The sequence below is a fragment of the Rana temporaria genome, chromosome 11 (assembly GCF_905171775.1).
Source record: "Rana temporaria chromosome 11, aRanTem1.1, whole genome shotgun sequence".
NCBI classification, from domain to species: domain Eukaryota; kingdom Metazoa; phylum Chordata; class Amphibia; order Anura; family Ranidae; genus Rana; species Rana temporaria.
In genome coordinates, this window is record NC_053499.1 from 30,300,357 (window position 1) to 30,444,535 (window position 144,179).

General features: G+C 44.7%; 1 protein-coding gene and 1 pseudogene across 1 annotated transcript; one reads left to right on the forward strand and one right to left on the reverse strand.

Moving 5' to 3' along the window:
* The first annotated feature begins 11,964 nt into the window (after positions 1 to 11,964).
* LOC120917195 (solute carrier family 13 member 1-like) lies at positions 11,965 to 69,598 on the forward strand. Its single transcript, XM_040328306.1, has 16 exons — positions 11,965 to 12,291; positions 26,773 to 26,901; positions 29,182 to 29,318; positions 34,562 to 34,737; positions 41,479 to 41,515; positions 43,386 to 43,431; positions 45,467 to 45,505; positions 47,842 to 47,990; positions 50,747 to 50,866; positions 54,686 to 54,784; positions 56,610 to 56,711; positions 59,713 to 59,813; positions 62,438 to 62,565; positions 63,142 to 63,303; positions 65,614 to 65,751; positions 69,044 to 69,598. Exons 1-16 carry the CDS (start codon positions 12,115 to 12,117, stop codon positions 69,182 to 69,184), a joined length of 1,881 nt encoding a protein of 626 aa, XP_040184240.1. The 5' UTR covers positions 11,965 to 12,114; the 3' UTR covers positions 69,185 to 69,598.
* Positions 69,599 to 97,239: 27,641 nt separating this feature from the next.
* Positions 97,240 to 97,416, reverse strand: LOC120918147 (annotated as a pseudogene).
* Between the last annotated feature and the right edge of the window lie 46,763 nt (positions 97,417 to 144,179).

Genomic DNA, 144,179 nt, shown 5'->3' on the forward strand with positions numbered 1-144,179 from the left:
ATCATGTGCATAGTAACTAGGGTTGTCCCGATACCACTTTTTTAGGACCGAGTACAAGTACCGATAGTCCTTCGCCAAGTACTTGATAAAAACTAACGGGGCTGGTTGAGCGGGCTGGATCCTATCACTCTCTTATAGGGAGTCGCTCTGCCCCGTTGGGCTTCAAAGCAGAGCAGGTAGGGCGGGCTGTGTAGGAGGACCCCCTCACACACCCGCCATTGCCACCCGGGGCATGGAGAAAGATGGCAGATTGCCTCTGGGGGAGGCCTGCCTACTCCAAACTCCTGCAGTCCGGCTCCTCTCTCGAGTACATGCACAAAATACACTTAAAAATGAATAAATAAATAAATAAATAAAAAATTGGATGCGGGGAAAGGCGCATCCAATCCACAATAGTGTGAACCTAGCCTAAGACCCCATACACACCATTAGATTTTCTGCAGATTCTTGTCTTCAGATTTACCAAAAACATGTAGTGCCTGCCTGATTGCATACAAATTGAAACTCTTAGGCCCCATACACACGATAGAATCCATCCGCTGAAAAATCCCAGCGAATGGGTTTCAGCGGATAGATCCTATGGTGTGTACACTCCAGCGGATCTGTTTCCGCGGATATTTATCCCCTGGGATGGATTCCAGCAGATAAATATTTGCTGACATGCTAAACAAATCTATCCGCTGGAATCCATCCCAACGGATGGATCCGCTGGTCTGTATAGACTCACCGGATCCATCCGTCCGAAGGGATCCCCCGCATGCGTCGTAATGATTCGACGCATGCGTGGAATTCCTTATATGACAGCGTCGCGCACGTCGCTGCGTCATAATCGCGGCGACGACGCGACACGTCATCGCCAGAGGATTTCGGCGCGGATTTCAATGCGATGGTGAGTACACTCCATCGCATGGAAATCCGCACAAATCCTTGAGAGGATTTATCCGCGGAAACGGTCCGCTGGACCGTATCTGCGGATAAATCCTCTCGTGTGTATGGGGCCTTAAGGTTTGACCTCATATTATATGGTTTTGGTAAATCTGAAGACAAAAATCTAATAGTGTGTATGGGGTCTAAGGCCTTGTACACACAACACGACCCCAGAACAGGAGGATCTGCACAGTGGAGGTAAGTATACGTTCGCGTTTGTCAAACGACAATTTGCGGAAAAGTTTGTATGCCAGACAAAATCCTGCACACGCGCTTTTGACAAAAATCAGACTCTCGGTCGTCCAACAATCAGACCGTGTGTACGAGGCTTAAAGCGGAGGTCCGCACAAAAAGTGAACCTCCGCTTTTCAGAACTCTCCCCTCCTCCGATGTCACATTTGGTACCTATCAGGGGGGTGCGATACCTGTATAATACAGGTATTTGCACCCCCTTAACACAAACCCCCCCACCCCCCCCGCTGTTGTCTGGGAAACACACTGGTCCCAGGAGACAACAGGGACCAGTTAGGACGCGCCGCGTGACTCGCGCATGTGCAGTAGGGAACCGGGCAATGAAGCCGCAATGCTTCACTTCCTGATTCCCTCACCGAGGATTTTTTTAGGTGGACCTCCGCTTTAAGTCTATTCGAGCACAAAACCGCAGTTCGGCCCTGCCCCCTCTCTCTCCTCATTGGCTCCCTGACTTTGATTGACAGCAGCAGGAGTCAATGGTACCATGCTGCTGTTTCAGCCAATGAGGGATAGTCCCGGGTAGCCGACACTCTCCTACAACATCATTGGACAGAGATGGGCTCAGGTAAGAATAAGGGGGGCTGGGGGGGATGCTGCACACAGAGGGGTTTTTATCTTAACACATTGAATGGATTAAGATAAAAAAATCTTCTAACTTTAGAACCACCCAAAAATGGAACTTCCGCTTTTTGGAATCCTCCCCCCTCCAGTGTAACATTTGGCATCTTTCAGGGGGGAGGGGGCAGCAGATACCTGTCTATAGGCCAGTACACACGATCGGATATTTCAACAACAATTGTCCGATGGACGTGTTTTGTTGGATAATTTGACCGTCTGTATGCTCCATCGGACAATTGTTTTCAAAATTTCCGACAACAAATGTTGGCTGTGCTTGCTCTCAAATTGTCCGACAACAAATGTGTTCCGTCGCATTATCCGATCGTGTGTACACAAATCCGTCTGACTAAAATACAAAGTACAAACACGCATGCTCTGAACCAATGCTAACCATAAGACAACATTAGCAGAAGTTGCCCAAAGAGCAGAAAAAACACGTAGTTTTGTGAATGTTGGCTGAAAAAGTTCTGCCGTCTGTATGCAGAACAAGTTCATGGCCAACACCCTTCGGACAAAAATCTACAGATTTGTCAGATGGAAATCCGATCGTGTGTATGAGGCTTAAGCCAGGTATTTGCTCCCACTTCTGGCCACAGATAGCCACAGTAGCCTACCAAAAGGGAATAGCCTCTAGGGACCATGATGTAAGGGAGTTTTAGGGACCCTGATGTAAGGTGGCTCTGGGGACCCTTATGTAAGGGCGGTGACTTTGGGGATACTAATAAAAGGGTGACTCTGATGTAAGGGGGGTCTCTGGGGTCCTTGATTTAGGGAGAGGGGACTTTTGGGACCCCGATGTAAAAGGGAGGAGGGGGTTAGGGGACCCTAATGAACACGATAAATGCTGATGTAAGGGCCCCAAAATTTCTGATGGGTGGCCTGTTCCCCACACACTGCGCCGACATTCCGCATACCGCTGCATGATTGGATGATGTTAGCTGGAGATAAAGCCGTTTCCAACAAACTTCAGCCAATCTGTGAAGAAGAGGTAACCAGCCAATAAGGGTGCTGCATGTATTTGCAGCCTTCTTTTTTTTTGCAAGTAGCTGGTCTTGTCTAGGGTGCAAAATAGTCTAGCACTGGCCCTGGCTATATGTTATGGCCCAGATTCTCAAAGGGCTTACGACGGCGCAACGCCATTTGCGCCGTCGTAAGTCCTAATCTGGGCCGTCGTATCTATGCGACTGATTCTTAGAATCAGTTATGCATAGATATCCCTTAGATCTGACAGGCGTAAGGCTCTTACGCTGTCAGATCTTAAATGCAATTTTTTTTCCCGCCGCTAGGTGTCGCCTCGTCGTTTTCCCCGTCGTCTATGCAAATTAGCTATTTACGCGAGATTCCCAAACGTACGCGCGGACGACGCAGTGAATTTACGACGTTTCCGTAAGGGTAAACTTGCCCCTGCTATATGAGGGGCAAGGTTACGAAGGTCCGTCGTATGCCATGTTAAGTATGGCGTCGGGTCAGCATCGGCTTTTTCTGTCGTTTACGTTGTTTTCCTAAGTCGTCCGCGAATACGACTTTACGTCAATGACGCTCACGTCGGCGTCATTGAAGTTTTCCGTCGTGAGCTGGAGCATGCGCACTGGGCTATTTTTCCGCCAGGTGCATGCGCAGTTCGATCGGCGCGGGGGCGCGCTTAATTTAAATACAAGCCGCCCCCTTTGAATTACGCGGCCTTACGCCGGGCCATTTACACTACGCCGCCCCAAATTACGGAGCAAGTGCTTGGAGAATACGGCACTTGCTCCAGTAATTTGCGGCGGCGTAGTGTAAATGGCTTACGCTACGCCGCCGCAGAATCTACAAGAATCTGGCCCTATGTGTCCAGACTTCTGATCAGTCGCAGCCCCATCTCTGAGCTCTGGCCTTTGTTGCACTACAAGCTAGACAAACACATTTAAGCACTGTTTACTATTGAAATGATTGCTCAGGGATTGCCTTGTGAAAGGCCTGAGCAGAGTACACATGACACAGCGCTCTTAGAAGATACAATTTTATTGCTTGGCTTGCAAGTCTTCAGATTTCTCTTTTTTTATCAGCATTTCACTTCCAGCACCTTACCCTCTCTTCTTATCTTCTATGAGTACATTAGAGTATACGGTATGTGCAGTGCTGACTGATCACCACCAGGGGAGGCTAGTGAGCTGTACATCACATACATGCTGGTCAGGCTCAGTCAGTGACAGGGGTTACTTTGTTTTGAGTATGTGTCTGATGATAATTATTTATACATTCTAAAATGTACAGCTTATTTTGCCTATTAAGAATATTTTGTATTTTAAGCACTTCCATACCGAGCCTATTCTGGCACTCCTCTCCTACATGTAAAAATCATCATTTTTTTTGCTAGAAAATTACTCAGAACACCCAGCATTATATTTGATTTTTTAGCAGACACCCTAGGGAATAAAATGGCTGTCATTGCAACTTTTTATCTTGCACGATATTTGCGCAATAATTTTTCATGAATTAAAAAAAAAAACAGTAAAGATAGAACATTTTTTTTGTTTAATGTGAAAGAATGTTATGCCGAGTAAATAGATACCCAACATGTCACGCTTTAAAATTGCACACACTCATTGAATGGTGCCAAACATTGGTACTTAAAAGTCTCCATAGGCGACATTTTTTTTACAGGTTTCAAGTTTAGAGTTGCAGAGGAGGGCCCAGATCCACAAAGATCTTACGCCGGCGTACTATTGATACGCCACGTAAGTTCTACGATGCCCTGTCGTATCTTTGTTTTGTATCCACAAAACAAGATACGCCTTAATGTGGGCTAGATCTGACTGACGTACGTCTTAGTACGCCGTCGGATCTTAGGTGCATTTTTACGCTGGCCGCTAGGTGGCGCTTCCGTTGATTTCCTCGTAGAGTATGCAAATTAGGTAAATACGCCGATCCTCAAACGTACGTCCGCCCGGCGCATTTTTTTACGTCTTTTACATAAGTCTTTTTTCGGCGTAACGTTACCCCTGGGTCTATGAGGCGTATGCAATGTTAAGTATGGACGTCGGGACAGCGTCAAATTTTCCGACGTTTACGTAAAACGTTCGCGAATGGGGCTTTGCGTAAATTACGTTCACGTCGAAAGCATTGACTATTTGCGATGTGATTTCGAGCATGCGCACTGGGATACCCCCACGGACGGCGCATGCGCTGTTAAAAAAAAACGTAATTTACGTGGGGTCAAGTAGAATTAACATAAAACACGCCCACATGTTAGTCATTTGAATTGCGCGACCTTAAGCCGACACATTTACACTAAGCCGCCGTAACTTACGGCGCAAATTATTTCTGGATACGGAAAGTACGCTGTAAGTTACGGCGGCGTAGTGTATCTGAGATACGCTACGCCTGCCTAAAGATAGGCAGATCTTTGTGGATCTGGGCCGAGGTCTAGTGCTAGAATTGTTGCTTGCGCTCTAATGCACGTGGCGATACCTCACATATGTGGTTTGAATGGCGTTTACATATGCGGGACTTACGTGTGTGTTCGCTTCTGAGTGAGAGCTACCAGGGACAGGGGCGTTTTAATTTAAAAAATGTTTTTACTTTTCACACTTTTTAAAAAAATAAATACATTTGATCACTTTTTTTCCTATTACAAGGAATGTAAACATCCCTTATAATAGCAATCTATAGTGATCAGGTCCTCTTTTTGGAGAGATGCGGGGTCAATAAGATCCCACATCTCTCCTCCAGACTGTAAAGCATGAGATCGAGAAAAAAAATTCACACATCTCATGCTTACTAGCCACGATCGCGGCTTTGTTTACATCCGGGGCCTGGCCGTGACGTCATAATATCGATGGTACCTGCATCTTTTTTTGGTGCGTTAGGCATCCCAATGAAGTGAACGGGCTGCCTTAACGCATTGTGCAAAAACAGGTGCGCACTAATGCACTGCAATGGTGTGAATGGCCCCTTAAATATTTCCTCCTTTTCTGATTGACAAAATAAATGCAGTTGCAGCTTAGCTTTGGTGTTCTCATTTCCGAAAGCTTGAAGGTATGCATCTGTTCTGGGAAAGCGTTTCGTGAACAGGCAAATCAGCACATCCCGTACATTTATCTTAGGTTGCAGATCTTTAAGAGATTTAGCCAAGCATGCATGTGATCGGATCTGACATATCCTGATGTTTGATGACTTGACATAAACTTCCAGACCACGGGTGTGGGGGGGGGGGTCAGTAAATGCGGCTGTACACAATGACATTTGCAGGAAGCCTATGGCCCAGATTTCTATCTTACTCTTAACACTTGCAATGGATGTTTCATATACATGAAGAGGTTAGGAACATGGACAATACACTTCCATTCCCCAAGCATGTACACATAATGGTGAATTTCTCACTTCCTGTTCCTCCTCAGTAAGCTTGCCCCCATCATCCGAGCTGTTCTGGCTGGGGGTTAGTCAGCGTGCTCGCCCCCTCCCTTGGGACTACATCCCTGCGGGGAGACTAGGTGAACACACTTATAGCTAGATTCAGGTAGCTTTATGCCGGCGTATCAGTACACACGAGGGGATCTCCGCTGGAAACGGTCCGCCGTACTCACCATCGGATCAAAATCAAAATCCGCTTGAAATCGATCCGGCCGAGAAATCTCCGCGGATAAATATCCGCTAGGCCGTACAGACGACTGGATTTATCCGCTGGAACTGATCCGCGGATCAATTCCAGCGGATAGATCCGGTGGTGTGTACGAGGCCTAAGATACGAGCGGCATAAGTCTCCTACGCCGTCGTATCTTAGGGTGCAATATTTACGCTGGCCACTAGGTAGCGCTTCCGTTGAGTTCGGCGTAGAATATGCAAATGACTAGATACGCCGATTCACGAACCTACGTGCGCCCGTCGCAGTAAAGATACGCCGTTTCCGTAAGAGGTACGCCGGCGTAAAGATAAAGCTGCCCCCTAGGTGGCGTAGCCAATGTTAAGTATGGCCGTCGTTCCCGCGTCAAAATTTGAAAATTTTACGTTGTTTGCGTAAGTCGTCCGTGAATGGGGCTGGACGTAATTTACGTTCACGTCGAAACCAATACGTCCTTGCGGCGTACTTTTGGAGCAATGCACACTGGGATATGTACACGGACGGCGTTTGGGCCGTTTGTAAAAAACGGCAATCACGTCGGGTCACGAGTAATTTACATAAAACACGCCCCCTCATCCTCATTAGAATTAGGCGCGCTTACGCCGGCCCCATTTACGCTACGCCGCCGTAACTTAGGAGGCAAGTGCTTTGTGAATACAGTACTTGCCTCTCTGACTTACGGCGGCGTAGCGTAAATACGATACGCTACGCCACCTCAAAGATGCGCCCGGCTACCTGAATCTAGCTATTACCATTAATCTGCAACCTTGCCCCGATCCAGTGTCAATCTGCAGCCTCGAGGGAACTAGCGCCACCGAGATACACGGAGCCGGATGTCCTGTGTACTCGGCTCATCTCGCAGTTCCAACCCTTGGGCTGGCTCCTATGATGGACATAACACCGGTCCAATGGCGGGAGGCATGACTGCGAGTAGAGCCGAGTACACAGTACTCTGTCTATTTCGGTGGTATTTATGAGGCAGACGCCATTGGCGTGGGTCTTCTTCCTGTGTGGCGCCCACCTTCAGGGTAGCCATGACCTTCCGGGTCGGGGTATGCGTGCTACGCGGTGCTCCTGGTTCCGGGACCATGTGGGCCCGGAGCAACTGAGCTGTGGCAGGGGCCCAGTGATGCGACTGGGTCCCCAAACTGAGGAGGTCCCAAGCTGTCCGTTCTTGTGTGAGGAAGCTGTTTGGTGGAAAGTTTACCTGAGGAGAACCAAGAGAGGCTTGTGTTCCAAGAGGGCCCTGACTATCCACCAGGGACCAAGGTAACTGGGTGCTGAGAGGCTGGACGTCGGTCGCCTATCAGTCAGTACCTGAAACAAAAACTACCTGAAGGAGATCCAAGTGTCGAATCTATTAGGGATTATTCGGGACCACCATTGTCTCCATTTGTTCAACCATTTGGGAGGGTCTGTGACAGAAACTTAACCCCAGTTCGAGCGACATTCTGATTGCCAGGTTTGTGAGAGAGGCCTGCCCGGGTGCGCTACATCCACTCCAGTTAGAGTGGCGAGACAGAAGTTTGTTGTTGGAAGCAGGACTGTTTCCTATTTACATACACCTGGATCTGCTGTTCTTCATTCCCACTATCTCTTTACCTTTCACCAAGTTCTACTCTTTTTACCCAGCTTGGTAATAAAAGCACAGAAAAGACATTCCATTACTGCAACTCTCATCAAGTATCCCCCCGACGGCGGAGGACCATGAGGTAACATGCCACCCAAAACAAACCAGCAGCTCCTTCGGGGGTAGTGCTACACGTATTTTGAAAGCAGGTGGGGCTGGTTGTCATATTCAGGGCCGCCATCAGGAATTATGGGGCCCCTTACACAGCTTCAGGCATGGGCCCCCTGGAGCAGAGAACCGAGGGGGGTGCTGCCGCCTGAAATTGAGAAGCGGGGGGGGGGGGGGGGCTGCCACGAATTGAGAATGGGGGGGGCCCATTACAAAGAAAAGAAGAAATAAAGAAAAATATATATATAAAAAGGGGGTAGCCATCCGGGGGGGCCCTGGGGACCTCCGAGCCCTTTAATAAAAAGAAAAAAAATAATAATTATATATATATAAAAATATATATATATATATATATTTTTTTTAAAAGAGGGGTTACCATCTGGGGCCCTGGGGACCTCTGGGCCCTTTAATAATATATATATATATATATATATATATATATTAAACATTTTTTTATTTTTTAGAAAAATAAATTACAAAAAAAGGTGGGGTTGCCATCCGGGACCTCTGGGCCCTTTAATAAAAATAAAAAAAAGATACCTCTGGGCCCTTTAATAAAAAAATAAAATAAAAAAAATATATAAAAAAATAAATAAAAATAAACATTTAATAAAAAAAAAAAGGGGGGGGGGGGTTGCCATCCAGGGCCCTGGGCCCTTTAATAAAAATAAAAAATAAAAAAAATAGATAAACAAAAATAAGAAAAATTACATTTATAAAAAAAAAAAAAGGGGGTTTGCCACATGGGGCCCTGTGGACCTCTGAGCCCTTTAATAATATATATATATATATAAAGAAATAAAAAAATAATATTGCGCCCCCCCAAAAATTTTGAGCACCAGCCGCCACTGGTAGGATGCCCAATGAGTAAAAAACAAGTGGAATTTGGGTGAGCCAAGATGGTTTTCATATAGAATAAGTTATTTATGCAGAATTTCCCCTTTAAATACGAGGCATTTAGGGAGACAGAATTGTTATTAAAGTTCACAATTTTATTATAAACATTGCAGATGATTGTTTAGTAAATAATCACTTTTGTGAATAAAGGTCCAACCTGAATAAGAAGCTGGCCGAATAAGGAGCCAACCTCGGCTTCATTCAAATAATTATTTCACTCATTAAAATGCAAATCAGTTTATAACTTTTTTGAAATGCGTTTTTCGGATTTTCTCTCTCTCATTGTTAAAATAAACCCACCATTAAAATTATAGACTGATCATTTCTTTGTCAGCGGGGAAATGTACGAAATCAGCAGGGGGTCAAATACTTTTTCCCCTCACTGTATGTTCCATAGAATTACCTTAAAGGGGTTGTAAAAGTTTGTTTTTCATTTTCTAAATTGGTTCCTAGTGCATTGTTGGTTCACTTGCCTTTTCCTTCCATTTCCCTTCTAAATGTTTTTTTTTCTTTGTTTTCTTTGTCTGAATTTCTCACTTCCTGTTCCTCCTCAGTAAGGTGTTCAGGCTGACTAACCCCCAGCCAGAACCGCTCGGATGATGGGGGCAAGCTTACTGAGGAGAAACAGGAAGTGAGAAATTCAGACAAAGAAAAAAACATTTAGAAGGGAAATGGAAGGAAAAGGTAAGTGAACCAACAATCCACTAGCTTAAAGGAACTTATTTAGAAAATAAAAAACAAACCTTTACAATCCCTTTAAGTGCATTTTTACAACAATGGTGTGACAAATAGGAACCCCTACTATTTTATTCTCTGGGGTGTCTGCTTTCAGAAAGCTTGTAATGTGTGTGTGTGTGTGCTGGTGGTGGAAGGGGAGGGGGTTACAAGATCTTCAGGCCTAAAATGATCAGCATCAGAGAGGGATGGTGTCAGGGAGAGGGATGGTGTCAGGGAGTGGGATGGTGTCAGGGGGATCAAGCATCAGAGATGGATGGTGTCAGGGAGAGGGATGGTGTCAGGGAGTGGGATGGTGTCAGGGAGTGGGATGGTGTCAAGGGGATCAAGCATCAGAGATGGATGGTGTCAGATGGTGTCAGGGAGAGGGATGGTGTCGGGGAGAGTGATGGTGTCGGGGAGAGGGATGGTGTCGGGGAGAGGGATGGTGTCGGGGAGAGGGATGGTGTCGGGGAGAGGGATGGTGTCAGGGAGAAGGATGGTGTCAGGGAGAGGGATGAGGTTTGGGAGAGGGATGGTGTCAGGGAGAGGGATGGTGTCAGGGAGTGGGATGGTGTCAGGGAGAGGGATGGTGTCAGGGAGTGGGATGGTGTCAGGGAGAGGGATGGTGTCAGGGAGTGGGATGGTGTCAGGGAGTGGGATGGTGTCAGGGAGTGGGATGGTGTCAGGGAGTGGGATGGTGTCAGGGAGTGGGATGGTGTCAGGAGGATCAAGTATCAGAGATGGATGGTGTCAGGGAGAGGGATGGTGTCAGGAGGATCAGGCATCAGAGATGGATGGTGTCAGGGAGAGGGATGGTGTCAGGAGGATCAGGCATCAGACAGGGATGGTGTCGGGGAGGGGGATGGTGTCAGGAGGATCAAGCATCAGAGATGGATGGTGTCAGGGAGTGGGATGGTGTCAGGGAGAGGGATGGTGTCAGGAGGATCAAGCATCAGAGAGGGATGGTGTCGGGGAGTGGGATGGTGTCAGGGAGAGGGATGGTGTCGGGGAGTGGGATGATGGCAGGAGGATCAAGCATCAGAGAGGGATGGTGTCGGGGAGTGGGATGGTGTCAGGGAGAGGGATGGTGTCGGGGAGTGGGATGGTGTCAGGAGGATCAGGCATCAGAGATGGATGGTGTCGGGGAGAGGGATGGTGTCGGGGAGAGGGATGGTGTCGGGGAGAGGGATGGTGTCGGGGAGAGGGATGGTGTCAGGGAGAAGGATGGTGTCAGGGAGAGGGATGAGGTTTGGGAGAGGGATGGTGTCAGGGAGAGGGATGGTGTCAGGGAGTGGGATGGTGTCAGGGAGAGGGATGGTGTCAGGGAGTGGGATGGTGTCAGGGAGAGGGATGGTGTCAGGGAGTGGGATGGTGTCAGGGAGTGGGATGGTGTCAGGGAGTGGGATGGTGTCAGGGAGTGGGATGGTGTCAGGGAGTGGGATGGTGTCAGGAGGATCAAGTATCAGAGATGGATGGTGTCAGGGAGAGGGATGGTGTCAGGAGGATCAGGCATCAGAGATGGATGGTGTCAGGGAGAGGGATGGTGTCAGGAGGATCAGGCATCAGAGATGGATGGTGTCAGGGAGAGGGATGGTGTCAGGAGGATCAGGCATCAGACAGGGATGGTGTCGGGGAGGGGGATGGTGTCAGGAGGATCAAGCATCAGAGATGGATGGTGTCAGGGAGTGGGATGGTGTCAGGGAGAGGGATGGTGTCAGGAGGATCAAGCATCAGAGAGGGATGGTGTCGGGGAGGGGGATGGTGTCAGGGAGAGGGATGGTGTCGGGGAGTGGGATGGTGTCAGGAGGATCAGGCATCAGACAGGGATGGTGTCGGGGAGTGGGATGGTGTCAGGAGGATCAAGCATCAGACAAGGATGGTGTTATGAGGATCAGGCATCAGAGATGGATGGTGTTATGAGGATCAGGCATCAGAGATGGATGGTGTCGGGGATGGTGTCTTGGAGGGGGATGGTGTGGATGAAGAAGTGAAGCGGAGGGCTCGGCATCTCCCATAGATAATGACAGAGGATCCTCCAGACATGCCTGGTCCAGCATGAGAGATGAGGAGGAGGAGGAGGAGGAGGGAAGAGGAGGAGGAGGAGAAGAAGGAGAAGGAGGAGGAGGGGCGGGGTGATGAGTTCACAATGCCGCATTCACAGTCCCCCCTCCTCCTCCCCCTGTATGGAGGGTGATCTCCCCTCCTGGTTGGTGGCTCCTCCGGTGACGTGTCTCGGAGGCCCCTCCCCCCATAGTCGGACTCCTTTGTGGAAGAGCCGGCTGTGTGTATCCGACCCGCCGGCGGCCCATCGGAAGGTGGGGGAGGGATGGTGAGGTGATCGGAGAGGAGATCCCGGCCCTCCCCGATGCCAGGTCCGGACATCCCACCTCTAGGGCGCCCACTGCCCGTCTGGATCCCCGGATTGCTGTGTGTACACATGGCCGGCTCCGCTCTCAACTCTGTCTGGCAGCAGAAGGACGTCATCATCACCTTCATCCTCCCCATAATACTCCTACCCCTACCACTAGGGGCGCAGAGCAAGGTGAGGGGGGCAATGGGGAGAGCATTCATTACCCGGGGGCATCACATACAGGAGGGACTGGGGGGTCTAATTCCCAGTCCATGGCCTCATCCTTTCTCCTCTTTCCCAGTACATGTCACTGTACTGTTCCCTGTCCCAGTTCTTGTCCCATTCCCAGTACCTGTCCCATTCCCAGTACCGTTCCCTCTCCTTTCCCAGTCCATGTCACTGTACTGCCCCCTGTCCTATTCCCAGTTCTTGTCCCATTCCCAGTACCTGTCCCATTCCCAGTACCTGTCCCATTCCCAGTTCTTGTCCCATTCCCAGTTCTTGTCCCATTCCCAGTACCGTTCCCTCTCCTTTTCCTAGTCCCAATATCTGTCATTTTCCCAGTTCTAGTACCAGCCCTCGTCTTTTTTCCAGGACCCGACTCTATCCCTTTCCCATTTCCAGTACAAGACCCATTCCCAGTTCTCATCCTTTTCCCAGTACCATTCCCAGTTCTCACCCTATTCCCAGTTCTCATCCTTTTCCCAGTTCTAGTACCAGCCCTTGTCCCTTTCCCAGTGCCGACTCTTCTTTTCCCATTTCCAGTACAAGACCCTTTTCCAGTACCATTCCCAGTCCTCATACTTTTCCCAGTTCCAGTGGCAGGCCCTTTTCCCCAGTACCATTCCCTGTCCCTCTCCCAGTACTCTTTTGTGTCCCAGTACCAGTCAATGCTCCTTTCCCAGTCTATGCCGCTGTACTGTTCCCTGTCCTCTTCCCAGTGCCATTCCTTTTCCTAGTCCCAGTATCTGTCATTTTCCCAGTTCTAGTACCAGCCCTCGTCTCTTTCCCAGTACCCGACTCTCTCCTCTTCCCAATTCCAGTACAAGACCCTTTTCCCAGTACCATTCCCAGTTCTCATCCCTTTCCCAGTTCTTGACCCTTTTCCAGTACTATTCCCTGTCCCTGTACTAGACTCTCTCTTTCTGCCAATTTCAGTGCTAGGCTCTTTTCCCAGTACCCAGACCTCCTGGTCCCTGTCCTTTTCCCAGTACCTGTGCCATTCCCAGTCCTCATCCTTTTCCCTGTACCATTCCCAGTCCCCATCTCTTTCCCAGTTCTAGTATCAGTTCTTGTCCCTTTTCCTAGTACCATTCCCAGTCCTTGTCACTGTTCCATTCCCTTTCCCAGTACCATTCCCTCTCCTTTTCCCATTCCCAGTACCATGCCCCATTCCCAGTCCTTGTCCCTTTCCCAGTCTTTTTCCCACTCCCAGTTTCATTTTCAGTCCTTGTCCCTTTCCCAGTAACATTCTCTGTCCCACTATCAGTCCCCCTCCCTTTCTTGTACCAGTCCATGCCACTGTTCTGTTCCTTGTCCCTTTCCCAGTTGCATTCCCAGTCCATGTCCCTTTTCCAGTCCATATCACTGTTCTGTTCCCTATGCCTTTCCCAGTCCCTAACTCAGTCACTGTCCCACTCTCAGTGCTATTCCCTATCTCTTCCCAGTCCCTGTCTCTTCCAATGTTGCGTTCCCAGTCCCCGTCTCTTCCAATGTTGCATTCCCAGTCCCCGTCTCTTCCAATGTTGCATTCCCAGTCCCCGTCTCTTCCAATATGCGTTCCCAGTCCCCGTCTCTTCCAATGTTGCGTTCCCAGTCCCCGTCTCTTCCAATGTTGCGTTCCCAGTCCCCGTCTCTTCCAATGTTGCGTTCCCAGTCCCCGCCTCTTCCAATGTTGCGTTCCCAGTCCCCGCCTCTTCCAATGTTGCGTTCCCAGTCCCCGCCTCTTCCAATGTTGCGTTCCCAGTCCCCGCCTCTTCCAATGTTGCGTTCCCAGTCCCCGCCTCTTCCAATGTTGCGTTCCCAGTCCCCGCCTCTTCCAATGTTGCGTTCCCAGTCCCCGTCTCTTCCAATGTTGCGTTCCCAGTCCCTTCCAATGTTGCGTTCCCAGTCCCTTCCAATGTTGCGTTCCCAGTCCCTGTCTCTTCCAATGTTGCGTTCCCAGTCCCTGTCCCTTCCAATGTTGCGTTTCCAGTCCCTGTCCCTTCCAATGTTGCGTTCCCAGTCCCTGTCCCTTCCAATGTTGCGTTCCCAGTCCCTTCCAATGTTGCGTTCCCAGTCCCTTCCAATGTTGCGTTCCCAGTCCCTGTCTCTTCCAATGTTGCGTTCCCAGTCCCTGTCTCTTCCAATGTTGCGTTCCCAGTCCCTGTCTCTTCCAATGTTGTGTTCCCAGTCCCTGTCTCTTCCAATGTTGCGTTCCCAGTCCCTGTCTCTTCCAATGTTGCGTTCCCAGTCCCTGTCCCTTCAAATGTTGCGTTCCCAGTCCCTGTCCCTTCCAATGTTGCGTTCCCAGTCCCTGTCCCTTCCAATGTTGCGTTCCCAGTTCCTGTCTCTTCCAATGTTGCGTTCCCAGTCCCTGTCTCTTCCAATGTTGCGTTCCCAGTCCCTGTCTCTTCCAATGTTGCGTTCCCAGTCCCTGTCCCTTCCAATGTTGCGTTCCCAGTCCCTGTCCCTTCCAATGTTGCGTTCCCAGTCCCTGTCCCTTCCAATGTTGCGTTCCCAGTCCCTGTCTCTTCCAATGTTGCGTTCCCAGTCCCCGCCTCTTCCAATGTTGCGTTCCCAGTCCCTGCCTCTTCCAACGTTGCGTTCCCAGTCCCTGCCTCTTCCAATGTTGCGTTCCCAGTCCCCGTCTCTTCCAACGTTGCGTTCCCAGTCCCTGCCTCTTCCAACGTTGCGTTCCCAGTCCCTGCCTCTTCCAACGTTGCGTTCCCAGTCCCTGCCTCCTCCAACGTTGCGTTCCCAGTCCCCGTCTCTTCCAACGTTGCGTTCCCAGTCCCCGTCTCTTCCAACGTTGCGTTCCCAGTCCCCGTCTCTTCCAACGTTGCGTTCCCAGTCCCCGTCTCTTCCAATGTTGCGTTCCCAGTCCCCGTCTATTCCAATGTTGCGTTCCCAGTCCCTGCCTCTTCCAACGTTGCGTTCCCAGTCCCTGCCTCTTCCAACGTTGCGTTCCCAGTCCCTGTCTATTCCAATGTTGCGTTCCCAGTCCCTGCCTCTTCCAATGTTGCGTTCCCAGTCCCCGCCTCTTCCAATGTTGCGTCCCCGTCTCTTCCAATGTTGCGTTCCCAGTCCCTGTCCCGATTTGCAGTCCTTATCAGGTCTCTGCACAGTGAATCCCCCCAGTCCCTGTGTATTGAGTAGCGATGTAACGCTCTGATTGGAATGTGATGAAAGGAATGCCGTGTTCTGTGTAGAGGGGCCCTTCCCCCGATCTGATGGGAGGTAAAGGAATGTATGGAGGGGGTTCCTCCGCTCTGCTATACACACAGTAGGAGGAGAGGGAATGTAATGATGAATCTCATTCATAGAAGTAGAAAGTGACTCATTTCCAGCCGGTATCCACGTGGAATCCTGAGCTGTCCTCTCCTTTGTACAATGCTAGTTTCCTGGCTGTCACGCTGATCCGGTGGCTTTAGTAAGTTGAGTCACTGCTGGAAAAATGCACGCCGGTCAGAAAAGACCAAACTACTAAACTGTATTGGTGTTCTGGGTCGTGACAGCCAGGCAAATAGCATTTTTTTTAGAGGAGAGGTGTGCAGTGGCGCCCCCTGTACTTCAGGAGAGAAGCTTCTTTAATGTCTATTCCTTTTCTTTTTTTTAATGCTCCCTCGGAGTTCTTTAGACCGCGTTCCGACCCACCACGTTCGAAGGTTCACAAGAACTCTGATCACCGGGGTTCTCATTATATTCCGTGGTGCCGATCAGGGGTTGACAAATTTGCTTGGAATCTAGGAGCCAGAAAACGCGCCCCGTCCCGACGAGCTTGCGCGCAGAAGCGAACACATACGTGAGCAGCGACCGCATATGTAAACGGTGTTCAAACCACACATGTGAGGTATCGCCGCGATCGTTAGAGCGAGAGCAATAATTCTAGCCCTAGACCTCCTCTGTAACTCAAAACATGCAACCTATAGATTTTTTTAAACGTCGCCTATGGAGATTTTAAAGGGTAAAAGTTTGTCGCCATTCCACGAGCGGACGTAATTTTGAAGCGTGACATGTTGGGTATCAATTTACTCGGCGTAACATTATCTTTCATAATATAAAAAAAATGGGGATAAATTTACTGTTGTCTTATTTTTTAATTAAAAAAAGTGTAAACATTTTTTCCCAAAAAAAGTGCGCTTGTAAGACCGCTGCGCAAATACAGCGTGCCAGAAAGTATTGCAACGATCACCATTTTATTCTCTAGGGTGTTAGGATAAAAATATATATATATATATATATATATATATATATATATATATATATATATATATATATATATATATATATATATATATATATATATATATATATATATATATATATATATATATATATATATATATATAAAATGTTTGGGGGTTCTAATTAGAGGGAAGAATAAGGCAGTGAAAATAGTGAAAAATTACATTAGAATTGCTGTTTAACTTGTAATGCTTAACTTGTAATACCAACGGCCACCACCAGATGGCGCCAGCTTACACATCTGGTGGTAATTGGCCCCCCCCCCCTCCAAGCCAAGTCGCCAGGACCCTATTTCTAGTCGCCATGGCGACCGGGATTTGTCGAGCCCTGGTGCCGATCACACCTGAGGGCAGTGCTGCCGCCGGAAGCTCAGCAATCCAAAAAGTACACAAGCTTCTTTTCGGACGTTGTGCATTTTCACCCCATTTGACTTTATTAGCAACGCCTAAAAAAACAAGTTTTTCTGCCTAGTAACAAAATTTTCATTGGCTAAAAAAATAAAAATGTTCCAGCTTGAATATGCAAAAAAAAAAAAGTCTGTACAAAAATAGACCAAAGACTCGGGGGTGATGGAGGCCGGTACTTACCTTTCCTGATCTCCGCTCCATGGTTTTCTTGGTGTCACACGACCCGCTCTCATTTAATCCTATGGAGAATTGGACTGGGAGCTCTTCATAGGACTGGGAAGATTTTGACAAGTGAAGTCAGAAATTTTACAGGATCCGGGAAAGATGAGCATAAAGCTGGTCATACACTAGTGCAGTGGTTCTTAACCTTGTTGGAGGTACTGAACCCCACCAGTTTCATATGCGCATTCAGGTATATATTTATACATAGGTGCACAAAACAGTGGCTGCGTGTGATGAGCACAGTGGCGACAATTGATGACACAGAGGCTGCATGTGATGGCATAGTAAGGTTGATATATATATATATATATATATATATATATATATATATATATATATATATATATATATATATATATATATATAGCGCCCAGATTCTCAAAGGGCTTACGACGGCTCAACGCAATGTACACCGTCGTAAGTCCTAATCTGGGCCGGCGTATCAATGCGACTGATTCTTAGAATCAGTTACACATAGATAACCATTAGATCCGACAGGCGTAAGGCTCTTGCGCTGTCGGATCTTAAATGCAATTTTTCTTTTCGCCGCTAGGTGTCGCCTCCATCGTTTTCCCCGTCAAGTATGCAAAATACGTGAATTCCCGAACGTACGCGCGGTCGACGCAGTGAAGTTACGACGTTTACGTTAGATTTGCGCAGTGCAAAGTTGCCCCTGCTACATGAGGGGCAACCAATGTTAAGTATGGCCGTCGTTCCCGCGTCGAAATTTAAAAATGTACGTTGTTTGCGTAAGTCCGTGAATGGGGCTGGACGCCATTTACGTTTACGTCGAAACCAATGACGTCCTTGCGACGTCATTTAGCGCAATGCACGTCGGTAAATTTTAGGGACGGCGCATGCGCAGTACGTTTGGTGCGGGAACGCGCCTAATTTAAATGCTCTACGCCCCCTACCCGGCTCATTTGAATTAGGCGGGCTTGCGCCGGGGGATTTACGCTACGCCGCCGCAACTTTACAGGCAAGTTCTTTGAGAATAAAGCACTTGCCTGTAAAACTTGCGACGGTGTAACGTAAATGACATACGTTACGCCGCCGCAGTTTTACGCCCATCTACGAGAATCTGGGATATATATATGCCCTGTGTGACCTCCACTGAACCCCCGAGACTCGCTCACCGAACCCCTAGGGTTCGATCGAACCCAGGTTAAGAACCACTGCACTAGTGGATTTCCCAACGAACATCTAAAAAATTAATTTGAATGGGCTGCAAATCGCACTGGAACGCACAAAAAGTGCGCTGCACTAAATTACATGGCAATGTGGTACATTTTTTAATTGTTTTAGGTACCTCTGCGGTTTTTATTTTTTGCGCTATAAACAAAACAAATTTTGGGGGGGAACATTTTTTTTTTGCTATACAAGACATATCCAATACAAAAAACGAAAAAACAAAAACAAATTTCTTCTAAAAATTTGAGCCAATATTTATTCTGCCAAGTGTTTTTGGTAAAAAAAATCCCAATATGGCTCTGTTTCTACTATTGCAACCCAAAGTCGCGCTTTGCAATGCGATTGTTTTTTAATGCAATGTCAGGCAACCAGTGAAAACCATGTGAGAACACGTCGCACCAAAGTCAGAACAAAGTAGTGCAAGAACCTTTTTTGTAGTCGCTGCAACTTTAGTCGCAACAATTAGAACGGGGACCATTGAAATACATGAGTTTTGACTTGTAATGCGACTTCACATGTATAAAGTCGCACAACAACTAGCAGTAGTGGAAACGGAGGGTATATTGATTGGTTTGTGCGAAGTTCTAGCGTCTACAAACTATGGGATATTTTCTTTTTCTTTTTACTGGTAATGGGGGCTATTAGCGATTTATAGTGGGAATACGATATTGGTGGACATTCTGACAATAACTGACGCTTTTTTGAGGACCAGTGACACTAATATAGTGATTAGTGCTAAAAATATGCACTGTCACTGTACTGATGACACTGGCTGGGAAGGGGTTACCATCAGGGGTGATCAAAGGGTTAACTGTGTGCCTAGCCTGTGGTTGTGTACACTGTGTGCCTAGCCTGTGGTTGTGTACACTGTGTGCCTAGCCTGTGGTTGTTGTACACGGTGTGCCTAGCCTGTGGTTGTTGTACACGGTGTGAGTTGCTCTTACTAGGGGAAGAGATGGAATTTATTCCCTGCTTTGCAGAGACACAAACTCCATCCCTTCCCTCCTGACAGAATGGCGATCTGCCTTGTTTATATAGCAGATCTCAGTTCTGTCTCTCTGCCTGATGATCGGCGGGTGCTGGAGGACATTGATTACCCTGCACCCTCTGTCACCGCCGCCACGTGTGTTTGCCCCCTACTTGGAAGTATCGGATCACGTATATACAGTGCCTTGAAAAAGTATTCATACCCCTTTAAAAAATGTCACACTTTGTCATGTTACAACCAAAAACGTAAATGTATTTTATTGGGATTTTATGTGATAGACCAACACAAAGTGGCACATAATTGTGAAGTGGAGGGAAAATGATAAAAGGTTTTTAATTTTTTTTTTTTTACAAATAAATATGTTAAAAGTGTGGGGTACATTTGTATTCAGCCCCCTTTTAATCTGATACCCCTAACCAAAATCTATTGGAACCAATTGCCTTCAGAAGTCACCTAATTAGTTAAGAGTCCACCTGTGTGTAATTTAATCTCAGTATAAATACAGCTGTTCTGTGAAGCCCTCCAAGGTTTGTTAGAGAACCTTGGTGAACAAACGGGGCATCACGAAGGCCAAGGAACACACCAGACAGGTCAGGGATACAATTGTGGAGAAGTATAAAGCAGGGTTAGGTTATAAAAAATATCCCAAGCTTTGAACATCTCACGGAGCACTGTTCAATCCATTATCCGAAAATGGAAAGAGTATGGCACAACTACAAACTTACCAAGACATGGCCGTCCACCTAAACTGACAGGCCGGGCAAGGAGAGAATTAAACAGAGAAGCAACCAAGAGGCCCATGGTAACTCTGAAGGAGCTGCAGAGATCCACAGCTCAGGAGGGAGAATCTGTCCACAGGACAACTATTAGTCGTGCTCTCCACAAATCTGGCCTTTATGGAAGAGTGGCAAGAAGAAAGCCATTGTTGAAAGAAAGCCATAAAAGTCCCATTTGCAGTTTGTGAGAAGTCATGTGGGAGACACAACAAACACGTGGAAGAAGGTGCTCTGGTCAGATGAGACCAAAGTTTAACTTTTTGGCCTAAAAGCAAAACAATATGTGTGGCGGAAAACTAACACTGCACATCACCCAGAACACACCATCCCCACCGTGAAACATGGTGGTGGAAGCATCATGTTGTGGGGATGTTTTTTTTCAGCAGGGACAGGGAAGCTGGTCAGAGTTGATGGGAAGATGGATGGAGCCAAATACAGGGCAATCTTAGAAGAAAACCTGTAATGCCCCATACACACGGTCGGAATTTCCGACAAGAAAAGTCTGATGTGAGCTTTTGGTCGGAAATTCTGACCGTGTGTATGCACCATCAGACTTTTCCCGTCAGAAATTCCGCCCACAAAAATTTAGCTGGTTCTCAAATTTTCAGATGGAAAAAATTGCAATCGGATCGTCTGTTGCAATTCCGACGCGCAGAATTCCGACGCATGCTCGGAAACGGTTCAACGCATTCTCGGAAGCATTGAACTTCATTTTCTCGGCTCGTCGTAGTGTTGTACGTCACCGTGTTCTTGGCGGTCGAGAGTTCAGAGAACTTTTGTGTGACCGTGTGTATGCAAGCCAAACTTGAGCGGAAATCCAAATAAAAAACATCCAAGGTTTTTCCGACGGAAAATCCAATCGTGTGTACGGGGCATTAGAGTCTGAAAAAGACTTGAGACTGGGCGGAGGTTCACCTTCCAGCAGGACAATGACCCTAAACATACAGCCAGAGCTACAATGGAATGGTTTAGATCAAAGCATATTCATGTGTTAGAATGGCCCAGTCAAAGTCCAGACCTAAATCCAATTGAGAATCTGTGGCAAGACTTGAAAATTGCTGTTTACAGATGCTCCCTATCCAATCTGACCGAGCTTGAGCTGTTTTGCAAAGAAGAATGGGAAAAAAAAATCACTCTCTAGATGTGCAAAGCTGGTAGAGACATCCCCAAAAAGACTTGCAGCTGTAATTGCAGTGAAAGGGGGTTCTACAAAGTATTGAGGGGGGGGGGGGCTGAATACAAATGCACACCACACTTTTCATATATTTGTAAAACAATTGAAAACCATTTATTTTACTTTCACTTCACAATTATGCGACACTTTGTGTTGGTCTATCACATAAAATCCATTTAGGTTTTTGACAAAATGTGGGAGATTTTAAGGGGTATGAATACTTTGTTAAGGCACTGTATACCCGCCGGGATATTCAATTAGCGGACCTCCAGCTGTTGCAGAACTACAGGTCCCATGAGGCATAGCAAGACTCTGACAGCCACAAGCATGACACCTAGAGGCAGAGGCATGATGGGATTTGTAGTTTTGCAACATCTGGAGGTCCGCTAATTGCATATCCCAGGATCCGGTGCAATCTGCTGCAGAACTGATCTGTGTGTTCTGACAGCAGAGAAGTCCTCTCTTTCACAACACAATGGGTTTCTTCAGGGGGTGCCCTTAGGTTTCTTCAGGGGTTAGGTTTCTTCAGGGGTTCCCTTGGGTGTCTTCAGGGGTTAGGTTTCTTCAGGGGGTGCCCTTGGGTTTCTTCAGGGGGTGCCCTTGGGTTTCTTCAGGGGGTGCCCTTGGGTTTCTTCAGGGGGTGCCCTTGGGTTTCTTCAGGGGGTGCCCTTGGGTTTCTTCAGGGGGTGCCCTTGGGTTTCTTCAGGGGTGCCCTTGGGTTTCTTCAGGGGTGCCCTTGGGTTTCTTCAGGGGGTGCCCTTGGGTTTCTTCAGGGGGTGCCCTTGGGTTTCTTCAGGGGGTGCCCTTGGGTTTCTTCAGGGGGTGCCCTTGGGTTTCTTCAGGGGGTGCCCTTGGGTTTCTTCAGGGGGTGCCCTTGGGTTTCTTCAGGGGGTGCCCTTGGGTTTCTTCAGGGGGTGCCCTTGGGTTTCTTCAGGGGGTGCCCTTAGGTTTCTTCAGGGGTTCCCTTGGGTTTCTTCAGGGGTTAGGTTTCTTCAGGGGGTGCCCTTGGGTTTCTTCAGGGGGTGCCCTTGGATTTCTTCAGGGGTTAGGTTTCTTCAGGGGTGCCCTTGGGTTTCTTCAGGGGGTGCCCTTGGGTTTCTTCAGGGGGTGCCCTTGGGTTTCTTCAGGGGGTGCCCTTGGGTTTCTTCAGGGGGTGCCCTTGGGTTTCTTTTTCGAGCTGCTGTGTACAAGAGGCTTAAAAAGTTTTCCACACTTCCCAGATGACTTCTTTATTTTTGAAAATAGAATTGCAGAAGTTCAAATATGAATGAGGCCTAACTCTACAGCAGTAGGTGTAAAAGTGCAGAGAGTGCGGCCACGTGTCCGGAGAATGGAGATCTGATGCAATGTCCATGACAAATTTCATGGACGGCACGTACAGAGTGTAAGGAAACTCTATCTGTGGTAGAAGTCAGAGAGGCCTTCATAGGACACAATGCAGGGCCTGTTCTGAGTTTCTGGGCCTCCAGTGTATACACCTTCCTGAAATGCTGCCATTGATACTCGTTCTAGTAAAGACTTCTCAGAAAAGAAGTTCTAAAATTGGCAAGCGGAAAATCTTTAAACCGTGTAGAGTCATCCAGGAAGTCTGCAGGCTGGTGGTTACATAGTGATCAACACAGCTAAAGGCCACAGGCGTGAGGAGAAGAGCACTGTCGTGAGGCGACGTTTGGTTATAGTTCCTAATGAGAACATATAGTGCGTTTATTGTTCCTCTACATTTTAAAGTATTGTCGTATTTGACTTTTTTGTGACTTTGTTTCATTTTTATTTTGTATTTGCATGTACAAAGCTCAAAATATACAAAATAAAGGCTTAAAAAAACAACTGAAGGGCATTTAGTGTGCTAAAGCAGCCATTTATAAGAATTGCTGTGATTAATTATGTACACCGTCTATGTACTATTTATTTATTTATAATATATATATAATATTACACATATATAGACAGAAAACTGTTCATCCCTTTTAAATCTTTTAAAGCAGAACTTAGGCAAAACTTAATTTTTTCTCTTTTGAATAGAGCAAGGTGATTTCCCTCCACTTTCTACCCAAACAAGAATTGAGAGGAAATTCCTGCAAATTAAGAGAATTCCTTTGGGGACCCTCAGGTCACCAGAACTAATGTCCCCATTGGAAGATTTCCCCTCTGTTACTTTTCTGGAGACAACCCAAAATTTGGGATTTTCTTTTTACTTTCACTTTCAATGATCATGGTAAACAGGACAAATAGAGAGGGGGGGAATCTCCTTAACCCCTTCCATACAGGGCATTTTCACCCCCTTCCTGCCCAGACCAATTTTTAGTTTTCAGCGCTGTTGCACTTTGAATGACAATTGCGTGGTCATACAACACTGTACCCAAACTAAATCTTTGTTTTTTTTCCCCCCACAAATAGAGCTTTCGTTTGGTGGTATTTGATCATCTCTGCGTTTTTTTTTTTTTTTGCGCTATAAACAAAAGAAGAGCGACAATTTAAAAAAAAAAAACACTTTTTTTACTTTTTTATTTAATAAATATCACAATTTTTTTTAAAAAAAATTAAACGTTTTCCTCAGTTTAGGCCGATACGTATTCTTCTACATATTTTTGGTAAAAAAAATCGCAATAACGTATATTGATTGGTTTGCGCAAAAGTTATAGCGTCTACAAAATAGGTGATAGATTTATGGCATTTTTATTTTATTAATTTTTTTTACTAGTATTGGCGGCGATTTGGGATTTTTTACTGTGACCGTGACATTGCGACGAACACATCGGACACTTTTGACACGTTTTTGGGACCATTCACATTTATACAGCGATTAGTGCTATAAATATGCATTGATTACTGTGTAAATGTGACTGGCAGGGAAGGGGTTAACCACTAGGGGGCGTTGAAGGGGTTAATATGTTCCCTAAGGTGTGTTATAACTGTAGGGGGAAGGGGACTCTCAAGGGGAGGAGACCCATGTGTGTTCCTCTGTACTGGGAACACAGCATTGGTCTCCTCACCGCTGACAGGAGGTGGATCTGTGTGTTTACACAGATCCACACTCCTGCCGTGATTACCGACAATCGCAGGTGCCCGGCTGCCGCGGGCCCTAGATCGCCGGGAATACAGGACGTCATGTGACGTCCACCCGGATCGGCGAGGGGTTCCTGCCGCCGTCATTTCACAATGACGCGGTATGGAAGTGGTTAAAGTGGTTGTAAACCCCCAAAAAATAAATAAAAAAAACCTGCAAGACAAAGGCATAATGAGCTAGTATGACTAGCATACTAGCTCATTATGAATGACTTACCTTAGATCGAAGCCCCCAAAGCTGTCCTCGTCTCCCCCTCCGGCAAAAACATAACTCTGCTCATGCGCGCGGGAGACATCAAAACCGGCATAGATGGTTTTATGAATGGCTATTCTCAGTGCGCTTGCGCCGATGTCTAGTTCCTCCATCTCTTCTGCAAGTTCCTCCATCTCTTAAATATAATTTTCCCTGGCATACCTTGGTCTCGGAGTCAGGAGGAGGATGTAGTCCAAAACTAGGAATGCATGCCTTTGCCGCATTTAATAGCTGGATCCGCATGGATTTTTCTTTTGTACCCTGTGCAAAAGAGTCAGATGGAGGAGTACCGTCTCCGAGTTGCCAGAGCAAATCCTGTGGTTTGGTGTATGACCTCTAAAAACTTACGCCAAAAGGTTTGTAGAGCCGGACAGCGAAATCGGAACCGATTTAATCATACAGTTCGTAGTGTACATAAATTTGCAAAACACAATGGGATAAAGGAATATTCCAGAACTTTGTTTTAACACATGGTTACTGTGACATTGTGTGAATGCATCAATGCAGGGCTTGTTATCTCAGCTTGGATTCATTGAATGAAATTGCCAAAAATGTAAATATTACAGAATATACAGCCTCATGCTACATAACTAAGCTCCATTTCATGCTGAATAAACTAAATTATTAATGTATCTTTAGTAATTTTTTCTTGTGAAAAATAAATAAATTATCTTACATAGAAAACTATCTTTTAGATACATTTTTACTCCAAAAGCATTTTATTAAAATACATTTGATAAAAATCTAAACGATGCCAATCAGTGCCCACTGACTAGCAACATGGGCACTGGCTGAAATGATGCCCAGCAATGCCTTCAGTGCCACCCCTCAGTGTCAATCAGTGCCACCCAGTGTACATCAGTGCCACCTCTTATGCCGCGTACATACAGTCGTTTTTTGTGATGAAAAAAAATGACAGTTTTAAAAACGTAATTTAAAATGACCGTGTGTGGGGAAAACGTCGTTTTATGTCTTCTGGAAAAACATCGTCGTTTTTTGTGTCATAAAAAATGATCGTGTGTGGGCTAAAACGACGTTTAAAACAACGTTTTTAAACCTGTGCATGCTCAGAAGCAAGTAATGACGCGAGCTTGAATGGAACAGAGTGCCGCCGTACGTGCTGAACGTAACCGCGCTTTGCTAGAGCTTTTTGAAAAAACGATGGTGTGTAGGCAACGTCGTTTTTTAAAATGAAGTTTGAAAAACTTCGTTTTTTTTTTCATGAGAAAAAATTACGTTCTTTTTTTCATCACAAAAAACGACCGTGTGTACGCGGTATTAGTGCCCATCTATGCCCAGTGCCCATCTGTGCCACCCATAAGTACCCATCAGTGCCGCCTATGAATGCCCATCAGTGCAGCATACAAGTGCCGCCTATCGGTGCCCATGAGTGCCACCTCATCGGTGCCCATCAGTGCCGCCATATCAGTGCCCATAATTGAAGAAGAAAACTTACTTATTTACAAAAAAAATTAACAGAAAAAAATAAACTCATTTTTTCCCCCAAAATTTCGTTCTTTTTTTAGTTGTTGCACAACAAATAAAAATCGCAGAGGTGATCAAATACCACCAAAATAAAGCTCTATTTGTGGGAACAAAATTATAAAAATTTCATTTGGGTACAGTGTAGCATGACCGCGCAATGGTCATTCAAATTGCGTCAGCGCTGAAAGCTGAAACTTGGCCTGGGCAGGAAGGTGCGTAAGTGCCTGGTATGGAAGTGGTTAATGTATCTTTAGTCATTTTTTTTTCTTGTGAAAAAAATAAAAAAATGTATCTTACATAGAAAACTATCTTTAGATACATTTTTACTCCAAAAGCATTTTTAAAATACATTTGATAAAAATCTAAAACACCTGATTTAAATAAAAATCTGATAAAAAAAAAAAAAAGAAATCCTTGATTTTTTTTTTTTTTTTTTTTTTTATCCACCCTGGTACCGCACCTTGTATTTTATAATTCATTTTATTTTCTAAGCTATGTAGCCCAAGAAACATGGATGAATGATTGGAACTGCTAGACTTATTTGTTAGTAGTACACTAGTCGTATGTCATTAGGTTTCCAATAGAGATGGATGGGGGCAAAAAAAAAGTCCCCTGACTAAAAGTTCACAACTAATAACAATCTTTATAATTCTTCTGTTTTTCAGGAAGCAGCATGTGCTTATGTACTTCTGGTCACGGCCACATACTGGATCTCAGAGGCCATTCCTCTGGGTGCTGCGGCTCTGGTCCCGGCATTTATGTTCCCACTCTTCGGTATCATGAAGTCAAGTGAGGTTGGTATATTCATAGTATTTACTTTGCTTGTAATGACTTTCTGTGGAGCCCTTTATTTGTAAAGGAGACCTATCATTTCTCTTTTGAAATAACTTATTATATCCTGTACTAAAATATACAATTTTTTGTGACAGATTTTTTTTTGTAATTTAAATATATGGAATATTTAATATTTATTAGATGTACAGGGGCGGACTGACAACTCATGGGGCCCCCGGGCAATAGAAGATTATGGGGCCCCTGGGCTTACAGGTGGCCACCACGCCAGGAGGCATTGCAGAGGCAGGGCAGCTAAAATCTCAGGATTTTCACATCAAAAGCATCTTGGTTTAAGACATAGCAGGGACAGATGTAAAAAAAAACACAGATTTTTACATACTGTCCCTGGTTTTATTGAGCCTGGTAACCCTGATGGGGCCCCCTAGTGGCATGGGGCCCTCGGGCAGTGCCCGAAAGTCCCAATGGTCAGTCCGCCCCTGTAGATGTAGCAAGCGGGCAGATCTTTGTGCCAGACTTCATTGCCTTGCAAAATCTCTTTTAGGCTAGGTTCACACGGCTGCGAATTCAAAATCGCGGTAAAATCGCGATTTTACAGCTGCGTTTTTGCCACGATTTCGGCCGCGATTTAAGAGACATCTGTGCAGGGTTCAATGTGAACCGCGGCCCGAAATCGCAAAAAGTAGTACAGGAACTACTTTTTGAAATCGGTGCAGCGCCGCAGATGCGGCGTCGCACCGATTAGGACAGTGCCATTGCCGGCAAATGCCGCCGATTTGAGATGCGATTTGACATGTGAAATCGCATCTCAAATCGTACCAAATCGTATCCAGTGTGAACCTGGGCTGAGCCCTGGGTAACACTGGTGCGATTTGACATGTCAAATTGGCGGCATTTGCTGGCAATGGCACCGTCCTAATCGATGCGACGCCGCATCTGTAGCGCTACACCGATTTCAAAAAGTAGTTTCTGTACTACTTTTTGCGATTTCGGCCCACAATTTACATAGACATTTGTGCAGAAATCTGTAATCACGGCCGAAATCGGAACGGACAAGCGGGAGTGAAATCGTGCGAGCTCGGCTTCACTCCCAGTGTAAACCTCGGTTGAAAGGGAGATTTACTAAAGCTGTTGTACAGCGTCTGGTGCAGCTGCATAGCAACCAACCAGCTTCTAGGTTTTATTGTCAAAGCTATAGGCCTCTTTCACACAGAGCAAAATCCATCCAAGTGGATCCACTTTCTCAGCGTTGGATCTCTCTGCTGAGCAGGCGGGTGACGGGTCCATGTTCGCTCCGCAGTCCGTTTTTCCTTTACAACCCCTTTAATAATTATGTGGGCGGAACTCCAATTTAATGGCTACCAGAGTTCGACCAAGTGCGGTCAGCAATCCGTAAATTAACTGGCATTTACAAGACATTCTATGAATGGATAAGGGTAGAACACACACACACACACACACACACACACACACACACACACACACACATACACTGTGGCCCGGATTCACATAGGGCTGTTTTACGCTGCGCGGGCGTATCGTATTTACGCTACGCCGCCGCAACTTGGAGAGGCAAGTGCTGTATTCACAAAGCACTTGCATCCTAAGTTACGGCGGCGTAGCGTAAATGGGCCCGCGTAATTCAAAGTAGGCTGGTACGGGTGGTGTTGTATTTAAATGAGGCTTGACCCCCATCTAGATGCATGGCTGAACCAACGGCGCATGCGTGCGCATGCTCAGTATCACGTCGTATTTACGCCCAAAGATACGCCGGCTCAATGCCTGTGACGTGAACGTAACTTACGCACAGCTCTATACGCAAACAACGTAAAAAGATACGCTTGTTCCTAAGTCCATACTTTGCATGGGCTGCGCCACCTAGAGACCTACTTTATCTTTACGCCGACGTATGTTTTGCGTAAACGGCGTAACTAATTGCGACGGGCGTACGTACGTTTGTGAATCGGCATATCTTGCTCATTTACATATTCAACGCGGAAATCAAGGAAGCGCCACCTAGCGGCCAGCGTAATTATTGCACCCCAAGATACGACGGCGTACGAGACTTGCGCCGCTCGTATCTTGGCCGAATTTAAGCGTATCTGGTTTCCAGAATACGCTTAAATATACGACGGCGCAAATTCGGACTTACGACGGCGTATCTACAGATACGCCGTCGTAAGTCTCTGAGAATCCGGGCCTAGGTGTATGTATTCTATCTATCTTTAGGTTGTGTTTTATGATATGTTGGATGTACAACCATGTGTGTTATTTTATTACAGGTGGCATCAGAATACTTCAAGGACATCCATCTGCTTCTGTTTGGTGTCGTCTGTCTGGCCTCCTCCATCCAGAAGTGGAACCTGCACAAGCGGATAGCACTTTGGATGGTCCTGTCTGTGGGCAGCCAGCCTGGATGGTAAGATTTCTTGCTCTTGCTGTGCTCTGTACTTGTTCTGACATGTTGGTACCAAACCTACAATTAGTCTCTGCCCGCTGGGACTAGGTTTCTCTCAGTTCCTCACTACTATATGCTGTATAGTAATAGTATCTTTGATCTCTTGGGTCAGGAATATAGCTGGCAGTAGGGCAGTGTAGTAGTTTACCTCTAAAAATAGACATGAACTTGTAATGTATGTTGCATATTCTCAGGAGAACGCTTCTAAATGGTCTGCGCTCTGTAGGCCACACCAACCAGGCGAAACAAATGTTGGCGCTTCCCGACGTCCGCTTCTTTCCCTATAAAGATCGTCTATTAAGTCCCGGCGTAACTGGGCTGTAACACCCAGGGAGTAGGAAGATTTGCCCGATCACATGATTACTGTGATTGGCTGTCACAGTGGTCATGTGATCAGGGGCCGGTTCTTGCTGGCTCCCGATCATTACTAGAGGCTGGGAGCTGTTGTTGACAGCTCAGTCATTGTGCGGGGAACGCACACTCTCCGCACAGAAGCCTCTGCTGCCCATGGACACAAATGTGCGGCGTGTGGGTGTTCAAGCCCACTCTATTCATATATCATTACAGGGACACTAAGGGGCAGATTCTCGTAGATCGGCGTAAAAATGGGCGGGCGTAACGTATCTGATTTACGTTACGCCGCCGCAAGTTTTTCAGGCAAGTGCTTTATTCACAAAGCACTTGCGTGTAAAGTTGCGGCGGCGTAACGTAAATTACCCGGCGGAATTCAAATTCGGCTGGTAGGGGGCGTGTAGCATTTAAATGAAGCGCGTTCCCGCGCCGAACGAACTGCGCATGCGCCGTCCGTAAAATATCCCAGGGTGCATTGCTCCTAATGACGTCGCAAGGACGTCATTGGTTTCGACGTGAACGTAAATGGTGTCCAGCCCCATTCACGGACGACTTACGTAAATGACGTAACTTTTCAAATTTCGACGCGGGAACGACGGCCATACTTAACGTTGCCCCTCATATAGCAGGGGCAACTTTACGCCGGGAAAAGCCTAACGTAAACGTCGTAACTTTACTGCGTCGGCCGCGGGTACGTTCGGGAATTCGCGTATCTAGCTAATTTGCATACTCGACGGGGTAATCGACGGAAGCGCCACCTAGCGGGCCAAAAAAAAATTGCAGTTAAGATCCGACGGCGTAAGAGACGTATGCCTGTCGGATCTAATGGATATCTATGCGTAACTGATTCTAAGAATCAGTCGCATAGATACAACGGCCCAGATTAGGACTTACGACGGTGTACATGGTGCTGCGCCGTCGTAAGCCCTTTGAGAATCTGGGCCTAAAAGTGCTACTAAACTTCACTAAGACTAAAATAAATTTTAGGAACTTTACTTTTTTTTACCTAACTTACAAAGTTTGCAATAAAAAACGTTTCATGTTTGTTTGAAAAACAATATCTGGTTTCCCTTCATTTAAAGTGTATCTAAACCCAAAGCCAAAAATGAAAATATATTGTATCCTCCTAGTCCTTGGTGATGTGGCTGCATTCATTTTTCTTTTTTTCAAGCCTTTTTGTTTTATTTTCACCTATTAATTTTGAAAATAACCCACTTCCTGTGCCTGAGTGGCTATACCCACTCCACCACTGTATCACTGGAGAGAGCCTTGGTCGTCACTCTAAGCTGCTCTCCTCATATGGACCACAAGCATGCCTATATCTATTCATCTACATTACATGGGGCAGTTAGCGCCTCCTGTGCTGCGGGGGGGGGGGGGGGGCGGGGGACAGTAGGGCGCCTCCAGTGCTGCATGGGGGGGCAGTAGGGCGCCTCCTGTGTTGCATGGGGGGGGGGCAGTAGGGCGCCTCCTGTGCTGCATGGGGGGGGGGCAGTAGGGCGCCTCCTGTGCTGCGTGGGGGGGCAGTCGGGTGCCTCCTGTGCTGCGTGGGGGGGCAGTCGGGTGCCTCCTGTGCTGCGTGGGGGGGGGGGGCAGTCGGTGCCTCCTGTGCTGCGTGGGGGGGGCAGTCGGGTGCCTTCTGTGCTGCGTGGGGGGGCAGTCGGGCGCCTCCTGTGCTGCGTTGGGGGTAGAAGGGCGCCTCCTGTGCTGCGTAGGGGGGGGGCAGTCGGGCGCCTACTGTGCTGCGTGGGGGGGCAGTCGGGCACCTCCTGTGCTGCGTGGGGGGGGGGGGCAGTCGGGCGCCTACTGTGCTGCGTGGGGGGGCAGTCGGGTGCCTCCTGTGTTGCGTGGGGGGGGGCAGTCGAGCCCCTCCTGTGCTGCTTGGGGGCAGTCCGCCCTTTTTGTGCTGCGTGGAGGGCCATCAGGCGCGAGGGGGAGTCAGTGACTTCTGTGCTGCTTGGGGGGCTCTTAGGCGCTTCCTGTGCTGCATATTGCTTGATGCATATGGGGGATACACATATGTGTCAGCATTTTGAAAGGAGCTGCATGTTAAATATAATAGATTTTTCTATAGTACTATTGCACCATTGTACAGGGAGTGATAAACGGTTTTGTTCTTTTGATGATATAAGGCATTTAATGCTCTTTAGATAATACCCATTTCCCGAGAGAGCCAAAAATTAAAAGCTTTTAATTTCCCTGCAATCTGATTTAATGGCGGTCTACATTTATATTGCAAATGCTTCTGGGCAGTTCTACAGAGGGCATTACTCGGGTGTATTTACTGCTGGGGGGAAAAGTGATGGATATTACCAAGACGTCACTGGGCCTGGTGTCTCCTTTCACAGTGATGTCATGATCCAGATGTGGGCGATGTGACAGCTTGTTTCCTGCGTTTACAGAGAAACGTTTGCATACAAATAGTTGCTCAGTAACTGTCGGGAAATGCATCATCCTTGTGTGTGTGTGTGTGTGTGTGTAATTGATCTGCTTAGAAATACAGTATAGACTGTTCTGCTGCAATGAAGCTTGCAAGCCGAAGCAAGATAAAAAGCTGACTGTTCAAAGGAAAGCTGCTCCACTATTAACCCTCCATTCCAGAGTATCCCTGCATTCCACATTATCCCTCCAATCCACATTATCCCTCCAATCCACATTATCCCTGCATTCCACATTATCCCTGCATTCCACATTATCCCTCCAATCCACATTATCCCTGCATTCCACATTATCCCTGCATTCCACATTATCCCTGCATTCCACATTATCCCTGCATTCCACATTATCCCTGCATTCCACATTATCCCTCCAATCCACATTATCCCTGCATTCCACATTATCCCTGCATTCCACATTATCCCTGCATTCCACATTATCCCTGCATTCCACATTATCCCTGCATTCCACATTATCCCTGCATTCCACATTATCCCTCCAATCCACATTATCCCTGCATTCCACATTATCCCTGCATTCCACATTATCCCTGCATTCCACATTATCCCTGCATTCCACATTATCCCTGCATTCCACATTATCCCTGCATTCCACATTATCCCTGCATTCCACATTATCCCTCTATTCCACATTATCCCTCCATTCCACATTATCCCTCCCTGTACAGTTACAGTTGAGTTTCACAAATTTCTGGACTCATTCAAAGTATTCAAAGATTTATGTACTTTTTTCGCATTGCCTTATTCAGTACATAGCTTTGATTGTTACAGTTGAACTTCATTCAGCTCCTGGCATAAAAATGAATACCAAATCAAGTAGCTTAAAGGTGTTGTTAAACACTCCTGGTTTTTCACCTAATCATGCATTCTATGCCTTAAAGTGGATGTAAAGCCACTCTCATCCTTTCTAAACTCCTGCCATAGTGCTGATCTATAAGGATATAGATGTCTCCTGTATGTATCCTCACCTATCAAATGTCTCCCCTCTGTCTATTATAAGAACTGAAAAACTGCAGATTCTGTGGGTGGGTCTGTTGTCTGGAGCTCAGTGGGTGGAGTCGTGATGTCAGTAGACTCCCCGCCCTCCTCTACACTCCCCTTGCCAACATGCATTTTCTTCTGTGTATTCCTTACACTGAATTCTGCTATGATCACTAACATCCAGTCAAAATCCAGAAAAGTAACCACATGACTTCAGAAAAAAGTATGCCTGTCTCAGGCTAGTACATGAGATATGGAAATAACCTGTCACTCACAGCAAGGGGGCAGAACGGACTAAGGTTTTTCTCTGTAAGTCTGTTTTTATTTCACTGAACAATAAAAGAGGATTGCTCAGAGCTGGATTAACTCTGTGTGGCAAGACTGGGCACAGATGATAGGAAATATTATACTGTACATTGTGACATAAAAAAATAAAATTTTCGGGTTTACATCCACTTTAAACATATTTGGTAAGTTTTATTTAAAAGTAATCTTTAAGTAAATATAAATATTTTTTTATATATATATATATATATATATATATATATATATATATATATATATATATATATATATATATATATATATATATACACATACATACATACATACATACATACATACATACCGTATTTGCCGGCGTATAAGACGACCCCCTAATTTTCCAGGAAAAATGTTGGTTTTGGGATTTACTCGCCATATAAGACTACCCCCTTCCTACTAGTCTTTCTGGAAGCTGAGGGGTAGCCAGAACCGCTGACAGAAACAACCGCTGACAGAAACAGGCTTTTTTTAAATCTCACTGTGCCATTACATTACATTACATGCCCCCACTGTGCCACCACTTGGCCCCCACTGGCCCATCACTTGCCCCCACTGTGCCAACAGTGCCATCACTCACGTTTTGCTGATTCTGACTTCCAGGCCGGTGACGGTCTCCGTCTGCTGCGAGCGTCCATGATTTGAAAGCCGCGCCTTCTCCTCAGACTGTCCTGTGATAGGCGGAACACAAAGCGCCTCTGTTCTGTGTTCCGCCTATCACGGACGTTCTCTTGTCCGAGGATGAGAAGGCATCTGTGATAGGAAGAACACAGAACAGAGGGGCTGCTGGGAAGATTTGTGTTCCGCCTATCACAGGACAGTCTGAGGAGAAGGAGCGGCTTTTAAATCATCGACGCTCGCAGCAGACGGAGACTGTCACCGGAGTATAAGACGACCCCCGACTTTGGATGCATTTTTCTTGCATCCAAAAAGTCGTCTTATACGCCGGAAAATACGATATATGAGACATTCACCTTCAAAATGTATTTAACCGCATGGAAAATGTATTCTTTGTAGAGTGCCTTCTGTACATGTTCAGAACAAATGTTCATTATGTTTTTTTCATCCTGATCATTTTCTTTTTGTGTTTCTAAGGCTGTTACTAGGCTTCATGAGCTGCACGTCTCTCTTGTCCATGTGGTTAAGTAATACTTCTACAGCTGCCATGGTGATGCCCATCGTAGACGCCGTGCTGTACCAGCTGAACAGTGCTACATCGGAGGAGAGAGCATTAACAAACACTAAACCAAACCCAGCACCCAACACTGAAGGTATGGCACCTTTTGAAGGACAAAATGTCACCGGGGGGATAGCTTAGTGACCTATTGGTTAGCAGTTTAGTCATCTGCTAATAAAAGAGATTTGCATCTAGCCTGTAGGTATGTAGTAATCTCTGGGGCCACGCTGGAATTGTCTAGCATGCTAAATAGATTGAATAAAATAATATCAAAAACTATACACACACACGCTCGGAATTTCCGACAACAAATGTTCAATGGGAGCTTGTGTAAGCTCCAAAATGGAAGGATGAGGTAAGTGAAGGAGGACTGCACTAAGGTAAAGGAAGCTATTTAGGATTTTTTTTTTTTTTTTTACCTTTACAATCCCTTTAAGGAGAATCGCCTTTTAGATTTGTCCTGTTTACTGTTCTTATCCAAAGTGAACATGAAAGAAAATCCCACATTTTTGTGTTACTAGAACAGGAATAAAGGGGAAATCTTCCATTGGGAACAATCAAAGATTCTCTTACTTCGGAGAGATTTCTTATTTCCTGTTTGGGCAACAGGGCAGGAAGTGATGGGATATCTCCCCAGTGGGACACAGATGGCAAGGCTTTATTCCCTCGGGCGTACTCAAGTGTAACCCTTTGCAAGGGCCATGTTTGCCCACACAGGGCATCCCTTTGCAGGCAGTTGCATTCATGTCAGGTGTGACAAAGCACCTGCATGGATACAGCCACTGCTTTCCAATTTGACAGCAGGTGTGCAACTCCCAACACAGCATTTGGGACCAAGCTGTGTCTGTGCAGCTGCTGCATCACAACTGCCATGAATGGACTGCCTGCATAGGGATGCATGGAACAACTGTGCAACTCGGTGCAGGCAAACAGCCCTTCAACAGGCGTAAACTTAAAGTTCCAGGCGCTAAAGAAAATTGTTTTAAGTCAGCAGCTACAAATACTGTAGCTGCTGACTTTTATTAAAGTGGAGTTCCACCCATAAATATAACATTACATCAGTAGTTTTAAAAAAATGTCATTAGTCATTACGAATTTTTTTTTTTAGATGCCTTCAAAGTGTTGTTGCTAGGCAGAATACAGGGAGTGCAGAATTATTAGGCAAATGAGAATTTTGACCACATCATCCTCTGTATGCATGTTGTCGTACTCCAAGCTGTATAGGCTCGAAAGCCTAATACCAATTCAGCATATTAGGTGATGTGCATCTCTGTAATGAGAAGGGGTGTGGTCTAATGACATCAACATCCTATATCAGGTGTGCATAATTATTAGTCAACTTCCTTTCCTTTGGCAAAATGGGTCAAAAGAAGGACTTGACAGGCTCAGAAAAGTCAAAAATAGTGAGATATCTTGCAGAGGGATGCAGCACTCTTAAAATTGCAAAGCTTCTGAAGCGTGATCATCTAACGATCAAGCGTTTCATTCAAAATAGTCAACAGGGTCGCAAGAAGCGTGTGGAAAAACCAAGGCTCAAAATACCTGCCCATGAACTGAGAAAAGTCAAGCGTGCAGCTGCCAAGATGCCACTTGCCACCAGTTTGGCCATATTTCAGAGCTGCAACATCACTGGAGTGCCCAAAAGCACAAGGTGTGCAATACTCAGAGACATGGCCAAGGTAAGAAAGGCTGAAAGACGACCACTGAACAAGACACACAAGCTGAAACGTCAAGACTGGGCCAAGAAATATCTCAAGACTGATTTTTCTAAGGTTTTATGGACTGATGAAATGAGAGCGAGTCTTGATGGGCCAGATGGATGGGCCCGTGGCTGGATTGGTAAAGGGCAGAGAGCTCCAGTCCGACTCAGACGCCAGCAAGGTGGAGGTGGAGTACTAGTTTGGGCTGGTATCATCAAAGATGAGCTTGTGGGGCCTTTTCGGGTTGAGGATGGAGTCAAGCTCAACTCCCAGCCCTACTGCCAGTTTCTGGAAGACACCTTCTTCAAGCAGTGGTACAGGAAGAAGTCTGCATCCTTCAAGAAAAATATGATTTTCATGCAGGACAATGCTCCATCACACGCGTCCAAGTACTCCACTGGCAAGAAAGGGTATAAAAGAAGAAAAACTAATGACATGGCCTCCTTGTTCACCTGATCTGAACCCCATTGAGAACCTGTGGTCCATCATCAAATGTGAGATTTACAAGGAGGGAAAACAGTACACCTCTCTGAACAGTGTCTGGGAGGCTGTGGTTGCTGCTGCACGCAATGTTGATGGTGAACAGATCAAAACACTGACAGAATCCATGGATGGCAGGCCTTTGAGTGTCCGTGCAAAGAAAGGTGGCTATATTGGTCACTGATTTGTTTTTGTTTTGTTTTTGAATGTCAGAAATGTATATTTGTGAATGTTGAGATGTTATATTGGTTTCACTGGTAAAAATAAATTATTGAAATGGGTATATATTTTTTTTTTGTTAAGTTGCCTAATAATTATGCACAGTAATAGTCACCTGCGCACACAGATATCCCCCTAAAATAGCTAAAACTAAAAACAAACTAAAAACTACTTCCAAAAATATTCAGCTTTGATATTAATGAGTTTTTTGGGTTCATTGAGAACATGGTTGTTGTTGTTCAATAATAAAATTAATCCTCAAAAATACAACTTGCCTAATAATTCTGCACTCCCTGTAGTTAATTTTCCCACTTCCTGCACCTAGGTGCTTAAGCTTCCTAACCTACACCGCACAGACTCCTGGGAATGTAGTGGGTGTAACTTTTCAGGAGTCTGTGCACTCCCCAGTCTCGAAGAATCATGTGACTTAGATTTCAGATCAGGTTTCAGCACCTGTACTGTCCATTACACTGCTTGTGCAGCACTGAGCATGTGCGAGATCTGCAAGGCTGAAATCCAGGAAGTCATACAGTCTGGCTTCATGATGCTCACACTTAAGATGGCCCCAGTCAATTTATATTTTATAAAGTGTCTAAATGTTGTAACAACCTAACAAAACGGACCTTAGTTTACAGACTAACTTTACTAGAATACATTAAGCTTTTGTATTACAGGGGTATTTATATTTAAAAAGTGAAATTGTGGCCGTAACTCCGCTTTAAGGACACTTACCTGTCCAAATAGCCCGCGATGTAGAACCCCCCCCCCCCCCCCGAGGACAATCCCTCCATCGGATCGGGTGCCGGCGCCGCCATTCCAACTAATGGTAACCGCCAGTGGAGGCTTGCGGCTTCACTGCCGGTTTCCTACTCTGCATGCTTGAGTTGAGCGGTGCTTTTTGAATGGCCCCGTCTTCTGGGACACGAACAAAGGGTCCCAAAAGAAAATGGGGGTGCTCGCCACAGGAGAAGACATGACGATGTGGGCTGTGGCCCGGCTGGATCGAAAGTACACTCGGTACTGCCTAAAAGGTGGTAATGAAAAAAATAAAATCATTTTTAATATCCAAAAACGAGGCGTTGAGAGGTAGTCTTTTTGTTTAAGACCACCTCTCAAAAATGGGTGGAACTCCACTTTAAGAACGCCCATGTGAATAAGGCCTCACCCTAATGCCCTGTACACACGATCGGTTCATCCGATGAAAACGGTCTGATGGATTTTTCCATCAGATATCCGATGAAGCTGACTTTCATTAGTCTTGCCTACACACCATCCGTTAAAAAAACGATCTGGTCCAACGCGGTGACGAAAAACACTACGACGTGCTGAGAAAAATGAAGTTCAATGCTTCCGAGCATGCGTCGACTTGATTCTGCGCATGCATGAATTTTTAACCGATGGACGTGCCCACAGACGATCGTTTTTTTTTTCTATCGGTTTTTTAACCATCAGATATTTTTAAAACAAGTTCCTAGTTTTTTCCCCGACGGATAAAAAACCGATGGGACCCACACACGATCGGTTCGTCTGATGAAAACAGTCCATCGCACCGTTTTCATCAGACGAACCGATCGTGTGTACGCGGCATAACGCTCACCAAAATAGGGACAAAAAAGTTTTGCCTTTTAGTTCTACTTAAAGTTTTATGATTTCAGTTCACAACATTTCACTGCAGTAATGTGTGGCAATATAAAAAAAAAGAAAAAAAAGAAAAGTAGGACATGCACTTTTTTTGTTAACACAGCATGTTGCGACGCAGCGCTGCGGTAATCAAAGATGAATGAGCTGTCACTTTGTGACATTTCAAAAATGTTGAAAAAATAAATTAAACTGTTTGATGCCTCGTTTATGAAACATCGACACGGCACCCTTCACAGCACACACCAGAAGCCGCAGTATTGTTCTGCCGCTGTTGTGAATGAGCTTTAAAGGGGTTGTAAAGGTACAATTTTTTTATTTATTTTTTCCTAAATAGCTTCCTTTACCTTAGTGTAGTCCTCCTTCACTTACCTCATCCTTCCATTTTGCTTTTAAATGTCTTTATTTCTTCTGAGAAATCCTCTCTTCCTGTTCTTCTGTCTGTAACTCCACACAGTAATGCAAGGCTTTCTCCCTGGTGTGGAGTGTCGTGCTCGCCCCCTCCCTTGGACTACAGTAGAGTCAAGACGCTCTCTACGTTGCAAATAGAGAAAGGCGCTGTTTGTTAGTGGGCATCCTGACTCTCCTGTAGTCCAAGTTCTGTAGACGGTGCTGGCAATTGCCACCGATTTGGCATGCGATTAGACATGCCAAATCGAATACCAAATTGCTCCAATGTGAACCTAGGCTCAAGCTGACTTGATATACCAGAGTGTAACCACAAACTCCATTCACAATCTCCCCACTGCAGTGTCGCTAGCAGTCGAGTGTCACAACACTACCACTAACCAAGGGTTGGAGGAAAGAAAATCGCTTGATTCCCCCCATCATCACAGTGAGTGTTGATAGGGGAATCCCTCCCATGGAGCCATGTGTTCCCCAGCGGAGACCTTTTCCCTGCTCCATGCCAGTAAACACAGTGATTACTGCTTGCGGCTAGCAGAATGTAAACTCTGACTGGCTGGTTGTACCCAAGTTGTCCAATCAATCAATTTTGGAAAATTCAGCCTGCCCATGCATGGTTTAAATCACGGCCAGTCCTTGCTGATCCTACCGAGATTCCAACATCTATGGCCGGCTTAATAAATTGCTATGAGTCAAAGCCATTGTTTAAGTTTTTTTTTTTAATAGAGTAATTATGGGTTAGAACTACTGCCAGGATTTTATTGCTGCTTGAGGCGGAGTTCACACCTATGTTTGAACCGCATCCAATTCGCACGACAGGAGAATGTGACCGGCTCTCTATGGAGCCGGTTCACATATCTCCGTTGCGGCTCCGGAGTGGCTTGGACAGGAGTCCTGGGCGTCTTTGGCTCTGTTTCAGGGCCAAATTCAGACAAAAATCCAGCCCTGATTCATCCCTGAAATGGAGAACAGGGACGCACCGGACCCCTCCTGCGAGCTGCACCTGTCGGAGTTGTGACCCCAGCCTGATACCCCATTAGAGAGTGTCGCCTTTTTTAATTGTCCTGATCATCAGTGTCACAGGGAATTTAAAGTGATGGTAAATTCAGATTTTTGGGTTGCCACCAGGAGTAGGGGGAACATTTTCCAATAGTGACTTTTTTTGCCTGGGACAGCTATATCCTTCGACATCTAGCCAGTTTAGCAGGAACCTGCTGAAATTCCATCCACCTATGAGCAGGCTGGCTGTACTGAAGTCGATCTATTGTTCAACTTCAATAGAACCAGCCTTATGTTTTTTTTGCGTCTGATTACTGCCAGCGGCAGTAATCATTGTATTGTGACAGCGAGGACAACCTCCTACTGTCAGAATGCAATAATGCAGTGAGAGGGATTATGGCTTGCTTTAGAAGGGATGTCCCTCACATTGAAAATAAATTCTCCAACTTCCTGTTGAGTCTACAATAAAGGAAGTGAAGGGAAATCTCCCAATGATGCACACAATGGCAAGAAAATACTGACAGTCTTTTTAACCCTTCCTTACTCAATCCCCCAAAAATGGCCGTTGAAGCCTAATGCGCGTACACACGATCGGGGTTTGGTCTGGCCAAATCACATCTGAATTCCATCGGAAAAATATAGAACATGTTCTATATCTAAAGTCCAATGGAATTCATCGGAAATTCTGATGAAAAACTCCGATGGGGCTACACACGATCGGAAAATCTGATGGAAAAAGTCCACCTGACTTTTTCAATCGGAAATTCCGATCGTGTGTGCAGGGCATAAGTGTAAAAAAACATCATCAGCAAAAAGTAAATGAGTTAAAATCAATGTGATGTGTCCCTTGTGCTGCTGGCTGGGGTTTGCTAATGTCCCCTGTGCTGATTTATTTTTTATTTTTTTACTAAACTAATCTGAATCTGAATATCGTATGATAGATCGTACGACTTTTTTTGCTTAATAGTCGCAAGTAGAAATTAAATAGGTTATTAAAATCACGAAATTTCTTATTTGAGCCAGCAAACCGAATGAAAAAAAACTAAGATTCCTCTATCCATACAGTTGAGGGGGGAGGGGACACCCAAACCCCCCCCCCCCCCAGGAGCTGTGGACCAACAGATGTTTTTCAGCATGTCCCTTTGACAGAATTGGATGAAACGATCGACTTCTGTCGAGCAGGGACGGTCACAAAGTGATTGAAATTTGGCCAGGCCCTTCTAAACCGGCCAAGTTTCAATTGGTGTATGGCCAGCTTTGATTTGATCAATATCTTTGGCCGGTGGTGTTGCTATTATGAGCCGATAAAAAAAGAAATGCAATTCCTGGCAAACTATTGTTGTTCATTTATGTATATGTAATATATACTTTCCTGTTTTCCATTTTTTTAACAGACACTACAAAGATTGATCTTGCATCTTTTCCTGAAAGGTAAATATTAAAATTTGAATTTAATGGCATTCAAGGGAAAACATGAATTTGAATATTTCTTTGCTGAAATGAATCATCAATGTTGTGTGTGTGTGTGATATTTATTCCTATACATACACTTAGGAAGCACGTGTGTGTGTGTGTGTGTGTGTTAGAATTTACCATCACTTTAAATGCATTAAGGTGAAAAAACATGAACCTTTACAACCCCTTTAAAGTGCAGTCCTCCTTCACTTACCAGAGGGAGCGTTGTGTGTGTGTGTGTGTGTGTGTGTGTCCCCAGAGGGAGCGTTGTGTGTGTGTGTGTGTGTGTGTGTGTGTGTGTGTGTGTCCCCAAAGGGAGCTGTGTGTGTGTGTGTGTGTGTCCCCAGAGGGAGCGGTGTGTGTGTGTGTGTGTGTGTGTCCCCAGAGGGAGCGGTGTGTGTGTGTGTGTGTGTCCCCAGAGGGAGCGGTGTGTGTGTGTGTGTGTGTGTCCCCAGAGGGAGCGTTGTGTGTGTGTGTGTGTCCCCAGAGGGAGCGTTGTGTGTGTGTGTGTGTGTCCCCAGAGGGAGCGTTGTGTGTGTGTGTGTGTGTCCCCAAAGGGAGCTGTGTGTGTGTGTGTGTGTGTGTGTGTGTGTGTCCCCAGAGGGAGCGTTGTGTGTGTGTGTGTGTCCCCAGAGGGAGCGTTGTGTGTGTGTGTGTGTGTGTGTGTGTGTGTCCCCAAAGGGAGCTGTGTGTGTGTGTGTGTGTGTGTCCCCAAAGGGAGCTGTGTGTGTGTGTGTGTGTGTGTGTGTGTCCCCAGAGGGAGCGTTGTGTGTGTGTGTCCCCAGAGGGAGCTGTGTGTGTGTGTGTGTGTGTTTGTCCCCAGAGGGAGCGGTGTGTGTGGGTCCCCAGAGGGAGCGGTGTGTGTCCCCAGAGGGAGCGGTGTGTGTCCCCAGAGGGAGCGGTGTGTGTCCCCAGAGGGAGCCGTGTGTGTGTGTGTCCCCAGAGGGAGCGGTGTGTGTGTGTGTTTGTGTGTGTGTGTGTTCCCAGAGGGAGCGTTGTGTGTGTGTGTCCCCAGAGGGAGCGGTGTGTGTGTGTGTGTGTGTCCCCAGAGGGAGCGTTTTGTGTGTGTGTGTCCCCAAAGGGAGCTGTGTGTGTGTGTGTGTGTGTGTGTGTCCCCAGAGGGAGCGGTGTGTGTGTGTGTGTGTCCCCAGAGGGAGCGTTGTGTGTGTGTGTGTGTGTCCCCAAAGGGAGCTGTGTGTGTGTGTGTGTGTCCCCAGAGGGAGCGGTGTGTGTGTGTGTGTCCAGAGGGAGCGTTGTGTGTGTGTGTGTGTGTCCCCAGAGGGAGCTGTGTGTGTGTGTGTGTGTGTGTGTGTGTGTGTTTGTCCGTCCCCAGAGGGAGCGGTGTGTGTGTGTGTGTGTCCCCAGAGGGAGCGTTGTGTGTGTGTGTGTGTGTGTGTGTCCCCAGAGGGAGCGTTGTGTGTGTGTGTGTGTCCCCAGAGAGAGCGTTGTGTGTGTGTGTGTGTCCCCAGAGGGAGCGTTGTGTGTGTGTGTTTGTTCCCCCAGAGGGAGCGTTGTGTGTCCCCAGAGGGAGCGTTTGTGTGTGTGTGTGTGTGTGTGTCCCCAGAGGGAGCGTTGTGTGTGTGTCCCCAGAGGGAGCGTTGTGTGTGTGTGTGTGTGTGTGTGTGTCCCCAGAGGGAGCGTTGTGTGTGTGTGTGTGTTTCCCCAGAGGGAGCGTTGTGTGTGTGTGTGTGTGTGTCCCCAGAGGGAGCGTTGTGTGTGTGTGTGTGTGTGTCCCCAGAGGGAGCGTTGTGTGTCATCTCAGGATAATCCTTTTGCAGTGCTGGGAAGTAGACGCGTCCTCTGTGAAAATATTGACCTCTGAATGTAATTTCTGGTTTTCTTTCAGCAATAATATTTTGGATAATGGAACCGCAAGCACTGAAGAAAATGAGGTTTGTTGGCGCACTCCACCCTCTACTCGCCATTCTTATTCGTTCTTGTCAGACGCGATTTTATTTTTGATTACTACAATAGATATTGGGGAGAGTATGATAATGAAGTCGACTGTCGTGGCTTGCCAGTCTCCACCTCTATCTATGATTTATCTGGCATCGGGTTATCCCCATTTCTTTAGGGGGACCCGTGACTTGCACATGTCATAGACCCAACAATTTGTAACAAATCAATTTGGGTGGATTTAGATCAACAAACATGGCTGGTTGATTTTTCAGTTAATAGTAAACAGATTAAAATTTGTGCATTTTATGATAAAATGATCTTCCTTGCAGTCTGGATGGTTGCGTGCTGCTTTCTGGTTTGATTAACCAATTTAAGTAATCCATACAAATTAGAAATGTGATGGTAACTCAGCAACTGATTAGGTCTTTATATGTATGGGGATGCTAGAACTCTGCCTCAGTACATTACTGACATGCCGGGATATACAGCAATTGTACCTTTTTAAAGATGAATTCCCAGTATGGATATTTTTACATTGGTATAGCTTGGACCCCTAAAATAAGACCTAGCGTGCGTCTCTGGGATGGCTGCAATATAAGCCCTACCACGAAAATAAGCCCTTGTAAAATCATGTAATCCGTTCTGTAAAAAGATTATATATAGCCAGATTCAGAAAGACTGGCATATCTTTGAGGCGGCGTAGCGTATCGCATATACGCTACGCCGCCGTAAGTCAGAGAGGCAAGTGCTGTATTCACAATGCACTTGCCTCCTAAGTTACGGCGGCGTAGCGTAAATGGGCCGGCCTAAGCGCGCACCTAATTCAAATGTGGAACAGGGGGGCGTGTTTTATGTTAATGACTGGTGACCCGACGTAATAGACGTTTTTAACGAACGGCGCGTGCGCCGTCCGTGGACATATCCCAGTGTGCATTGCTCTAAAGTACGCCGCAAGGACGTATTTGTTTCGACCCATTCACGGACGACTTACGCAAACGACGTAAAATTTTCAAATTTCGACGCGGGAACGACGGCCATACTTAACATTGGCTAGGCCAGCTATTTGTTCGACTAACTTTACGCCGGAAAAAGCCTTACGTAAACGAAGTAAAAAAATGCGCCGGGCGCACGTACGTTTCTGAATCGGCGTATCTAGCACATTTGCATATTCTACGCCGAAATCAAAGGAAGCGCCACCTAGCGGCCAGCGTAAATATGCACCCTAAGATACGACAGCGTAGGAGACTTGCGCCGCTCGCATCTTAGCCTAATTTAAGCGTATCTGGTTTCCAGAATACGCTTACATTTACGACGGCGTCGATTCAGAGTTACGACGGCGTATCTACTGATACTATCTCCTGGTTTCTGTGAAATTGTGTGAATGCATCAATGCAGTGCATGTTATCTCAGCTTGGATTCATTGAATGAGTTTTTACCAAAAATGAAAATATTGCAGAATATACAGCCTCATGCTACACAAATAAGCTGAATTTCACGCTGAATAAACGAAATTATTAATGTATCTTAGAATAGATCTTTAGATTTTTACTCCAAAATGATTTTATTAAAATAAACTTGATAAAAATCAAATTAATCGATTTTTAAATCCCCAAAAAATCAGGTTTAAATAAAAAAAATAATAAAAAAAATCTGATTTTATATATATATATATATATATATATATATATATATATATATATATATATATATATATATATATATATATATATATATATATATATATATATATATATATATATATATATATATATATATATATATATATATATATATATAATTTTATTTTATTATTGATACCCTGATGCTAAGTGATGGCAGAGTACACAGAGCGTTATGAGCTCACTGCATTTCTGGGGGATCAACTCCTTTTTTTTTTTTTTTTGCAATTCTGAAATGGATATAACTAAATGTTTTCAGTGGTATTGTTCACAGAAATTACAGGGAGCAAATAAGTTAATTGCAGGAGTTCACATATCTTTTTAAATGCCTTTTGTTTTTCTTTTCCAGGAAGAACCAGTTTTTGAAAGCAGGCGATACTCAAAGCAGGTAAGTAGCCACCATCCATGCTACACAGTTTCCATGACATCACCGTGTCTTAAAATGTTGGGCTTTAGTCTCTTAGTGCAAATGTGATTTTTCAGCGATTTCAGGGAATACCTGTGTAAACTTGAGGTCTATGGACCTCAAGTCAGACGGAAGTAGTACAGGAACTACTTTGAAGTCGGCACAGATATGAATGGTTACCATTGAAAATCGTGGGGAACGACTTGTCATGCAAGGGGCCTAAAGGTCTTCTCATTTTATGCACTAAGGCCCCTTTCACACGGGGCAGGGGAGGTGCGGTGGCGGTATAGCGGCGCGACTTTTAGCGCCGCTATACCGTCGTATTACCACAATATTCGGCCGCTTGCGGTGCGGTTTTAACCTCCGCTAGTGTCCGAAAAAGGGTTAATACCGCCGGGTTTCCTTTTGCGCAGCCGTGCCATTCTGCCAACGTATTTAGTCGTGCGGCGGTCGGCAAGCGGTTAAGAAATGCAAAAGTCAGTTGTAAGTGGGAAGAGCCAAACAGAATGACCCTTATTCCTGGTACACACAGTCAGAAAATGGGCTAAAAAATACCGATATCGACGTGATCGACCTGATTAGTGCTCAGCTTTCGAGAGTCAATCACGACGGTTCATGCTAAATTATTCAAAGGGACAAAGACGAAAAAAAATTCTTGTACAATAACAGAACCAACGATTTTCATCTAATTAGTATGGTATTTGTAAAAAAAAAAAAAAGTGTGGCCCGAGACCACGCATGCTCGGAACTGAAAGAATATGATACAATACACCCCTTCCGAAGTTGTATTCTGTTCTATGAGCATTTTTATAACTTTAGTAACTTATTGGTTTTCGATCTGATACTGTCATGCAAAAAAAGCGGATGATCATTTGTCATTTGTCTGATATTCTTATTGTGTGTATGAAGCTTAAAGGGGTTGTAAAGGTAAAAAAAAAATTTCACCTTTAATGCATCCTATGAAAAAACAACCAACGGTATCGCCCCCCCCAACCCCCGTTTTACTTACCTGACCCCTCGAAAGTCCCGAGCGTGTCCACGTGATCCTTTTCGGTTCCCAGCCTGGCCGTTCATTGGCTAGGCTAGACGGATTGATAGCAGCGCATCCATTGGCTGGCGCTGCTGTCAATCACAGCAGATGGCGCGGCGCGCTGGGGGGCAGGGCCGAGTGATACAGTCAGCGGCTATGCCCGCCGCTGTATCACGGGAGCGTGCACGCAAAAGCTTTCCACCATGCTTGCTCGCATGAAGGTGGAAAGCTTTTGTGAGGAGGAGCCGAGACAGCCGCCAAGGGACCCCAGAAGACCAGATTCGGGGCCACTCTGTGCAAAACGAGCTACACAGTGGAGATAAGTATAACATGTTTGTTATTTAAAAAAAAAAAATTGCCTTTAGTGTTCCTTTAATGCGGCCACATTTGGCACCTTTTCCGGGGGGATCGGGTACCTGTTTTCGACAGAAACCTGTCCCCCACTTCCGAGAGATCTCGAATGCAAATCCCACATTTTGTCATTGACTTCGGCGCTGTCAAATCGCGGGCAGATCTGCGGCAAATCTGCCCACGATTTAAAACGCTGTAGTGTGAATGCAGCCTTATGCCGCGTACACACGATCGGACATTCCGACAACAAAACAGTGGATTTATTTTTTCTGACGAAATGTTGGCTCAAACTTGTGTTGCATACACACGGTCACACAAGATTCCGAACGCCAAGAACGCGGTGATGTACAACACTACAGCGAGCCGAGAAAAATGAAGTTCAATGATTCTGAGCATGCATCAAATTGATTCAGAGCATGCGTGTATTTTTGTGCGTCAGAATTGCATACAGACGATTGGAATTTCCGACGAGAACTTTTCTTGTCGAAAAAATTGAGAGCCAGCTGTCAAATATTTGTTGTCGGAAATTCCGACAGAAAAAGTCCGATGGAGTCTACACACGGTCGGAATTTCCAACGAAAATTCTGAGCGTGTGTACGCGGCATTAGAGTTATAATCAAGTTTACCAATGTAGGTTGGTGCTGCTAACCTTGGCCTTGGGCATGTAGGATTCAGTGATTTCTGGACATGCAAAGGGCTAAGGCAAGAAAAGATTAGTACCATTTGAAAGGGAGAGAAAATGCACTAAAAATATATTTTATATTCAAATCATTTATTGATCTATTTTGTGCTGAAAAATTCCCCGCCTATGTGAAAGTTATGTGAAATGATTATTTTGAAGGGAAAATTGTCAGATGGTTAAATAAGAAATCTTCTCAAACTGAAATGTTTGTGCCGAATACAATATAAATGTGTCTTTCATTGTTTGTCTCCACAGTCCAAATCTGGTCGCTTCTACCGCACTAAGCGCGATCACATGATGTGCAAAGCGTTCTCTCTGGGAATCGCATATTCGTCAACCATTGGTGGGATGGCCACGCTCACAGGGACTTCCACCAATCTCATATTTATTGAACAGTTTGAAACGTAAGTAACTGGGTCACATGACCAGCAGCTGCGCGTTCCATGGTCTTTTACTTCATGGAACACACTAGAGCAGTGATGGCGAACCTTGGCACCCCAGAAGTTTTGGAACTACATTTCCCATGATGCTCAACTATACTGCAGAGTGCATGAGCATCATGGGGAATGTAGTTCCAAAACATCTGGGGTGCCAAGGTTTGCCAACACTAGTCCAGAGGGTTGATTTACTAAAAGCAAATAAACTGCACTTTGCGAATTGCAGTTGCTCCAGAGCTTAGTAAATGAGGTAAAGCTTCACTTTACAAAGAATACCCAATCGTGCAAGGGAAAAAAAAACAGAATTTATGCTTGCACGTGATCGGATGATGGAAGTCAGCAGAGTTTCTGCTCATTTGCTAAGCTCTGGAGTAACTGCACTTTACATGCACAGTCTTTCTCCCTTTAGTAAATCAGCCCCTAGGTCTCATGTATTACCCGGTCGCCAACCAGACTGGTCTTGTATAATGAAAAGAAGAAACTGATCTGTTCTTATTGGGTCGTCTGTCCGCAAGGTCTAATGGGCATTAGTCAAAAAATTGTCAGAAAATATATTAATACCGTATTTCTCTTGTAATAACGCGCCTCGGCGTATAGCGCTCACCCCCGAACTTGAAGGAAAATTCCTGGAAAAAAAAAAATACTTAGTTTGGATGCCCCTCGTCGGTGTCTTGCCCGTCGTCCATCGCGTCCTGCCCGTCGTCCATCGGCGGCCTCGTCCGGTCCGGCGTCCTTCTGCGGCCATCGTGGTATCCTCCCCACTCCATACCCTCTTCCCGCGCTGTGTTCGAACCACTGCGCCGACATATACCGAGCGCAGTACACTCGGGTATAGTCGGGCAGGCTCAGCTTCTCTCACGTAAAGGACGCACAGGACGTGACCGCGAGAGGAGCCGAGCCTGCCCGACTATACCCGAGTGTACTGCGCTCGGTATATGTCGGCGCAGTGGTTCAAACACAGCGCGGGAAGCGGGTATCGGCGTATATCGCGCACCCACGATTTTGCCCAAAGTGTGCGGTATATGCCGATAAATACGGTAATTCATTAAAGCGGGAGTTCACCCAATTGCTTTTTTTTTTCTATTCTCCCCTTAGATTCATGCTCGTTGTGTCTAGGGGAATCGGCTATTTGTTTTAAAATATGATCCGTACCTACCCATTTTCGAGATGCATCTTCTCCGTCGCTTCCGGGTATGGGTCTTCGGGAGCGGGCGTTCCTTCTTGATTGACAGTCTTCCGAGAGGCTTCTGACGGTCGCATCCATCGCGTCACTAGTAGCCGAAAGAAGCCGAACGTCGGTACGGCTCTATACTGCGCCTGCGCACCGACGTTCGGCTTCTTTCGGAAAATCGTGACGCGATGGATGCGACCGTCGGAAGCCTCTCGGAAGACTGTCAATCAAGAAGGAACGCCCAGTCCCGCAGCCCATACCCGGAAGCGGCAGAGAAGATGCATCTCGTAAACGGGTAAGTACGGATCATATTTTAAAACAAATAGCCGATTCCCCTAGACAAAACGAGCAGGAATCTAAGGGGAAAATGTGTAAGCTATGGGTGAACCTCCGCTTTAAGTATTGAATTATTGGCGGCAGCAGCAGGAATGAAATCCTCTGTGATTAGGGCTGCACTGTAAACAGCCATATGCAATACATGCAGTTGCAGCTCAGTAGTGCAGCATTTTGAGGGTTAAATATTGCCTCCTCACCGCCTGTAAAACATCTCTAAAAACAACAATCCAAGTGCAGATCACTTTTCAGAGGAGCGGCAATTTTTTCTGCATGTTTAGACGAGCCTTAAAAGTTTTGCCTGGCTGGAAAATAAAGCAAGCTACATCAGTTGTAGGGCTTAGTTACTAGCAACATACACTAAAGGCACGCTGAATTATATCTAATTCTGAGGCCTGTAGATAAACTGTTTCCACCAAAAGTCAGGAGTGGCGTCTACACAGCCTCTGGTTGGCTGTGTAGAGGGCATTATTCTCAAGCTTTTATTTGGCCATTGTCAGCCTGTGATTTGCAGTTGCCTATAGTTCTCTCCACTCCATAATCTGCACAAGCCCACAGGGTGCCATTTATTTCCTACAGCCAGGCCTGCCTTATGTGCAATCATTGTATTTCCTACAGCCAGGCCTGCCTTATGTGCAATCATTGTATTTCCTACAGTCAGGCCTGCCTTATGTGCAATCATTGTATTTCCTACAGTCAGGCCTGCCTTATGTGCAATCATTGTATTTCCTACAGTCAGGCCTGCCTTATGTGCAATCATTGTATTTCCTACAGCCAGGCCTACCTTATGTGTAATCATTGTATTTCCTACAACCAGGCCTGCCTTATGTGCAATCATTGTATTTCCTACAGCCAGGCCTGCCTTACTGTATGTGCAATCACTGTATTTCCTACAGCCATGCCTGCCATATGTGCAATCATCGTATTTCCTACAGTCAGGCCTGCCTTATATACATTAATTTTAGAGGCTGCTGTAAGATGCAATCTTTTCTCCAGCCATGGGCAGGCCAGGTGGCAAGAATTTTGGATTATGCACTTCAATTGGTGAATTTGATGATGAGGGTGGGGAAGGGTGAAATCAAGCCCTCCTTATTTTGGTTGGGCTCCTCTTTATTTTACTATTATAAGGGGTGTAGTGAGGTGTACAATGAAATACTAGCTCTAATATTATGTGGAAGTGTATGTATTAATTTTTCTTTTCCTCTCCGTCTTATTGCAGTCGTTACCCTGGCTGTCAGTTTGTGAATTTCGGTTCCTGGATCGCCTTCTCATTTCCTATTGCATTCATCATCCTGATATTTACCTGGATGTGGATCGCCTGGTTATTCCTGGGTTTCAGGTAAGGGGAAAATTGGCTTATTGGACTTTGTCATTTATCCTGTCCTGATACTTGTAGAAGGTGATCAGGATCAGGACCCTGAGAACTGAACAAGAAGCCGAGATGAGACTTTGATTTGGAGCAACTGGTCAAATGATGCAATAGGATGACCAATATGCAGGACACTATCTGAACCTCTGAATGTTTTGAAATCTCATGTGAAAAGTGTGAATGCTCGTTTGCTTGACCGTCGTGTCGATCCTTCGGCTTTGAATGATTTAGAACAAGTGTGAAGATCAGGCGTGCTGGCTACATTTGGGCTGGTCTGTGACTCAGAACCAGCGCCAGCCCACGTATTGCTTGCATGACTAGTGCCTTTTCATTCTGTTTAAGCAACATGAGCCTCATTTATTATGGATACATTCCACCCTGAAGACTTTCAGGCTGGGTTCACACCATTGCAAATTGCCAGCATCCAATTCACAATAGCAGGAGATTTTGACCGGCTCTCTATGGAGCCAGTTCACATATCTCTGCTGAGGCTCGGTGCGAATTTGCACAGTCCTGTGCTTCTTTTGGTCTGTTTCAGTTCCGAATTCCGTAAAAAATTGGGGCTGAAATCGGACCTGAAATGGTGAGCCAAGACACACAGGACCCCTGCTGGGAGCCGCATGCGGTGATGGTGGGAACCCAGCCTAATGAGTATGTAAACCCAACATTTCATATTCCTGATATGTACCTGCTGTACCATGTACTTGTATGAAAAAAGTATCCTGTTCTCTTTGTATTCCTTCCTTTGTGTGAAATCCCTGCTGTTCCTGCCAGTCCCTCTGCTCGCCTATTAAAAACGGTTCTGCCCCTCCAGCGCTAACTGGAAGGCCAGGATGGGGAGGGGGCGGGCACACACTACGGAGAGCCAGAGACAGGTGCCGGTCCAGGCATGTGGACATTAAAGTCAGGTTTGCGTGAGGTCAGCCTAGTGTCAGCTGAATATAAGTGCACTCATGTGACCCATAGGCCAAGTAGAGCCAAAATTACTTTGACCTACTTCTCCTTTTAATCACTGAAGTGATCGACTTGCCAACAACCACATATAAGTCCCAATTTTTCAATTTTTTTACAAGTTGCTTTCATGATATTATGTTTGCAGCGTATTTGGGCTTTCTGAAGAAAGTCCAGCAGTAGCTGCTCATTTTGACTGTCTTATTCAGTCTTTCTCAACTAGGGTTCCTCCAGAGGTGGGTGTTCCTTGAACAATAAGAAATTTTCTGTCCCTCAGATAAGTTCCAACTGACACCACTGACAGTCTATAACATGGATATGCAATTAGCGGACCTTCAGCTGTTGCAAAACTACAAGTCCCATCATGCCTCTGGGTGTCATGCTTGTGGCTGTCAGAGTCTTGCTATGCCTCATGGGACTTGTAGTTCTGCAACAGCTGGAGGTCCGCTAATTGCATATCCCTGGTCTATAAGGTACTACAATGCTATATGTAAGGGGACATGTTTCCCACTGACTGCTAAAGAGCATTTTTCCCACTGATCACCAATGTAAGAGAGTCCTTCTTCTGATCCTAGGGACCCTTATTAACTGAACACCCAATCCAGTGGACATGTCACTCGCTACCAACGTAAATAGACACCTTACTGACCACCAATGTTAGGGGGCACTTTTCTACTGACCACTAGTGTAAAGGGGTACTATTTTCCACTGCACACCCACGTGTGAAAGCACTAAAATTTTCACAACATTTTTCTTGCCATTTATATAATTTGTTTTCTTTTATTATTAGACTAGCTATAGGTGGTAAATATAGAAAGTAGGCTACATATCTATATTATTTTATTCATTCTTGCATGCACAACTTAATGTTCATACTAATTTCCCATGATATGTAGATATAATAGTTATTAGCATAGGAGGTTCCTGGAGATCTTAAAGTTATTTCAAGTGTTCCGCACCGTTAAATAGGTTGGGAAAGGCTGGTCTAATGGAACAGCATGAGATGAAAAAGTCGTGTCCCTCCTCTGGCCCATTCAGCTGTGTACAGGCATACCCCACTTTTAAGTACACAATGGGACCAGAGCATGTATGTAAAATGAAAATGTACTTAAAGTGAAGCAATACCTTTTTTCACTTCTCAATGCATGTACTGCATTGCAATAGTCATTTACAGGCATAACGGATTACCTAAGCAAGCTGGCCGACCCCAAAATCAGATATGTTGTAGTCCTGGGTTCCTCTCGGTGCTCTCCAAGTTTGGTGTCCATGTCACTTATGGTTTGGGAGCAGTGCCATGTCAAGCTGGCCAATATTTCCCATAGACGCCAATGTTAAAAACCGGTAGCAGTCCCATGTCAAGCTGACCAAGATTTCCCATAGATGCCAATGTTAAAAACCGGTAACCGTGCCATGTCAAGCTGACCAATATTTCCCATAGACGCCAATGTTAAAAACCAATAACTGTGCCATGTCAAGCTGACCAATATTTCCCATAGACGCTAATATTAAAAACCGGTAGCAGTCCCATGTCAAGCTGACCAAGATTTCCCATAGACGCCAATGTTAAAAACTGGTAACCGTGCCATGTCAAGCTGACCAATATTTCCCATAGACGCCAATGTGTTTGTACTTGCGAGTGTACGTAAAGTGAGGGTATGTAAAGCGAGGGTATGCCTTTTGAACAGTGGATCAATTTGCAACACAGCATGAATCTCCAAAGATACCGGAGAACTAATTTAAATGTACAGCTTGCTGGACGCAAGTCCTAAATATAGCTTTGAATAAAACATTTCATATTTGTCTTGCCTAGAAAGAAGTGGCTGTGGGGGGGGGGGGGGGTTTGAAAATAAAAAATTCGGCCTAAAAATATTATTGACTTTGTAGCTAATAAAAAAAAAAAGTAAAAGGTCTCCTCACGTAGAAAAGTACTAACATTTACCTGTCCTATAGCTGAATTCTATCTTGTTGGGATAATTGCTTCAAAATCTTTCGGCATCTGAACCCTTCTTGGGGTGTTGGATGTCTGGTTGCTCCCTGTTCTCTTTGATTACTTCATGTTGTCCCCACTGGGTCCTGTAAAAGGTGTAAGAGCCAGGAGATGACCACAGAGCCCAGCATGGGACGAAGGCATCAGATACTCTAGGCAGTGGCAGATACAGAAGGTTTTTCAAGAAGCTTATGGCCCCTTTGCAGATGGGGCTGACTCCATCAAGCACATCGGCCTGTTTAGCAGGGGATCTGTCTGCTGATCCCCACTGTGCAGGTGGATTACAGGTTCGTGTCTGCTCCACTATGCAGAGCAGACACGGACACAGCCTGCTGTTCTCTGTGGGGAGGTCAGATGTAAATGGGCCACCTGTCTGTTTCCATCCGACTCATCCAATCTGATCCGCCAGATGGATGGGAAAATAATCCTGACACCTGTCAGTTTTTTAGGTAGACCCAATTGGTCCGTCAGTGTGAAAGGGGCCTATCCCATAAAGACAGTAGAGTTTGGCCAAGGGGCAGGCAAGATATTAATGCTTTTCTCTACAGGTTGGGCCTTTTTTTTTTTTTTCTAATTCACTTTAAGGAATTTTTTTTGCCTAGGAACATTAAAGAGCAGCCATTGTGTGACCCTGTAGAGTAGTAAGCAGAGTCTGCATATGTAACAATCACACCTGGCTGTCCCCATATACATGCAGTATAATTGGAAAAACAATGTTTTTTAAATGATAGCATACACTTGTAAGGTGTATATCAATCTGAACTTTTACATATAAATCAAAAAAATAACCTTGTTTTTCATGTTTATACAAAGCCAATATAAAATGTATACTCTATATATTATTTTTCCAGTCTAAAAGAAATGCAGTGCTGTCGAAAATCTAAATCGCCTACAGAAGATGACTCGAGGAAGATTTTGAGACAAGAATATGAAAAGCTGGGTCCCTTAAGGTATGTTTTATATGGCAACTCGCAAGTGATACACAACTTTTTTTTTTTTTATGCTGAAGATTAAATAATTTTTGAGTGAAAACTTAAAAAGCTTTCAGTTGGGAGGTTGGATTTCTCCTGCATCCTCCTAGGCAGTGCTGAAGGGGGTGGGGGGTAATGAGCAAGGCTTTTTCACCATATCAATGAACTCCTGTGGATGGAGAAATGTGCTGCCAATCTAAATAGCTGTGGGCAGAGCTAGGTGTGACTATTCATTAATAGGAATATCAATGATGCCCAGCATCTAAAGCCTCGTACACACTGCTATTTTTTTTTCTGGTTGAACTAAAAAAACTGGCAGCTCAGGTCAGAGCCGCAGTAACAATCCGATGTTAGTACAGCGATCTCCCCTGCTGTGCTATTGCGTCCCCGCCCCGAAACAGCGGGGACGACGACAAAGAGCACTAATCGGAAGTCGGTCGTGAGACCTTTTTTTGATCCCTTCGACAACATACCGTTAACATGGCCCAAATGTCGGCCGTTTCTATTGACCTGGCTGATGCCTCCCAACATTTGGCCCATGTGTTCTAGTCTTAAGCAGCTACAGCAGCAACAAGGGTGATGGTGATTGTACTCTGTAAGCAAGAGTGATGTTGTCCTATCATAGTAAGTGCCTATCCAATGGTTCTGCCATCCGGTTCAACAGGCATTTACAAAATGTTCCAGAAAAATAAGGAGCCCAGTCTAATGCCTTGTACACACGATCGAAATTTCCTATGAAACAACTCAGACGGGATTTTTTCATTGAATATTCCGACCGTATGTGGGACCCATCTGACTTTTTTTCCGGAGTTTAGAAATGGAACAGAAATGGAACAGGAAATTCCGATCGTCTGTATGGAACTCCGACGGAGAAAAAAACACACATGCTCAGAATCAAGTCGACGCATGCTCGGAAGCCTTGTACTTAATTTTTCTCGGCTCGTCGTAGTGTTTTACGTCACCACCGGAATTTGGTCTGACAGTGTGTATGCAAGACAGCTTGAACGGAATTCTGACGAAAAATTCCATCGGATTTTACCCCATCGGAAATTCCGATCGTGTGTACAGGGCATAACTTGTATGGGCAGCCTGCATGGCATGTAGAGATGCACGATTAATCGTCGGGAAGCTTTATTGCGATATATATATATTTTTTTTCCATTGCGATCTTGACAAGGTATTTCCCGAACTGTTTGTATGCAGAGAATTTTCTCTGCTCTCAGCCATCCAAAGTCCCTGCAGTCTGCCAAGTTTTACAACCTTCTTTATCAGTGGAATGTTAAGTCTAAACATTGTATCAAATTGTCTTTTACATCAAAGGAATAGACTTCTGTAAAGTTTAATCACTTAAACCCCAAACCTTTTTCTGATATTTGCTGTTTTTCAGGGTAAGAGAGAGAGAGAGACTGTAAAATAAAATGGTGGTTGTTGCAATATTTTATGTCGCACTGTATTTGCACAGCAGTCTTTCAAATGCATTTTTTGAGGAAAAATTACTTTTAATGAATAAAAAAAAAAATTAACCAGTAAAGTTAGCCCAAATCTTTTTGTTTAATGTGAACGTTTTTACACCGCGAGAATCGTGAGAGAATTGTGATCTTTATTCTAAGCAAAAAAAAATCATGATACTCATTTTGGCCAGAATCGTGCAGCTCTAACGGCATGTGTGATTTTATAGTCTGACCATAGTTCTCTAATCTTTTAGTTCCAGGTCCTTATCATGATGCCGTATTGTATATGTTTAACATCTGTTTTCTAAAGATCTGACAATAAATGTACAATTTTTTTTTTTTTCCCCTTGCAGCTACCAGGAGGTTGTAACGCTCGTAATCTTCCTGTTAATGGCCTTGTCTTGGTTCACCCGAGATCCCGGATTTGTCCCAGGTTGGGACTCACTGTTTGGACTGTGAGTTGTGCTAGGTGGATAACACAATTTTTTTATGATTTCTGTCACTGATCTTTAATTTGATGTACACCTCATGAATGTTTAGCTACATAATGGGGGACATTTATCAATTTTGTCACACAGCAAGGCCAAGCTAAAACAGGAGCAGCAAGACAGATTATAGGACAGATTTATCATAAGGTTGCAGCCTGATTCCTAAATTCTCCACCTTGGCTGCTATAAAATACTGTGTAAACCTGTGTCTTTTTTTAACCACTTAAGACCCGGACCTTTAGGCAGGTAAAGGACCTGGCCAGTTTTTGCGATTCGGCACTGCGTCGCTTTAACTGACAATTGCGCGGTCGTGCGAAGTGGCTCCCAAACAAAATTGGCGTCCTTTTTCCCCCACAAATAGAGCTTTCTTTTGGTGGTATTTGATCACCTCTGCGTTTTTTTTGAAAAAAATGTTATGTTTTTTACTTTTTGCTATAATAAATATCCCCCAAAAATATATAAAAACATTTTTTTTCCTCAGGTTTAGGCCGATACATATTCTTCTACCTATTTTTGGTAAAACAAATCGCAATAAGCGTTTATCGATTAGTTTGCATAAAATTTATAGCGTTTACAAAATAGGGGATAGTTTTATTGCATTTTTATTAATTTTTTTTTACTACTAATGGCGGCGATCATCGTTTGTTTTTTTTTTGTTTTTTTTTCGTGACTGCGACATTATGGCGGACACATCGGACAATTTTGACACATTTTTGGGACCATTGTCATTTTCACAGCAAAAAATGCATTAAAAATGCATTGTTTACTGTGAAAATTACAATTGCAGTTTGGGAGTTAACCACTAGGGGGCGCTGAAGGGGTTAAGTGTGACCTCATCTGTGTTTCCAACTGTAGGGGGATGGGGCTGGACGTGTGACGTCATTGATCGTGTTTCCCTATATTAGGGAACACACGATCAATGACGGCGTCGCAGTGAAGAACGGGGAAGCTGTGTTTACACACAGCTCTCCCCGTTCTTCAGCTCCGGGGGGGGGGGGGGCGATCGCGGGACTCCAGCGGCGATCGGGGCCCGCGACCCACGGCTGGGCACTTAGAGGACGTACATGTACGCGCTTGTGCCCAGCCGTGCCATTCTGCCGACGTATATCTGCAGGAGGCGGTCCTTAAGTGGTTAAAGATGAAATAAACCCTGATGGATTTTACTTCCTCTTTTTTCCCCTGCAAATTAAAGGCATAATGGGCTGGTATGCATCGCATACTAGTCTATTGTGTGGCACTTACCTGCAAATGAAGTCCGCGCTGTCCCTGCTGGTGGAAGCATCCATCTTTGCCACTCTTCCTTCCAGGCACACAGACTCCGGCTCTGTGACTGGCCAGAGTCACGTGAGTCGTCAGTCACGGTGCGCTCCTGAGTCCAGCATTCGGCGTCCATAGCTGCGAATGTTTGACTAGGCCCTGCCCCTGGCGCCCGCGTAATTGGATTTGATTGACAGCAGCCGGAGCCAATGGCTGCGCTGCGATCAATCTAACCAATCAAGAGCCGGAATCCCGTGGAGAGAAGGACAGCGCATTCCCGCCAAGGGAAATTCGGGGCTCAGGTATGTAAAACTGGGGGGCTGGGCACTGCAAGGTGTTTTTTCACCTTAATGCATAGGATGCATCAAGGTGAAAAAACTTGAGGGTTTACAACCCCTTTAAGTTGTATGTCTGTTTTGCTTTATAAATGTATCTCATCTTCAGGCTGGGTTCACACTGGTGTGATGTAAGACATCGCATGTGATTCGCACTGCTGTGCAGATTGCATGGCTGAATTCACGTCGCATTCGAACCAAAATTGTTCAGGACCCTTTTTTCCGTTTGCACTGGAATCGTATGGTGTTCACACATATCTGATTAGATTTCCTGCGCCATTTGGCAGTTCGCACTGCGATTTGCGAACCAATCTGGGGTTGTTATTAACTTTGTATTGACACCCACAGCGGTTGGCCTAGGGCAGTATGAACCGCCGGCAGGTGACATGCGATGCGGGAATCCGCGCTGGTTCCCGGATCACATATATGTGAACCGGCATCGCAATGCTAAGATCTCTTTCATACCAGTCCACACACTATATGTATGCTGGAGTACCTTATGTAGGGGAGGTGAGGGGTGGTGTGATGTTTTATTACGACATGCACTGTTTAAATTTTTCTTCTTCTTCTTTTTTTTTTTTATACCTTTTATTGAAGTTTCACAAAATAACAAGTCATTCAACTTTTTTTTATACCTTTTAGAGCCGGTTCACACAGGGGCGACTCGTCAGGCGACTCATGTCGCGTCCTGTTCAATGGAACCGTTCTAATAGGAGCGACTCAAGTTCAATTTCTCTACTACTTGCTTCGCACATTGCTGGCACCCTTGGTCTCCTGAGAAGACATTGATTGCTAAGCATACCCACCTGGAGCGGTAACTCCCTTTCCTCAAGTCGCTCCGACTTAGAAAAAGGTTCTTGTACGACTTTGGGGGCAACTTGTATTGACTTCAATACAGAAGTCATTTTGTAAGTCGCCTCTGAAGTCGTCTTGAGATCGCCTTGCCGAGTCGCCCCCAAAGTCTTGCTTCCCCTGTGTGAACCGGCTTATTGAAGTTTCACTAAATAACAATTCATTAGACACAGTGCAGTTAAATGCATTGTGTAAAAATGCAGCATGTCAATGCAGTGTTATTGTGTTTATTCATTTACTACTACTAGACAACTTTTTAGCAGTTTACGAAAAAAGCTGGGGAAATTAATCTTTACTGGCACTGCAATTTTTTTTATTCTATTTTTTTTGCTTCTCGCTAATAGAATCCAGATTATTCCTTTTATATCCATCCATTTTCAAACTTAATTTAATGAATGATGTCTGAAATCCGCCTGTATGCTATGGGCAACACAAACCTTTCCTGTAATGGTGTTGGTATGCAGACCTTTGCTTCAGGAGATTTTCTTACATTGATATAACATTTTATGTCTTTCTTTGAACAGGAAAGGTTATAAGTCGGATGCTACCTCAGCTATTCTCTTTGGATTTATGTTATTTATTATACCTGGACGCAAGCCCAGCTGGCTGCGTTTTGGATCAAGAGGTAAGTTGCATATCGCTGTATTGCAGGTTATTAAGCTTGTCATGCGAGTTGGTTTAAATCAGGGGTGGCCCGCGGAGCCCTCTGATGTGGCCCGCGACCTCTTGCTCTGGAATGGCGGTTTGGCAAGCCCAGATCGCAGGTTGTCAACGTGCCATACCACAGCATCAGTGTTGTGAATGAAGCCGGTGGTAGGGGAAGAAAGTGGCTGCGGAGCAAAGCCCCATAAGCCGATGCTTCCTCTACAGCGACGGCTTTTGCCACAGGCGGAGTCTATGGCAAAGTGCAGCTAACCCGCAGGATAGACACAGGTGCACTACAATGCTCCCGCAGTGTGGGTAAACCGCAGCACATCAGTGTGAAAGCAGTCTTGGGCCCTTTTCATCAGCCCGACCAAATGGGACCTTCAATTCGCCTCTATAGAGCTACAGATGTCTGTTTACGCCCACCTACCTCCAATCCAAAAAACAGAAGGGAATTTGTCCCCTTCCATCTGGGTGGATCGGAGAGCCTATAGAGTAGCCGTGACCTGTCATCTGCCTGCTCCGCTCATAATGGCCCGCGATTGGTTACCAAGTTGCTTAAGTGGCCCTTGCTCTTCAAAAGGTTGGGCACCCCTGGTTTAAATCAACACTCCAAAATAGACTTGGTTATCATGAGCATTTGTATGCAAATATCCTGTCCGAATTGGACTGTCACTCCACTTAAAGTGACACTAAAGTCTCTTATTTTGTCTTTAAAAAAAAAAATAATAAACATGTAATGCCGCGCACACACGACTGTTTTTCATGTCATGGAAAAAAACGAAGTTTTTCTTGATGCGATTCCTCTCAAGCCTGCCTTGCATACACACGATCGTGATAAAAAATGCTCGAGCAAAGCGCGGTGACGTACAACACGTACGATGGCACTATAAAGGGGAAGTTCCATTCAAATGGCGCCACCCTTTGGGCTGATTATGCAAATTTCCCTTCTCATAACTTGCTTCTGAGCATGCATGTTTTTTTCCCCGTTGTTAAAGCATACACATGACCGTAGAGCAGGTTCTAAATTTTTAATGGCTATTTTTCTCGTCGAAAAATGCTCTGGAGCCTACACACGATCGTTTTTAATGACCAATTTAAAAAATTGCATTTTTCTCATGAAAAACGTTCGCGTGTACGCGGCATTATACTTTCCTGCTCTGTGTAGTGGTTTTGCACAGAGCAGCCCGGATCCTCCTCTATCGGGTCCCTCCCCAGCCCCCTGGCCCCTCCTTCCTGTCAAGTGCCCCCACAGCAAGTGGCTTGCTGTGGGGGAACCCAAGCCGAGTCACAGCTCTGTGTGTCCATTCAGACACGGTGCCGTGGCTCGGCCTCACCTCCTTTCACTTCATTGGCTGACTGACTTTGACAGCAGCGGGAGCCAATGGCTGCTGTATCTCAGCCAATCAGGAGGGAGAGTCCCGGGCAGCCGAGTGACTGGTGCACATCGCTGGATTGCGATGGGGCTCATGTAAGTATTGGGGCTGCTGCACAAAGAAGGTTTTTTTTTTTCAATCTTAATGCATAGACTGTATTGAGATAAAAAAAAACCTTCTGCCTTTAGAACCTCTTTAGAAAGACTTATCCATGTGAGCACCAGTCTACACCTCTGCTGTAGTAGCCTCTGTTGGCTTTAGTGACAAGGGACTTTTAACCACTTGCCGACGGCTGGCCGTCATATGACGTCTTGGGCTTTGTGCTGGTATATCTGAATGATGTCTGCAGCTACAGACATCATTCAGATATCGGCTTTTTCAGTCGGCGATTCCCTACACCATAAGAATGATCATAGCGGCTCGTCAGCCACTTGATCGTTCTTACGGGCGGCGAGAAGGGACGTCTCCCCCCCCCTCCTGCCACCCTCCGGTGCTTCTACCGGCTCACTGCTGCGATCAGTGAGTTGGAGACGGGATCCGCCAGCCCTGGATGTTTACCATAGAGATTTCCAGCAGACCAGATGGTCGCCGGAGTCTCTATGATCGTCGGAGACCGGGCGCGATATTATGACGTCACGCCTGCTCTCTGCATTCAAACAAGCGGCTCCGCTTCGGGTCGGAAGTCGAGATTGTTTTTTTGTTTTTTTTTTATTTCAGGCTTCCCAGGCTAGAGGTGAGATGTGGGGTCTTATTGACCCCATATCTCACTGTAAAGCCATATTCTTATTACAAGGGATGTTTACATTCCTTCCAATAGGAATAAAAGTGATTAAAAAAAAAATGTCAAACGAAAAAATGTAAAGTAAAGCTAACAAAAAAAAAAAAAAAAATTTTTAAAGCGCCCCTGTCCGCGTGCGCTCGCACGCAGAAGCGGTATGCATGTGTAATATTATAGCAAAAAAATATGATTTTTTTTTATATGTAGGAAAGAAATGTCAGAATTGGCCTGGTTGGCAATTGGTTAAACATCTTTTACATCTGGTCTGATGTTCCAATATAGTACATGCGTCCCATTTGTGGGTTAGTCTCACCCATTCCTGCTAAATCTTCTCTGCTGGTTATGCCTTGTTGCTGGTTTGAAAGACCTTTTAAATATGTTTTTGGTTCCATTACCTTGCCTTTATATCTACAATGTTCTTGTTTTTACTTTTTTTTTTTATTATTCTAGAAAAGTCTAAGCCTTCCCAGTCTGGGGAGTACACATCGATGATCACCTGGAAGGAGTTTGAGGAATGTATACCTTGGCATATCGTCATATTGGTTGGAGGGGGTTTTGCCTTGGCTAAGGGATGTGAAGTAAGTCATTCATATATATTGAACTTCTCTACAGTCAATACAACCCACTTTGTACATCTACTTGTACCTTCCAATTATTATATCCCTTTAAAGCGGAGTTCCACCCAAAAATGGAACTTCCGCTTATCCCACTCCTCACCCCTCCTTCCGCCGAGGGGCTGCAATGGGACAACAGGACTTCTTATGGCTTTCTTTCAACAATGGCTTTCTTCTTGCTATTCTTTATATAAGGGCCAGATTTGTGAAGGGCACAACTGATATTGTCCTGTGGACAGATTCTCCCACCTGAGCTGTGGATCTCTGCAGCTCCTCCAGATTAATCATGGGCCTCTTGGCTGCTTCTTTGATGAATGCTCTCCTTGCCCGGCCGGTCAGTTTAGGTGGATGGCCATGTCTTGGTGGGTTTGCATTTGTGCCATACTCTTTCCATTTTCAGATGATGAATTGAATAGTGCTTCATGAATACTTTTTCAGTAGTTACTGCACTTTGCACATTTCTGAACCCATTGTAATGAATGGATAGTAGAATTGTTTGAATGGTACAATGTTAACCTTTTTTTTTTTTCTTGGGTTCAGGTCTCTGGCCTTTCAACATGGGTTGGACACAAGATGGAACCTTTAAGCAGCCTGCCTGTCTGGGTGATTGTACTGATCGTCTGTCTACTGGTGACATCTGTTACAGAAGTGGCAAGCAACCCGGCCACTATCACTATATTCCAACCCATCCTTTCTTCTCTGGTATGTCACAGATTCAGAAACTGTGCACAATATGTAATCTTTATGGCACTTGTAGATATGAGAGATCCATTGCTTGATTGTCACCTGATCCACCTAAATATGGAGCAGTCTCCTATCTGTGGGTGGCCCCTGAGCCGCTATTGGAAGAAACAAGTGATCAGCGGTTAGAAGCAGAGTCTGATTACTACTGCCCCACAGTTGGCAGTCTCTACTGTGCTCCTTCCAGCTTCTGCCCCCTTACCCATACATTGCCAACATTTTGGATCAGACGGTTTTTCATCTGAATGCATAAAACCTTTTGTGTGCAGCAGTCCCTCTCATACTTACCTGGCTAATCTCGATCCAGCGATGTTGCACGAGGGACTCGGCTGTCTGGGACACTACCTCCTGATTGGATGAGACACAGCAGTGGGCACCATTGGCTCCTGCTACTGCTGTTAATTAAAGTCAGTGAGCCAATGAGTAGAGAGGGAGGCGGGGCCAAGCCTGAATGAACACTGGGAGCTGCGGCTCGGCTTGGGTGCCCCCCATAGCAAGCTGCTTGCTGTGGGGGCATTGAACGGCAGGGAGGGACGAGGAGCGCTGCCGAGGGACCTGACAAGAGGAAGATCGGGGCTGCCCTGTGCAAAACCACTGCACAGAGCAGGTAAGTATTAAATGTTTTTTTTTTTTTTAACTGATTTTAATATTACTTTAATGTGCTTTACACACCGATTTTGTCAGTAATAATGTATTGTAAATCAGCCACATTTTTCATTGCACTGCAGTAAATTAATGACATTGTGGCTCCATTGGACGCCATAACAAGCAGCCCACGGCTTTCCAGTGCAGTAGCGCAGAAAAACTGTGGCTAAGTGCTGCCACCTGGAGGAACCAGAAGGCATGATTTTTTTATTTGTTTTTGATTACAGTCAAATACAAGAATACAACCCCTAAAGTGTTTGAAAGTCAGCAGCTACACATACTGTACTGCTGACTTTTAATATTAGGACGCTCTACCTGTCCTGGAATTCAGCGATGTTGGCACCTCAGCCGATGTTTCCATCGGCTATCGAGGGCTGCTGCTCGTGGTAAGGGAAACCAGCAGTGAGGCATTTCGGGTTCACAGCCTGTTTCCTACTGCGCATGCGCGGAGTGTGCTGCGCTTTCTGAATGGCCCGGCGGCAGGGGAAGGAGGAGGGGGCTGAATTTCCGAGGGATTTTGCCGCTGCCAGATCTCTCGGAAGTGGGAACGGGTACATGTCAAAAACAGGCATCAATCAGATATCATCTTTTTTCTGCTGGCAATTTCTTGCACTGTAAAAACAATCGTAACAGCTGTTCAGCCGTTTGATTGTTTATACAGGGGGCGGGAGGGGACATCCTCTAGTGCGATCTGCAAGATGCCGAATGAATCTGCCGTTTACCATACAGCTGACCGAGGATCAGATGGTCCCCGATCATCTCTGACTTTCGGAGGTCGGGCGCGACGTTACGACGTCACGTCCGGCTTCAGCAAATGTAAACACTGCCGTTTCTACGGCTGGGAAGCCGTGATCCTTTATTTTTTGATCTCAGGCTTTCCAGCCTAGAGGCGAGATGTGGGGACTTGTAAACCCCAGATCTCGCTGTAACGAGGACCTGTCATGCCCTATTCCTATTATGAGAGATGTTTACATTCCTTGTAATAGGAATGAAAGTGATAAAAAAAAAAATGTAAAGGATCAAAGTGTCAAAATATAAAAATAAAAGTACAATAAACCAAATAAAAAAACAATCAAATCACACATGTGAGGTATCGCTGTGAACGTTGGAGTGAGAACAATAATTCTAGCGCAAGACCTTCTCTGTAACTCTAAACAGGCCCACCTTACTGGCTGTGTGACAATGGCTCCTGCTGCTGCATATCAGCCAATGAGGAGGGAGAGCCTTGGCTCTCGTACACATCACTGGATCAAAATCAGGTTCAGGTGACTATTAGGCGGGAGCTGCACACTGAAGGTTTTTTTTTTACGAATTACTTTTATTGATACAAGACTTGTTCACAAAAAATGCACATAGATCTAAAAACAAGTTTCCCCTTGCTTTAAGATCTATGTGGCCACCATAAAGTTCCACTATCACTATATTTTATTTTTTGTATGCTTACATTATCAAGGTATATGTGATGCCTAGCTGGCCCTCCCACAATCCACTTTTGTGGATTGTGCTAATTTTGTTTTTGTTTGTGCTAATGATCTATTAACAATCACATGATGTCTTTAATATCTGCCTAGACTTTAATTATTTAATTAATTAATCTGTGCATATTTTTTTTCCTTTTAAATAAAGGCTGAAGGAATCGGAGTGAACCCCCTTCTAGTAATTATACCAGCTACAATAAGTGCCTCATGTGCGTTCCTTTTGCCTGTTGCCAATCCTCCGAATGCCATTGTGTTTTCATATGGCCACTTAACTGTGCCAGACATGGTGAGTAGATCAAACCAATTCATTTAGGTATTTTATTTTAATTTTTTAAATGGTGCAAACTCCAAACAAAAGTTTTCGGGAAAGGAGGAGAAAACATATTTTGGTCACTTATACACCACACAGTACATAGCATGTAGTAAAAGAAACAACCCGGATGGCCGCACTCCAACGAAAATTCTTCATAAAAGACAGTCCATACGAGATTGAAATAAAAACGGATATCCAACGCGTTTCACAGCGTAATTACTGATGCTTAATCATATTTTGATTTTGATCACTTATATACCACACAGTGCATAGCACTTGTAAAAGTGGATAACAGAATAACATTTTATCTATACATTCTGTAACCACATTTTTATTGGCAGGCTACTGTAGCTGTAAAAGATGGCTACAACATGCTTTTGCAGGTACAGCTTGGAAGAAATCTAAAGATCCAGCCAGAGGCTGTGTACAGTGGAACCTCGGTTTATGAGTAACTTTGTTCGAGAGTGTTATTTGCGAGCAACTCTATTTTTGTAAATTCTGACTCGGTTTGCGAGTTTTGACTCACAAGACAGCAGAATTCAAGTTAAATAGGCCTGAGGTCAGGGGCGCAGGAGCAGAGCCGAAAATAGCCCTGCAGTACCTCATTTGGCCTGAGGTACGGGGGCGCAGAAGCCGAGCCGAAAATAGGCCTGCAGTACCTCATTTGGCCTGAGGTACGGGGGCGCAGAAAACAAGCCGACCTGTCCTCGTGCCTTTTCGGCGCTCTCTGGCGCCCCCTCCTCTGGCCGCATTCGGTATTGCACCCCATTGAAGTCAATGCGGAACAAATTATTTTCGTTTCTATTGACTTCAATGGGAAAACTTGCTTTGATATGCGAGTACTTTGGATTACGAGCATACTCCTGGAATGGATTATGCTCGTAATCCGAGGTTCAGCTGCTTATATTTTTAAATTTGGCCCAAATTTTTTTTATTTTTTTATATATGTTCCTCAGTTGCTACAAATGATGTAAAGCCCACTTTGTGTGCACCAAATTCCAAGTATTATTGACTCCATTACGGTACTACATATAGCCTGGGCAGAAAGCAGAGCTGTGGGAGGGGCTAAGCAAGCCCATCCACTACAGGCTGCCTGCGGAAAGCTGCAGAAGGGGGCGGAGACACGACCAGTCACCCAGCACAAAGAGAGAGAGCAGCAGGGACTGGTCTAGATTACAGGAAGCTCCTGTAACGCAGACATTGTGACATGTAGGATTACTGCACAGATCTAGAAGAAATAAGCAAAGGACACCAAAATTCAAATAACTATACACACGGTATCTTGTGTTGAAAATTGAAATCAGAGCTAAACAAATCTGGTCTAAAGTAAAGCTTTTGATACACTATATTGTCAAAAAATGATTGGCTGTACACACACATGAACTTTAATAGCATCCCAGTCTTAGTCCGTAGGGTTCAATATAGAGCTGCACAATTAATCGTTAAAAAAATCGTGATCTCGATTCAACTCCCCTGATGATCTCCAATGCAGAGTTTGACGATTCTTTCATACAACAAGTGGAGAGACTTTATCAGCTGTCAAAAGAAACTATCCAGGCAGTCTGACAAGTTTTTAACAGGAAACATTGTAATTAATGCTTCTTAGATCAAAGGGATACACTTCTGTGAGTGTGTGTGTGTGTGTGTGTGTGTGTCACACATTTTTAACAACATGAAACATTGTAACCGAGGTTTCCTCCTTAGATCAAACTTCTGTGTGTAAGCCTAGGTTCACACTGGTGCGAATTAAAAATCGCGGTAAAATGCGCGATTTTACCGTGATTTTGCGGCTGCGATTTTGCTGCGATTTCGGCCGCAATTTAATGTAAATCGCGGCCCGAAATCGCAAAAAGTAGTACAGGAACTACTTTTTGAAATCGCAGATGCGGCGTCGCACTGATTAGGACAGTGCCATTGCCGACAATTGCCGCCGATTTGAGATGCGATTTGACATGTCAAATCGCATCTCAAATCGTTCCAAATCGTACCCAGTGTGAACCAGGGCTAAATGCAGGAAGTTTAACCACTTAAAGTCCGTGGGCCAGATTCAGAAAGGAGATACGACGGCGTATCTCTGAGTGTGCGTGGTCGTAACTATGCGACTGATTTAGAGAATCAGTTACGCATAGATTTCCCTTAAGATCCGACCGGCGCAAGTGTCTTACACCGTCGTATCTTGGGCTGCATATTTACGCTGGCCGCTAGGTGGCGCTTCCGTATAGTTACGCAATGAATATGCTAATTAGGTAGATACATCGATTTAGAAACGTACGTCTGGCCGGTGCATTTTTTTTACGTCGTTTACGTTAGGCTTTTTTCTGTGTAAAGTTACCCCTGCTATATGAGGCGTAGCCAATGTTAAGTATGGATGTCGTTCCCGCGTCGAGTTTTGAAAATTTTACGTCGTTTGGGAATAGGGCTGTACATAAGTTACGTTCACGTCTAAAGCAATGACGACTTGCGGCGTAATTTCAAGCATGCGCCGTTCGTAAAATACGCCACGTACGTGGGGTCACAGTGAATTTACATAAAACACGCCCACATCATCCCCATTTGAATTAGGCGGGCTTACGCCGACACACATACGTTACGCCGCCGTAACTAAGGGAGCAAGTTCTTTCTGCATACAGAACTTGCGCCCTAAGTTACGGCGGCGTACCGTATCTGAGATACGTTACGCCGCGCCGACAGATACTGCAATGTATCTGAATCCAGCCCCAAATCTTTTTCTGACACTTGTTCCTTAAAGGAGTTGTAAAGATTTTTTTTTTTTTCACCTTAATGCAATCTATGCATTAAGGTGAAAAAACATCGGATGCTGCCGCCCCCCCCCCCCCCCCAGCCCCCGTTATACTTACCTGACCCCTCGAAAGTCCCGCGCGGTCCCGAGATCTTCTTCGCCGCTCAGCCTTGCCGCTGATTGGCTAAAGCGGATGGATTGAGAGCAGCGCAGTCATGCGCCGTTCGATCGAAACGTCATTTACGTGGGGTCACAGTTAATATACATAAAACACGCCCACGCTTCAACATTTGAATTAGGCGGGCTTACGCCGGCCCTAATACGCTACGCCGCCGTAACTTTGGCGGCAAAATCTTTGAAAATGCCAAACTCGCCTCTCAAAGTTACGGCGGCTTAGCGTATAGGAGATACGCTACGCCTGCCTAAAGGTACGTGAATCTACCCCATAGTGTATTTTGTATTTGAAGATGGCGCACATTGGCTTTGCTCTAAAACTTTCTTTTTATCTCCTTTTTTTTTTTTTAGATGAAAGCTGGACTGGGGACAAACCTTATCAGCATGCTGGCGTTATGTTTTGGACTTTATACTTGGGGAATACCCATGTTTGATCTAGACACCTTCCCAGACTGGGCATCACACAATGTATCAACAGTAGCATCTCCGTAATGACCTTTTTGTATCTACATTTTCTAACTGGAACATTGCGAATTCAGACTGACTTTTTGGCACTAAATTGCCCGAGTTCCCATTGCCTGAGTCCCCAAACACTCCTTCGACAAGTCTGTCTACCAGTTTCCACCCTGTGAGCTCATTGTTGGCCAAACATCAGGAACACAAGGGTTTGCTGGAGACTTGTGACATCATTGAGACACGAGGCTTGGTGATGTCACTTGTGTCTGGAAATCTCTTAAAGCCCAACTGAAGTCCTAGAAATAGATATTCAGCCAGGCATGAGGCTCAGTATAACACCAGTATAAGGAGCCTTATTTCCAAAAAGAGTCCTGTGAGATTCAAAAACGAGTGACATGGCTGAAATTAGAGCTTCTTATCCTTGTGTAAAGCTTTGTGAATTGGGCCCGTTTTTCTTAAAGCGGGGGTTCACCCTTAGAGGGCACTTTTTCCCCTTAGATTCCTGCTCGTTTTCTCTAGGGGAATCGGCAATTTGTTTTAAAATATGTGCAGTACTTACCCGTTTACGAGATGCATCCTCTCCGTCGCTTCCGGGTATGGGCTGCGGGAATGGGCGTTCCTTCTTGATTGACAGTCTTCCGAGAGGCTTCCGACGGTCGCATCCATCGCGTCACGATTTTCCGAAAGAAGCCGAACGTCGGTGCGCAGGCGCAGTATAGAGCCGCACCGACGTTCGGCTTCTTTCGGCTACGAGTGACGCGATGGATGCGACCGTCGGAAGCCTGTCAATCAAGAAGGAACGCCCGCTCCCGAAGACCCATACCCGGAAGCGACGGAAGAAGATGCAGCTCGAAAACGGGTAAGTACTGCTCATATTTTAATACAAATAGCCGATTCCCCTAGACCGAACGAGCAGGAATCTATGGGGAGAAAAAAAAAAATGTTAGAAATGGGTGAACTCCCGCTTTAACTTAAAATTGTTCTGATCCACTTTCCTTGTAGCAGTTGAGTAGGTTGTCTAAATATGACTGCACAGGGTAGTGGGCACCAGAGTTTGACCACCCTGCCCAGTGCTCTGTGTAATCTAAAAGACCTGGTCAGACACGCCCTCTAGTTTTAAGATCATGTGATGAGGGGTGTGTCTGTCACTCGGCTATGCCAGCACAGGGCACTGCAGTAGGAGGGCAGGAAGTCCATTTCCGCTAAAAGTATTTTAAAGCAATTCCAAGCTAAACTTAATAAGAAGAGTATGGTCTTTGGATATTTGTTCTCCAGTGCACGCCATAAAATGCAGAAGCACAGGAGTACAAAGTGAAAAGAAACAGTATGAGACTACAATTGGGCTTTGAAGTGATTTGGCCCATAAAACGTGTGCAGGATTTGTTTCTAAATGAATTGAGTTAATCCAATTCAGGAGGCCTTTCGGTAAATTGGAGTACAGTGGAACCTCGGATTGCGAGTAACGTGGTTAACGAGCGTTTCGCTATACGAGCACTGTATTTAAAAAAAATCCTAACCGCCAAAGCGGAGTGCAGTACCCCGTTTGGCCTAGGGTGGAGGGGCGCCGGAGCCGAACGGCGCAGATCGGAGCCGTTTGGAAAAACTCTGAAATACTCCCGAGCCTTGCTGTGGTCAGCCGAGCTGTCCTTGGGCCTTTTTGTGTGTTTCCAAGGCTCTCTGGTGCCCCCCCCACCTCCGACCACATGCAGTATTGCATGCCATTGAATTAAATGCGGAAACAAATTATTTTAGTTTCCGATGACTTCAATGGGGAAACTCGCTTTGATATGCGAGTGCTTTGGATTACGAGCATTCTCCTGGAACGGCTTATGCTCGTAATCCATAGTTCCACTGTATACCTAATAGATCACGTGTAGTTTTACCAGTAGCACCTTCTTTCTCTTCCTTTACTGACTTTACTTCGTTGTTTGGACAGTGCGAAGAGATGTACAAATTGGTATTACTTGTATCATCCAATCAAATTGCATCCTTTTGTCAGACTAGAGCAGTCAGAAGGATGAAAGATGTATTAAGGAAATTTGGAAGGATAGCCGTGGAATAAAACGGTTATCCTGGTGCCAAAGGGGTATGTGACTAGGATATTTAGATTTTTATGCTCCGTACACACAGACACATTGGCCGGTTAAAAAAAGGTCTCGCATTCGGCCTGTGTGTATGCCGGCTGGTTCGACAAAAGCTGCTCGTTTCACTGGCTTCTGTTGGATGAGCATGCTGGAAAACAAGCAGCCAACCGGCTCCCGATCAGTGCTCTCCGCCAATGGCAGAGAGTGCTGATCCGAGTGTTCTGGCAGGGGCTGCCCCCTGTCAGCACGCAACAGCTTGGTGAGATCGCTATACTAAAGTTGGATGGTTAGTACAGCGGCTTTTTTTTTTTCGTTCTACAGACCAACATACACACAAGCTGAATGTTGGCCTTTTTTTGTTTTTGTTTTGTTGTCCCCCAACATTTGGCCCTTGTGTACTGTAGTGTGTACCAGGCTTTAGGACTGGCAACTTCTCCATGCCAAAGGGCACCCGCTGTCTCCTTGGTTTGTAACTTAGGGAATCTGAGATTAAAGCAACACACAACAATGTAATTATCCTGACAGATTTATGTTAAAGCGGGAGTTCACCCATTTATTTATTTTTTTTCTCTTTTCCCCTTAGCTTCATGCTCGTTTTGTCTAGGGGAATCGGCTAGTTGTTTTAAAATATGAGCAGTACTTACAGTTTTCGAAGAAGATGCATCTCGTAAACGGTAAGTACAGCTCATATTTTAAAACAACTAGACGATTCCCCTAGACAAAACGAGCATCCATCTAAGGGGAAAAATTGTTATGTGCGGGTGAACCTCCGCTTTAAGATGAGATAAACTTTGTCACAACGCGCGTCAGGGGCTCTACACTTCATCAGGTCTAAAGAGCAAACCACATAAAATACAAACATTTTATTATATAATAAAGTCACCTACCTTTTTAAAATTACTTATATTCTAATTTTACAATATTAGATATAGAATATTTTTCTCAATGTATTTTTATTATTTTTGTTCTCTAGCTCTGATGAAGGGGTGTGTTGACCCCCCAAACATGTTAGATTTGTGACCAAGTTTATCTCATCTTAATATGGAATAAATCTGTGTTGGGACAATTACATTTTGGTGTGGAACTTCGATCTCCAGATTCCCTCGGGGCTAATTCACACTATACAAGCCAGCAAATTGCAGAGCAGCCGGAACCATCATCACTCCAGTCGCTCTGCCTTCCCGGCTGCACTAGGGGGCAGTGTGATTCAGCGCGTCGCACTGCTTCCTTTTTTTTTATTGTTTTCTACAAGCTTTATTTGACGTATACAAAATGTACACTTCATTCACTGCAATGACGGGCAGTATGCTGCACTGCCCAACATTTCAGTGTGACTCGGCTTGGTGCGTTGTGATAAAATGCAGTATGTCTGCATTTGTTGCAGCAGCGCTAGGCTGCGTTGCACTGTGAATGAGACACATAGGATACAATTTTTTTCTGTATGTGCCTGCGGTGACAGACGTTTTACCATGTGGTGGGTGAAGGATTGTTTATATGGGATTGTATTATATATTTTTTATATACATTTTTTTTTTTTTTTGGTTGAGCCAAAAAGAAAAGGGAGGGTGGGACTTTATATAAAGCATGTGACAGCAAAAAGGTAATAGGGTGATTATGTTCACCCTATTACCCTTTTGCTGTCACATGCTTCATATAAAGTCCCACCCTCCCTTTGTTCAATCCCTTTTCTTGTGACTCCGTTTGGGATGGAAATTTATGACCTCACCGGGCCATGATTTCAATTAAAGTCCCTAGGGATGGAAATACGTGGCCTTATCAGGCCTTGGCTTCCTTAAAGTCCCTGGCCGGGATTCAGAAAGGACTTACGACGGCGTATCTCCAGATACGCCGTCGTAAGTCCAAATGTGCGCCGTTGTATCTATACGTGTATTCAGGAACTGAGATACGCCTGAAATTTGCCAAGATACGACCGACGTAAGTCTCCTACGCCGTCGTATCTTGGGTGCATATTTACACTGGCCGCAAGGGGCGCTTCCGTAGATTTACGCGTCGAATATGCAAATGACCTAGATACGCGATTCACGAACGTACTTGCGCCCATCGGATTTAGCTAGGCCGTTTACGTAAGGCGTACGTCCGGCGTAAAGTTACCCCTGCTATATGAGGCGCAGGTAATGCAAAGTATGGACGTCGGAACAAGCGTATATTTTTATGTCGTTTACGTAAGTAATACGTGAATGGGGTTGGGCGTAGGTTACGCTCACGTCGTTGCCATTGAGCCGTCGTATCTTAGGGCGTAAATTCTACGTGATTCTGAGCATGCGCCGTTCGGACGGCGCTTCATTTACATGGGGTCACGATTCATCATAAAACACGCCCACTACCAGCCTGCTTTGAATTACGCGGGCTTACGCCGGCCCATTTACGTTACGCCGCCGTAACTTAGGGAGCAAGTGCTTTGTGAATACAGTACTTGCCCTTCTAGGTTACGTTGGCGTAGCGCATATGAGATGTGCTACGCCCGCACAGAGATACGCCGATCTCTCTGAATCTGGCCCCCTAACTACAAACGACCCCCTTATTCTTTTGGTTGAACTAGATGGACTTGTGTCTTTTTTTCAACCTGACTAACTATGTAAATGTGCATATAGTGTGAATTGGCCCTCAGATTAATGAAAATGCAGCGGGTTCCATGTATACATTTTACCGTAAAAAATTTTTTAAAAATATTCTATTGGCCTTATCCAGTAAACATTGCAAGAAAAAAGTGCAAAATGCAGGAACACATAGCAGCCAACATTCACTTTGCTTGGGTCAGCCCAATACAAGGCGATTTTTGTTCATTGCTATGCCCCAGCATGTTGACCAGGTTCACTAAAAATAGCATACGCATACAATATAAGTTGTAGTGCTAATTATACACTGGTTTGCTGTGCCATGTTTACTACAAAGCCGCAGCTGGATAGAAAAGGGTGAAAAATGTGGACTGGCTTAACTCCTAGCGTTGCCCATCATTTATTTCAGAATTGGGAGGCTGGAGAACTTAAGCATGTGCCATGGCATGCTAACCGAGCTTCTAGAATATGTCTGAAGTGCAAAATAGCCGATCTGGGCCAAAGTTATTCTCTCCAAACAACAATTTCACTTTTAACTGTAAAGGTTCAAACCACATCACTGGTTGGGGTTACTTAGAAAAGGGATTATAAAATCTGCAGGTTCCATGTCTGGAATCCTAAAAAGTTGCTAACTTCTTCTAATTGTTTTCAATCAAAACCCCTTGTGCCCTCGTCATGTTAAGGCCTGTACACACGATCTGACTTTTTGACAACAAACTTCCGACGGACCTGTTTTTGCAGACAATACGACCGTGTGTACGCTCCATCGGACAAAAGTTTTTGCTTTTTCATCGGACAAATGTTTGCTGTGAGAACAAACTTTCCAAATGTCCTACGTCGGCTAATCCGATTGTGTGTACACACGTCCATTGGACTAAGTACAAACACGCATGCTCAGAACCAATGCTAAAGATCAGACAAGAATAGCAGAAGTTGCCCGAAGGGTGGCGGCAAAGAGTAGATGAACTACTTAGTACGTTTGTTACGTCACTACGTTCGTGTTTGTTGGCTGAAAAAGTCCTACCGATACGCCTACCAAGTTCACGGACAACGCCCTTCGGAGCAAAATCCACGGAAAAGTCAGATGGAAGTCCGATCGTGTGTACGAGGCTTTAGAGTAGATGGACTGATCTGGTCATCCATGGCAACCTATCCTCTCCACACTGCATTCTGGGAGAATGAAAGGGAAAATCTGGTTGCTATGGACATCAAGAACAGCCCTTATTATGGAATGACCTAGTATATAAAGTAGCTATGCTGTTGAAATAGATTGGCTTTGCATGGACAAGCTTGGTCAAATAGGCCCTCAGAACATCTGAAGAACCTCCTTTCTTCTCCTTTTAGATCTGTACAGGAGATTGTAGGCAAATGTGTACAAGCCATTTAAATTGTATGGCGTTCTCTCCAGTTGTGATTGAAGAGTATTTAGTATCTGATATGAGATATGTTGCCATCCTCCTTCAAAAGCACCAGTAGTTGCCTGGCTGTCATGCAGTTTCTGATCATAGTCCTGCAACAAGCATTGGACCATTGAAGTCAACACTTCTGATGCACCCTTGTTCCAGTTCAATCATTTGGGAAATAAAGGCACGGGCATTTTTCCACCGCTGCTGCCCGCTTTAGCTGAGGGAAGAGTCAGGGCTTCACCTCACGGCCAAACAGGAAATGGGTCCTGAGACTCCCTGGCCAATCGGGTCTCAGGTCCCGCTTCCTGATTGGCTTGGAGGAGAAGCAGGAAGATATTAGCGAATTTTAATATCGCTAATGTCACACAAGTTGGTGGGCTCACCCGAGCCCACCCTTTTTAAAGCCACCTCTGGCTCTAATCATGTGCTTTAAAAAAAAAAAAACCCACACAGAAATCCATGCGTCCAGCGCCCGGCATGGAGATTAGGGGCCGGGCACATGGGTTAAGGGGGGCGGTGCCCGTGCGATCCTAATGGACGGGCCGCCACTGCTCCTGACCCACCTATAACCCTCCTTCACCACTTTCCCATTCACCCACAGTCCTAACCCCTATGTAGATTCTTTGTCAGATGACAAAGGGCTGATGTAACATTTTCACGCCCAACATTTGGGAAAGTGAATATGAGGTGCCGCTGCACTTTGGTTAATTTTATACGTTTTGTCTTGCATCATTTTTTTAATTCCAATTTATGTCAGTAGTGAATATAGAAAGTCTGCATATTGTCCTGGCAACTTCTTCCCAATGAAGGGCTTCCAAGGTCACCTTGGAACTGAAGTGCCACACCGTGATATTCAAGTGCAAATACAAATTTATTCCAATGATTGTTTGCAAGGCCAACGTGTATTGGGGTCTCTAACTCTACCCTCTTCATCAGGGCTTGAAGAATGTAACAAAGATACAGTGTATGAGGATTCAATGATTGTGGTATAGTGTTCCGGATAAGCCCTGAGTATTTATGGCAACTCCAATTAAGTAATGGGGGAACACAACAAGTAGATCAAGGGGGTTCATTTAAAAAGTAACTTTGCCTTGAACGGACAATGACTGAGGCCGGGTTCATGTGCCTCACAGCAGGGGTCCGGTGCATGCTGGTTCACCGGTTCAGATCCGATCTCAGTCCGAATTTTGGGCTGAAATGCACTAAAAACGGCACACGTTTTTCAGGCACACCGCACCAGACCCGCTGTAGAGATATGTGAACCGGCCCCATAGAGAGCCAGTCACATTCTCCTGCTATGCGAATTGAATGCGGGGAAACGCGCATTCAATTGGCATAGGTGTGACCTCGGCCTAAGCCTCTATAAATGCAAAGGATCTACATGACATCCAGGCAACTAGAATTTTCAAGAGGAATTTGGCAACGCTTGTGTCTCATGACTGTTTCCTTTAATTGTATGGTGCAATAGCTGTCCACATTGCTGGGACAAGGTTGTAAAGTGCCCAGGACAAAGATGCCAAACGGCGTCCCCCTCCTCCATTCATGATGTGCAAGCTTAGAGGATCCTGTAAACCAGGGATATGCAATTGGCGGACCTACTACAAGTCCCATCATGCCTCTTCCTCTGCAATGCCTCATGGGACTTGTAGTTCTGCTACAGCTGGAGGTCCGCTAATTGCATATCCCTGCTGTAAACCATTGCGTCCAAGGCATCCTCCCTTTTCGCCCCGAAACCCCCCCCCCCCTCTGTGATCTGTATAGGCCCACCATAACAATATTTCTTCTATTATTATTTTTTTTTAACAATGAAGAAGAATTGTAGCTTTACAGGAAAGGCATTGTATTGAGCATTCTCAGACTGTTGAACAGGTGATCTTCAAAGTGTACAGTGCAGTTACTTTTGGTGCTAAACATGGTAGAAAAGATACTAGTAGAAGTTTGTTTATGTGCTTGTCTCCCTTCCCAGGTGCCGAGCGGCTGTACAGTGCAGGATTCACTGACCGCTGGTACCGCAGGGGTAAGGAATGGCTTAGCAGTGCAGTACTGAGACCTGATGATAGTAACGACTGGGGAACGACAACATCCCTCCACAAGCCAGGAGCATGGCATACTCAAAGCTGTTACAGATATTAAAAGCTTTTGTATGCTCTTGTTGAATTGGCATTAATCGCTCTGTCTGTGAACTGCAGCCGTATGGGCAGAACTATTATATGTTCCTTTTTAGCATGTGCTGGACAATGCTTATTTTTTTATTTGCACAGTAGGGTAAAATAATTGCATTATCAGAGGTCGATTGCACAAAAGCTGAAATTCTGTTTTTGGGAGGATTTTTTACTATAAATGATGTATCTTATTAACCTGGAGAGACTAACGATAGACTCCCAAGTGTTTAATAATAATTTTGAATAAAAAACGCAGTGATTGTATTAATGCTTGTGTTGTAGCCAAATTATTTCATGCTTGGATTGGGAGGGGAGTCTGCCTTAAAGTGACACTAAACTCTGGTTTAAAAAAAAAAAAAAAATTAAGTATGTACTTTACAGTATTGCTGTCAACCTCCTCGAAAAAAAAAAAAAAATTCCTGTAATCTGACTTCCTGTTAGAGGGTGGCTACGTTCATTCTCTGTAAACCAACTGTATGTAAAGCCCTGTACACACGGCCGGGAATCCCGTCAGGAAAAAAACGTTGGTTTTTCTGACGGGATTCCTGGCAAGCTTTTCTTGCAAAGCCGGACGTTCTTTTGAATGACAAGAACGCGGTGATGTCATCGACTACGACGAGCCGGTGTTCTGCCGAGCTGGTTCCTCCTATCGAGATGGTTCCCGATGGAAAACTCTAAACGGGAGCAGCTGTTCGTCAGCTACAGACGCGCTCGCTCCCGATGCCTGATTATACATTGTATAGTACACACCGCTCTACACAGCAAGGGGCGGATGTGATATTGACCATTGCTTTTTTGATTGGTTATCCACGCCCCTCTTTACAGCAAGGGGCGGATGTGATATTGAGCAGTCCTTTTTTGGATGATGGTTTTCTCAATAAAATAGACGTCTCACATACGCCCCCTGCTGTATAAAGCGGCGTGGATAACCAATCATAAAAGCACTGCTCAATATCGCATCCGCCCCTTGCTGTGTAGAGCGGCGTGTATAAGCAGGCATCGGGAGCGAGCTCGTCTAAGCTGACAATAAGCTGTTGAGGCTCGGAGATTTCCGTGGCCGCCTACTGCGCATGCCCTGCTTCTTTTTCCAATGAAAAAAAAAAAAAAGATTTGCTTGCACGTGATTGGATGATGGAAATCAGCAGAGCTTCACCACATTCACTAAGCTTGGGGGGGGGGGGGGGGGGGATTGATGCAACTACTGTTCCAGTGCACAATCCATTTGTCTTTGGTAAATACAGATACCCAAAAAATGTTGGACAGTGCAAATAGCACCAGAACAAGGTTAATAGGGTATTAGTAACATTAAATATTACACAGATAAATAAAATAATTTTGTGAATTACTGTAAAATCTGAACGGAGCCTGCATGCAGTTTGGAATTTTGTTCTTTGCTGTCTGCATGCTTGTTCTAGGCCAGTGATTAAGGAAGATGGTAATAATGACATACCAATGCGATGGGTTAAAAATCACAGCCAGGCCAAACATTTTAATCTGTTCCCGACCGGCGCACAACGATGTACGTCGACAGAATAACACAGCTGTGCAAATGGGTGTACGGGTACAGCCCCTTTAATTTGCGAGCCGTGTGGTAGCGCGCGCCCCCCCCGCCGGCGGCACGCACGCGACCCTGCCGTGAGCTCTCTGACCACGCCCGCGGACTCGATTGCCGCCGGTGACCCGCAATCGGGTCACAGAGCTGAAGAACGGTGGAGATGTCAGTGTAGACACAACATCTCCCCTCCCCAGCATTTTAGCTATCCTCAAAACAATCTTCCCAGGATTCCCTATCCAAGGATGGGATATCTTCCTCCCACCTTCTCCACAGTGACTCCATCTTCGGAGAATCCTTCCGAAGCAGCGTCACGTACAGCTCCAAGAGGGGCTTAGCTAGGGAGTCTTGGGCCAAGAGGTCCTCAACAACATCCATGCCCAGGCGAGGAGGCACCTGAAATTGGGCCCGAAAGGCATGCCGTAACTGGTAGTAGCAGAACAACATCCAGCCTGGAAGGCCAAACCTGTTTGCCAACTCCCGAAAGGGGAGTAAGGACCCGTCAGACAACGTCCTTCGACAGCTTGACGCCGTAGCTGGCCCACAATTTAGGATCCGGTATACTTCGAAAATGGCTAAGAGAGGGGTTTCCCCACAACGGAGTGAAGGGAGACCACCGGTCGGGAGATAGGAAACGGCGCCTGGTCATCCCCCACACCTGCAGTGTAGTTCTAGAGGGGGCCGGCAAGGAGGGGTACGCCGAGACTCCTCTGTACACCAGGTTGCTGAGCTCAGTAAGGGATCCCACAATCGCCGCCTCAAGGCAGACAGCGGCATTGGCCCTGGACTGTTGAAACCACCAGCGCACAGTCACCAGTATAGCCACCCAGTAATACACCAAAAGATTAGATAGGGCCAACCCTGCACAGCCAACAGGCAGCTGGAGAGTCGATTTAGACAATCGAGGGACCGACCCCCGCCACAGAAAAGAGCAAATGCAGCTATCCAATTCCCTAACAAAGGAAGGGGAGATCCATACGGGGCAGTTTCTGAAGACATACGTAAATTTAGGTAGATATATCATTTTTAAAATGTTAATACGTCCCAAAAGATTGAGCGGTAAATTTGACCATCGGGAACAGTGGTCCTTAAGGCGTTCAAAAACTGGTTTCAGGTTAAGACGATGGAAGATCCCGAGGGATCCTAATTCCTAAATAGGTAAACTCTTTCACCTACTGCAACGTGGTCTGGGGAACCAGGTCCCTAGCTTTTACGTCCAGGGGAAACAGGGCAGATTTAGTCCAATTTATACATATCCCAGAGAACTTGCTGAATTCATCAAAGATCTCAAGGGCAGCTGTCAGGGAAGCCCCTGCATCATGCAAGTACAAAAGAGTGTCATCCGCGTATAAAGAAATCTTCTCTTCCAGAGGGCCAACCCGGAGGCTCCAGGGCCAGGGCAAACAAACTAGGCGACAGGGGGCAGCCCTGTCGGGTCCCCCTCCGGAGGAGAAAATAATCCGACAGAAAGTTGTTCACCCGGATCCTAGCTCTAGGGGCCCTATAAAGCATACCCAGCCACCTGAGAAACTTAGGTCCTACACCAAACCTTCTCAGCACCTCCCAAAGATACTCCCATTCAACAGAATCAAAAGCCTTCTCCGCGTCGAGAGAGGCTATGACACTAGTATCCTCGTTGTCATGGGAAGTGGCCAAGTTTAGAAAAAGGTGCCGGATATTGATGTCGGTGCCCTTACCCGGCATAAACCCAGTCTGATCCACTTGGACTAGGTCCTCAATCACTGCACCAAGCCTGATAGCCAAAAAATTTGCGAGGACCTTGGCATCCGCGTTAATTAAAGAAATAGGCCTGTAGGAGGCACAGTCCTCGGGGTCCTTACCGGGCTTGGGCACCAACACCACTATGGCTTCAGACATAGAATCTGGGAGGGAGTCTAGATTATAAAAAAAGCTGTAGCATCGAGGCAAGCCTAGGAGCAAGAAGCTCCTGATTAAGTTGAGTAAAACTCAACGGGTATCCCTTCTGGTCCAGGGGTCTTCCCGGACTGCATGGAGGCCATGGCGACCTGCACCTCTTCCAGTGAGATATCCGCATCCAACCCAGCACATTGCCCATCGCCTAAAGAGGGGAGGGAAACCCGATCCAAGTACCGAAACAGTTCAGTACTATCATAGCGCGCCCTAGAAGAGTAAAGAGCTTGATAATAGTCCAGGAATCTGGCACCAATGGCCGTGGTTGACGTCAAAAGCTCACCATCTCGATCCCGTAGTCTACCAACATGAGTCATGGGAAGCTGCCCCCTAGCAAGCCAAGTCAGCAGCCTACCATTCTTGTCGCCATATTCAAAAACCCTCTGAGCACTCTCCAGCATAGATTTCTCAAGTCCCTCAGGGCATCCTGCCAGGGCACATAGTGATCCGAATCAGGACACCGCACATATGACGCCTCACGCAATCTCGCCCGTTCCATAAGATCTCTCAGAGACTGCATGGACTCCCGCTTGCGCACCGCAATTCGAGCCATATATTCTCCCCTGAGCCACGCTTTAAAAGCATCCCACCCAGTCAGGGGGGAAGTAGTGTGTTCGTTCTGCATCCAAAAGGTACAAAGGGCCTCCGGCATCTCTGCCTGTATCTCAGGGTCCATGATCCAGTACCTGGACAGCCTCCACAGCCGAACGCCCACCACTTGGGAGAGATGGATAGTAACAGAAATCGGAGCATGATCCGAGATTCCCTAGAGAGGATCTCAGCACCGACCACCCTCCGTGCAAGAGCGGGGGAGGCAAATGCCAGGTCGATGCGGGACATGGTCCGATAAGTGCTAGATAGGCAGGTATACTCCCTGGTAGAAGGATGAAGATGACGCCAGATATCCGTCATACTAAAGGCAGTCGCCCAATTGGCGAGGCCATGTTGTTGGGGACCGGAGGCATGGAGTCTGTCCAGGTCCCTAGACGGAACCAAGTTAAAGTCCCCAATAACCAGGACATTGTCAACAATGTACATCGTAACCTGCTGCATAAGCGAGTGTAGGACATCCAAATCAGCAGGGGGAGGTAAGTATACCCCCACCATCACAAAGGGGACCTCCGAGATCAGAGCATGTAAAAGCACGTATCTGCCCCGGGGTTAAGTTTCACATCTAAGACCTGAAAGGGTAAGGATCTGTGCACCAGAATACTAAAGCCCTGTACACACGATCGGTCCATCTGATGAGAACGGTCTGATGGACCATTTTCATCGGTTAACCGATGAAGCTGACTGATGGTCAGTCTTGCCTACACACCATCAGTTAAAAACGATTGTGTCAGAACGCGGTGACATAAAACATAACGATGTGCTGAAAAAAAACGAAGTTCAATGCTTCCAAGCATGCGTCGACTTGATTCTGAGCATGCATGGATTTTTAACCGATGGACGTGCCAACTAACGATCGTTTTTTTTTCAATCGGTTAGGTATCCATCGGTTAAATTTAAAACAAGTTGGCTTATTTTTAACCGATGGATAAATAACCAATGGCGCCCACACACGATCGATTTGGACCGATGAAAACGGTCCATCAGACCGTTCTCATCGGTTTAACCGATCGTGTGTACGCGGCCTTACCCCTCTGGCGTAGTTAGAGTAAGGAGCATGGTAGTGCGCACCAACCCACGCCCGTTTCAGACTCAGTATACGTGATCCCACAAGGTGTGTCTCTGGGGATGCAACTTCCTCAAATAATTAAGCAGCAGAGAGCGCTTGACCGCTGAATTCAGTCCCCTCACATTCCACGAAACCACCAAGCACTCAGCCATGAGGGGGAACGACGCTGTCGCTGAGTCTCCATGGTGTAGTCGGGAAACAGCAGGAGCTTGATGTTGCGGTAGAGCAGCTCGCCCGCAGCACGGGCGGCCCGGAGCAGCTCATCCCGATCCCGGAAATTAAGCAGCCGCAGAATAAAAGTGCGAGGAGGCGCTCCCTCAGGCCCGGGTCTAGGTGGTACCCGGTGAGCACGCTCCACCGCAATGTACTGGGAGAGCTGAGCTGTCGGTATCAAGGACCGGAGGAGTTCCTCCGCGAACTGGGCCGGGGCTCGCCCCTCCACCCCCTCCGGGAGTCCCACAATCCGGAGATTGTTTCGGCGACTCCTGTTCTCGGCATCCTCGGCACGATATTCAAGAGCCCGGACCTTGTTCAAGGGCCCGAATAGAGGAGTCGTGGTCAGCAACTGTATCCTCCGCCTCTCCAAGCCGCCGGTCAGCCTCCGACACCCTCGAGTGAATTTTGTCAAAGTCCTGGCGGATAAGGCTGACATCCAGCTGGACCTCCTCAATCTTGGTGGTCAAGGCATGATGAGATAGCCGCCATCACCCCAGGTATTCCCGGGGGAGCCACAGTCAGATCCTCCTCGTGGTCAGTCTGCGACGCTATGTTGCATAGGTGCACAGGAGGTGGCAGGGGGTCAGCAGACGGTATACAAGAAGTTAGGGGACCCCCAGGGCAGGTCCGGTCAGGAGATACAGGAGAAATAGCGGATCACACTCCAGGAGAGCACAGGGAACACTTCTACTCATTTCGTCATCCCGGCCACGCCCCCCCAATGATCTGTGTCTTTAGTTCATTCAGACACATAGAGCTCTGTGTATGAATGACGTTGTTTTCAAACAGTGACAGCTAGTATGGAGAACTTTTCCCTGTAACTGCTGCCACAAGGGAGGGGGTTGACAACTTGTTCCACTCTAAAATTGGGTGTAACGTGTTCCCTAAGGTAACCTGGGTAGCCTAGGTTCACATTGATGCGATTTGACGTGTCAAATTGCAAGCCAAATTGGTGACTTTGCGGCGCCGCACCGGTTCCCAATAGTAGTTTCTGTACTACTTTTGGTGACTTTGGGTGCGATTTCAATAGATATCTGTGCAAGAACCAGTACAGATGTCTCTAACTTCGCCCCAGAAGTCGGACTGACATGTGGGAATGAAATCCCGCAGCAGTGTGAACCTAGGCTGAAGCCCTGTACACACGATCGGTTTGTCCGATGAAACGGGACTGTTTTTATCGGACAAACCGATCGTGTGTGGGCCACATCGGTTTGTTTTCCCATCGGTGAAAACAAAACTGAATATGTTTTACATTTTTAAAAATCCACGCATGCTCAGAATCAAGTAGACGCATGCTCGGAAGCATTGAACTTCATTTTTTTCGTCTCGTTTTTTCCGAACATGCTGCATTTTTTAACATTGTTTTAAACAATGTTGTTTTTCGGGTTGTAAAAAATTATCGTGTGTGAGCTAAAACGACGAAAAAACCCGTGCATGCTCAGAAGCAAGTTATGAGACGGGAGCGCTCATTCTGGTAAAACTACCGTTCATAATGGAGTAAGCACATTCATCACGCTGTAACAGACAAAAAAGCGCAAATCATCTTTTACTAACACAGCTAAAGCAGCTCAAAGACGAATGGAACTTCCCCTTTAAAGTGCCGTTGTACGTCACCGCGCTTTGCTAGATAATTTTTTAAAAACGATGGTGTGTAGGCAACGTAGTTTTCATGATGAAGTTGGGAAAACATTGTTTTTTAGACATGCTGAAAAACAACGTTTTCTTTCATGCTGAAAAATTATCGTGTGTACGCAGCATGAATGTTGTATCATTTAGAAGCGTGCCTCTTTTTGTAGTTAGTTAATTTTCCACTAGGTGGCAGCAGATGTCTTATGAATGTAAAATATAAGTTCTTCATCCCTATAGGAAGGGAACCCTGTTTTCTGATAAAGATGTGTTGGTATTTAAAAAACTAAGACCAGCAGTATTTCAGAGAGGCCTAATAAACGAAGGAGGATATAAATGTTATGACATAATAAAGTAGTGAATGTGACAGTCGCCACAAACTCGCCTGCGAATCGCTCATCAAATGTATAGAACACATGTACTGCATAGTGTGCAACATTGACCAACATCTCTTTTTTTTAAATAATGTAATTTAAAAAAAAAAAAGATAAATGCCCATATTGCATCAATCCTTCTCCTGGGGGCAGCACTTCCCCTAACTTTTGGTAGAAGATGCTGTAAGAAGAAAAATGTTACTGCGCTGATCTAATTATCCAGAGGTATTTAATCTCTGGGAATATGGACATAAGTGAAATGTCAGGGCCACAGTGTACTCAATCTGGACTACATCTCTCATAATCCCTGATGTAAAGCGCTGCGCAAACTGTTGGCGCTATATAAATCCTGTATAATAATAATAATAATATAAATGCACAATGACTTCTTGTCTCAGACATTCACCCTTGGCACATATGTCCTGAACATTCATATCACTAAGTGCCCTTTCCAGCCGCAGCAATTCTGTTTTATTTAAAGTGGAGTTCCACCCAAAAATGGAACTTCCACTTTTTGGAATCCCCCCCCCCCCCCCTCCGGTGTCAAATTTGGCACCTTTCGGGGTTGGGAGCAGATGCCTGTGTAATACAGGTATTTGCTCCCAATTCCTGGCATAGATCATTGCAGTAATCGCGGTGACCTACGCCACTTCCTGCACCTAATCTGTCCTCCCCCGCTATCTTCTGGGAAACACACAGGTCCCAGGAGGCAGCAGGGACCAGTGAGAACGCTCAGCACGGCTCACGCATGCGGAGTATGGAACCATGCGGCTTCACTTCTTAATTTCCTCACCGAGGATGGCGGCGGGGGCAGCCGAGAGCCGAGCGACTGATGGGCTTCGGCTGCCGACATCGTGGGCACCCTGGACAGGTAAATGTCCATATATTAAAAGTCAGAAAAATTTGGGAGGAAGTGCCCCTGGGATTGTACGGATTGGAATATAATAATATGGAATGCCAAGCATGTAGATATAAAAATAGAAATATATTTTATTAAAGTACAAAAATGGACATATCACAAAGACAGAAAATTGTTATTGCTAAAACTAAAATGCAGTTAGAATTGCCATAATACATATAGACACACTCCAATGTTTACAGATGGGTCAATATACATGGGAGTTAATCAGAGACCGACATGTTTTGACATGTTTCGGTCTCTGATTAACATGTCCGAAACATGTTGGTCTCTGATTAACATGTCCGAAACATGTCGGTCTCTGATTAACATGTCCGAAACATGTCGGTCTCTGATTAACATGTCCGAAACATGTTGGTCTCTGATTAACATGTCCGAAACATGTCGGTCTCTGATTAACATGTCCGAAACATGTCGGTCTCTGATTAACATGTCCGAAACATGTTGGGCTCTGATTAACATGTCCGAAACATGTTGGTCGCTGATTAACATGTCCGAGACATGTCGGTCTCTGATTAACATGTCCGAAACATGTCGGTCTCAGATTAACATGTCCGAAACATGTCGGTCCCTGATTAACTCCCATGTATATTGACCCATCTGTAAACATTGGAGTGTGTCTCTATGTTTTATGGCAATTCTAACTGCATGTTTTAACAATAATAATTTTATGTCTTTGTGATATGTCTATATTTGTACTTTAATAAAATATATTTCTATTTTTATATATACATGCTTGGCATTCCATATTATTATATTGCAATCCGTACAATCCCAGGTGCACTTCCTCCCAAATTTTTCCAATTTATCCGTGATGTGCTTGGTCAATATTGGAATTGCTGTTCTACTGGTTAAACTTCATTCTAGCCAATTTTCATATACTGGTATATTAAAAGTCAGCAGCTGCATTATTTGTAGCTGGTGACTTTTAATATATTTTTAAGGCGGACCTCCGCTTTAATGGTCACATGACCACATGGGTTACCGTCACATCACTTTTTCCATGTGCAGGGGGTGTGGTCTCATGGGCTGGATGGGGTCAGCATCCTCACTGCTTGATACCAATGTGACAGCATGTCTTCTACTAGCGGCCCCTGTAAATCAAGCTGGTCAGGTGGCTTGGCTGCAGATCTGCTCCTGCGCCTGGCATGGTCAGAAAGGTAAAGGAAATTCATCAGGTATTTGCGGCAGGTAGGGTGACCACATTTCCAAACTACCATTCAGGGACACCCCCCTTCCCAAAAATCAACTTGTGCTGTAACGAATCACAGCACAGTGATTGGACACAAGAGGCGGGATTTATGATTTCTCCAATCACAAGCAGGGGGCAGGGATTGTGATCCTCCAGGCATTCCCGGCCAGGACAAGTACTGTCAGTGAGTAAAGCGGTGATGTGGCGGCCTTTTTTGGGGGCATCAAATTGGCCCAGGGGGTGGCTGTGTTAGTTTCATTCCGGGACACTGTATTGCCCTGGAATGAAGGTGCCCGGGATAGACCTGCAAAATGCGGGACTGTCCCGGACAATCCGGGACATGTGGTCACCCTAGCGGCAGGTAATTTCCATAACACTAGCGTGCATTATCCTCTGTTCACATCTTAGTGGTTTTGGGCCTAAGTCCTATGTGCAGTAACACTCAGCAATAAGAATTCCGTCCTCATCACAGGCTGCTCACATCTATACGCTCAGTCACTCAAAGCTTGGAAAGTTACATGAGTGTCTTTTGGAGACGTGTTGTGCTCAATAGACGTCAATGGAAGTGCCGGTAAACTTGAGGGATTATTTTGCAATTAAAGGGTCACTAAAGGAATTTTTTTTTTTTTGCTGAAATGACTGTTTACAGGGTATAGAGACATAAAAGTTAACTGATTCCTTTTAAAAATGATTACAAATAGATAAAAAATCAATCATATAATGTGCCTGTAGGTTAGTTTCACTTTTAAACTGTTTTCATGTTCCTGTGAACTAGAGAGACACACAGAACAAAAACAAACAAATCCAGGGAAGTGTTTTGTTTTTAAAATGAATCTGATTGGTTCTATTAAGTTTTAGACACACAGTAATGACAGCTTAGACCTACAGTGAAAAGCTCCCAGTACGATGGTTATAAGGAAAAAGACAACCAGGAAGTGTGGAGATCAGAGCAGAATTACAGCCACTTCAAAGCAAAAACGAACAATACGGACATGAAACCAGGACTGCAGTAAGGTAAAGGAAGCTAAAAAAAAATAATTCCTTTAGTGATCCTTTAATTTTGTGTCTGAACAGCTGTTCTCCTCTATTTTTATTTTCCTCCACTGCGGTTGTGGTGCGGTGCTAAAGGGTTCAAATAGGCACTGACCAGATGACATACAGTATCACTGCCTGTCAAACACCTCAGAAAACCATTCCAGCGTGAATCACTTTTCAGATAGGGTGGGGAAGTCTTCTGCAGGTGTAAACTTAGCCCTAGGGTTAGTAGGGACAAAAGAAGGCAGTTTACATACACTTTGAAGCGAACTTCACTCAAAAGTCATGGCACTACCTACCTGGAGTTTATATATTCTCCCTGTGCCTGCGTGGGTTTCCTCTGGGTACTCCGCTTTCCTCTTACACTCCAAAGTCATGCTGGTAGGCCAATTGGCTCCTGTCTAAATTGGCCCTACTATGTGTATGTATGAATGTGAGTAAGAGACCTTAGATCAGGGGTCTCAAACTCAAATTACCTGAGGGCCACAAGACAAGTTTTCTTATGCCATGGGGGGCCGCATGCAAACTTTCAAACTTCAAAAACAACAGTACTGGTGTCAGCGAGCGCATTATTACCACCTGCACTGGTGTAAGTCAGGGTTTGACAAATTTGCTTGGAATCTAGGAGCCAGCTAAAAAAGTTAGGAGCCAGAAAACGCACCCCGTCCCGACGAGCTTGCGCGCAGAAGCAAACACATACGCGAGCAGCGCCCGCATATGTAAACGGTGTTCAAACCACACATGTGAGGTATCGCCGCGATTGGTAGAGCGAGAGCAATAATTCTAGCACTAGACCTCCTCTGTAACTTAAAACATGCAACCTGTAGATTTTTTTAAACGTCGCCTATGAAGATTTTAAAGGGTAAAAAAGTTTGTTGGCATTCCACGAGCGGACGCAATTTTGAAGCGTGACATGTTGGGTATGAATTTACTCGGCGTAACATTATCTTTCATAATATTTAAAAAAATGGGGATAACTTTACTGTTGTCTTATTTTTTAATTAAAAAAAGTGTAATTTTTTCCCAAAAAAGTGCGCTTGTAAGACCGCTGCGCAAATACGGCGTAACAGAAAGTATTGCAACGATCGCCATTTTATTCTCTAGGGTGTTAGGATAAAAAATATATATAATGTTTGGGGGTTCTAATTAGAGGGAAGAAGATTGCAGTGAAAATAGTGTAAAATGACATTAGAATTGCTGTTTAACTTGTAATGCTTAACTTGTACTACCAACGTCCACCACCAGATGGCGCCAGCTCACATCTGGTGGTAATAACTTGTAATACCAACGGCTCACCACCAAATAGCGCCAGCTCACAAAAAAAAAATGTTTTTTTTTTTTTTTTGCTCCCCCCACTTCTGCCCTGCCTGCGGGCCATTTATAACTGGTCCGCGGGCCGCAAATGGCCCGCGGGCCGGTACTTTGAGACCACTGCCTTAGATTGTAAGCTTCTTGAGGATATGGACAGAATGTACTGTCAAGGGTTCACTGTGGGGTTCACGCCAAGTGTAGAGCTTTAAGGATGTCACCATGCGCCTTTTCTTCTTTTAAAGGGGTTGTAAAGGTAAACATTTTTTCACCTTAATGCATTCTATGACACATCGGACACTTTTGACACTATTTTGGGGCCATTGTCATTTTTACAGCGAACAGTGCTATAAAAATGCACTGATTACTGTGAAAATGACACTGGCAGCAAAGTGGTTAACCTGTAGGGGGCACTGAGGGGGTTAAGTGTTTCCTAGGGAGTGATTACTACTGTGTGGGGGCGTGGCTTGGCGTGTGACGTCACTGATCGTCGAACCCTATGACAGGGAACGGACGATCGGTGGCAGTCACACTAGGAAGAACGGGGAAAGATTTGCTTACACTCACCTCTCCCCACTCTTCAGCTCTGTGACCCGATCGCGGGACATCGGCGGCGATCGGGTCCGCGGGTCTAGTGGGCACAATCACTGAGCACAGGACCAGGTCTCGAGCACGCCGCCGCCGGCGCGCTCGCAACCCAAGGCTGGGCTCTTTAAGGCGACGTACAGGTACGTGCTAGTGCCCAGCCGTGCTCTTCTGCCGACGTATATCGTGTGAAGGGATCCTAAAGCGGCTGTAAACCCCGCTATAATAAGGCTTACCTGTAGGTAAAATGAATATCTCCTAAATGTGCACCGTGTAGGAGATATATATTTTACCTACAGGCAAGCCTTATTATAGCTCCTAAACATGCACCGTGTAGGAGATATTCACCCTGCATGCAGCGTGTAATATCACTGGCGCATGCGCTCTGAAGGTCGGGCATACCTTGCTGGAACCTCAGAGCTTCGTGCCGGAACCGAGAACTCCCACACGCATGCGTGGGAGTGAAGCCATTGTGGCTCCAGCCAGTCACAGCGCTGGAGCTCGCAAACCCGGAAGAAAGACGGGAACATGTCAGCCCTCTCAGCGGGGACTTTACAGTGCTGGAGGGCTTTGTTCCAGGGTGAGAATTTTATAATGTGCTAGTATTGATGCATACTAGCGCATTATGACATTGCCTTGCAGCTTCTTTTTTATTAACATCCACGGGCCTGGATTCAGAAAGGAGTTACGCTGTGTATCTCCAGATACGCCGTCGTAACTCTGAGTGTGAGGCGTCGCATCTCTGCGCCTGATTCATAGAATCAGATACGCCTCACTGTTGCCTAGATATGAACGGCGTAAGTCTCCTACGCCGTCGTATCTTGGTGTGCATATTTACGCTGGTCGCTAGGGGCGCTTCCGTAGATTTACGCGCATAATATGCAAATGAGCTAGATACGCAGATATAGAAACGTACGTGCGCCCGGCGCATTGACTTGCGTTGTTTACGTAAGGCTTTTTTCGGCGTAAAGTTACCCCTGCTATATGAGGCGTAGCCAATGTTAAGTATGGATGTCGGGACAGCGTAGAATTTTGCATCGTTTGCGTAAGTCGTACGCGAATAGGGCTGTGCGTAAGTTACGTTCACGTCTAAAGCATTGACTATTTGCGGCGTAATCTGGAGCATGTGCACTGGGATACTTTCTCGGACGGCGCATGTGCCGTTCGTTAGGAGCGTCAATTACGTGGAGCCACGATTAATTAGCATACAACACGCCCCCTACCAGCCTATTTTGAATTAGGCGGGCTTACGCCGGCCCATATACGCTACGCCGCTGTAACTTCGGGCGCAAGTTCTTTCTGAATACGGGACTTGCCTCTCAAAGTTACGGCGGCGTAGCGTATATGAGATACGCTACGCCCGCCTAAAGATAGACATTTCTTTCTGAATCCCGGCCACGGTTTATAACTGCTTTAAGTTGTATATTCATGTAAAATACATAAAGAATAGAGATTCCTTTAAATAAGGTGTATGTACACGTAGTATATCCTACACACAGGAAACAGGCCACCAGCTCCATACGTCCATCTGTTTATATTTATTCCTCAGGGAACAGATTGTCACGATTGTGATAAAAATCTCCAGGGAAATGGAAAATAGATTTTGCCCATTTCCTGTCACTCCTTTGATGCTTTTGATAAATATGTTTTCCATGCTGTAACATATCTTGTATCTCTATCTATACAGTGATGTATAAATAACATAGAATATGTACAGTATATATATATATATATATGGAAAGGTTCCAGCTGGAAATCGGGCAGAGTTTAAAGCTGAACTCCAGCCTGACCTTCAGTTTTACACAGTTATACAGGCTCCTCTCCTCTCCTCTACTTTCACTGCACACTAGGCATGTGCAATTTTTTAAGTTACGAATACGTTTTCCGTCAATTTTCGTTATTTTAGTTGATTCGTTAACATACGAATGAACGAATGGTTTAGCGCAATTAATAACGAATAACGATATTTTCAAAATAACGAATATATGAAAAACAACGAAGATACGAAAGATGAAAGAAACGAAAACATAGAAACAACGAAAATACCGAACCCAAAAAAAATAATAATTACGAAAAACAAAATGAACGAAAATGCAAACTTACTAATATTCGAAGACCGAAAAGAAAACAACCGAAATGCCGAACAAAGACTAAAAAACGAAAATCAAAACGAAAATCAAAACTAACGAAAAATAAATTACGAATCTTCGGAAAACTGAAATGAAAACAACGAAAATACAACGTAATGTAAATTAGCTTTCGTTAGTACTGAAATATTTCTGGACATTGACCAATAGCCACTGAGCGCTGTCCCTTTCCTCTGAAGAGGCTTGTTCCTTTCCCCAATGAGCTTCTTTCTCATTACCTCCTGGCTCCTTGTGTCTTTTTCTGTGTTAGGCTGGGTTCACACTACGGTTTTCCCGTCCGTCAGCCGCATACGATTTATATGAAAAACCGTATGCGGCTGAAACGGACGGGAACGTATGGAACCGCGCATATGTGCGTTTTCCATTGACATTAATGTTAATGGAAAACGTATGCGTTTGCCATACTGTTTTAAAAACGACCGCAAAACCGTGGTTGAACACGGTTTTGCGTACGTTTAAAAAACGTTTTGCCAGCAAATCGTACGCACCCGGATGCATCTGAGTGCATACGATTTGCAATGCATTGTCTATCTATACGTTTTCCCGTCCGTGCCCGTACGTTTTCAATACTGAAATCGTATGCGGCTGACGGACGGGAAAACCGTAGTGTGAACCCAGCCTTAGACTGCAGTGCATCTAATTTCTAGATTTGTATTTGTAATATCTGACATATTTTAGTTTTCTTCTACGTCAGACTTCATTCTAGACAGGGTGTGTGTGCTAACTAGGACAGTCAAGTCAATCACAGTAAAGTACGAATTACAAAATGACGACGAGTAGTGTGTCGAATAAACGTAAAATGTATTCTAACAGAATTACGAATGCAATAAAATCTACAAAAGTACGTTTTTACAATCAAAGGAAATTAGACACGAAAATACAAATGATCATAAAGCAACGAAAATATATTTCTTACGAAAATACGAATGCGGCATGATGGAAAATATAATGTAAATACGAATCTCGATTCAACGAAAAATAAACTAACAGAAAAAAACGGAAACGGAAAAAAGAGTGCTACGAAAATACTAAAGAGTACGAATACGATAACTAACGTCTTACGAAATTACAACTCGTTACGAATCACGATAAACGAACAGAAACGAAACAGAAATAAACGAAAATTTTTGCTGTGCACATGTCTACTGCACACTGTGAGCTTCTCATGGTGTACGTTAGAAGCTGCAGCATGTCAGATAGAGACAGCCTTAATTTTTGGTTGGAGGGCATCCAACATCATCTATTGCTTTTCTACCCAGCCTCACTGTCTTTGGCCTACTTTTTTCAATCATGGAGGCTCAGCATTACATGTGACCATTTCCTAGGGCCAGAGGCGGCTCTAGGCTTTCTAAGGCCTTAAGCAAAACTTAGACACGTTGGGGCCCACTCATGCCCATAATTTGGTAAAAAAATTCAAGCAAATAAAAATGGCTGCAGAAAGTTGCACGGATCTAGCACACAGTGATTGAGCAGAGGCAAATTAGGGGGCTGTGAGGCCCCTGTCAGTGCGAGGCCTTAGGCGACCGCCTAATTAAAGAGCCACCTCTGCATAGGGCGGTATACAGATACATACTCCTCCAGACTGAGCAACCCATCAAGACATTTTGTGATAACTGGCATAACTCCTCCCAAGAATCAGCCCACTGCTTACATAAGGGCTTCTGAGAAGAGTACAGAAGAAGCAGGGCGGTGCGATGTTTTCAGCTGTTTACAGCACCTTGTTGGCTCCTCCCACAAGCCATGATCTGCTTGCGTTTAATAGAGAAGCGCAAAACCCAGTGATAATGTAACTAGGTCTAAAATAAAGTAACATGGGAATATTTTATCTCAAACATCCATTACCATATAGTTTTACAAAAGTTTTATTCGTTTTCCAAGTTTTAACAATAGGAAAAAAGGATGTAAACAGCAGTCAGAAATGCAGAAAAGTGGTGTAACAAAGGAAAACAATGTCACCAGCACATCATGGATCTCCAGAACGGGTCCAAAGCTTTAATCAGCGATCACATCGTTATGTGATCGTTATGTCATGGCAGTTTTCCCGACGGAAAAATTGGTCGTGTGTACGAGGCATAACAGTTTCAAGTGACCCTGCCATGATAAAATTACAAGGATGCCATTGATGGACCTCTTAGAAAAATACCTAGCTGTATCTGGCTTCAATGCATTTAAATCACAGGGGTTGATTTAGGCCGCGTACACACGGCCGAGAAACTCGACGGGCAAAACTCATCGTTTTGCTCGTTGAGTTCCTTGTGAAGCCGCCGAGGATCTCGGCGAGCCAAATTTTCTCATTGCCGTCAAGGAAATAGAGAACATGTTCTCTTTTTGGCCCGACGAGATCCTCGTCGGTTTCCTCGTCGAAAAGTGTAAACCGGCAAAGAAAAAAAAAACAGCTAGCTTCTTGCTGGTTTTTGCCGAGAAACTCGGCCGTGTGTATGGGGCCTTACTAAAAGCAAATAGGCTGTTCACTTTGCAAGGGAATTTTCCCTTAGTGAATAACATGAAGCTCTGCTGACTTTCATCATACAATCATGTAAAGCCAAAAATACTTTTTTTTTCTTTGCTTGTGAATGGGTATTATTTAAAAAAAAAAATTTCACCCCATTCACTAACCTCAGGGAAAATTTCCTTGCAAAGTCAAAATCCCTTACAAAGCGAACAACCTTTAGTAAATCAACCCTATAGGCTCAGAACAAGCATGCTATAGATGAGTATCAGAATCCGTTTTTTCTTTATACACCATATTGCCAAAAGTATTGGGATGCCTGCCTTTACATGAATTTTAATGGCATCCCAGTCTTAGTCTGTAGGGTTCAATATTGATTTGGCCCACCCTTCGCAGCTATAACAGCCTCAACTCTACTGAGAAAGCTGTCCACAAGGTTTAAGGCCCTTACACACGGTCGGACTTTCGGCCAACAAACTTCAAAATCAACAAGTTTTCAAATTTGTCCGATCGTGTGTACGCTCCATCGGACCAACTTTTTCGGGTTTCATCGGACAAAAAGTTCGGTCTACAAACGGACAAACTTTTTGGCAACAAAAGTCCGATGGTACCTAGTCCGACCGTGTGTACAGCAAGCCATCAAACTTTTGCAAATACGCATGCTCAGAACCAATGTTAAAATCAACCAACAATAGCAGAAGTTAACCAAAGGGTGGCGGTAAAGAGCAGAAAAACCACGTGATGTTGGGAAAGTTTTAGAAAAGTTTGCAGAAAAGTCAGAGCGTGTGTGTATGCTATGGGTGTGGCCGGACAAATCACTTCGGACAAAAATCAAAGGCAAAGTTTGTTGGATGTCCGACCGTGTGTACGAGGCTTAAGGCTGGGTTCACACTGCATGCCGACGCGGCTCCCAGCAGGGGTCCTGTGCATCCTGGTTTACCTTTTCGACTCCAAATTCAGCCTGAATTTTGGGCTGAATTCGGATCTGAAACAAACCAAATAATGCACAGGACTTCTGTGAAAATTCGCACTGGGATGCCATTTGTTCATGTGTGCGCAAAGCCAGGCTTCCCAATACTTTTGGTAATATAGAGTATGTTCCAGGTAAGTGACTTAAAGTATTGAATCCAAAGAATTACCATGACAGCTGAGATTCTCAAAAGAAAGAGAGGTCAGCAATGACAACCCCGCCATACTTTCCTCAAAGTCACTTTACAATTAGCTGTCAGGTTTGCATTAATGGACACATGTAGCTGGGGAATATTCTGTTTACCATATTCTGTTTTGTCTTAGTAAGGATTTTTTCCACTTTTGAAATGTGTAGAAAAGCAGATGAATTTTCCTAGTGCTCAGTTTCTTTCCCCCCCGCTGCTGTGACCTAAAAAACCGACTGCCAGCATTACGTTGATTTTCGGTTGGAAACCTCTTTTCGTTCCTTATTAAGTGAGATCTGACTAATGACTGCATATCAGCCGGTTCAAAATAATTCTACCTTTTTATCACTGAATATTGCTGGGAAAGGTTTTGGCAGGAAAATGATTAAAACAAGTGATTTCATTTTATTACTTTAACCTCTTAGAGCCAGAGGACATTTGTGTCCATGCTTCCTCAGTTTGACAGCTTTAGCTCAAAACTAACATAATTTGGGAATTCCGCAACCAGAAAATAAAGGTTGTTTTTTATCCCCATTGCAGAATTTTTTATTTTTTTTTGAAAAGCCTATGGCGTGTGAACACACCCAAAAACTCCACCCGGTGCAGAAAAAATGTGCACACACATAAAGAGTGTTCACAAAAACGTGCAGACGGGTGCAACGTCAAGTGGTCCTCCTGTGAAGAGGGACCCAAACCCTGATCCCCTGGGGTGTTAGGCTCCAGACGGAGACTGAGGTACTGTGGTCCGAGCAACCGAAGCCGACACAGACCCAACTTCCTCGGAGGGACTGCCGAAACAGAACCCTCCCAGTACTAGGTGGGGCTCCCCCGAAGGGAGACCCCATGAGAGCAAGTGAACTAAGCCAGAAGGCCATGTCCACCTACTCCCAAGACGTTCAGGGCTGGCCCGAGGACCGGCACCCTAATAATCTCACAGTGAACAAAACGTGCACAAACAAAAATAAGACAAAAAAGTGACAAACATAGGCTTAAATTAAATAAAGTGGGGGAAAGGGATAGTGAAGAGGAGAGTGAAAGAAGTGGTCATTGTGTTTAACAATGACCAGGCCCTCCGGCCAGGAATAAAAAATTCCTCCGGTCCTAGCCAAAAGGCCCGGCCCAGGAGGCAGGTGCTAAAAAAAGCGTGTATCTGGTGCAGTGACCGTGGTATCTTAAATCAATGTGTCCCTCACACACAGTGATCTTCAGATACCCCTGGACTGCCACTCCAGGGGCACATGCACCATAGGCTTTTCCTTCCAAATCTAACCCCCGACCAGCCAGTGCAGCCCTCCACCCCTGCCAGCTAGAGAGCCCTTCAAGGTTTTCTTGGGGAGAACTGCAGCTCCAGTTAGCAGCCTCCGCCAATACTAGCCCCTCCAGACCCTCCGTCAACCTGGCGGATTTGCATGGCCCTACCCCGTGTCTACTCTCAGGGCAGTACCAGCTCCTCCTACCGGATCGCTGACAGAGATAGCACTTACACCAGCCAGCCAGAAGGCCAGACTAGAACTCAGCAAAAAGACCAAGACCAAGCGCATCACCCATCCTCACCAGGAGCACCCTTCCAGATGGCTCAGACTCAACCATGGGCCGTCCCCAGTAAACTGCCGGGCAGCACGGCGTAGTCCCTGCTGAAACCATCCTTCCAGGTGCAATGACGTCATTGGATTGCATCCACCCTCCCCATGTAGGAGGTGCTTCAGCGCTCCGCTGACAACTGATAAGAACAGATACCACACCTAGTCCTAGCCAAAAGGCTGAGAAGTGATAGGGAAGACACCACGATCAGCACAGCCAGAGTGCAATGGCCGAGCCTCGCCCTGGGAGAACCACCTTCATGATCATGGTGTCTCCCCTGCCAGGTAAGTATCCCCATTGCAGAAATAACATAACTTTTAGCTTCATTGGGCTTCAGGCCTGCTTCAAACGGCTGTGATGCATTAGCGCACTTTGCATTGAGAACCTATTTAGATTAGTGTGTGTGTGTGTGTAGAGTGTTAGGTCCATTGTCATGGGTCAATACATGTTTCCTGGAGTCCCTGGGAGTTCCTGAAATTTGGACTGGATAGGGCTAAAAGAAGTATGGGTTTAATTTTTTTTTATACTTACCCAGGGGATCCAATCGAATGTTGCATCTACCCCCTACAGCTTCAAAGAGTGAGAACTGAGCAATCAAAGGCCACTGATCGCTCAGTCTTCAGTGAGCAGAGAGCTGTTGACTGTCAGCCACCGACTCTGCTGTGTCTCTCCAGCGATCACTAGAGCACTGAGCCCTGCAGGGAGCGGGAGCAGCTGGCTCCTTCTCCTAGCAGCTCGCTGAGAGGCTGAGACAGCTGCTGGTCCAGGCATCTGGGTGGATTCCAACTGTACCTTTGGGATCTTTCTCCACCCTGAACCGGCTGAGAAAACGGGTCACAAGATGCAAAATGAACTGCACTCCTGTGATCCCCTGGAGAAGTATAGCCAAAGTAGCTTTGTCTATACTTTCCCTTTAAGGCCTCTTTACGTGGACTTTCCAAACATGTTCACCTGTCAGCTTTTCAGGAGGACCTGATCGAAAACCCCATGCAGGTCTGAAAAAAAGTGGAAAAGGACCATGTTATTTTCCATTTTTCAGCATCTTAAAGCGGAGTTCTACCCAAAAATGGAACTTCAGCTTTTCGGAACCCTCCCCCCCTCCAGTGTCACATTTGACACCTTTCAGGGGGAGGGGGGGGGGCAGATAACCGGGGAAATACAGGTATTTTGCTCCCACTTCCAGGCATAGATACCCGAGCCACCCGCGGGTATCTATGCCCCTTTCCGTCCCCCCCGCTGTCTTCTGGGAACACACAGAAGTAGCACAGCTCCCGAAAAGGCAGAAGTGTAAATGGGCTCAATATACAAATATTTTAGTCTGACAGTTGTTTGCCTCCATATCAAGCTGCTTGGGTGGTGTTGCTGTTGTAAGACTAAACGTGGATGTTGGTTATTTGTACTTTATGTACCAGTTCACTCAGCTGTAGTGACAAATCTCCTCCTGCCGTGTGATTAAATGCATATTAGTAACTGCCCAGGGCATTTGATTATTACAAGCTTCCCTTCATTACATTACTGCACAGTATGGCCGTATAATTTATAAGATAATACAGACATCACTTTGTAGCTGATCGGAATTATTCTGTTTTATGGATGGTGTCCTTTAATTTTGCCTTTCATGGATTATAAAATTGCTTAATATCTGCTGAAGTGAATCACTGGAGAAGCAAATAAAGCTCTTGGCCCTGGGTCACTGTGTCATTTGTGATACTGGAGAAGTGAGCGGGCTCATTTGTCCAGGCCTGTGATTGATAACTGGATGGGTTCAACGGAGAACGCTTTCCTTCTAGAAAAGAATCTTCCGCAATGGACATCTCCCACCTGATGTAGCATGAAGAGTACACAGGGTTGTCACTACAGGGGACGTGGAAGGCCCTAAATAATAAAAAGCCAGATGCTGCTGTCATAGCTTTATTCTGTGTCAGGACCTCGTTGTGCTTGGCAAGCTGACATAAAACCAAAAACTTGTTTAATTACAGAAATGTTGAATTTTCAGAACGTATCGCACAGTTGTAGCTCTAAACCGATCCTCTTGTAAAGGACATTCCTTTTTTTAGGAACCAAATCCCTCTAAAGCCTCGTACACACGATCAGTCCATCCGATGAGAACGGTCTGAAGGACCGTTGTCATAGGTTAACCGATGAAGCTGCCCCTGGGCTATGTCTATAAGGATAGTTTATAAAATAGATTAGACAAATATAATATAATATAAATATATATAAATGAACAAGCAACCAAAAAGAGAAAAAAAAAAAAGAGAGCTCAAATACTACACATGCCTGCAAGTTAAACTTACTTAAAGCAGAGCTCCACCCTAAAGGAGAAGCTCCACTTCTTTGCCTCCTCCACCCATCCACTGCCACATTTGGCACCTTTCGGGGGCAGTGGGTACCTGGTTTTGACAGGTACTCACTCCCACATCCGGCTATCTTTGCTGGGGTGAACTCAGCCTGAAGTTTAGCCCCCAAACTCCTTCCCTCTGCCGCCAGGCAATTCACAAAGCGCAGTGTGCTTCACGCATACGCATCAGAGGCATGCCTGTGAAGCTGCAAGGCTTCACTGCTGGTTTCCCTTAGCCGAGATGGTGGTGGCAGCACCCTAGATCGAAAAATCATTATTTGGAGGTGGGTGCAGAGGAGGCAGCCGACAAAGGAAGCCCCATAGTAAGTCTATGGGTGACATCACTCCAAGTGTGTTTGAAAATCGCAGCTCAAGGCACCTTTTTAATGCTGCTTTTCTCCTGTCAGAAAAGAATCGTTCAGAAGACACGAGGCCTCGTTTTACACATGCAGCTGTCCTCTGAAAAAGTGATCCATGGTGGATTGCTTTTCAGAGGCATTTAACAGGCAGCTCAGAGTCAATATATTCCCTCTTTACAGCATGTATTAACTATTAAAAGCTCAGAGCACCACACCGCACTCCCCTACATTACATAGTAATTGACATGAATTGGCTTGCCTGCAATGGGAATGTACAGAAAACCTGAGCGCGGTACACGGCCCTCACAGCTCGCATGCTCACGTCAACTAGTCCTAAGAAGCTCCTAAACTTAGCATGACTGCACATACATCCACCATAGAGAGGAAAGGTGCATTTCACTGCTGTTTCCCTTTAGCAACGAGCAGACCATTCATCTCTATGGTCAGTACATTCAGTCTTCCTGCTCCCTGAAGGCTGTACATGAGGGAAGGGTGAGGTGTGTCTTCTGGTCACATATATGGTAGAAAGGTGAGGGCTCCTATGAGGGGAATGTTATTTACATGTACACTGTAATACAGGCCAAGCTTTGTGTCCATGACGACATTCACAAGGGAGAAGTCGCATGTTTCTTCTCCTCCAATTACTGTCCTATATCCATATACTACTCGCCTCCATTCTGACTATATGCTTTGCCCCATTACCGCCTAACTTGTGCCGCTATCTATGACTAGCAACGCTAAAGAGACCAAACCGGGGTGGCTCCTCCCTCTCACCCATGAGGTGTGTAATGTCGTTTTGGCGGGAAGCGCTGAGCAGTGAGGTGGCTGGTGATGTGAGGTGATGTCTGTACTCTGTCACCACAGAAAGCCCATGTCCCCAATGACTGTATTTACTTCATTATCACAGATTTCAATTGTGAAGTGATGGGCGCAAAGCTTTTATCGGAAGATAAAAAACATTTGGTAACTTAGGGCAACCAATCAAGTGTCACCTTGATTTCACAGCAATATGGCTACCTCAGTGTGCACTACCTCAGGCCTTGTGTAGCCCCATGCACTTTCCTCAGGAAGTGGCAATAGAGTATATCCAGACAGTTTAAGGACTGCCTAGAACCAATGCTAGGTTTTATTTGTTTGGCTGTCTGGGACCCTGTGGGGAAATTCTGACTTTGGGTTCCTTCATATCAGTCCATTTGCTTGACACATTGACAATACATTTGCCCTATGTCTTCTGCAATGTCAGTGCTGCATTGATGTGTGAAGTAAAAACATAGGGCCAAATCCACAAAGACCCGGCGTAACGGCGAATTTCTAATTTAAGTTACACTGCCTTAAAATTTCTACCTAAGTGCCCGATCCACAAAGCACTTACCTAGAAATTTCTGGCCGTGTAACTTAAATTCCGCCGGTGCAAGGCGTTCCTTATTTCATGGGGGCGATTCCCATTTAAATGAGGCGCTCTCCCGCGCCGGCCGTACTGCGCATGCTCGTGACGTAATTTTTCCCGACGTGCATAGCGCAAAATTACGTTACGTCGGGCTTTGTGGATTGCGACGGGTCAATAAAGTTGCGTCAAAAAAAAAAAAAAGATACGGCGCAAAAAATAAAATCAAATTCGAAATAAAAAACGCGTCGCTAGACAGAAGGGTCTGCTTTTACATGGTGTACTAACTTTACACCATGTAAAAGCAGCCCTAATTTTGCATATGCAACTTAATACTTACGGAGAAAAAACGAAGCAGAAAAGCTTTGTGGATCTCCGTAAGTGCTAATTTGCATACCGAGGCGGCATTTCGACACGAAATGCCCCCAGCGGCGGATGCGGTACTGCATCCTAAGATCCGGCAGTGTAATTCAATTACACATGCCGGATCTTCTCCCTAACTATGGAAAACTGATTCTGTGGATTAGTTCCATAGTTAGGACCAGGGATACGACGGAGTAACAGCAGTTACTCCGTCGTATCTCTTTTGAGGATTTGGCCCATAGGGCATAGATAAGCTGCATAGGTACTTCCCAAATATAAAGAGTGAGTGTTGGAGATGCCAGGTGGAACAAGGTACGATGGTGCATATTTTTTGGACCTGTTCAAGAATCAAGGGGTATTGGGGTGGAATTCGGAAGATTGTTCAAAAATTTAGTGAGATGGTTATACCGGACGATCCAGCTTTCTTCCTCCCGCACTTGACAGATATCCCGGGGGGAATTGATGGTAATTCATTAATACACCATTTGTTGAATGCTGCCAAAGCGTTTATACCGCATAAGTGGAAACAGGTACAACCCCCCACTTTGAATATGTGGGTTAGGGAGGTGGAGGAAGTGAACAGAATGGAAGATCTGATATGGACAAGTAGAAAAAAAAGAGGAAAATATTTAAAAATCTGGTCACAGTGGAATGACCTAATTCAGTCTGAGGAGGGTGTGGGATAAAGGCCCCATTCACACCTCAAAACGCCCGACGCCGGACGCTCGTGCCGCTGGAGGGGAGAATTCCCATTGCTGTCTATGAGATGGTTCACATCTCATAGACGCCGTACGCCTGCCGCCTGAAAAAAAGTCCCGGACCCTTTTTTTCAGGCGGCATTGGCGTTCGGCCATACAAAGCAATGGGAAGGCTTTGTTTTAAAAAAAAAAAAGTTACACACTCGCGGCAAAATACGCGGCGTATCTTGTCGCGGAGGTGTGAATGCAGCCTAACAGAGGGGGACTAGGGGGAGAGGGGTAGGATAGGGTGACCAGACATCCCCAGTTTCAGGGGACAGTCCCCTGATTGAGGACACTGTCCCCGGACCAAGTCTGTCCCTGGTTTTGTCCCCAGATTGGATTTAATAGGGGGCAGGGGCAATTTCAAAGACAATCAGTGCAGAATTAAAATAAAAAAATTGAATTACACCCCCCGCTCCGCTGTGCCTACTAGCATAGGGCGGTTGTATTTTTCCCATTATCTGTGCCCCTTTCTGATGATCATGTGCTAGTCGGCGCATGCCCATTCAGCTTCACTCACATGTTCTTCTGCCTTGGCTCAAATCCTGGCCAGCCACCTGCCTATCTCCTTGGCTTCCCTGGCGGAGTAATCTTCCTCCGCTCCCCATCCAGTAGTAGCCAGGGCCCGAAGAGTGATGCCGCGTACACACGATCATTTTTCGGGTTGTAAAAAACTACGGTTTTTAAAAATGTAATTTAAAATGATCGTTTGTGGGCTTCAGAGCATTTTTCGGGTTCTGAAAAACGGGCAAAAAAAATTCTAACATGCTCTATTTTTTTCACGACGTTTTAAACGATGTCGCTTTTCGGGTTGTAAAAAATGGTCGTGAGTGGGCTTTAACGATGTGAAAAACCTGCGCATGCTCAGAAGCAAGTTATGAGACGGGAGCGCTCGTTCTGGTAAAACCAGCGCTCGTAATGGAGTAAGCACATTCATCACGCTGTAACAGACAGAAAAGCGTGAATCGTCTTTTACTAACACAGAATCAGCTAAAGCAGCCCAAAGGGTGGCGCCATCTGGGTACCGTTGTATGTGTTGTACGTCACTGCGCTTTGCTAGAGCATTTTTTTCAAACGATCGTGTGTAGGCAACGCCGTTTTAATGAAGAATTTGAAAAAAAACATTTTTTTTCTAGAGCCTGAAAAACGTTGTTTTTTACAACCCGAAAAATGGTTGTGTGTACGCAGCATAAGACTTGAGAGGCTGTGAGGTGGGCGGCGACGGGCAGAGAGTCGCTGATTGTTGCCATTACTAGTAAAGAAAAAATATGTCCCCGGATTTCATTTTAAAAATCTGGTCACCTTAGGGTAGGAGGAGGAGACAGCCCTTTCTTTGTTTTTTTTTGGTAGCGGGAGGGGGGGGGGGGTGAATAGTGGAATGAAGAAAGGTGAGAGGGAATTAGAGGTATAGAGGGCAGAGAGGGAGTGGAGAGGACTGGAAGTGCAGTCGCTTTAGATCTGAGGGGAGGATCTGAAATGAGGGGAAGCTCTGCTGATTTTATCATCCAATCATGTGCAAGAAAAACTTTTATTTTTTCCTTGCTTGTCCCCCTCAGATCTACAGCGACTGCACTTCCAAGTGCACTTGTAGTGCAAAGTGGATTTGCCTTTTGTAAATAACCCCCATAGTCTAACACGGAGGGTCATTTGGAAGCAGGAAAAAAGAAATGTCTGACGCAATAAAAACCGGCAGTAAAAATGTCCTGCGTGCATGAGGCCTAAAAGGCACCTTTGACATGCCACGGTAAAACCAGCATGCTCCACCACAAGGTGTTCTTTGATTAAACGAGGTGAAGAGAAGGGGCAGAGACATCACATTCTCTACCTCGTTGAACGCCTTGTATTCATTGTTAAAAAATACAAGGCGTTCTGTAAAATGCAGCAGTGCCGAGTGAGCGCCCCCCTGTGGTCAGTGTGCAGTGGGGCAACCATTTGGCACAGAAAGATTGTAGTGATCACTGTAGTAGTGACAACTATTACAGTGTCTGCTTCCCTCAGGTGCAAATAATGCACATTTTCATTATGCCAAGCAGGACCAATGTAAGTATGCAGTTGCCCAGAGTTTGACATTAAAGCGGATGTGCGCTGAAAAAAAAAAATTAAAAGCCAGCAGCTACAAATACTGCAGCTGCTGACTTTTAATATTAGGACACTTACCTGTCCTGGAGTCCAGCGCCGTCCGCAGCAGAGGACGAGCGATCGCTCGTCACTCTGCTGCCCTCCCAATCATCCTCGGTGAGGGAACCAGGAAGTGAAGCGCTCCGGCTTCACTGACCGGTTCCCTACAGCGCATGCGCGAGTCGCGCTACGCCTGCCGATTGGCTCCCGCTGTGTACTGGGAGCCCAGTGTTCCCAGAACACAACGGGGGGCGGGGGGTGACGTCATGCCCGCAGTCTGCCCGAGACTGTGTGGCCGGAAGTGGGTGCAAATACCTGTCTTTAGACAGGTATCTGCACCCCCCTCCCCCTGAAAGGTGTCAAATGTGACACCGGAGGGGGGGAGGGTTCCGATCAGCGGGAGTTAAACTTTAGGGTGGAGCTCCGCTTTAAGGCATAGATGTCTAGTCATTGCCTCTGCATGGATACAGTCAGCGCTGTCTTAATGAGAGGGCACACCTGGGCATTGCCCAGGGGCCCCAGCTGCATGGGGGGCCCCTGCCCTTTCCCCAAAGCAGCTTGTCCTTGAGCCCGGGCGGCTGCCCTCTACATCCCAGATGTCCCCCCAGCACTCTGACCCCTCTTCACCCTAGATATCCACCCCAGCACTCTGACCCCTCTTCACCCTAGATATCCCCTACCTACTTGATTTCTGTTTACCTGCACTGTCTCCATTGTAGGGGCCCCAGAGCATTACTTTGCCCAGGGGCCCATGATGCTATTAAGACAGCCCTGGATACAGTAGTTGATCTGTACACCAACAGATATCACATCACCAGTAACTTGCCATTCGTCCTGCGATCAGACATCAGAGGGATGCAGAACCTCCAATATTGAAAGAAAAGATAAACCAATTGTTGCCTAATGATATTTGTTTGCATTGTGTAGGTACTGGTAATTATGGATAAAGATGAAGTAAAGTCAGAAGACGTTTGCTCTACATTAAAAGGGTCCACAGAAACACTGTTGCCTATCCAACTATTTGAGTTTAAAACACATTTATTGGAAGCTGTGGAAGAACTACGTATGTTGCGGGTAAGAGACATTTTGTACCTATTTGCATAAATGTGTTCAAAGGCATCTTTAGAATGTTTTAATATATTTTGACCGCTTGCTGACCGCATTACTTATTCGGCGGCAAGGCGACTCTCCTGCACTAGGTATACAGAAATGAGGGTCACAAAGCCAGTTAAGGGCTTTGTAAGCTTCAAGTGCTGCCTGCCCATCATCAAGTCACATCCTATACTATGGCCCTGCTAAGCTGGTCAAAACAAGACACCAGTAAACACATATTGGCTACATACCTGGGCAGGGTTTGCCCATGCAGCGTAAAGACACTGGGGGTTATTTACTAGGCAAATCCACTTTGCACTACAAGTGCAAAGTGCACTTGAAATTGCACTGAAAGTGCACTTGGAAGTGCAGTCGCTGTAGATCCGACAGGGATATGCAAGGAAAATAAAAAACAGCATTTTAGCTTGCACATGATTGGATGATAAAATCAGCAGAGCTTCCCCTCATGTCACATCTTCCCCTCAGACTTACAGCAACTGCACTTACAAGTGCACTTTGCACTTGTAGTTTGCACTTGTAGTGCAAAGTGAATCTGCCTTTCGTAAATTACCCCCACGGTATATTTTTGATGTCCCTGATGTCATAGAGCTGTGTACAGCCACCCATAGATATGAAAGATTTTTTTTTCATAGTTTGTTATAAAATTTTGGAAATGGGTAATTTTTCTACCTCACTGATGTGCGCTGATGAGGCTGCACTGATGGGCACTCATAGGCAGTATTGATGGGCACTGATAGGCTGCACTGATAGATGGCACTGGGCACTGATAGGCAGCACTGGTAGGCGGCACTGATTGCAAGCACTGATGGGCACTTATTGGCAGCACTTGCGGGCACTGATTGGCAGCACTGGTGGGCACACATTGGCAGTACCAGTGGGGCACACATTGGCAGCACTGGTGGGCACACATTGGCAGTACCAGTGGGGCACACATTGGCAGCACTGGTGGGCACTGTTTGGACTGTACTGATAATCAGGAAACTGATAATCAGTGCCCTGATTATCAGTGTAGATGTCCCTTTTTGAGAGGCTGGTTATCGGCTCTCTTCTCCTCTCCTCATGCATGTTGGTATGAGGAAAGGAGTGCTGGTAACCGGCTTCTATTTACATCCGTGATCAGCTGTGATTGGACACAGGTGATTACATAGTAAAGAGACGCTGATTGGCTCTTCACCCCAATCTGTAATCAGCAGTGTCCTCCGGACACTGTGATCACAGAGTGCGTTGTCTGCGCTCAGCTAGGGTTGCCACCTGTCCGGGATTCACCCGAACAGTCCGGGTTTTCAATTGTGTGTCCAGGTTTCAGACCACCTGAAACCCGGAGACTATATTCAGAATGAACAGTGGCTCCCCAAGTAACCAGGTACCACAACCACCAAGTGCATAGGTGTGCACATGGGCCCCATCCCCATACACAGACAGTAGAGAGGGCTTAATCTGCTCCTCCTTCTCGTGTGCCTTCCCCTCTGTCTGCCCACTCACACACCAATCCCGTTCTGTATCTCAGCTTGAAGCTCAGCAACCGGCAGGTACATTGTGGATGAAAAGTGTCGATTCCTGAGCCTCCACTTTCCCTCCCATCTCTAGCTGCAGGCATCATTCAGATATCCCCCCCGAAAACCAATGACATCATATGACGGCGTGCAGTACGGAAGTGGTTAAGAAACTACATAGAACACAGGGGTCCAGTTTCTAGGTGAAATTGCACCAGCTCTTCTTTCAAATGGATTAGGTCACCATACATTAAGCCACGAACCAGAGATTAAAACCTCGTACACACGATCAGATTTTCCGACGGGAATTGTGTGATGACAGACTGTTGGCCGAAAATCCGACTGTTTGTACTCTCCATTGGACAATTGTTGTCTGATTTTCCACAGACAAATGTCGGATGGCAGGCTTTAAAAATTTTCCGTGGACAAAAGTCTAAAGTACAAACACGCGTGCTTGGAAGCAAGGCTCACCAAACACAACATTAGCAGAAGGGGCCCAAAGGGTGGCGCTAAAGAGCTGAAAAAACACGTAGTACGTCTAGTACATCACTACGTTTGTGTTTGTTGGCCGACATTTGTGTGCTGTTTGTATGCAAGACAAATCCAGGCACACGCCCATCGGAAAAAAGTGTGAAGCTTTGTCTGTGGAAAATCTGATCGTTTGTACGAGGCTTTAGCATCTAACGGTTTATAGAAATGTATTCTGCCTATTTGCATATATATATATATATATACTCTGTGGGGCAGATTCATGTAGATCTGTGGATCTTTAGATCCGCTAGATCTACCTGGTTTGCGATCCGCCGGTGCAATTTAGCGAGGCAAGTGCATGATTCATCAAGCACTTACCTCGCAAACTGCACCGTCGGATCCTAACTCCCCCCGGCGGAATGCAAATTCCGCGGCTAGGGGGAGTGTACAATTTAAATCAGGCGCGTTCCCGCGCCGATATAACTGCGCATGCGCCGGGGCGAAAAAGCCCAGTGCGCATGCTCCAAATGACGTCGTCATTGTTTGCGGCGGGTACGTCGTTTGCGGCCATTGGTATTCCCGATCGCGGTACGCAAACGACGTAGAAAATTTAAAAATCGGCGCGGGAACGTCGGCCATACTTAACATTAGCTACCCCTCATAGAAGCAGGGGTAGCTATCCGCCGGAAAAACCCGAACGCAAACGACGTAGAAAACGAGCGACGGGCAGGCGTACGGACGTGAATCGGCGGTTTTCCTCATTTGCATATGCGACGGGTAAAAAATTGCGACGACACCTAGCGGCCAGCGGGAGATTACAGCCTAAGATTCGACTGGTGTAAGTCACTTACACCAGTCGGATCCAAGGGAGATCTATGCGGAACTGATTCTTATGAATCAGTCGCATAGCTCCGACGGTGGGATCTCACAGATCCGACCGTCGGGTCTCACAGATACGACGGCGGATCAGGAGATCCGCTGGCGTATCTATTGATGAATCTGCCCCTGTATATATATATATATATATATACACTGGATAGTACATTTGCATATTTATATACATTTACAATGTTAGTAGTCAAATGCTGCTTTTCTTTTTCTTGAACTTTGGACACTGAAGCTGATTTTTCTGAGGGTATTTGAGAAAACAATTTAAAAGTCAAAAAGTGAAAGATGGAATTGACTAAGCATCATGGAAACTTTTCTTATTTTGTAGGAGGCAGACTATACATTAGAAAATAAAAACTTAAAAAACATCAAGAACACTAGTCATATGTATTCTCTTCCTAAATCAGTTCTGGGTCAGTAGCAGAAAGTCCCGAACAATTCTGTGCCCAGCTTGTAAAACTACAGCCTGGAGCAAACATTTTAAAGAAGGCTTGACACTTTTTGTAAAGGTTAGAACTGGTAAATAAACCATCAAATTACTCATCTTTTAGTTTTATGATAGTGTTTATAGAAAAACACTTAAATGCTTGTAGTCCTAAGGCATGTCATAAAATAAAACATTTTAAAGGTCTTGTTTCCTGAATTACGACTTTTTCTGCCTTTATGTAACAGAGTTTGGAAGCTTAGGCATTATTTTATCTTGGCAGGGAAAGTTTGTGTGGTGTTTATGATTTTTCTTTACTTGCTAAAAGGCTTCTTTTTAAGTGGGGGGAGATTCGGATACAATTTTGTCTGATAAGCTTTTTTAGAGCTCTTACCCACATTAGTACATTAGGTGATGTGCAGAGTAAAACATGCTTGTTGTGGCACACAGGAGCCACAGCTGCGGAGTCATTTTGCCCATTGAGATGCATTATGCACCTCTCTACCAATCCCTCCACTGGCTTCCACTCACCTAATGAATAAAATTCAAAGTTCTAACAATAATTTACAAAGCCATCCACAACTCGGCCCCCAGCTACATCACTAACCTAGTCCCAAAATACCAACCAAGCCGCTCTCTTCCGTCCTCCCAAGACCTCCTGCTCTCTAGCTCCCTTGTCCCATGCACACCTGCAGGATTTCTACAAAGCTTCTCCCATCCTTTGGAACTTCCTACCCAAATCTGTAGGACTGTCCCTTAATCTATCCATATTTAGACGATCCCTGAAAACTCTTCTTTAACCCCCCTGGCGGTATTCCCGAGCGTGACTCGGGGTGGGTTTTTCATGTTACGATCGGTAACCCCGAGTCACGCTCGGGGTAGACATGCAGAGCCTGCAGCGTGCGCTGGCTTACCTTCTCCTGGATCCAGCGATGTCACCGCGCTGTGCGAGCGAGCGGGACCTCGCTCGATTCACACAGCGTCCTCCTGTGCCGCTGATCTCCATTCCCTGCGACGTTACGACGCACGGGAGCGGAGAACGGCGCCAAATTCAAAAAAGTAAACAAACACATTACATACAGTATACTGTAATCTTATACATTACAGTACTGTATGTAAAAAACACACACCGCCTTGTCCCTAGTGGTCTGTCCAGTGTCCTACATGTTCTTTTATATAATAAAAACCTTTCTTTCTGCCTGAAAACTGTAGATTGTCCATAGCAACCAAAAGTGTCTTTTTATGTCAAAAATGGTTTTAGATCAGCTAGAAAACAGCGATAATAAATTATAATCACTTGCAGAATTGTGCGATAGCGATTTGCGGGGAAATTCGTCATAAAAAATAAATAATAATGACAGCAACAATTCTGCAACTAAGAAAATTTCAGTGATTTTGATTTGATTACATTATTGAATAATTTTTATTTTAATTATATTATTACTTGCTATAATTATTTATAATTATTTATTATATTATAATTTAAAATTTTGTTTTTAAAAAAATGTCATACCCGGGATGCCTATTAGATTCTTGTTTGGTCAGATTTAAGTGAGTTATTCCTAAAAATCACAGGCCTACAGTATAAAACACCAAATTTCCTTGCAGATAATTGTACCGCTTATAGCATGTTTTTTCAGACAGGACCATACATCCAGGGAGGTTAAAGAAGCCTATCCTGCTTCTAACTAACACTGTTTTTTACTTCCTCCATCAGCTCATCCCCCACAGCTATTACCTTTTGTATCAATTGACCCTCCATTTTTAGATTGTAAGCTCTAATGTGCAGGGCCCTCTGATTCCTCTTGTACCAAATTGTAATGTAACTGTAATGTCTGCCTTTATTTTTTTAAGCGCTGCGCAAACTGTTGCTATATAAAACCTGTAAAAATAATAATAATAATTACAAAAAAGCATCATACTTGGCTATATGCATGTAACCACTGCCACTTTCACAGACACATGCATACAGGGTAGGAGTAGTTTATAAAATTTACAGTTTTATGTTATAAAATATGCCCATACGAGTGCCAGTGGTTATGCACATGTAGCCATGCAGTTTTTTTCTGTAATGCATGTCAATAAGCAAAAATATGCTGTAGCTGTGGCTCTTGGGCAACACAACAACAAGCGTATTTTATTCTGTATGGCTGTACCCATAATCTACAGCTGTGTATAAGCAGCCTTAAGCCCTGTACACACGATCGGTTTGTCCGTTGAAAACATCGGTCTTTTTTTCCATCTGTGTAAAAAAATAGAACATGTTTAAAATTTTTCCTATGGATAAAAAAACGGTAGAGAAAAACAATCGTCTGTGTGGAAGTCCATCAGAGAAAAATCCAACCATGCTCAGAATCAAGTCGACGCATGCTCGGAAGCATTGAACTTAATTTTTCTCAGCACGTCGTAGTGTTTTATGTCACCGTGTTTTGGCACGGGCCGAATTTTTGACTGATGGTGTGTAGGCAAGACTGATGAAAGTCAGCTTCATCGGATATCCGATGAAAAAATCCATCGGATTAGATTCCATCAGATATCCGATCGTGTGTACAGGGCTTAAGTGCTTTGTTTATGTAATTTCCTTTATACCAACAATTTACTTGTGCCTCTGAAACCAACATTACATGTGAACACTAAGCATCTCCAGGTGCCCATTGGTATCAATGAGTTAGAATTCATGGCATAATGTGCAACTCCATGGTTTTAGAAATGTCAGCCATTAGAAAAGCCACCATACCCGAATCGGTTGAGGGGGACCTCATCTCTCAATCAGTGGTGGGCCTGTTTAATTCTATTCTTGACAGACCCCCTCAGACTGACATAGATCTCGTCAGAATTCATCGCGCATTGCGCCCTAAAGGTAAAGAAGCAGACCCCCCAAGGGATGTTATCTGTTGCCTAGCTGATTTTAGAATTAAAGAAGATATTCTAAGAAAAGCGCGGGGTAAGCAATTATCCTGTCAGGGAGCACCAATTCAACTTTTCCAAGATCTATCGGGCATCACATTAAAACACCGCAGAGATCTTAGACCCCTCTTGAATGTATTACGTGACAGAAACATAAGCTATAAATGGAAGTTTCCATTTTGCTTATCAGCATCTCATCAGGGTCGCACTGTTCTGTTGAAAGTTCCTGAGGATTTGCCACATTTCTGCGACACTTTGGGGATCCCCTTAATTGCTGTACCGGATTGGTACGCAATGTACCGTCAATCAGTTAACAGATGGCCACCTCAACGTACAGAACCAATGGAGACTCAGTCTACCAACTATCGTCGTCGGCGCTCTCCATCGGAATCTGAACTGCCACCTGACGACAGGGCACCCGGCTCTCAGAGCATAGGATCCACCAGACCAGCTGCTAGAAGAGCTCGAAGAGACCACTGAGACATCTCAGTCATCAAGCCCCGTTGGCGGTTTCCCCTGTTTATCTGTTCTTCGCAATGAAACTTTGACACAAGTTTTGAGAGGTATTCAAAAGTTAATGTATATAGCTCTCATCTAATTGGAATTGTGGGTTCGCTGTCAATGTCATTCTTGGGATAGAGATGAGGGCTGGTAAGGCTTCTGTTTGAGAATGAAAACTGGAATCCCACATCCCTTTTGGCTTACAGCTCATTGAAACCTATTGAACCAGATGACTTCACTCATACTTCTATAGTGGTGAAGACATTATATTATTCAGCTCTGCCATGTTAAACACTTACTGACAAGGCACAATTATATTTCATTACCCTGAGGGTTTCAAGGGTCCCTCATACATATGGTATAGGACCAAAGTACCTTGTATGCTAGGAGTGAATGACAGCATAAAATGAAAATTGTTAAACTATTGTGGTTTAGGAGGTTTTCTTCAAACACAGAATACTGTGTAACGGTGCTTGGTGACATGACTAGTACCAGATCTCCACCTGGAGTCTTTAGCACGGGGCTTCAGGTATTCCACATCTCTGGATGCTTTTATGCCTTGGAGGACCAATGCCATTTATCTATACACGATCCTTCCGGATTTAGCATATTAACTCTGGAATTCCATGATGAACCTAGGAAGAGCACTTAGGATATATTGCCTTACAAAACAGATGGTGGTTGTCCTAACGGATAAATCCATAGGACCACATGGATGCACTGCTAAACGAGCCTCTTTGAGTACAGACTTGGCAATGTCTAAGATTTTACCCTTCTTCATTCTCCTTATGGAAGATATTTGCAGTTTCTACACTTGGAATTACATCCTGGAAAACTTGGTCATTCATGAGTCAACTGAACGCGACCTCTCTTACTCCAATGTAACATTTTAGCCTCAACATTAATAGTTTGTGAGGATGTCTTTTCCATTAAGTTTTGATCTTGCTTTATAGATATGATTTAGTGGGGAGGGATGGCTTAGTTACCTCAAATGTTACCCCTATATGATATTGGCTCAAATAACATGGTGTATACGATATTAATTCTTCGGGTACCACTGGGAAGATGTGAGAGGGTTAGGATGCTTCCTATAGCTCCTATTGGGCAGGGAGTCATCATCTCTAACAAAGCCAAGGGGGGTGGAGATGCTGCCCTACCAGGGGGATTGGGTATTCTCACTTTGATAATAGGTGGGGGGCTCTTTCCCTTACTATACATTACTAGATCCATTGCTGGGGGGATTGAGTTCCATCCTCCCTAGCAATATCTATATTCCATGGGTTACGTTATTCGCCAATAGTTTTAAGATTGGCTGGTTTAGGTTAATTTATGCTAGGGGTTGTCCTGGGGTGGCATGGGTTATTATAGTTATTAATAGTTTACTGTTGATATTACTGATTATACTTTTCGAGTCAATACATTCTGCCTTCGGACTCGGTCCGGCTGACCCCCACACGGTGGGGCCTGGTTGCTTCTATACCCGCTGGTTGCGGTATACCTGATTTGGGTGCACCGCACCCTTTGCCGTTCGGCCTTTTATTTGTTCGGTTGCTTACTGAATCCTGTACTATTATACAATCCTCCACTCCGCAGGTTCTGCAATATTACTCGCTTAATTAGACCTCTTTTCTCATCTTCCTCTACCTTTCCTTTCCACTCCTGCTTCTTTCTTACCCACACTCCTAACCAATAGGGAGAAGATGGTTGACAGAAATAACATAACCCTACGATCCACTGATCAAGACACTACTAATATGAATTTGAAACTATACTCTCTGAATACAAGAGGCTTAAACACACCAGAGAAGCGATCCTTATTACTTTCCTCTTTATGGAAGGAAAGGCCTCACATAGTTTTTTTGCAAGAAACCCATTTCAGGTCAGATAGCATTCCCATATTACGGAGCGTCCATTTCCCGAACGCGTATCACGCCACTAACGGGGTATCAAAGTCGAGAGGAGTATCCATTTTATTGTCTAAACATTGCCCACTTCAGGTAGAGAGCGTTGAACAAGACCCGGATGGGAGGTTTCTTTTCATCAAGGGCAAGATATATAACTCCCCGATGACCATTGCCAATATCTACGCACCGAATACACAACAAGTTAGCTTTTTTAGAGATATTGTTCAAAGACTAATGATGTTTCAATCTGGGATACTGATCTTAGGAGGAGATTTCAATGTCCCCCTGAATCCCCTTCTTGACACATCCAATGGATCTTCCTGTTTGACTTACCGAGCCCTCCGGGCCATTAAAACCCAACTAGACTTGCTGACCTTACATGACACATGGCGTACGCTCAATCCTACGACTAAAGACTACACTTATTATTCACCACTACATACTAAATACTCGAGAATTGATTTTTTTTTTGTAACACAGGAAGACCTGGTCCGACTCTCTGACACGTCAATTGAGCCTATGGTGCTTTCGGATCACCACCCAATCACGATGACGCTATCTTGGAGAGGTCATTCTCCGGGTAGACCAGTGTGGTGGATGGATGATTCCATTTTGCTTGACCCCAGCTGTGCAACTGAAATTTCGGAATGCATAGCCCATTACTTCACCGATAATTCCACAAATGAGGTAGCTCCGGCATCAGTTTGGGCAGCACACAAATGCGTCCTCCGGGGAAAAATTATCTCTATTATGGCCAGACGGCGCAGGCTCAGAACTGCCAGACTTAACGAGCTTTTATCTAAAATAAAGACTTTGGAAGCTGCTCACAAACGCTCTGTAGCGGCGGGTTCCCTAGAGGCCCTATTGGAGGCCAGAAAAGACCTTCAATCTGAACTCCACAAAAGGCTACAATACAAGTTTAACCTAACTCATAAACTTTACTACGAATTTGGCAATAAGTCTGGCAGGTTACTAGCACATGCACTACAAAAGAAAAAAGAAGCCAACACAATCCACTCCATCACCACCCCTACAGGAGAAATTCTCCATAGGTCAGACTTGATCGCTAAACAATTTACAGATTTTCTTTCTTCATTATATGACTTACCTTCTCAGTCTGGGTTAGGGATGCCGACGCCCCGGGAAAAACTTTTGGATGACTTTCTCTCTGGGTATGGTCTACCGGCTTCTCAGATTCCTGACCTGTCACATTTAGACGAGCCGGTGTCTATGGACGAAGCATTAAATGCTTTGAAACAGTTAAAGCCGGGTAAGAGTCCTGGCCCAGACGGTTTGACGTCAGGATATTACAAAACATATGCTACGCTACTACTCCCCCATTTCATTAAAGCTTTCAATGACATTCCTTTTTCCCTATCCACTGGATCTGACTTACTTGAAGCACACATAGCTTTGATCCCGAAGCCTGGGAAGGACCATACATTAGTTACTAATTACCGTCCCATTTCATTATTGAATGTGGACCTAAAACTCTTCGCTAAGATATTGGCAAATAGATTACTTCCCCTCCTTCAGACTTTTATATCCACTGATCAAGTTGGATTTGTTCCGGGTAGAGAGGCAAGGGACAATACAACAAAGGCAATAAATATTCATCGATGGTTGTCCACTTCCAAGATTAGGGGTTTCTTTTTGTCCCTTGACGCCGAGAAGGCGTTCGATAGAGTGGCCTGGGATTATATGGAAGCAGCGCTTTGTAAGCTTGGTCTACCGCATCGCTTTATGCGGATGGTTATGGCGCTGTATTCAACTCCCACGGCCCGGGTCAGAGTGAATGGCCGGCTATCGGACACCTTCTCGGTGCATAATGGCACGAGACAGGGTTGCCCTCTCTCACCCCTCATTTTTATTCTAACTTTAGAACCCTTTTTGAGACGGCTGCGCGACAACCCGGATGTGCGGGGAGTTGATGTCAAAGGGAAACAATATAAGGTGGCTGCATACGCGGATGACGTCCTTCTATTTCTGACGAATCCTCTGATCTCCATTCCAAATTTACTCAAAGATTTCAAATTATTCCAAATACTCTCTAACTTTAAAATCAATTTTAGCAAATCAATCGCTTTGAACGTGTCGCTTCCTCAGGATGTCGTGACCCTTTGCAAACACAATTTCCCCTTTAAGTGGGACCCAAATGACATAACCTATCTAGGGATCAAATTGCCCACTAAGCTTTCTGATTTATATTTACGTAATTTCGTACCAGCCTTGCAGTCTATCAAGACCGATCTAGAGGCTTGGATTAAGGGAACAATCTCATGGTTCGGGAGGGCGGCGGTTTTAAAGATGAATGTCCTTCCCAGGCTTCTTTACCTTTTCCAAGCAATACCCATTAAACTCCCTGCCTCCTTTCTGGCCTCATTCAAACTCATTTGTAGACGTTTTCTTTGGGCTGGACGTCCAGCTCGATTGAATTGGGATAGAATGACCATGCCCAAGATGAGGGGTGGACTGGGAGTACCAGATCTCTCTAAATATCACAAAGCTTGCTTACTAACAAGAATAGTCGATTGGCATGTACATAAAGAAGAAAAGGATTGGGTTAAGTTGGAAGAGGCTTTCGTTGGTTTTAGGATTTCACATCTCCCATGGATAGACAAAAAATTTACTCCCAGGTCCTGTACTTCCCACCCCGTAATTGGCCCAACCCTTGCTTGCCTTAGAAAGACAAGTGGGGACTCACACATGGCATCTCACCCAGGTCCTATGACCCCACTCAATCTAAACCCCGGATTTTCAGAAGGTATTAATACTATAAATCTTGGGGGGTCCGAGACAGCCCCCACACTGAGAGCACATCAGTTTTTTGATAAGGGCAAACTTCTATCCCACTCAGCCATGGTTCGGAGATTTCCGGATTTCCAAATCCCACGTTTTAAATACTTTCACATTAGAAATTTTTTTCTAAACTCACAAACATCCGATCTATGGTGCAGGGATCTTTCACACCTTGAAAAGCTGTGCGAATCCTCTGCCCCTCAACGTCACCTTATTTCGGGGATCTATTTGTGGCTTACCCCTCAAGAGACCGCGATGTCCACTATCCATACGAAATGGGAGGCTGATCTTCAGGTATCATTGTCAGATGGTGACTGGAGCTCAATATGGAACCACATTCACAAGGGCTCTATTAATGTATCTGCCCAGGAAAATAGATACAAAATCTATTCCAGGTGGTACAGAACCCCAAGCAAATTACACAAATTTTACCCGACAGTGTCACCGACTTGTTGGAGGTGTGGTGGAGAAGTGGGTACTCTCCTACATATCTGGTGGAGCTGTTCGAAACTACAGCCCTTTTGGCAGGAGGTACATTCGCATATTGCCAAGATTACCTCCTATACACCTGACTTTACCCCAGGGCAGTATCTTCTTCATCACACCTCTCTGCCACAATCAATCTATCGGAAATCACTTGTATTACACTTAATCAATGCGGCTACTCAATGTATCCCGATACGGTGGAAGGACCCCATTCCGCCTACACTGTTGGATTGGCAGGTGAGGGTGGATAAAATAGAGATGATGGAAAGGTTGATTCATCAGGCTAATGACAACTCGGAAAAATTTAGACACATTTGGAGATGTTGGACATTATATAGGACCCCCACTACTCATAACTCAACATAGGTTCCCGCCTAATGATTCGAATTCCTTTTATAGCTAGATCTTTTTTCGTTTTCTCTGACCGAGGTCTTTCTGGTAAAAAAGCTATAGACATACTTTTTATCTTGCACTGCTCTGTCTTTCAACTCCTTTCATATTCTTTTAACCCCCTTGGTAGTGCACGAATGCGTGCACCTGCGGAGTGTGAAATAAAATCATAATTTCATTGGGAGGATTTGAAGCCTCTGGGAAAGGAATTTCTTAATTATAGGTAGGCCCGAGGTTTCTATTACCTGGGACTCGTTTTTCAGCAGAAGGTTAAAAACATTTAGGTTTTTGACCAGATGTTTGCGTTATTGAACTTCTCCTTGTTCCTATCCCCCCTCTCCAGTATTCAGCTAATGTTTCTGAAGGGGGTATACGGGACGGGGAATTGCTCCTCATAGTCTCTGTTTATTTAGTTAAATGTCTGCAACTAGGATATATATGTAAGGATAGAGCGATAAGAGCTATTTTATCATTTAAACGTTATATTCACTAGTTTACTTTATTAGGATGGGTATTAGATAAATGAGACCCTTATTGGTGTTCCTTCTTTATATGCAAATATACCTTCGGTACAGAAGACATGTGTTGGGGACGGGTTACGATCTGTTGTTCTTCATTTGGCCTTTGTACACATGTAAGGTTTATATGATATTCTTTGCCAACTTTATTTGTGTCATATTAACCACTTACTTATGTAATGCATATCTGAATGTACTGACATTAACTTTCAATAAAAACTTTTCTGGAAAGAAAAGCCACCATCACATCTAACAATACAGTGGAACGTGACCTGCAGAAATTTTCTAAGCTCTGCATTGAACTGTTGGATGCAGTAGGGCATGCTAAAGTGCTGACTTAGCTTTAAACTACTGCCTGCTCTCAGACTCTGAGGCCCCGTACACACGACCGAGTTTCTCGGCAGAATTCAGACAGAAACTCGATCGGAGCTGAATTCTGCCGAGAAACCCGGCCGTGTGTACACTTTCGGCCGAGGAAGCCGACGAGTTCCTCGTCGAGCCAAATAGAGAACATGTTCTCTATTTCCTCGTTGTTCAATGAGGAAAGTTGCCTGGCCGAGATCCTCGGCGGCTTCACACAGAACTTGACGATCAAAACGATGAGTTTTGCCCGTCGAGTTCCTCGGACGTGTGTACGGGGCCTTAGGATGTGCTTGTAGACAGGTGCCTACAAGGGGAATGTTCTACAATAGCAAGTAAAATTTGTCTGCCCTGGTTAGGGAAGAGTTAAAGCAGGGGTTCAGCCAAATTTTTTTTTTTTTTACATTACATTCAGGCGAGTTGTGATAATGACATTAGGCTGTTTTTTTTAAATCCTTGTCGTACATACCGTTTTATATATATATGTTCACCGCGGCTTCCGGGTATAATCTGCGGGACTGGGCGTTTCTAATTGATTGACATGCTTCCAACCGGCGCATACAGCGCGTCACGAGTTGCCGAAAGAAGCCGGACTGCGAGTCGGCTCTATACGGCGCCTGCGCACCAACGTTCGGCTTCTTTTGGCAACTTGTGACGCGCTGTATGCGCCGGTTGGAAGCATGTCAATCAATTAGAAACGCCCAGTCCTGCAGATTATACCCGGAAGCCGCGGTGAACATATATATATAAAACGGTATGTACGGCAAGGATTTTAAAAAAAACAGCCTAATGTCATTATCACAACTCGCCTGAATGTAATGTTAAAACATTTTTTTTTGGGTGAACCCCCGCTTTAAGTTCTTAACACCGATTTTCCGGGCCTTTTGGGTCCTGTCATCCTTCCCCATTGAGATATATATATATATATATATATATATATATATATATATATATATATATATATATATACTGCGGGAAGCCCGGACTAGAGAGCTTTTTGTGCGGGACCGCATGGGAGCTGGAGGGTCCATATCACCTGGAAGGATGTAACTTTTAATCTGTCACCCCCAAGGGATTCACCAGTTATGGACTCAGACATCTACAGGTACGTCTGGGCAGTCACAGAGAAGTTAGCTAGGAATTGGACTGAGATGCACTTTATTGTTGTAAAGTTCCTGAAGCGTTTTTAAGGAAAGTTCTTGTATTGTTTCTTAAGCCTGGTCTGAATTCATTCAGAGGGTACCGCCATAATGTTGACTTTTACATGAAGGCGTCCCATCTGGTCCCAGGCATTGATGAGCAAGCACAAAGGAGAATGGTAGCCCCACATGCAGGGTCAGTGGGCGCCACCCACATGCTGCTGCTGCTGCTGCAAAACATTCTGAAGTCACTGACACCTGAAGATGCTTAGTTTTTAACTATAATTACATCCTTGTGTTTGACTTTGTTGTAATACATGCTTGTTTAAAATGGCTGTGAAGGTTCAAGGTTTATTACCTTCATATTAGCCCCCCTAATACTCACCTGAGCCCCATTCTGACCCAGCAATGTGCATGAGAGCAGAGGCCCTCCTGGGTCTATTCCTCCTCATTGGCTGAGACAGTAGGAGGACCATTGGATCCTCCTACTGTCAATCCCAGCCCTTGGTCCAATGAGGAGAGAGCCAGGGCAGGGCCATCTGCGCTCTGTGTGTGAATGGACATGCAAAGCCGAGGCTCGGGAGTGAGCCTACACAGTTTGCACCCATAGCAAACTGCTTACTTTGACATAAAGGAGGGACCTAAGAAGAGGAGGGTCGGGACTGCTCTGTGTAAAACCACTGCACAGAGCAGGTAAGTATAACATGTTTGTTATTTAAAAAAAATCTGCCTTTAATATCACTTTAATCCTCGGTGAACATAGGAAAAGTCATTGTGGTTTTGTGTCTGCGAAAGTTTTTCAGATTGCTGCTTTCCAGTGTAGTGAAACATTAACACCCCTTGCACTAATTGTTTGTAGTAACACGTGCAAGAGGGCCATAGGGTTGAATGGCAGCTTAAAGCGGGGGTTCACCCTAAAAAAAAAATGTCTTTATCTACCATCCCATCCAGCATACTAGCGTCAGCTACAGTATGCCTTTTTTTTTTTTTGCGCTGTACTTACCGTTTAATCGCCCAGTTTAGTTTCAGACTCCAGCGGGGAAATAGGCGTTCCTATGAAGAGGGGAACATGATATAACATGATATAACATGAACATGATATATACGGCGCCTGCAAAGTCAGCTCCTAGTCTGTGCGCAGGCGCCGTATAGCGCCGTGAAGAGCCGAGTCCTACTCCGGCAATTTTCGGAACGCGTGACGCGCCATAGCCGGACGTCAATCATGTTCCCCTCTTCATAGGAACGCCTACTCCCCGCGGGAGTCTGAAACGAAACTGAAGGATAAAACTGTAAGTACAGCGCAAAAAAAAAAAAAAAGGCATACTGTAGCTGACGCTAGTATGCTGGATGGGATGGTACATAGTTGTTTTTTAGGGTGAACCTCCGCTTTAAAGCAGAAATATAAGGCAGTGTGGGTTACCTCTTCTACTCTAGGCATGTCAAGCATGAGACCACTGCTTATAGCAAAACCATATATACCCCAACAATTATTTAGGATGAAATGTTACCCTCATAGGTGTCATATGAAACAAATACACACCAGTCTCCTATAAGACAACTTAGAGGGAGCAAATCATCATGCATAATAGAAAAAGTGTCTCAGCAATCAAAGATTAGCAAATCTTAAAATTTCCAAAAAAAAAAGATTAGCAAATCTTTCTTTACAATCTTTATTTCAAGAACATCAATACAACCATCTAAAAAATATATGCAGGGCCCTGCACGATCTATCAATTTCTATCATAGGCGTGCGCACAGGGTGTGCCAGGTGTGCCCAGGCACACCCTAATCACCCTGTGCAGCACAGATTCCCCCTACTACCCTGTCCCTGAGTATTTCCAAGGCTCTCCGATGCCCCCACCTCTGGCCACATGCGGTATTGCGTGCGATAATAGTCATTGACTTCTTTGGGGAAATTCACTTTGATATGTGAGTGCTTTGGATTACAAGCATTCTCCTGGAACGGATTATACTCGTAATCCAAGGTTCCACTGTATACTGTTTTGAGAAGCAAATCTATGGGCTTAGTTTTATTTATCTTCTGTTCTTGAGCCCTGCGGCTTTGAAGAGATTTGGGTGGGATTAAGTCTGTATTCCCAGGTCCACATGTTGTTGGTCTCAGCTATCCACAGGACTTTGTATATTTAAAGCCATTAACTATTCCAAAATGAGACAAGATAAAACAAGTTTTTGGTTTAGGTATACTTTAATGTTAATTAAACTTTTTATATGTTCGCATACAAAATACACAATGCTGTGAGCTAATGCATATTAATAATACACATTACTGTAATATATTTTTTCTGCCAGTAAATACCTTATACAGCCCACTTCTTGTTTCTTGTCTGGTCATTAGCCTAGGCTTATGACATTATGCATGGTTCTCTCTCTAACTGTTGTGAGAGTTTGCCAGGAAGGGAGGTGGGATGAGTCATAAGAGGGCCAATGAGAACTGCAGGGCTGCAGAGCTGGAGGTTTGCCTCTGTGTGTCTGTGTAAATCCAGGAGGTGAACAGGCAGCAGATTCAGCTGCCCACAGTTAAAATGGATGCAGTCAGACTCAGTGGATGGAGATTTCTGCAGCATATTTGGTAAGTACAGAATCACAGTATATATATAAAATAATATGAAAAATGGTTGGAGGGAGGCTTCAGAATGGTAAAGAATAAAGATGTTTTTATTACAAATTATGTAAGCAGACTGCAGTTTTTCTTTAATGCAAGTGTAAAAAAATTGATTTTTTGTACTTACTGTAAAATCCATTTCTCGCAGCCAGGCCCAAATCCGAGTCAGACAGCGTTGCTAGGTGGCAAAAAGACCAGGGGCTTCAGCCCGAAGTCCAAGACCGGGAACCGGGGGGGGGGGGGGGTTTGTATGTGAGGCTGGATTTTCTTTTCTGGCTAGCACGTGACCTACCTGCTCACATACACTGACGGTAGTGACCTACATACACTGACCTACCTGACATACACTGACATACCTGCACTGACGGTAGTTACCTACATACACTCACCTACCTACACTGACCTACCTGACATACACTGATCTACCTACACTGACCTACCTGACCCTGACCTACCTACACTGACCTACCTGCACTGACGGTAGTTACCTACATACACTGACCTACCTGACATACACTGACCTACCTACAGTGACCTACCTGACATACACTGACCTACTTACACTGACCTACCTGACATACACTGACCTACCTGCACTGACGGTAGTTACCTACATACACTGACCTACCTAACATACACTGACCTACCTACACTGACCTACCTGACATACACTGACATTTACATACACCTTATTACACTTTCTGATGGTTCTGACCTACCTCAGCTCAGCGGTGTCACAGCAGCAGGCAGTATTCCTTAAGAGAGCTGAAGAGCCTGGCTGGAGGGGAGGTAACCCGAGAATCCTTGAGGAGAGGAGAGCCCAGGAGGAGAGGAGAGCCACCCGTGGCTCGCCCGAGCGCCGAGCAGGGATGTGGCGTCGGCACGTATTGTAATTCCCGCCTTATGGAGCCAGTGCAGCACCTATGATGGACATCACATGACCAGCGGTCACGACATTGGACCAATGGACCAATTGGACCAATGGGACGTCCATCATTAGGCGTTGCGCAGGTTCCAGAAAGCGGGATCTGCTATGGGACTCGGCCACACTCGGCTACATTCGGCGGCGCTCGGGATCAGATCGATCCCGGCGCACGCCACTCGCTCGGCGGCTCGGGCTAATAATGCAGTCCTGCCACCGTGAGACTCTGGGGTTTACGGGGTCACATTCGGGGCTTCAGCCACGGCTAGCCACCCCCTCCCAACGCCCCTGCTGGCAACAAATGATTCCAAATGATTCCATTGCCGACAGCGTATCCATGTGAACCACAGGTGCAGGGGCACCGTTTGCTGCCTCTAGCAATTTAGGGGAAGAAAGGCCAGATACTGACTCCATAATCACACACTGATAGCCCTCAGGGACTAAGTGAAAAAACACTCAAGAAGTCCACCCTCCTTGCTGCACCGACCGGGGGGGTTACCCAGGGGACTCACCACCCAGAAGGAGACCGCTCAGCACCGCTGCCCGCCTTCGTTATATACACAGCGTGTGTGTGAGGAAAAAACTGTAAGGTGAATGAGCTGCGCGCCGTTCAGAAAGCCAGTGCTAGAGGCCAAAACCCACTCCAAAATGGCCACCAGACGCCTCAGATAAAAGGGTGTGGACCACAAGAAAATGGCCGCCTGCAATACGGACCTGCGCCACAGCACGGCCATGACAATATGGCCGCCAATGGGAATTTCAATAGAGAAAGCAGGCACGCTGCAAAAAATGGCGCCTGAGCCCCGTGATGTGGACAAGAAGGCCGTGCAGAGACTTCCCAGGAGACAGACCCCCTCACAGAAAGCGGACCCCAGCACCCCACAGTCCCCCACAGGGACCCGGAGTCCCCCCACAGGTACACCCTGGTCGCAGTGGGCCCTAGGGCAGGAGGGGAAAGGGCGACAGAGAGCAGGGAAAGGGAGGACAGGAGAATCCCTTAATCCCGTGAATGCCCAGCTGTTCCAACCTGCCGAGGCAGGAGGAACGGTACTTACCCATCCAGGCGAGGACTTGCTGGCACGTCCCTGACAGACCCACAACCGAGTGGTACGGAGTAGCTGTCGGCCCGGTCCACTGTGAGTGAGACAGCAGCATCCCAGTCATATGTGGACCCCGGAGCATATGCTCACCGGCCACCCCCGGAGCCATGGGGTATGTCGTGACCGACCCAGCGCGTAGCTAAGGTCTGCTCACGCTCGATAGCCGGACTGGGGGGACTACAAGGATCTATAATATCCAGCCTGTCACTCAGCCAGCAGTTGATAGAAGAATCATAAAAATGAAATGAATAAAAAAATGTAATTTCTTCAGAACTCTGGGCCCAAAGGGAGCCAGGTCCACCTCCTCTTCTAGGCAGAAAAAAAACCTGAGCTGCAGGGTGAGGGGTTATGACGGGATGGATCCCCCTCTGGGCGGGGCTGTTCAACTTTGTTAAAGTTACATGTTTTAAGATAACTAACATGTCTGCCTAGTCCTCTCCTAGTAGACGGAACATAACCCACTTGTCAAGATTTAAGGAGCTGTGTCGGTCCATGGACGAAAAGAGAAAATACATTTTGCCCCTCAGCCCCTAATACTTACCTAAGCCCCCATTTGATCCAGCGTTGTGCAGGTCTACATCCCTTCTCTCCCCAAACTTCTGGGTCTTGCTGGCTTTGCCAATTGGCTCCCAGTGTTGTCAATCCAATCCATTTACAAGGGAGCAGGGGGGCGGGCCGAGTCATGCTGTCTGTGTCAATGGACGCAGCAGCGGGGCTTGGGAGCAAGCATGCACAAATGCCCCCATGGCAAGCGGCTCCACATAGGGGCACTGGACGTAGTGGAGGAGCCAGCAGCCTCGGTGGGGGAACCGAGAATAGGGGGTTCGCGGCAGCTCTGTGTAATTCTATTGCACAGAGCAGGTAAGTATAGACATGTTTGTTATTTATTAAATGTGTTTTTTAAATATCCTTTACAATCAGTTTAAAGTAGGAATTTAAAATGTCGCTTTCCCCTTCAAACATTTCAAAACTGTTATGTTCTAAAATAAGTATATATTTATTTGGATAGCATACATTTTAGGGAAGGTTGGTCATTTTTTTTATTCTTTGCCTTTTTGTAGTTATAACTAAATATCAGAATTGAATAATATTTTTACATTTGTAAAACTTACACCCACAATCTGTTTTTAGGACAAGCAAAACAATTTCAATTTTGTCAAATCATGTAGGAGTAAAGAAAGACTCTTTCTATTGTCATTTTGGCACATTAGTGATGGGAAATTATCCGACTTTAATGATTTTAATTTTTTTTTCATATGTTGTTTGTGATTTTTGTAATTGCCTAAAACTCATTTGCACATTTTCAAATAGTGTTTGGTCATGAGGAAAAATGAAAATGACTTAGGGATACAGTTTATCGTTTACTCCCAAAGTGTTTTAGTTTGAAACGTAATAAATTATGCCATGTCAAATTTCATAAAATACTGTACAAACAAACCCTCTGCCATGACTTATAAAAAGATAAATATACATTATAGTTTAGGAAATCGACTAACTACAAGTAGTTAGCTAAAAGAGAAAACCCACAAATATTCTCTGATCTGAGAATATTAAAGTGTATGTCAGAGCAAAAAAAACTGCAGTACTGTCAGGGCCGGATTAATGTAGGGGGTATCGGCGCTGCAGCTCCCGGCCCTTACCATAATATCGGCTCAATACATTGATTCTAGACACAATTACCGGCCGCCAACCGCTGGCTACTACATTGCCTTGCAGACACCAGAGATCTAAATTATAAGCCCAATACAGATAGTAAGCCGGCCGGCGGCCACTACATACGTTGCCTTGCAGAACTTGCAGAACGGCCTCTCGCGGCACGGTACCAGTGTGCTAAGTCTGGACGCGCTCCTCCCCTTGAGTCCGGCACACTTCCTGTCGCTGGGCATTCTGGGAGAGGGTATTTAAGGTACAGACACTGGATTATTGCAGGCTTTTTGACCTGATGGCCCTCCTGGCTTAAGGTGTGGCGTGGCAGTTCTTATTCCTCGGGGCCTGCTGGCCCGAGGCTGTGTTACTGAAAGTAGTAATGTAACCCCTAACGCTGATGGTGAACAGTGGTGTATCGGCAGACCCAAAACTAACCAGCAGCTCATACGGGGGTAGTGCTACATGCATGACCGCAGAATTGTCATTCAAAGTGTGACAGCGCTGAAAATTGGTCTGGGAATTTCCATAAAAAGGCCCAATGAAATCCTCAGCACCAGGCCCATGATGCTTTTAATCTGGCCCTGAGTACTGTACATCTTTGATACACATGCAGATTTCCTCACGTTTTATCCCAAAAATGCTCCAAGTATAAAAAATTACATATTGATTTGCCAGAATAGCCCTCAGACTCTGATTTCCTATTGCCTCTTATTTGCTGATGGCACGCTGCATGTTTGTGGACTGAATGGTGTCAGCCCAACCTAGATGTATTTTGTTAAGCTACTGAAGCCCTCCCAGTATCCACAGCATAGGTATTTTTATTCAAAATTGTCAGTCTTTTTTTTTTTTGTTTACAGTGAAAAAAATAAACGCAGTGGTGATCAAATACCACTATAAGAAATCTTTATTTGTGGGAAAAAAATGACATACATTTTATTTGGGTAAAGCGTCTCATGACCACGTAACTGTCAGTTAAATGGCCTGGTCATGAAGGGGGGTAAATCTTCGGGAGGTCAAGTGGTAATGGCACCACTGATGTTGAAACACCATTATTGCTAAACGCACACCCCTATACACCACCCTGTGTGTTTGTTTGTATATACATGTAACCTCTATATAAAGTGCTGCATATTGTACATAGGGCTGGTTGTAACAAAATGTCTGCTGATACTTACTGATGCCTAGTGCAGGGTGTACCAAGATGGGCGCTGCAGCATAGCATTTCCTCATGTCCTTTATTGCTGCATTTCAGTGCCTGCCCATAAGTGCCAGCCACCTGTTGGTGCCAGCCACCTGTCAGTGCCCATAATAACTATATGGGCTGCGTGTAACAAGATGTCAGCTGCTGGCTTACTGTGGCCAAGTGCAGGGTGTGCCAAGATGGGTGTCGGAATGTCCAAGCTGATGGCGACCGCTCCGCCCACTAAGGCCGCCCACCTTCCCTGTCCACTAAATCCGTTTGCCTGCTCCGCCAACTTAGGCGGCCCGATCCGCCTACTGACGCTGCCCACTCTCTCCGCCCAGAGTCCACTCACCACTCGACCAAGTATCGGGTCAGGCATCGGGAGCATTTGTGCGAGTAAAAGTACTCGCACAAATGCTCGTTATCGGTCCTGATACCGATACTAGTATCGGTATCGGGACAACCCTACCTATAATATATACCGTACACATAAAACTGTATGGATTTCATTTTAAACAGGTCAGGATATGATCTTCCAGTGATAGCTAAGATTTTTGGCTTTGGTTGTGTTATTCTTTTTTGTTTTGTTTTTCAGCTTGCCAAACATCAGTATGAAGAGCAAATTAGCAAACTTCTTATGGAAAAACAGGAACTTGCGTGGAAAAGCGTATGTAGAAAAGATTTATACTTATAGCATAATGTGTTCATGGTGACCCATTCCTACTGGTGTATATCTGTTTTGGGGGTGACATTAAAGTATTCAAAACGATATTGCACTATATGGTTTTTTCATTCCCTTATACACCTGTGGATACTATACCCGGAAAGTGAATATACAAACGGTGATCAAGAAATGAGAGGGGTATGCAGTTTCTAACATCTGAAGGCGACATGTGAGGCGATATATATTGAAATGCTATTTTAAAGAAACCGTCTGGTGAGTGTTTCCCCCGAAGGGGACCCTATATCCCCCCACGTGGTGAATGCCTTTTGGTGATTGGAGCACATACTTGGGTTACGTCTGATCGGGTCATCCCACACAGCTTTTACTTTATCAAACCAGGGGTTTGCAGCGCTGCTGCAGGACTATTTACAAGCTCTGTACGGGCTGTTTTATTTTCCTGCTTTTATCAAGTGACCCATTCCTATGCCTGAGGGAAAAGTAAAAGGGTAATTTATCCCCTTGATACTCCCCAGAAGCTCATGCTGTATACTCAATATTGTTTAGTCCTGAGCTTCTCTGTTTAGAGACTGGAGGACTGGATAAAGAAAGCCCTTGTTGAGCTATAAACCAACTTTTTGGAGCTTATACAGGGCTAAGGACACCTTTCCTGCCCCAAGACATTACTGGCCAATCTCCAGCTGACAGCATTTTCAAATTTGAGAAGGGGAGTGAGTCACATGCTCACCACATATGGAGGCAGAGGTCGCTACGATTAGCAGTGAGGATGAATCTCTGCAGATAACAATAAAAACCCAACAGTTGTTCTAATCCTACCCTACTCTAACCAAAGCTAATAAAAAAGTTTTGGCCGTACATACATTCTGAAGTCAGTTTGTGACCATTTTCTGCTTTCGTTTTATCATTCTTTACAAAAAAATGTGAATGAATGATAATTATTGTGTACACCAAGGCCTCATTTAGACTTGCAGTTGGAGGGCAAAAAAATGTGTGGTTGAGCAATGTTTTTGGGGACTGTTTTCATCGGACAAACCGATCGTGTGTCGGCCCCATCAGTTTGTTTTCCAACGGTGAAAAAAATAGAACATGTTTTAAATTTTTCCTATGGATAAAAAAACAATAGAAAAAAAAACGATCGTCTGTGTGGAAGTCCATTGGTCAAAAATGCACGCATGCTCAGAATCAAGTCGACGCATGCTCGGAAGCATTGAACATCATTTTTCTCAGCACGTCGTTGTGTTTTACGTCTCGGCGTTTTGGCACAGTCAAATTTTTGACTGATGGTGTGTGGGCAAGACTAATGAAAGACAGCTTCATCGGATATCCGACGAAAAAATCCATAGGATTAGATTCCATCAGATATCCGTTCGTGTGTACAGGGCATACGGTTGACAATTCACAGCACCCCTAAGTAATTGGTGAAAGCAAGCTATCGTGTAATTGACAAAAGGAATGTACTAAGTTCAAAAAGTAAGAGCCGGTTCACACTGGGGCGACTCGTCAGGCAACTCAGCCGCCTGACAAGTCGCGTCCCATTCTATTTAATAGAACCGTTCTAATACGCAAGTCGCTCCGACTTAGAAAAAGGTTCTTGTACGACTTTGGGGACGACTCGGGGCGACTTGCATTGACTTCTATACAGAAATCATTTTGCAAGTCGCCTCTGAAGTCGTCTTCAGGACGCCTTGCCGAGTCGCCCCCGAAGTCGTGCCGCCCCAGTGTGAACCGGCTCTAAATGTCAAAAACTGGCAAAGGTTTGCTACATAGTAGTTTGACTCTCACAACAATAATGTCAAACAAGCACATCTTTATCCCATCTTTGACAAGAAGAATATCAATACCTCTACATTTTACTGTTCAGTAATTCCAGCTGTCTGCTGGCACACCAGTAGTTCCGTTCAGTAGTTTATAGAAATGTATTAGTAGTGAATGGTACAGGTTTATATAAAATAAAAAAATCAGTAAAAGCAGTTTTTTATTAGCAAGATGTAATGTTGAAACTAACAAATAATGTCATCCTGCCTCATAACAACATAAATGTTCAGCAGTCATAAAAAATTATTGCTCAATTTTACCTATACTTCAAGGGAAAACACACAGGAGCAGTACACTGTGGTATATTGTGTTTATTATTTATTACAGGTACTTGTAAAATGCTGTAAATTTTCACTGTCAATTTAATATATATAAATTGTACATTCACATCAATCCCTGCCCTCAAGGAGCTTACAATCAATGGTCCCTGAATCTTATACATACAGTCATGGCCAAAAATATTGGAACCCCTGCATTTCTGTCAGATAATGCACCACTTCACCCAGAACATTGTTGCAATTACAAGTGTTTAGGCATTCTCGTGTTTATTTTGTTTGTTATTGGAGTGACACAAAAAAGTGAAGAAACAAAAAGCCAAATCTGACACATTCCACATAAAACTTATTGGCACCTTCTCAAAACTGTAAGAAATAATTGCATTCCAAGATTGTAATGCTCCTGTAATTCTTAATTAAACTCACCTGTATCAATTAATAGGTGCTGACAATATAAAAATCACACCGGCAACCAGTTACAATAGTGAAAATTTGACTGAGCCTTTCTGTTGTGTGCTTCTGTGTGTGAGACACAGAGAAGAGAAGGAGCAGCAAAGAATTGTCTGGGGATTCGAGAACAAAAATTGTGAAAAAGGATAGACAATCTCAAGGTTACAAGTCCATCTCCAGAAGTCTTAATGCTCCTGTGTCCATGTGCGCAACATTGTCAAGAAGTTTACAGTACATGGCACTGTAGCTAATCTTCCTGGATTTGACCGAAAGAGAAAGGATTGTTCAAATGATGGATAAAGAACCTCAATCAACTTCCAGACAAATTCCAGCTGACCTTCAGGCACAGGGTACAACTGTGTCAGCTTGCACTATATGTCATCCTCTGACTGAAAAGGGACACTATGGAAGGAGACTCAGGAGGACCCCACTGCTGACACAGAAACTTAAAAAAGTCAGCTTGGAGTTTGCCAAAACGTATCTAAAAGAAGCAAAAATCCTTTTTGGGAGAACAGACGAAACAAAATTTCAACTTTCTGGTAAAGCCCATCATTCTACTGTTTTCAGAAAAAGAAATGAGGCATTTGAAGAAAAGAATACAGTCCCTACGGTCAAACATGGTGGAGGTTCACTGACGTTTTGGGGTTGCTTTGCTGCTTCAGGCACTGGATGCCTTGACCGTGTGCATAGCAAGATGAAGTCTGAAGACTGACGAAGAATTCTGGGGTGCAATGTACGGCCCAGTGTCAGAAAGTTGGGTTTTACAGGAGGACATTGACCAAAAGCACATGTCAAAAATCATCCAGGAATAATACTTTAAGACAAAGTGCTGGAGAGTACAAAACTTGCCAGCAATTGTTCCAAATCAAAATCCCATAGAGCGGCTGTAGAGGGATCTCAAAACAGCAGTTAGTAAAAGGGACCCTACCAATCTGAGAGACCTGGAGCAGTTGGCGAAAGAAGAGTGGTCCGAAATTCCAGTAGAGGGGTGTAAAAAACTAATTGATGGTTACAGAAAGCAATATTTTTCAATTATTTTTTCCATGTGTTTCAACAACTTTTTTTTTGTGCCATACCAATACAAACAAAATAAATAATATGAGAATGCCTAAATTTGTAATTGCAGCAATATTCTGGGGAAGTGGTGCATTATCTGACAGAAATGCAGGGGTGCCAATATTTTTGGCCACGACTGTACATACACATACTAGTGCCAATTTAGACAGAAGCCAATTACTTAGTAGAATTTTTTCAATACGTTTTAGTCCGATGTTAGTGACTTTGTTATGGAATATATTTGTTATTCAAGTGTCCACTGTTTTGTTATTTTACTGCTAGTACAGAAAATGTATTGCATCTTTTATTAGGAATCATTATCAAATCAGGAAGAAATCATTGAAAAGAGGCACAAGGATGCTTTATCTGTGTTAAAGAAACAGGTACTGTATGATTATCATTTAAGTTATTAACTTTGATTTATGGTAGCATTTTTATAAACAACTCCTGAACGTATTAAAGATATAATGTTCTGAGCTAACATCACTAATTTCCATAATAGCAATTGTTTTTTTCTTCCAGTAGATATTGTCTTCCCTGCCCAAAATAGTACTAAATGTTTTATTATTATTATTATTATTATTATTATTATTATTATTATTATATCAATAACTCATCTACAGTTAGGTCCATATTTATTTGGACACAGGCACAATTCTAGTTTATTTCAGGTATATACCAAAACATATTCAAGCTATAGTTATATAATGGGCTGAAAGTGCACACTCTCAGGTTTAATTTGAGGGTTTCTACATCCAAAACAGTTGCACAATGATCCAAAACACACTGCAGAAGCAACCCAGGAGCTTTTGAAGGAAAATAAGTGGAACACTCTGCAATTGTTGAGTCAATCACCTGATCTCAACCCAATTGAGCATGCATTTCACTTGCTGAAGGCAAATGTCCATGGGTTACGGACTTCAGGCAGTCATTGCCATTAAAGGATTCTCAACAAAATATAAAAAATTAACATTTAATTATGATTATATTAATTTGCCCTATTATATTTGAGCCCCATGAAAATGGGAGTCTGTGTATAAAAATGGTTGCAGTTCCTAAAATTTGTACTTGATATTTATCTTGGATGTGTATGAACTGGTAGCTCCAGCCAGGCTCCACAGGACCCTGCAAGAAACCATCCTGATGCCTCGTACACACGGCCAGTTTTCCCGGCAGGAAAACTGCCATGAGAGCTTTTGGCCGGGAATCCCGGCCATGTGTATGCTCCATCGCAGTTTCCCCGACAAGAAAACTGTGGGGGAAAAAAAAGAGAACATGTTTTTTTTCCCGCAGGGATTACCGGCGGACTTTTTCCCGTCGGGAAAACCGGTAGTGTGTATGCTTTTCCGTGGAAAAAAAAACTTGCATGCTCAGAATCAAGTATGAGACGGGAGCACTCATTCTGGTAAAACTAGCTTTCATAATGGAAATAGCACATTCATCACGCTGTAGCGGACTGTAAAGCACAAAGGCTGAAAAGCGTGAATCGTCTCTCGCCAGACTTTTACTAACACAGGGATCAGCAAAAGGAGCCCAAAGGGTGGCGCCGTTGGAATAGAACCTCCCCTTTATAGTCCCGTCGTACGCGGTGTACGTCATTGCGCTTTGGACGGGCGGTATTTGTCCTGAACGTGTGTATGCAAGGCAGGCTTGAAAGGAATCCCGTCGGGAAAAAATTTGTTTTTTTTTCCTGCCGAGAAAAACAGTCGTGTGTACAGGGCATTACTATGAAAATTGAAAGAAGCATCAGAACATTATATAATAATTTAAAAACACAGGCATCTTAAATAATTACTGATATTATAAAAAAAGAGCTGTGCCCTATTTGCAAATTGCTTGTACTGGAATGTGATATACCAATAAATACTGATTGAATTAATACCACATGTGTGTATTATTTGTTATGTATCCAATGTGTATTAAAAACCATACATAGAATCAACCTCAAGCAAAAGTGCCTAGTGCCAATCAATATAAAGTGCTAATAATATAAAGCATCAAGTTCTCATAAAGAGTCCTTTCAGAAGTGTGCACAAAGTGAACTGTGAACTCTTAAAAGCCAATGTGACTGTGCTGTATGAAAAAAGGAGATAGGTAGACTCCACTTGTATTTCCCCTTGGCTTTTTTCCAACACCACTAGTGCTCCCACCTAGTTGTACACTCACCAGAATTTATTAACTGCCTGGGTTTACACTCAGTGAGGTCTTTGCCAATAACCAGCATTATACTGTTCGGAAGCCTGTACTCTCCATACCTAGGATGTTATAGAAGAGAGGGAACCAAAATGCCCATCATCGTGTGGTATATTTATTAAATGCCACTTAAAAACATATACAAGCCTGACCTGTGCAGCACATCTAAGCAGGAAGAAGAACTTACATATACATTATACTGAGAAAATATGGCTGCCCAGTGCCCACATGTGAAAATATGTATACAAAGTTTTAAAAACAGTAACACCCATTGATAACATTATTTAAAATCTAGGTGATCACATTCCAATGTATATTGGAAAACCCTCAACAGACTATCGTTAATTTTTAAGTAGAGTCTTGTACTGTGTTAGCCATTGTTTAATGCAGAAAGTTTGTAGGTGAGTTGTTAAGTGATACCTTTTGTTGGCTCAAGTAAGTTAACAAAGATGCAAGCTTTCGGGACTCACCTTTTATCAGGCTTCATATTATCAAGAAAGCCTTAAACGGCAGTTATTTTCTACCTAAATATCATACTGTATATAATTTAAAGTATATGTCATTTGATTAAAGTTATTATTAACAGATAACCTAAAGTGGAGGTTCCATAAAAAAAAAACAATTTTGCTTTAAACTGTAGCTTTTCTAAAAAAGAAAAAAAAAAAGATTTTTTTTTTTTACTCATCTGGAAATGCCTGTTGCTATGCGGTCCCACAAAATCTGCCTTTGAAACCACCTAGGATTCTGACATCATCTCCCTCTAATGCTCCTGGGAAATGTGTGTCATCATTTCCCAGGATGCAGTACGCTGTCCAATTATCACTCCCCATCCAAGACTTCCAGGAAGTAAGTGCTTGTGAGCTTCTCAATGCCCACAAGCAAAATGACAACGGTGTAGATATAGTTTTATAAACTATCTTTTTTGAATAACTATGCGGATCGGCGACGGATTGTAAAATAGTAAGTGACCGGATTTATATTATAAAAACGCAGGATGAAAGGACATACATTTAAAAAATGCTAATTGTGGTTGGAACTCCGCTTTAATGTACATACTTTACAATTATACATTACCATTTGCATGTAGCCTTTACTTACCCCTGCAGTAAACACACGCCATTATCCTTACATAGTATGGGTCGCGCACAGAGCAGATTAGAGTGCACAGAAATGTGTATTCATGTAGGTTGTATACACTGACACTGTTGACTAACTTACAGCCAGTGCTTACTATAGAGACTAGGCCAGCAGGCTGGCCAAAGAGTGCCCGAACCTTGGCCAGTTCAGCAGGAACCATGTACAGGCAGGTTCAATTTATCAAGTTGGTTGCTTAATTTAGGTACAACCAGCCGGGTGGATTTTGCATGCGAATATCGCTAGCGGCTATACTATCACTGTCTTCTCCAAGCCCATGATTTCAGAAAAGAAATCTGCTCTGTGTATGGGCTGCTTAATACATGCTTGGATTTCCAAAAATATCCACAGAACTCGCCATAAGAATGCAACTATTGCATGTTTGCTCAAATAACTGATTGTATTTACTGAAATAATTTTTTTTCTTCTTAACAGTTTAATGCAAATATGTGTGCAGTGGAACTGGAAAAGGTATGAATAACCTATACTATCCTAAGATAAGGAGTATGTCCTTTTGAGAGATCTGTGATCGACATAGTTACATAGTTAGTCAGGATGAAAAAAAGACACAAGTCCATCTAACATGATACCATTGTAAAAAAGCTTTATTGTTCTTAGATTTCAAGTGATCGCTGCTTGAATTGATTGACACATACACACAGCCAACAACATATATTTGCAAAGATTTTAGCGTAAGTTATTCGCTAAATTCTCCCTGTACCTTTTTTTTTTTTTTTAATAAGATCCAAAAGGCAGGTTTTGAAGGAAGGATAAGGTACATCCAGCAGTTCCTATGTATACAACCAAATCCGTGTCCTCTTATCTTTCAGTGCAGTCAGGCTGCCAGGTGCACTCTTGGGGACTGAATGAATGAAAATTAATGAGAATGAAAGAGGACCCAATTATGTGTTTTTTTTTCTCAACTATGTCCCATTAAACTTAGTATAGTGTAAATGAGATGGAATATAGACAACCTGCTTTTAATTTACTCTGCTTAAGCTTGCAGTTCTAAGCTGGTCAGTATATGACACGTCTGCTTCCCTCACAAATTACTCCTAATTATGCTGGTGATTTAAAAGAAAGCTGGTACTTGTATAGCACGAAATTTGACACAAAGAGTTAATGGGCCAGATTCACAGAAGAGATACGCCGGAGTATCTACTGATACTCCGGCGTATTTTCAAATTTGCCGCGTCGTATCTTAATTTGTGATTCACAAACAAGATACGACGGCTTTTGGCTAAGATCCGACAGGCTTACGGCTTCGTACGCCTTCGGACCTTAGGCTGCAATACTTCGGCCGCCGCTGGGTGGAGTTTGCGTCGTTTTCCAGCGTCGGGTATGCAAATGAGCTTTTACGGCGATCCACAAAGGTTTTCGCGTTCGTTACGTTGTCGCTAGTCGTTTTTTCCCGTCGCAAAGTTAAGCCTGCTTTTACATGGCTTAACTTTAGACGAGCCATGTTAAAGTATGGCCGTCGTTCCCGGGTCGAATTTAAATTTTTTATTTTTTTTGCGTAAGACGTCCGGGAATACGAAAGTACGTTACGCACTTCGCCGTTCAAAAAAATGACGTCACTTCGCGCAAAGCACGGCGGGAACGTCCGGCGCGGGACGTCCGGCGCGGGAGCGCGCCTAATTTAAATGGTACCGCCGTAAGTTTACACGCAAGTGCTTTGTGAATCAAGCACTTATGCTGAAAACTTGCGGCGGTGTAACATAAACGGGATACGTTACGCAGCGGCGCAGGTACCTGAATCTGGCCCAATGTTTTTACCCATGATTCACACATTCTTCAAATTCAATTTAAAACTTTTACAGAAATGCGTTAGGTATATAAGCAAATTTGGCAATATATTTATTCCCTAGTTGTGTGAATGATAGGAAAACACTTTAATGTGATTCAGTTAGGACAGGCTTTTAATATTTCAAACGGATTAGTAGAAAACTGTCATGAACCTTCTCTGAAGTAGTATATCTGATATCAGATATAAATATCTGGTCTTGTAATCGCTGTATACATAACAGTCTGTTTCCATTCTATTCCTTTAAGGGAAGGTTTCAGTTAACTGCAGAAACAAAGGAAAGAGAAAACCTTGGTTTAAGAGAAGACATAAAAGTACTGCAGGTGATTTCACATTTTATTATACGGTCCATTTAAGACTTCTATGCACAGGTGCTTTTCTGTGTGTCTATATCCCTCCACACATTATGGACTTTTTTTTAAAGAAGTTGCCTGGTGAAATTTTTTACCACTTCCTTAAATGGCCAACTGACATACTGGAATGGCAGTAAGCTGGTTATTTACCGGTTTAATCTAAATTGATGTATTTTTATTGGGCAAAAATTGGGATAGTTTTTCTTTTACAAAATACTTTATTGGCATGTAATCCAACATATAACAACATTTTCCCTCAGATGGTTACATTGCGATGTAGGCAAACAAGGAAATAAGGCAAAAAGAATGCATAACAATATGTAGAGGCATGTATCATACACTCAAGCAGGTAACAAACCCAATGTCATCTAAAATTGAATGGAGAAACGGAAGACCAAAAGTGGGATAGTTTTTAAAAATGAGACGAACACAGTTTCCAATATGGAATAAACCAACTGAGCTTATTTAGAAGAAGAGGGAGATGCCAAGAAACATGCCAACATTTTGTTCTCAAAGCCCTTGTAACCCTGCATCTTTATAAGTTTGACATAGTTCACGAAAATATGGCAAAATACAGTGAAAAAGGTTGGCAAATAATAAACTGGGAAAGGGATAAAGTGAAAAATTCTCCTAGTGAATTAAGTCGTCAAACGTGCTTTTATACATTGAATGACGAAAAAATAAGCAAAAAAGCTAACGTTCAACAAATAGTGATGTGCACAGCTATTCATACATTGTAAGTGCATGACATGTGTAGCATAATATCCCTACTCACACTAGTATCCCACTTATCACTGTAGCTGCATCCATTGAAGTTTCCTGTAAAAAGCAAATCACACCAGGCATTTTCTTTTTTCTTTTTGGTTTGGTATGTTTCTGATGTGTTTTACAGTGCATATTGCTCTTTTTATGCCTATAGAACATAAGTGCTCAACCTGTGGCCCTCCAGCTTTTGCCAAACTACAAGTCCCATCATGCCTCTGCCTTCGGAAGTCATGCTTGCACCTGTCAGCCTCACAATGCATCATGGGACTTGTAGTTCTGCAACAGCTGGAGGAGGGCCACAGGTTGAGCACCCATGCTATAGAACAGTGGTTCTCAACCTGGGGGTTGGGACCCCCTTGGGGGTCAAATGATGATTTGCCAGGGGTCACCGAATCCTGGGTTGTTCCTAAAGCTTGCACCGCTCTCCCAGCCTTTTTGCAACAGCCCAGCAGGGCTATCCCTGGAGCCTGTGGCCACCCAGCTGGGCTGTTTGTGGAGCCCGCGGCCGCCCACTCAGCATCTTTGCAGCCGCCCATTCAGTTCACGGCATGGCTGGGAGACAGAGACTAGAGGTCAGTTAACTGGTGAGGAATGTGGGAGGGGCTGGAGGAGACCTCAGATTTCAGCATAGGCGTCACTGTTGCGAGACACCACAAAGCTGCAGATACAGTGAGAAACACTACCTGTGATTATAGTTGCCATTAAAAGTCCCCACTACAGTTCTCTGATCAGCAGATGACCTTGATCAAGAGCACCTAAGTTGGCTGATCAGAACACCCCCCAGCCACTCATTCCAACTCCCCACCAGCACTGCCACTCATCCCATTCCACCCACCCCCCACCAAGGAGTAAGAGAAGGAAAAAAAATGAGAATACATGGAAGGGGGAGGAACAAAGAAAAAGGGAGAGAAAGAATAAGAGAAAGAACAAGAAAGACGTCTAGAGACAGGGATGGGGGGAAAAAACAAGAAATTAGGATAGAGAGAGATAAAAGGGAAAGAAAGGAGAACAGAGAGAGTGGTACATCCTAAAATGTACCATAAGGGGTTTTAATACTCTATGAGTGGAAGGGACTCAGAGAGCGCTAAATATCCGTGGGTTAGGGGCGGAAAATCCTTGTCTTGCCTTGGGTGCTGACAACCCACACTACGAATTTTTTTTTACTGTTAGGGGTCCCCAAAACGTGGGAAATTTTATCAAGGGGGCACTAGCATTTAACTGGTGTAGTTAAACACTGGGGACATGCTGGATGAGACTGTTAGATATTAGGGGCGTGTTACATGAGACTTCTAGATCACAGTCATTATAGCTACATTGCAAATCAGTGCTCCTGTAATTAGCTGCTGTGGTCTGAGGGCTGCAAGTACCAAGGAGCTGCAGTTTGGGTACCAGGAATTTAGCAGATTAATGATTAGTAAGTGACTTATAAAACAAAGATTGTGGGGCAGATCCACAAAGAAATTACGCTGGCGTATCTATTGATACGCTGGCGTAATTTCAAAATTCCCGCGTCGTATCTGTTTTGAATCCTCAAAACAAGATACGACGGCATCTCGGCTAGATCCGACAGGCGTACGTCTTCGTACGCCGTCGGATCTAAGATGCAATTTTGGTGGCGTTCCCGTCGTAATCCACGTTGAGTATGCAAATGAGCTATTTACGGCGATCCACGAACGTACGTCGGCCCGTCGCTTTTTTTCCCGTCGTTTGCGTTCGGCTTTTTCCGGCGTATACTTAAAGCTGCTATACTGAGGCGTACTGAAGTATGGCCGTCCTTCCCGTGTACAATTTTGAATTTTTTACGTCGTTTGCGTAAGTCGTTCGCGAATAGGAATTTGCGTAGAATGACGTCACCGTCGTAAGCATTGGCGGGTTCCGGTTTAATTTCGAGCATGCGCACTGGGATACCCCCAGGGACGGCGCATGCGCAGTTCCAAAAAAACGTTGTTTACGTCGGGTCACGACGTATTAACATAAAACACGCCCCCATTAGATCCATTTGAATTCCGTGCCCTTACGCCGCGAGAGATACACTACGCCACCGTAACTTACGGCGCAAATTCGTTGAGGATTCAAACCAAAGCAAAGTGAGTTACAGCGGCGTAGCGTATCTTACATACGCTGCGCCCGGCGCAGATGTATGTGGATCTGCCCCTGTGTGTTTACTGCACAGTATATGTCTAAATCGGACAACAAAAAAAATAGTTTAGAACTGTGTACACTTTAAAAACAGCTTTAAAAATTGGTCCGATTAAGTCAAATAAATTATGAGGAAATAGTGAAAATGATTGGACAAAATTATGACATATAAAGGTGTCTAAACATTTGTTTACATAAGAAGCTAAGCCAGATTGTCACTTTTACCTGAAGAAATATTAAAAACATTTCAAATATCTGGCATTTAAATGTAACAGCCCAAGGATTTCGAACCTTATTTGCCATTAGGATTGGTTATTTGTACTGTCGGAGGTAGGGTGCATTTGATTCTTATTAAAATTCTTCTACAAATAGCTTGTTTTCCCTGTCAGCTTGGCCATGTTCAATCATCTTCTTAATGCTTCTTGCATTTTGGAACCAAAATAAATGCCCCCACAAGGATGACCTTATCTCATGATCAGTTGGGATTTGTTTTGCCTAGTTCACTACATGCCACAGTGTAAGTGATGTATAGTGTATCTTATGGTCCACTGCTCCTGATACACAGACAGATGAGAAATTGAGTAGCAGTGTCTAAGTGAAGGCATGACATTTTGTACTAAATGGTATTCTGACCTGTAAATGAAACACTAATACTTGTCACAATAAAATATAATGCAGTGTTTGTATGTAGCTGATCTGTTTTTAAAGGGAATAATACATATAGAGATCAGCATCCTGTTTTCTTTGTTCTTTTGTATTTTGCCAATATTAGCCTTTACTGATTTTAAATGTATTTTATTTTTTTTATTTTCTGAAAACTGTCGCCTGTGCTTGGTTGCTTAAATTTTTCTGTAAAATCCAAAACCTAATTATTTTTAGAAACACACATTTCTAAGGAAACGTGTTTTAACTTATAACTACTTTTTTGGCGGAAAAAAAATAATGATATATATGTATATATTTACACACGCATACACAAACTGTCACTTAATATCTATGGGCCAGATTCACAGAGCAGATACGACGGCGTATCTCCTGATACGCCGTCGTATCTGTTGTTCTATCTATGCGACTGATTCATAGAATCAGTTACGCATAGATAGCCAGAAGATCCGACAGGTGTAATTGTTTTACACTGTCGGATCTTAGGATGCAATACCGCGGCCGCCGCTGGGGGGAGTACGCGTCGTAATACAGCGTCGGGTGTGCAAATTAGGAGTTACGGCGATCCACAAAGATTATTCCCGTCCTTACGTCGTCGCGAGTGTTAGATTTCCGTCGCAAAGATAGGGCACCTTTAACATTGTGTAAAAGTACTCCACCATGTTAAAGTATGCCCGTCTTTCCCGCGTCGCTTTTGAATTATTTTTAATTTTTTTCTTTTTCCCGGCGTAAGTGTTTTGTTGACGTCGCGATTCACAAAATGTCGGCGCATCGTAATTTCGCGCAAAGCACGTCGGGAAATTTGCGACGGGAGCATGCGCAGTACGTCCGGCGCGGGAGCGCGCCTAATTTAAATGGTACCCGCCCCATTTGAATTGGACCGACCTTGCGCCGGACGTGTTTACGATACACCGCCGCAAATTTCCAGGTAAGTGCTTTGTGGATCGGGCACTAAATCTGAAAAATTGCGGCGGTGTAACGTAAACGGGTTACGTTACGCTGCGCCGCGGCTACGTGAATCTGGCCCTATGTTTCCATCTATCTAGTCTCTATCTATCTGTGCATACATAACTTGTACAAGTCATGGCTGTACTGTACTATGTTCTACAAGCCCTGCTGCCGCACAACAGTCATAGTTTCCCATATGAAGCTGTATAGAAATCTGTATATTTTGGGCTGTATTTTAGCTATGGATTAGTGTGGGTCATGTATGAACTTATGCGGTAAGGTAATTGTTAGCGAAAAACATTATGTGATAGTTTTTTTGGGGGATATTAGCTAAATTAAGTGTGTGTATAGAACCTGCGATGATCTAAATGTTAGAACTGACTATGCTAACTTGATTATTAAAGGTTCTGGGACTATCATAGCTACGCTAGGTTAATTATTTATTCAGTCAGTCGCCTAGAATCACATGTAGCCAGCAAAGTCTGAAAAGTGTGAATTCTTGCCCTGCATTCTTGCTCCGGTTCACTAGATAGTAAAGTCAGGATCAAAATGATGGCTCTTACAGACCCCAAGTTAGCTATGACAGTTTCATTATTTCTGTTTTCATACGTTCCTTTTAAAGGATAAGTTCACTTTTGGGAGCATGATACATGTCCCGCCCGTTTTTAGGGTGGAACATGTAATATGTTCCCGCAGCTGCTTCCCGCCTGATCCCTCTTCCTCCCCGTGGCAGCAGGCCAGGGATTTTCTTCCAGCATCCACTGTCATTATCTGAATAGAGCACCGCCATGGGGGCTCCACCCATACAACCGCGTCATTCATTCACAGAGTTCTATGAACGAATGAACTACAAGTACCAACAGCTTTTGCAGCTGATAGCTTGTTGGGTGCTGTAAAGCGCTATGGTATTTCATTGATTCTTCCTGCCATTCTGCTACTGCCTGCATGTACAAGGTACAAGCAGACAGCTTACACTGATAGTGTGCAGGAGCCCAGCATTTCACCCACGATCTGCTGATCGTGCAAAAATGGATGAAGAAGACTAGGACAGCCGCACTCCAAAAAAGCATTCCTTTTTAATAAAATAGGTCACAAAACTGACATGTCACAGCAGATATCAGAAAAACACAGCTGACGCGTTTCACACTGTCATACAGTGCTTAGTCATAGCTATGACTAAGCACTGTGGGTGCAATGCATCTCCGAAAAAAAATGTAAATGCACATTTTTTTAGCCTGCAAAAAAATGTGCGTATATATAAAAAAAAATGTTTTAAGGTAAACTTGCCCTTTAAGGCTTTTGTTGAGGCTAGGCTTGGAGTTACATGGCTAAGTTTAAAGGCAAATTTAGACAGTTCTGATATGGACACTTTTATTCAGTGCAGCACAACACACAAATGGTTCACAGGTGCATTGTCTATATCTGTTGGTATACCATTGAAAATAATTGGCACTGCAATGCAGCATGCTTAACTTTCATTACCATTCTTAGCATCAATGCAGGGTAAAACAGAACCATTTCATTTTATTTTTGTACATATAAAAATAATGCTACGTGAGAGAATAAATAATATTTATAGAACATTCATATGGAGAATTCCAAATATCGGAATACAGCATCCCTAATATAAGTAATGTGTTAACAGTCATTACTACTACCACAATACCATTTATTAAGAAGTATTATCGTTTATGATATCTTCAACTGGGGGGGGGGGGTGTACTGGCTCCAAACATACTCTTTGGATGATCCTAATCAATATTTAGACTGATGTAAATGAATATGCTAAACATTTTATTTATTCTTTCATGTAACAATATGTTTATATGTACAATAATTACATTTAATTGTTACATTTTTTTTTTTTTTTTTTGTGGGACCCTTGAAGTTCATCAGGTGTTTGTACATTTTTTAGGTCTTCTGCACATGTCCTGTGTTATCTCAAGGAGCCTCCTAGTTTTTATCTTGGACTGTGGAATCATTAGCCTTTATTTTTTAGAGATCTGAGAGTGGAAGTGGTTGAGTTACTTAAAGGATAACTCCACTTTTGTGAAAAAATATAGCAAATAAAAAATGTAATTATAGTTAATATGATTGCTACACATGCTATATTGTCATTCCATGTTATTAAAGGCTAAATTAATCTTTACAGGAAAAAAATATTATTTTTCCTGCAAAATCCTTTAAAGCATTGCACCCGGAATCAGAAGATCATGGGTACAATGTGGGCTCCTGCAGATGTTTCCTCTGACTTTCAGCCCATACCTCTGTACAGGCCTTCTGTTTGAAAGCAAGAGAACATGTCAGTGGACCCCAGGACCGCTCATCAACACCCATGCAGCCCATTAAAACTATAAGTAGTAGTTTATTTCAAACATGTAAAAAAAATATAAAAATAACAGAAGAAATAACAGTAATGATACAGTAGTAAACAGACACAAAAATAGTTGCAAAAAGAAAACTGTACAAAAAATATTGTAAACAAAACAAAATAATTTAGTTTACATATTTAAAAAGGAGTGTTAGCTGACGGTATCTGTAATTTATTCATTCACAAGAAGCTGTAAATGAGTAACGTTGCTCTGTGGGTGGAGCGTCATTCAGT

What these genes read in the sequence shown, in the direction of transcription:
- LOC120917195 (XM_040328306.1), top strand. Translation starts at nt 12,115, where the DNA reads ATGCCAGGTCCGGACATCCCACCTCTAGGGCGCCCACTGCCCGTCTGG. An exon ending in GTATCATGAAGTCAAGTGAG is followed by an intron (nt 26,902 to 29,181) that starts GTTGGTATATTC and finishes ATTTTATTACAG; the next exon opens with GTGGCATCAGAATACTTCAA. An exon ending in TGGTTATTCCTGGGTTTCAG is followed by an intron (nt 50,867 to 54,685) that starts GTAAGGGGAAAA and finishes TTATTTTTCCAG; the next exon opens with TCTAAAAGAAATGCAGTGCT.